This window comes from Macrotis lagotis, chromosome 1 (genome assembly GCF_037893015.1).
Source record: "Macrotis lagotis isolate mMagLag1 chromosome 1, bilby.v1.9.chrom.fasta, whole genome shotgun sequence".
Taxonomy (NCBI): Eukaryota; Metazoa; Chordata; class Mammalia; order Peramelemorphia; family Peramelidae; genus Macrotis; species Macrotis lagotis.
In genome coordinates this window covers 748,984,403-749,128,581 of record NC_133658.1, presented here as the reverse complement: position 1 = coordinate 749,128,581, position 144,179 = coordinate 748,984,403, and the positions used below count along the sequence as shown (strand labels likewise).

Here is a 144,179-nt window from a genome sequence, read left to right as displayed (position 1 = left end):
AGGATCATTGAAAAAGATAATATTTGATAAGTTGCCCTATGCCTATGTTGTCCTTGTGGTCAAGTGAGAAACATCTGGGTTAGACAATAATATAGACAGGGGTATTTAGAATTGGTTGAACGAATGACTACCCCCAAAGGATATCCAGCACTGGGTTAATAACAAATTTATAATAGAAATAGTTCTAAAGACAACAAGGATGGGAAGAGAATTGGTTTCAATAAATCTGTGCTAGCAGAAACAACTTTAAGGCCACTGAGAGACAATTTGCAATATACCTAGGAAAAAGACAATATAAACTTCTTGGTGAAATCATAGACCTTACTAACATTTGGGGAAAAGGTAATCAAGGCAAAAAACAAGTCCTGAATTATATGCTGACTTTCCCATTGTAGAAAAAATTTATGAAAATTTGCATATGTAGGAAAGGCATACTTGATGAAATTTTGTAGGCTTTTGTAGAAGATATTCAAAGTCAGATCTTTTTATATCTTTAGGTACATAATCAACTAAAAAGTGACAAAAACAAATTCCAATGGGTTTATTGTTTGGTAATTATAAATGTGTATTTAATAACTTAAAACATTGAAAGCTCTCATGAAAAGTTATCTTCATATACATGTCCAAATCACAAAGTTCTTTGAAGAATGAAATGAAGATCTTTTTTCTTTTTAAAGAAAACTCAGATTCAAAATTTGTTTGTTAATATGAGTATATATGATCACTTCCTTCCACTGCTGTCCTCAATTGGATGATGAAACAAAGGAAAAGAAAACTCTAATGACAAATACAACTAATCCAGCAAAACAAATTCCCATATTAATCACTTGCAAATATAAATGTTTCATTCTTTCTTTTAAAGTATCACATCTACATCAGGAGTTAATGGCAAGATTCATTTTTGATCATCTGGAATCATTTATAAGTACATCGATAAGAGTTCTAAAATCTTTCAAAATTGATTTTCTGTACCTTAAAGTTTTTCCATATATCATTCTTCTACTTCTACTCATGCCACTCTGCATTAGTTATTTGAGGTCTTCTATTTCCTCTTAAACTATCCAAGCTGTTTTGCACAATGGCCAGAACAATTTTCAGCTTCATCTGCCATGTTATAATGTGTCTGTTTTCATGCAACATCTCCAACATTTGTCATTTTAAAATTTGTCATCTTCTTCAGTCAGATAAGTGTGAGGTGGAATGTAAAACTTTGCTTTATTTTGCATTTCTCTAGCTATTTTTTCAAAGATAACTTTTTTCAATAATCTTCTAATTATTAATATCAAATGAATCATAAATCAAGTAAATTTATATTTTCTAAATAGTTGTGCCATTGGCATAAAGGATAATCATTGTAGAATTCACATTGTTCCAATTACTGGAGTATATGGCAGTTTCTTTTTATGTGAAAAATATTTTTCATAGGCACAGCAAATGAGCAATGAATTGTTCTCAAAACTGTCTAGAAAGAAAAGAGCAGTATTTGATAATTGATGAAAGTGGATATTTGTTATGTTTTCCTATGCCTTTAGGAATTTCAAGCTTCTTCCTTGCTTTAGGAAGGAAGGTCCATCTTTTTGAGATCAATGTTCTTATGATGAAAGGGGGTGATTTCAGAAAAATGTGGATGATTTGTTTGAACTGATACAGAGTAAAGTGAGTAAAAAGGAAAGTAATTTACACAAAAACAACACTGTAAAAACCAACTTTGAAAGACTTAAAAATTCAGATAAACACAGTCACTTACCATATTTCCAGAGGACCAATGATGAAATATGCTACCCAATTGCTGAAAGAGAGGTGCAGAATGAAATAAATATTTGTGTACAAATAGGGGTAGCTAGATGACCCTGAAGTCAGGAGGACCTCAGTTTTAACCCTGATTAGTTTGCATCTAGGGCCATCTGTCATCATCCTGATCCATATCTGACCACTGGATCTGGATGACTCTGGAGGAGAAAGTGAGACTGGTGATTTAGCACAGTACCCCTCACTCAAATTCAAGTCTCATGCTTGTCATGGCATCACTTCCCTGATATCATGGTCTTCTAGACATCATCATATTTGTAGACATAGCCAATGTAGGGATTTATTTTGCTTGATTATATATATATATATATATATATATATATATATATATATATATATATATATATATATATATTTGGGGAAAAGGCTTGTTTCCTTTTTTTCAGTGGTCAATGAGGTGAGAAAAAAAATCAATTTGTGCTAATTGAAAAAAATGTTTATTTAAAAAAGACTAAAATTATTCCAGTAATGCTAAGTGACTATAAACTTATACAACAGTTTCCAATGATGGTGTGGTGTGGACCACCCAAAAAGCAAATAAGTGGATGGTAGGAGTAAATAGGCCACAGCATATTAATAATAAAGCATTATAATAGCAATGGAATAAAAGATGATCAATCAGGAAAAAGAATTAGGTGGTGTGAGTGAAAAATAACAGATGGACAATTTGGCACTTCAACACTACTATCCCCTTTAGTAAAACCTCAGTTTACAAGTAACTTGGTTTACTGGATGAGGAAAAATTTTTTGCAAAATGTGTCTTGCAAGACAAACAAAAATTCACAGTAAGAACATCATGTTTAGACTTGGACAGCTCTTGAAGGGATGAAAGTCAACTAGGGCAATGGGTTTGTTGTTTTGGGTTTATTTTTGCTTTCAGATGTCAAAGGAACCTCACTCAACATACATTGTCCATTTTTATAGCAATAATATCTCCTTGCACAGCCCCTTCTGATTAATTCACAATTGTTCCCTTTGCTTATACCCTCATTACCTCTTACCTGGACGTTTGCATAGCCTCTTAACCAATTTCAAGTACCTCCCCTCTCTAGTTCACTCAGATGTGAACATAAAGAAAAAAAATAAGTGAATCAAAACATGAAAGTGATTCTAAAAAAATTAAAAATAATTGAAGGCAGTAGTTTTAGTCTTACTTTTAGTGAAAGTAGCATAAGAGAGAAAACTGAATGTTGAAATCCCCAATGTTCTCATGGAAGGAGACTCTCCTCCCAAACAACAACCTTTCCTCCTCTTGTCTTCCTCATGCCAGTCATAACTCTTCTCAAGGGTAAAGTATATTTTGATTTGTTTTGTTTTGGGTTTATATTGTGTACTAATCATTGCTATTATATTTCATCTGCATTTGGGACAAAAAACTTAAAATAGCAGATACTTATTTTTATATGAATATTTGGGGGGATGTGGTACTGATCATCCAATTTAACACTATTTCCTATGGGGAAAATTCTCTTTGCAATATGAATAAATTGTATGACGAACAGAATCTTTGAACAAATTAAATTCGTAAACTGAGGTTCTACTGTAATGTCATGAATTTCAAGAGGAAGATGATAATCTTCCTTTGTCTTGGTCATATTATATTTGGCATTGGAGTCAGGAGGACAGAAGTTTGAATCCAGCCTCAGATACTTGACACTTACTGGCTGGGTGACCTTGTGACCTTGGGCAAGTTACTTAATCCTGATTGCCTTGCATCCAGGACCATCTCCGGTCATCCTGATTCATATCACTCAACTGGACCTATTTGGATCTGGAGGAGAAAGAGAGGCTGGCAACTTAGCACAACTCCCCTCACTCAAATCCAGTTCATGTGTATGTCATGGCATCATCTCCCTGCTGTTATGGTCTTCTTTGAGAATGAAGGACAAACATTATTATTATCATTATATCTAGAGTATTGCCTTCAATTTCAAGAACTTACAACTTGGTTAGCTCAAATGGTCCTTCAAACTCTAAAATTTTGAGATTCTCTCTCTCTCTCTCTCTCTCTCTCTCTCTCTCTCTCTCTCTCTCTCTCTCTCTCCCTCTCACTGAAAATCTAATGTCTACCTCTTGCCTGCTGAACCTTGCCAAGACCTATCATTCTCATCATTAGCACCAGTCCTTCCCTTGCATGATACCATCAATTTACTCCTCCTTTTATACTAGTACCTTTGGTACTATACTAGTACCAATATTTCCCAATGTTTGTTTTGTTTTTGCCACCCAGCATTCCTAGATTAGCTATCCATTGATGCAACCCAGAGTAGGCATGTTACCCACACACTATTCAAACTTTTCTCTCCCCTAATGTGTCTTAGTTGCCATATTCACTGGTATTATCTCAATCTTCATCAAACTTGAATTAGCTATAGCATTGGATGCTGTTGATACTAGATCCTTCATATTCTCATTTTCTGTAACCTCCATTACATTTCTTACTTACATTTTTTTTACAAGTTTTGACTGATCTTCATTTTCTTCTCCTGACAATCTTCCCTTATTCTTTAAGGGTGGGTGTCCTTGGCCCTCTTCTTTTCTCTTTTTTGGCTTAGATATCACTTCCATATTGATGACTTTCTAATTTCTATTTCCAACTCTAATTTCCAGTTTCACATCTCCAATAGCCTTACAGGCATCTCTGATCATTTATTAAAGTGATTTCTTTTCTGGGACAGTATACCCTCAAGCAGGGGAAAAGATTTCTATGTTTCTTATTGTCATATCTTTGAAATAAATATAGCTTTATAAAAATCAATGTTAAATGGTTGAATTGAATTGGGGTGCTAGTCACTAGCCCTTAACATTGGGAAGAACAAAAAGATAGATAATGGTAGAGAAGAGTTATACCACCAGGTTCCCCAGAATCCTTAGCAAGTCTGGCCTTGGGAGAGTGAACCAATGTGTACCTGTCTACATAAATAAGATGGTACTACTCACCAGATGATTGGGGTGGTGAATTTATGCAGAAATGACTGAGATGTAAACATTAAAAGCATCAACAAAACAAAAAGTACTTGAAAGATTTATAACCACCCACACCAAAGCAGATGGGTGGTCTTCAACAGTTTCTATAGCCAAAAAAAAAAAAATTCAGCATTTTATGTTCAATCTGGTGACAAACTATTGCACTTAGCTAGGGCCTCAGACACAAAGTATATAGTCATAGCTCACATTCAAATCTTTTCCACTTTGTTAGTAGGACCTGCTACCATTGCAGACTCTTAGTCTTTAACTGATGCCTATTCTTGGGGAATAGGAGACAGATGCTGACCCAGCAAAGGAGATGAAGAATGAATGATCAGACAGGTAGGAGGAGGACTAGACAAGGGAGGAGTATCCAGGAAGTAAGAGCAAGTAATTTCAAAGATAGCAGAGAGGGCAAGGATGAATCCAAGAAGACCAACAGATTTAATAATTAAAGAGATCCTTGGTAACCTTTGAAAGAACAGTTTCAATTTAGTGGTGGGGTCAGAAGCTGACTGTCATGGGTCAATGACTGACTAAATTTGGAAGCAATTGGAGCTGTTGAGTTTAGATCTTTTTTTTCTTGAAGAATGAATAGGATTTTCATAAGTGGAAAGTAAGTAAAGGTCATTTGGAGAACAAAAAGGACCTGAATTCTTTGCTTTAAAAGGCAGATGCTTGTTTCCTTTATTATTTTATGTGCAAAAGTCATTTAATGACTCTTAAAATGATCAATATTCACCCTCTTTATTTTCACTGCTTTGCACCTTCACACCTTAAATACACGTGCTCACATACAAGTACACACACTTATATACATATATGCATTCACATTCCTTCCAGCTCAACTGCCTAACTGAGCAGTAGCAAGCTTTAGTTTGCAACTGCTGGCCTCCCACTTCCTAAAGCATGATATATTTTTCAATTTAAAGCATTTTTACACTACAGTTGAGTGATGCTGGATAACCTCTAGTCAGACAAGCTTATATAAGATAATTTGGATGAAACAGAGAGACCGAAACACACACACACACACACACACACAGAGAGAGAGAGAGAGAGAGAGGAGAGAGAGGAGAGAGATAGGGCATAGAGAGAGAGAGAGAGAGAGAGAGAGAGAGAGAGAGAGAGAGAGAGAGAGATAAAAAGACAGACACAAAGAGAGACAAGAGAGATACAGAGGAACACAGAGAATGAGACAGTCACACACAGGCAGAGACAGGAAGAGAGACAGAGTGAGACAGAGAAGGAGAGAGAGAGAGAGAGAGAGAGAGAGAGAGAGAGAGAACACATGTTCTTTCTAAAGAGAATAAATCTCTAAAGAGGATAAAAGGAAATTAGAGATGTTGAGAGGTGGAAGTAAGGAGGGAGTTTATTCCAGGCTTGGGGGGACAGCTTGTACAAAGGCATGGAGAAGAGACAAGGAACACAAAATTAGGGAACAGCTAGTAGGCCAGTTTTTCTGGCAAGTAGACAAACCAAAAGAGGATAATTGGAAATAATTCTGCATAGCCAAATTTTTAAGGGCTTTAAATGCTAACCTCCAGAGCTTATAATTAATTCTAGAGGCAATACAGAGTTCATTCAGATTCTTAAACAGGGGCATGACATGGTCAGTCCTACTTTAGGAGGGTTATTTTAATGGCCATGTGGAGGATGAACTAGTGAATTAGATTGAAGCAGGGTGATTCATTAGAACCTCACTGGAAGGGTCTTCTAGAAAGATGATTAGCATCTAAACTAGTGTGATAGTTATATTACTAGAGCAAATGGGATGAATACTGATAGTGTAGAGGTAAATTGAACAAGACACTACAAGAATGGCATCTTTTTGCCATGAAGAATAAGTGAGAATGAAGAGCCAAGAATGGTTCCAAAGCTGAGACCGTGGGTGACTAAAAGGATGGAACAGGAAAGGGCAATAATAATTACTGTCATTCAGTTGTATCTAACTCTTCATGGACCATTTTGTCCACGAGGTTTTCTTGGCAAAGATACAGGAGTAGTTTGCCATTTCCTTCTCCAGGGGATTAAGGCAAATACATTAATAGTGACTTGCCCAAGGTCACACAGTAAGTATCTGAGACCATATTTGACCCAAGTCTTCAGGTCCAGTGTTCTATCTACTGAATCATTGAGTTACCTCCAAATAGAATCTAAGTGACTTGTCCAGAGTCACACAGTTAGTAAACATCTGAGACTGAATTAAGAGGTAGGATTTGAACTCATGTCTTCCTGATTCTGAGTCCATCCATTCAGTCATATTCATATTTTCTTGACTCAATTTGTCCTTTCCTTTTCCAGTTCATTTTCCAGATGAGGTAACTGAAGCAAATAGAGTTAAATGACTCACCTAGGGTCTCTCATCTAGGAAATGTCTGAGTCCAGACTGAACTCATTTTTCCCAACTCTGGGATATTCTATCTGCTGTGCCACCAAACTACCTGAAAATAGCATCCTGGAGGAGATACTTAATACAATGCTTTTTTAATTTCATCTGATAGAGCCAGGATTTGAACTGCTGTCCCTGATTTGAGGTCTACTATTCATCCTACTACAACTTGCTGCCTGAAGGACAGCATTGTAAGTTGCAAAGTATCCCTTCCCTCTGCTGTTGGATTCTGTAACTTAGGGGTTTACCTAGGAAGGCGCACTATTAAAATAATAAATAATAATAATAATGATAATGATACCACCTGTTCATTTGACACAATATTTTCTTTACCCAGAGACTCTAACCTAAATCATCTCATTTTTATCCTTAAGGAATATGATGTTTGTCCTTCATTCTTGAAGAAGACAATGACATCAGAAGGTGATGCCATGACAAGCACATGAATTTGATTTGAGTGAGGGGGTGCTGTGCTAAGTCACCAGCCTCATTTTCTCCTCTGGAGCCTTCTGGGTACAGCATCCAGATATGGATCAGCACAACTGGAGATGACCCTGAATGCAAAGCAGTCAGGTTTGAGGGACTTGCCCGAGGTCACACAGCCAGTAAGTGACTGGGGTCAGATTCGAATTCAGGTCCCCCAGACTCCAAGGCTGGTGCTCTACCCACTGAGTCATCTGAGGGATAGGGTTTATTTGGCATCCTCTGGGGGTAATAGGTGGTTCAGAATTAGAACCCTGCCCCCCCCCATCCCTGGCTCAATACTCTTCCCACTCCATCAAGTTATTTCTCCTCTTTCCCACACCCAGCTTTTAGGCTTTGGCTTGGCTTTTTAGGGTGGGGTGGAGACTGTGGGTGCGGCAGAAGCAGCATCTTCTCCAGGGACCACCCTCTGCACGTAGGGATGCTGTCTGCTCAGAGTGCCGACAGTCACATCCCCACCCAGCGGTGTACTAGCTCGAAGGCTTCAGAGCTTAAGCAACACTACCACCTTCTGGCCACAAGGCTTCCCTCTGGAGGTGAAAATAAGAGGCCGTGGGCACCCTCTTGTGGCCTTTGGGATTATGGCTCCCCAAAGCTACCTGTGGGAATATAGTAAGGAAAAGGAGATTTTAGAATAGGGTATGATTTTCCTACTGGGTTGGGGGGTTTTAGGGGAATAGGCAGTCCTGAACTCAGAGTCTTGAGGACATGAGTTCAAATCCTGTCTTTTGTACTCAATTCCCTCATTTTCAAGATATTGAAAATAAAACCTATAGGACTCACAGGTCTGTTGTGAGGCTCAAATGAGATTGCAAACTTTAGAGTTATATATGGATATCATTACTATTGTTATTGAATTATCAACAGCAACAGTCAAGAGATAATTTACTCTTATAGAGTGCAACCATTGTCTTACAGTGTTCATTCCATAATAACATGCCCAACCTTTACCTTTTCTAAATTTTTAAAAGGCTTAGGTAGCATTTAACAAATGTCCATGAAGCCACTTATAGATGGCAGCAAGATGGGAAAGGCTTGAGAATATGGGAAGAAAGTGTTGTAGTGAGGAAGCAAGAGAAAAATGTCTGAGGTTGGGTAGGGTATGATATGGAAGAAAAGGGAAGAAAAGAAAATTAAGTAGGAATGTGATTCTGATCCATCCCCATTAGGATACAAATCACTTTAACAAGAGGCAAATAATTTAACTGGTAGAAGCTGGGTACTCAAAACAAATCACTTCCCAGGGGTGAATCTGAGTATTTCCATTTAATTCTATTTGCATTAGGCCAGAGCAAAAGTATAGGGCAAAACCATCACTGGCCTTCTAATCCCAGGACTGAGGTCTCAGAAAGTCCATTTCTTCAGCCTTAACTTGACTTTTTCCTGTTCTTGGCAAATCATTAAAGGTCTTTGACCTGGCCCCAGACCCCATTCTTATGTCAGCCCTGAAAGAAGCACAATGTCTTAGGAACACCAGCGGCAACTTGAAACACAGTTCCTCTGAAAGGCTTATTTTATTTTGGGACAAATCTCGTGCCATCCTGTCTTGCCAAGAGATTATTGTTTTTAAACTGTTGGTCCTCATTGCTGTCAAACACAATATTACCAAAGCAAAGCAAAGGAGAGAGGAGAATGGAAAAAGAAGGAAAGAGAGGGGAGAAGAGGGGGAGAGAGAGAGAGAGAGAGAGAGAGAGAGAGAGAGAGAGAGAGAGAGAGAGAGAGAGAGAGAAAGAGAGAGAGAGTAACTCTCATGGGCCAGCTGGGAGATGGTTCAGCAGTACTTTCCTGGAATCCTCTGGGGAGGCTAAAACAGAACATCTGGGATGAATATTGTCTGAAAAGCACGGAACACCCACAGTGTATCAAAACAATTCAGCAAGGGTGAACCTAATAGCTCTGTCCTTCTGCAGAACCCCCCTAAATAAGTGTCATGGGTTGTGTTTATTGGCTCTGGAGTCCTCATCAGCTTTACTTTGGGCTTGCAACAGCAAAAGGTTCTCTATCAAAGGTATCCTCTATCAAAAGTGAACTGTCATGCCAAATCCTACCTAACATATAGGTTTGTGGGGAGAATTAATGGATCAGTAGCCAAACTCCTTCTTCTAAAGATTTTGCTTGCTGCCCAAGACCAGTTCAACTGCAATTTTCTTCAGGGATGTTGTTCAAAACACTTTGAATACTTTGTCTTTGCAGAGATTACAAGCCAGACAACTAACTTTCTTCTTTAAAACAAAAAACTTATAAAAGGTTATAGGCTCATAATGCTTGGGCTAGACCTTCTAACCCAACTACTTCATTTTCCAGAGGAAGAAAACTCCTTCTGAGGAAGTAGTAGGCACTAATAATGCAGAATTTCTTCCTTGGGGAAGCTGTTCTTGAACCTGGGAGGAAGCTGCCAATCTGTGGCAGGTGCAGTTGTAGGTGCAGATTCATCTCTGGAGCATTCTTTACTCTAGGTGAGGTAGTTGTCCTTTGTCTTTGTGTAGAACTGCCAATTCTGAGCAGTGTGGGCTGAAACATCACATGCAAAAACCCCAGATGTCTACTCCTTGGATGTTGATGATGGAACATTTCATGACTGAATGAGAAGAATAATGTTATTATGTGGCTGCACAGCTGGGTGACCTGGAGCAACACATTCAACACCTCTCCACCTTGGCTTCCTTATCTGTTAAACAAGAGGATTATACAAGATGACTGTTGGAGACCCTGCTAGTTCTAATACTTTCACTTGTCACAATATCAAATTGGACTATTTACACATTGACCTCTGGGAAGTATTGACATTATTTGTTGAATAACTACCATGTGTAAACCTCTCTTCTAGGCCCTGAAAATAAAAAGAAATATAAGCCAAGATCCTTGCTCTCAAGGAGCTTAAGTTTAGTTAGGAAATGAGTATGAAGACTGAAGAACTGCCACAATGTCCCATAAACCAAGTGCCCAATAAGGGGGTAGAGTCAGTAAGAGTTAGCAGTATTTGATAAGGGAGCAGGTTGGGGATGGTCAGAGAAGACCAGGGTCTGCAAGAGCTTGAATTGGACCTTGAAAGTAGGACAAGACTGAGTCAAGCAGAAACAAGAGAAACAAATAGAACAAAAGTGCATGAAGCAAGTTTGGGGAATAGAGTAGAGCCCACTCTGGCTGGAACAGAGAATATTTCAAGGAAGTTTTAAGAGAAAAGATGTGGGAATAATCTAACAGTCTTGATTTATTCTCATAATGCCAGATAGGTCAAATAGCTATAGAAAGAAGATGAGGAGAGAATTATTCTATTTCCTGAAGAAGAAAGTTATATCATTGGCGCTTTGCCCCACTCTACTAGAAAGTACCAAAAGAGCAACTTGCCTCCACTGTTCAATAACAACAACAATCATGTATTTGTGGTTTTGTTCAGTAGTTTTCAGTCATGTCTATCTCTTTGTGATCCCATTTGAGTTTTCCCTGTCAGAGATATTGGAGTAGTTTGTCATTTCTTTCTCCAGCTCTTTTTCTACAGATGAAGAAACTGAAGCAAAGAGAGTTAGATGACTTGCATAGGGTCTCACAGCTAGGAAGTGTCTGAGGCAGGATTTGAACTCACAAACCTAAGTATGCAAGTAGTGAAAAGGAAGCTGGTTTTGGAGTTAAAGGTTCTATGTGGGAATCCCAGCTCTGATGCTTTCATTCTATGTGACCATCTCCCTGACCCTCAGTTTTCCTATCTGAGAAATCAATCCCTCAGAGGAAGGTTTAGAACTAGATGAACTCTAATAATGCTTCTACTCTAGATTCAATGAGCTTGTATTTATTTATCAGTGAGCACATTGCTTTCCCCAGTAGTTTGTAAGCTCCTTGAGAGCAAGGTCTACTCTGGTTTTATCTTTATCTTTCCTGTATCTACTCTGATGCTGGACATTCACTTATTCTTTTTCCTAACTCTAGGGTCTAGTTCTCTCATTTCTTAGTTTGATAAAATCACTGATTGTCCTCTGAAGGGGTGCAACCCTTCTCACTGGGACTGGACTATGGAAGATATCCTTTATGTGAATGACAGTTCTCTTTTCTGGCTCTAATCTTACTCTGCTTGTCTCTCCAGCCTCAAAAGAAAGATATGTCTTGTAGGTGTTCTGACACCTTTAACCCCAGAGACTGAGGCTCATTTTGTGAACCATGAATGAGTCCCTTTCATTAATAGATGAGCTTCTGTCCTCAGCCTGAGGATTCATCGAGTCTCCATATAGGACCCCAGAATGGAGCTGAGTAGTGTGAGAGATTTCTACCCATCCATCTAGCCATGGAAGAGTCATCTACCACAGGCTGGACTCTGGGATGCCTGCTTGCCAGAAGCAGATCATGCCAGCCTTGCTGCCACCACCTATGAGATAATGTCTCTCTACTTTGGGTTGGTGACACAGTAACATCAGACCTCATCCACCGGTGCTCACATTGCAATACAGGGACCAGAAGGACGGGGCAGGGAAACCTGAGACAGAAGGGACATTCTTAGGCTCAAAAATCACAGACCCAGCAGGGAAAGGAATCTGATTAGAAAGAGAAAACCTTCAGGTTATTTTCATGCCCCTCATTCTCTCTCTGCTTCAAATACAACTTCTTTGGCACCATATGATCCTTGCATTTGACACTCACTTTGCCCTAAAGCTTGTTTTTAATTGAAGAAGGTTGCACACCGTACTCATGCCTGGACTCCAGGGAGGAGAATAAACCAAGGCATCATATCTATATATTACTGTGCACACAGTGTTCGATCCAAGGGAGATGAGGCTCTTTGGGAGATGACAATGGTTCCAATGTAAGGAGATACTTACTCTCTCTATCCCTGAAGCCTCTGCACAGGCTTATAGACCATCAGGTTAAATGTCATCCAAGGGCTCAGGCAGACCCATCCATCAACTTGAACTTTCTACTAAGTGGCAAGGATGGAATTAGCTCCTCTGGTGGATAGCTATCAATCAATCAAGCAAGTGTTTATTGAGCACCTGGTATAGACCTAGTATCTTCCCTGGCTCTGTGGAATACAAAGGCACACATGGTGGAATGAGCCCTGCTCTGGAAGCTTAAAATCTAATTGAGGAAGAAGAGAGGTCAACAGATGAAGCAATAAAAGAATCACTAAGTGTGCACTTGTGAGGTGCATCAAGAGTTCACAAAAGGCGAGGTCAGGGTGTTCAGGGGTCAGTAGAGAAGATTTTATTGAGAGACAGGGACTTGCAAGATTTGACCCTTCATAAGAGGTAGGACAAACACAGACTATAAGGAAAGTGTTTTGAATGATATTTTTTATCACCTATTGCAGAAGAGCCAGTCACCCTAAACCCGGTGAAAGCCTGTCTCCTCTAGCTGGCTGGAAGGGAGCATCCTAGGGCATTTGCTACTAGGTCTGTTTCATCAGACTTAAAAGTTTCTTACATCTATTTTAAAACCAAGGACCTAATTCCCTTTTCTCTATTTTCTTTGTTAAAACCAAATTGACTAGACTCCAAAGTTGCATTATCTTCTTCTAATCAAGTGCTCCTAAATGATACTAGAGATGGGAAAAAACTACAGGGTTTGTATATAATCTCTCAGCTCACCCCTATTCCATTTTCTAGTGCATTTTCCATATACTATTTCATCCTTTTTATCATCATTGTTAAGTAGGTAATGTCTATATTATTTCCATTTTAGAAGGGAAGAATTGATCAAAGTTTTACAACTCCTTAGGACTAGAATTCAGGCCTCTTGGAACTTCATAGTTTGACTAGAGGTAAAAGCCACTGACCTCAATTCCAGGAAACCTGAGGTCTACTTCTGCTTACCCGTGAGACTTTGGGCACTGTTTTACCTATAAACTGTCCAAGGTCCTTAGTCATTTTGTTTGAAGACAGGAAGAAGGGATCAACCACAAAGCACCACAAGTAGAATCTCAGGTTTCAATACTTATAGATTTTTCATTCCAACTACTTGGAATAGCAGAAAATAAGGCAATTCTCCATTCAAGGAAAGTCCAGGTCAAGACTATGCAATACATCAATAAGGGGGAAAGAATCTTGCCTAACATGTAAAGAAAATTCAAGTTGAAGGGGAGGAACCTTAGAGATAAGGAAATTGGGGTGAAAAGCATTGCTATTACCCATCCAAGTTCATCTAGCAAATTCTGGATTAAAACCCCCATAATGGATTTAACAACAGAAGACAGGTTCAAAGTCCATCATTGCTGAATATTGACATGACTTGGGGTAAGTCTCTCTTGATTTCCTCATTGGTATTATGGAGAAGTTGGATTCTGAGGTCTTTCTCAAATCTAAAATCAAATCTTACAAGAAGATTGTCTTTGCCCAGGGACAATTAGAAAGCAGTTTGAACTTCCCTGGAGGTTGGAGGCATCTCCCTGAAGATCAGAAACAGGACCTGATGTGGATGGAGGATGTTTGTGTGTGTGTGTGTGTGTGTGTGTGTGTGTGTGTGTACATGTGTGTTTCTGAGCTAAAGTAATCAATTATAGCTATTAAATATCAACAATTTCCCATGAAGCTGACATTTCTAATCCCCTGCCTGACCCCCCTATTCACACATAGATGGCAGAGGCCTCTCCCCACTGAGAGGAGGCCTTTTTCAATTCCCTTTGCTTTGTTCCCTCCCACTTCAACTCAGAATTAGAAACAAAACAAAACATCATAATAAGAAAGGACCCCTTAACCATGGGTAGGGCTGTTTTTGTGGGAGTATGTCTGTTAAAGGAACAAAAAAGTCACACCCTCTTAGGAGTCTTGGTTTCATCAGCTTCTTCCCGTGGAGATAAAGAAGTCCTTTCACCCCAGCAACCAGGAGGTGGATGTTGGATATGTGCTTACTAGATGGGCTATAGTTAAGAGCTGCCAGTCTGGGGTCTGCTCTGGTGATATTTTTACCTCAGATTAGACAGTGAGTCTCAAAAGGCATTAGAGCCTGGGTCTCTCTGGTTGCTGAGGCAACCAGTCCTTCAGAAGTTTGCAAGTTTGAGAGGATGGCTGCAGTAGCTATGAAACAGGGTCTGGGGCACTCTCTGTTGATCGTCCCCCCCCCCCACCTTAAAGTTAATGATGTCCCTCCCCCCGTCATAGTCTCACAGCAGAGGGACAACCTGGTGGAGGATTAAAGCCGACCAAGACCCTGCCTCTTTTCATTGTTTGCTCTCCCATTTTGGGGAGATGTATGGTCTAGATGGTTACTGCAAATGTACCCGAAATTAACCAGGAAGGAAGGAAGATTGACTAGATGGTCTTTGGGAAACTAAAAAACTTCTTTAATGAATAAAAGGTCCCTCTTTTTTCATGCCAATATTGTATTGGTGGTGTTTTTTGGCATTGGATCATAGGATACTAATCAATGAAAACCTAAGTGGGGCCATAAAATTACTATCCTAATTCCCACTTGGAATAAGCCAGATCCCCAGAATGTGACTACTATGTGGCTATTCTTGGATACCTAATGTTTTATAGCTTCGAAGCCCCCACTAATGTTTTCCATTAGGATTAGTGGTTGATATAAATTAGTCATCTAAAACTCAATTAAGTTTAAAAAGGTATAATTACTAATGTGTGACATAGTAAGAAGAGTTACTAAAAAACATATGGTATACCCTCCCAGAAAGACATAGAGTACAAGAAAAAGGAGGTTCAAACTTGAAAAACTCATGTGGCAAAGGGGTAACTCATAGCTTATGGAAATCTATTTTTTAGAGTACTCTAGCTATTCTCCCCGGTACGGTGAAAATTGTTCCCCTAGTAGAGCCTTCAATCTATGTCCAGTCTATCCTGGACTCTCAATACAAGTTGCCATCTGTTCTGGTAACATTGCTATGATGTGATGGGAAAACAGGAAATTTTGAGTGGATTCAGTATCATGGAGAGAAAGAAATTCCTATCAGCTAAGTGCCATGGAGTCAATGGAAGTTTGCAATTCTAGGCCATGGACCCTGGAGCCTTTAGCTTTCAAGGAAATGACTGGACAATTTTTGTCTTTCTTTTTATGATATCTCTTGGGGATATCACTCTCTGTTTCTGTAGGAGAATCAATTATTGTTCATTATTCCATCTTACTGGGATCATGGTCCTGAATTATACAAAGGTGATTTGATATCACAGCCAGCACTGATTCCCAGCTCCTTTAACCTTTTTTCACTTACAGTACACATCAGACTATAAGTATGCATTTGAAGACAAAAGATCCAAAATAGAATTCTGGCTATGTCACTTATTACCTGTGATGTCATGGGCAAGTCATTTTACTTTTCCTTGGTTTTGGTTTCCTCATCTGGAAAATCAAAGTGTCAGACTAGATGACCTCCAATGTCTTTTGCAGAAAACTTATATAAATAATGAAAGTAAGACTCAGATGCCCCCAAAGGGTTCCATTAAAATAATTATATTCAATTTTAAAAGCTTCCTAAACTCTATTAACTGCTAACTAGTTAGCATTATTTCTTGGGACTGAAGTGACCAGACATGCTTCCTCCTATGCCCCAGAGTACTATGCATCCATCTTACCACCAAAAGAGAATCCCATTTTTCTTCGTACTCTATACTACCATAAAAACTCTCCAAACACACACACACACACACACACACACACACACACACCCCTCTGATTGGTTCTTCACTAGATAAGCTCTGGAAAAAATGAATTTGTTGAGATTTGATGCAACCTGTCCAGACTAGGCTCTTTGCTCCAAAGGAGCAAAATGTGGGTAGTCCAAAAAAGTTGAGATAACTGAAAAATCCATCCACAAGGTCCCATGGTATCATTGACCCCAAAAGAATTCTATCAAGCCCTGTTGAAATATATTCTACTGTGTGTGTGTGTGTGTGTGTGTGTGTGTGTGTGTGTATGTAACATTGCTACCCTGTATCTGCCAGATACAGGCTACTCAGACTTGATTTTTATCTCTGTATAAACCTAGTTCTCTTAGAACCTACATAGGTGGGGCAGCTAGGTGGCGCAGTGGATAGAGCACCAGCCTTGGAGTCAGGAGTACCTGAGTTCAAATCTGACCTTAGACACTTAATAATTACCTAGCTGTGTGGCCTTGGGCAAGCCACTTAACCCCATTGCCTTGCAAAAAAAAAACCCAACTTAAAAAAACAAAGAACCTACATAGGTACTACTGTTTCCTTTCTTAAGGACCGGAAGAGTTGAGAAATAGGATGACTCTCAAAGCTGATGGTGAGGTCTAATATCCTGTTTGTACATACATACATATATGTGTGTGTGTGTGTGTGTGTGTGTTTATTACAAATAGATCTCATCATTATATAGAGTGTTTTAAAAGTATTTTGTTGTTGTTCAGTCATGTCTGACTGTGATCCCATTTTTGGATTTTCTTGGTAGAGATAATAGAATATTTTATCATTTCTTTCTCCAGCATATTTTTCAGATGAGAAAATTAAGGAAAACAAGATTAAGAGACTTTGTCCAGGGACTAGTTAGTGTCTGACACCAGATTTGAACTCACAAAGACTAGTCTTTCTGATTCCATACCTGGTGCTCTAGCCTCTGTGCCACCTAACAGCCTGGACTCCAAAAGTCTTAGTAAGAATTTCAGCTTTAATAGCTAAAAATTTCAACTAAAACTTTTGAAACACCATGTAGGCCTGTGATTTGATTCTTTGAGAGGAGGACTGGACTAAGTCCAGATTGTAACTCTGGGTTCACTTTTAGCCAACATTGAAGGCTGCTTGTTGGGGAGCTTTGGGGCCCCAAACTCACAGGGGTGTGCTAAAAGATTTGCAACTAAAAAATACATTCCACATTGTTAAGTTTAATCTGCATTATTAAAATTTTCTCCATCACTTTCTTAAGTTTGGACCATTGACAAAACAATAAATCAAATTCTGATTTATAGCATTTGCTGATTTCCAAATTATAATTGCTGACCCTGAAAATTTAACAATGGGCTCCCAAAGCCAGTTTGAGCAGGCTCCAGGATACCTCTGCAAACATACCTTTTCCTATAGCTACCATCAAAAAACTATTTGCTGGGTCCTTGCCTCAGAGGAGACCATCATAACAGAGAATACCAATTAAGATTCAATAGTACAGGAACAAACAGTTTATAATCTGAAGGAGTTGTCCTTCCAATGGTTATAAACTTTCCCCAGGTTTCAACATGACAAGATATTATTTTGAAGCAAAGCAACACGTTTTTTATGAGATACAGTTCATAAAACAGCTGATTGGAGGTTTTATAAATGTCCCTCTGTAGATGCAAAGAATCTCAATTAACATTTCCTACTCAGAGCAAAGACGCTAAACCTGAGTTCTGGTTGTTAGCAAGACCCCAGTTCTCAAAACTGATCAGGATGAAGAAACTCCTCTCTAACTTTCACAAATTCAGATCCTTTCTCTGCTGGTGATACAGTGGAAAAATTAATGGGTAAGTAGTCAAAAGTTCTGCATTCAAATCCTGTCTCTGATACTTTATGTGTGACTCTGGAAAGTCACTACCTTATTGGACGTTGGTCTCCTATTCTATAAAAGTGAGGAAAACATGGCTTTTAAAAAATTCAAATTCCACCTTGGATAAATATTTTCCAGGTGATTTTGGGTAAGTCACAATCTCTTACTGCTCTAGGGAGCTTTCCTAGACTCCAAGATGCAGACATGGTTTGAAAAAGGATATTTACTCACCTCGCAGTTCCCTATACCAACTACATCTTAAGTTCAGTTTCTCTCTCTATCCATATTTACTCATAGTTCTAAATATCTAATTAAAAATTTTTCTTATCATTGGGTCTGATTGTAGCTTTTTCTATTGTATTAGAACCACTCCATGCTGGTCTGTTGGGGCAGTTTGGTGATACAGTGGATAGAAAACTGAACCTGAAAAAAAAACCCCTTATTTTCCTGAGTTTAAATCTAGCCTCAGACACTTACCAGCTGGGTTACCCTGGGCAAGTCATTTAGCCCTTTTTGCCTCAGTTCCCTCATCTATAAATTGAGCTGGAGAAGGAAATGGCAAACCACTCCAGGATCTTTGCCAAGAACACACCAAGTAGGGTCATGAAGAGTCAGTCACCACTGAAATGACACAATAACTACAATAACAACATGCTGGTCTATTAATCCCCTCACTGAAACCACTGAGGTAAAGTAGAAGAAGCTGGGTACTTTGAATAATGACCTGCTTAGGCTTGGAAAGGAAATAGAGATAGAAAGGACAGATAACATCTTTCAAGAGTTTAATTCCTTCATAATGAAGGAGAATTTTGAAGGTCATAGATCTGTAGGGAGGAGTAAAAAAATAAATATGGCAATGGAAGTGATAGCCAACAATTGGTGAAGTTGCTAAGCGGGTAAGGTGAGTCTCCCTCTTCCTCTTTAGGTCCCTTTTCTCCCATCCATCCCCTTTCAACCCACCTGCTATACTTTCTCCTATGCACTTGCAGAAAAGTCTAGTGTCCTTATTGGATTCTAAAATGCTCTGATCCAGCCCCTTGAAGAGTCTAGAGGAATTGGATATTGTCATACTTTGCCTGATTCTTCCCTTCCCAGGCATCTATCTGGAGATTGAGATTCCCTGGCTATCCTGTCTGATATTATAAAGTCAATGTTTTTTCAAATTTTTTGGATATTTTTTGCTTTTTATATCAACTAGTTTTCCCAATGTATATTTTTCTCTTCTTTCCAGAAAGTAATTTTTTATAATGAAGAATTTTTGAAAAGGATAGTGTGTGGGATAAATTTGTTCAAAATAATCAATATATTGAAAAAATTTTATATTATATGTATTGTTCCATAGTCACAGTACCCTACCTTTGTGAAGAGTCTGGTAGGATAGAAACACTTTTTCATTTCCCTTATTTGGGGACAACACTGTTTACTGTAACATTTTCAGATTCAATAATTTAGTTTTACTTTTATACTTTCCATTTACATTGTTGTAATCATTGTGTCTATTATTTGGCTAGTTCTGCTTATTTATGGAAGAATTAATGATGCTCACTGATTTATCTAAAGTCACTTTAAATCTTTCCAGAACCACAGAATCAAAGAGATAGAAGGGAGGCCATCGCATCACCCAACCTTTACCTCAACAGGAATCCTTTCTACTACATACATGACAAGTGTGTCTTCCAACTTTGGCATAAAGACTTTTAGTAAGGGAAACCTACTACCTGGAATAGTTATAATTAGAATAGTTCTAATTTATGTGAAACCTAAGTTTTCTCTTTTGCAGTTTCCTTCTGTTATTCCCTGTTCTGTCATGTGGCTAAACAAAAGTCTAATTCCCAGCTTCCCAAATATTTGAAGAAAATCATCATGTTCTTCTTAAATCTTTTCCAGACTAAACATTATGAGTTTCTTCACTGGATCCTCAAATGACATGAACTCAATGACCTTTAGCAACTTGGCTCAATTCATTACAATTCAATTATACTCAATTCAATTCAAAAAACAAAGACAAAACTGAAATAGTTGCTGTCTTGATGTAGGTTGCATTCTAATGGCAGGGGTGGGAGGGTGAGTGGGAAATATGCTCACAAAAGAGAAAATTCAAGATGAACACAAAGTAATAAAATATGATTTTACAAGGGAGAGAAAAATAGCTGGAGGAATCCAGGAAAACTTTGTGTAGTAAGAGCTACCAGAGCTGGACGTTAAAAGAACTGAGGTGTTCTATGAGATGGGATTGAGGAGTAAGTGCATTCCAGACATGGAAGAATATTTTTTCAAAGGCATATAATTAGGAGAAGGAATTCTGAGCCTGAGGAATAGTTTGACTGAAATGGAAAATGCATTTATAGTGTTAAATAAGATTGATTAAGGATGACTGGAGATGGCCCAGGATGTGGTGGGAGATGGCCTTTTTTAAGCTGAGGTCTTTAACAGGTCTCAGGTTGAGGAAGTTCTCATTCAGTAATTAAGGCTAGATAAAAAAGAAATGAAGCAAATTCACTTGTAGGTCAAGTCATCACTTCCATGATGTCATGGCCCTCTTCAAGAAAAAGAAAAAAAAACAACCTACAAAAATAGTCCATGCTGCCCCACTTCTGGTCAATTGGACAACATAACATAATCTCTCTCTCTCTCTCTCTCTCTCTCTCTCTCTCTCTCTCTCTCTCTCTCTCTCTCTCTCTCTCTCTCTCTCTCTCTCTCTCTCTCTCTCCCCCCTTTCCCTTGATCACTGAAACTTGGCAAGCTATCTTGGGGTTTACCAGACCCAAATCACTCTGATTCTCATTGATTGGTCAATAATAGGTGCCAGGCCAACCCAACATGGTCTTTCTTTGGGCTCTAACTCAGAGTGAATGTAAACAGCAATTGTTTCTATTTTGGTCAGAAACCCTGAGGATCTTCTCCTCACAGATTGATCTTTTTTTAACTAGATAAAAGATGCTATTCTTTGCTTTATCTTTTTCTTACTTAGCCCTAGTCACTGAATAGATATTGCCTCAGTCAAACTGAGACCTTTGCTTAAAAAGGTCCCAAGATCTCCCATTGCATTCAGGGCCATCTCCAGTCATCCCAATTTCTCTCTGGCCACTAGACCCAGTTGGCTCTGGAGGAGGAAGTGAGTCTAGTGACTTTGTACAGACCACCTTCACTTAAATCCAATTCACTTGTACTCCATAGCATCACTTCCCTGATGTCATGGTCCTCTTCAAGAATGAAAGACAAACAATAATACCTTTCTTGTAAACTGACATCTTGGATGCTATTTTATAAAATTGATTCATTCAATTTATACAATTGATCCTCCAAAATCTTCAGATGTTTTTTCAGATGAACTGATGTCCATTCATTCCTATTTTGTACTCACAAAGCATATTTGCTCATACTCACAAAGTACCTAAACGTAAGACTTTATATGCATCCCCATTAAATTGTTTCTTATTTTATTCAGTCCCATGTTCTAGCTTTTCAAGCTTTTTGAATCTCCACTTTTTTTTTTTAGTTTTTGCAAGGCAATGGGGTTAAGTGGCTTGCCCAAGGCCACACGGCTAGGTAATTATTAAGTGTCTGAGGCTGAATTTGAACTCAGGTACTCCTGACTCCAAGGCTGGTGCTCTATCCACTACACCACCTAGCCGCACTGAATCTCCACTTTCAACCATTGCTATGTATCTTTTGCAAATTGCCTAAGCATTTTATCCAAGACTTTGACTGGAACACTCAATTAGTAACCCCTCCCCCAAGATTGGAATTAAACCATTAAGGACTAATCTTTGGGGTCCATTCATTCAATCAGTTCTGAATTCACCTAATTTTGCTAGTGAACTTTACTTCCATTATTTCCCACAGGAATACTCTGAGATTTTTAAAATATGTATTTCAAGATTTAGACAAATTTTATAGAATTTCCGTTTTGTATCAGTCAAAAAGAGAACTAAAATTGTTCTGGCATAACCTGCTCTTCATGAGGTCATGCTGGTTCTTTGTGTTCACTTTTCAAGGTATTCCCACCTCTGCCTTTAATAATGTCTTCCAGAACTTTAACAGCAATCAAGTTAAGCCTGCAGTTTTCAGATTATTTTTCTTGTCTTTTTGGAAATTGTAAAACTTGGCCTTTTCCAGTCTTTAGTACTCTACAGTCTTTTATTTGTTTGTTTGTTTATGGCAATAGGGTTAAGTGACTTTCCCAAAGTCATACTGATGGGTAATTTTTTTTCTTTTTTTAAGTGTCCGAGGCTGGATTTGAATTCAGTTCCTCCTGACTCCAGGGTAATTGTTCTATCCACTGTGCCACCTAGCTGCTCCCCACCCCAGTCTTTAAAAGATCACTGACAATGACTCAATGACTACATCTATTAGTTCTTTCAGGATCTGGGAATGTAGCTTATATAGACCAAATGATTTGAACTCATATAGGTTAGCAATGTTATCTGTCTACTTTTCTATCTCAGGTATCAGTTCACTAATAGTCATTTTTTTTCTTGTCCTTTCTAAGTTAGAGATCATTTTCCTTGTCTGAAAGGAGCAAGAAAAATTGAGCAGTCCTGGGTTTTTCTTAGTGTTAGTTATCATCACCTCATCTTTCCTGAACTGATCTTTTCTTTGGTGTTTATACATATATATATATATATATATATATATATATATATATATATATATGAAGAGATCTTTTTGTTTTTCTTAGCTTTCTTCATTAGCCTCAGCTTCATTGCTTTCACATTCTTCACATTAAATAAGCAAGATTAAATATAGAGGGAATTATTTGGACAGTGAAAAGCTGAGAAGAAATGGGAGCCCAGAAATCTCCTTTACCTCTTCCTTGACTCACTGTGATCTAGCTTCTATTTTAGAGACCTCCAATGATAGAGAAACTAATTGCTTCCAAATAAAATTCCAAACTTTTGAATAGCTTTAATTATTAGGAAGATTTAAATTTGCTTCTTTTAAATTACTACTGTTGATCATAAGTTCTGTCCTTTTGGACCAAATAGAGCAAATGATTCTTCCATATGGTAATTGTTGGATATTTAAAGATGTCTACCATGTTTTTTCTTTGTCTTCTTCTCTTTCGGCTAAACATTCCCAGTTTCTTTAATAAGAACTTCTTAAAACTAGTGTCTTCTCTCTGAGATTATCTCCCAATTGGGGTGCATGGAATGTTCAAGGAGCTCTAGAATCTCTGATGTGAGGGTTTTCTGAGTTCTTTTCAGTACTGAACTTTCTCAGTTTGTGTCTATCTGGCATTCAACTTCCACCTGAGAATCAAGATGTATAGCATGTACAGTGGTCACACCCTGTAAACTGTTCTGGCAGATGGACTAAACCAGATTGAGGGTAACTAATAGACCTCAAATTCATCAGTGAGATAGGTGGAGTATCTACCTCAAATGTGAAGATTTTCTCCAGCAGAATGGGCAGATGAAAATGATTCCAGTTGTCATGAAGGCAGTTGAAGCAGGTGCTGTGGAGTGCTTAGAGCTTGATTAGGCATTGAAGACACCAAGGTCATTCAATGCATCCCAAGTCATCACCAGAGGTGCTGACTTTTGTCTTGCCACTGGATTTCAATAACTATGGAAGTGAGAATGCCTCAATAAATCCAATTCCCAAGCAAGTGAAGACATTACCCCATGATGTCATTAGTCCTCTTCGGAGATGAAGGGCAAATAATAACAAAAGCAATCTCCCAACTACCTCAAGAGAAGGGAACATTTTGTGTTTATCTTTTATCCTCAGTACCTAGTACTGTGCCTTGTACATAGTACAAATACTTTGATACTGGATAAATACTTGTTCAATTGAACTCTAATAATTAGGAAATTCTTCATTATGGAAAGTCTAAGCCTATCATATTTATTCATTGGTCCGAGTGTGAGATGTTATCATGTTATTTGTGTTATCATAACTAACTTCAAAGATCACAATTCCCCTCCTTGCTAAAAAACATCAATGTTCCTCCAACTAATAATAATCTAAAATAGTATAATGGAGTTTACACCTCTGAAGTACTCCATCCCATGATGACTGAAATGAGGAGAAAGTTCTACTAAAGTCACATCTAATAGGATTCACTATTAAAACATGAGATTCAATTATCTCAATAGATCTTAAAAAGGGAATGATTTTAAGCTCTTTCTTTTTATTCTTTCAAATTCCCATGTAGCAAGCAGCTCACCTTTTCTTGACATCCCATGATGTTGGGAAGGAGTGACAGGTTTTCCCCTGACCCTAACCAGAAAGCAACATAGGGGACTAGATCATATTTCCTGACTAGGAAATCCCAAGCCTAGATTTGGGGCTGTCTCTTATGTAATTGTTCTTCCCTAGGTATAATTCACTGAACAATGATTGTAAAATGAATATGTCAGCCTTGAAAACAGTCTTGAGAGTTTGTAAGGTGGGGATAGCAGATGTCCTCAGTCATTGTCTGTTCTATCAAAGGAAGATCCCTCTCTATATTGAATGTAATGCTTATTGGAGGAAAAGACGTGGATTAACAGGAAGATATTCCAGCACAAGATAAGCCTTCATACCTATCTGTAGGGAATTATTTGGACAGTGCAAAACTGAGAAGAAATGAATTACTGCATTATGTTTAGATGTTTTACATAAAAACCTTCTAGAAAGTATGGTAATAGTTGCTTGTTTAAGTTTTTCTGTCACTGTATCTTATGTTAACCATTTCATTTTTTGTAGAGGAAACAAATAATTGTCCTATATTTGATGTATAGTATATTTTGAGTACCTTTTTTATTTCCTCATTTTGGGGGGGATTTTAGACATATTAATGTAAGTTACATGCTATTTTCTCTTGGACTCTGGGTGAGAGTATAAAAAGGCAGTGTTCAAAAAAAAATCCAGGTCTTTCTCTACAGGGGTCAAGTTCCCTAGAACTAGACCCATACCATACCTACATGGATCCTAAACTGAGAGGAAGCCCCTAGTAGAGAAGAAGAGGATAAAGTTCCTTGGTCCTCCTGAGTCGAGCAACAAAGGATTCTTTTAGTGCCCTACTCTCTCTAAGCTAAATGCAACTCAGCTTATTAAGAACTATCTTAAAATAAAGCTTCTAAACTTTAAGTTCTTTCAGGGTGCACTACCCCTGCATGAATCCAACTACACCAGTTGGTTTGCTTATTGGAAATGAGGATTAAATTGGAGTAACTGAATTGTCTAAGGGAGAATGACATGATAGAAAAAATACTGGACCTCAAGTTAAGAAACCTGGGACCAAAATCTATCTCTTCTATTTATTTGCAGCATGACAATTCTCTAAGTCTCACTTTGTTCATATCTTAACTAGAAATCGTTATACTTTTAACATCTACTAGATGGCATTTTTGAGAGGGAAGCATATCACAGTAGAAAAATTCAAGTTACCAGAAGGCCTGGGGAAAACTGTAGGTGAAGTTTGTCTATTGGTCTTTCTAACTCCCAAACCATTTTTGGGCAATTACCATATGACACAATGATGACTATTCACATCATTAAATACATGCTAGGTTAACTCTTTTATAAGTTTTTGACTCCAACACAAGACTCTTTATATTTGTGCTTATAGTTTACCAATTATGTCACATAGCTGGTTGCTTAAACTGCATGGTCATCTGCTTACGAATTTAAAGAAAATAGAAGGAATGTTACAAGAGAAAATTTTTTCATACCAAGAAATGAGTTATGGGATTTGGGGCATTAGGGGCAGCCTGGTGTGGGAAATATTTATGAGCCCCACAAAGGCAATTACTTACTTGTAAGGTTGGCCCTGATGTAGGATTGGAACAGGAAGGAGAACATTGTATATTTTCAGGAATTGCAAAAACCTCTAAGAGTTCTTGTCCAATGTAACAGATGTTAATTTAGAGTTGGGCCTGAGATGGATCTTGGACAGTGAATAAACATACCCATGTCTCCAAGATTTTTGTAGAACTAGAGAAGTTGCTCCTTTTCTCTTGGGCTTGCGGTACTTGTTTCTATGGTTCTAGAACTTGGAAGAAAGGGGTGAGATAGGCCAGGTGAGGGCAAATTTTGAGGATAGAATTCATAAAAGGAAGCCTGAGGCCATCATGAAAAAAATTGGTGATGGAAAGGAGAAATAGTTATTAACAAGGAAGTTGCACAGGTTTATGCATTATTTAGTAAAGGAGGTTATAATTATTGTTATTTCCTGAGAGGAACTTTTATGGCATAGTGAAAGCAACAAACTGGGAGTTGGGAGATTTGAGTCCTTGTTTTGGGACTTCTTTTATAGTTCATATTCATTAGTTACTTTAAGATACCATGCTTCTTATCGTATCTACCATCAACTTGGGCCATATTGTTGTTTACCTACTACTGTGCATTCTCTCTGGACACCATACTTCCCATTCCACATTTTGCTCTGGGACCAGTAATCAAATCAATTCTACTCTTGTTTCTGAAAAGAGCATGTCATTTAACTCTTCTATGGCTTGATCTAACATACTTGTAACCCTCAAGATCTTGGTTTGTCCCTTTGTTTTATTACTATGCTGTGATGTATTTAATCCCCTACAAGAATGCAAGCTCCTTGGGGACAGTGACTGATTTATCTTAGTATTTATATTTCTAATGTATAGCACTGTTATTGGTCTAATAAGTCCCTTTAAATTAATTGATCAGTTAATTAAAATTTTCCATTTCTGTCAAAGGAGCTGTCTTTCTCCCAGTTTTCCAATTTCACAAAGATAGTATTAACTTCTTCCCACTCTCTCAAATCAAAACTTTCCATTTATATTAAAGGCACCATCTTTTTTTCCCAGTTTTCCATTTTCATAAGGGTAGTATTATCCTCATCCTCCCACTCTCTCTGACCTCATATATCCAATTAGTCATCAGATCTTGAAATTTTTACATCTCTCTCTACTCACATATCTACCACTTTTGTTTAGGTCCTCTCATCTCTTGTTTTGATTATTTCAACAACCGAATTCTTTTCCTTGCCTCAAGTCTTTCCCCACTTTAGTCCCTTCCCCACCCTTTTCTAAGGTACACATTTGACCATACCACACAGTTACTCAATAAACTCTAGTAGTTCCTTATTAGGACAGTTAGGTGGCACAGGAATAGACCTGGAATCAGGAAACCTCATCTTCTAGAATTCAAATCCATCCCTTCCCTGAAACTAACTTTGTGACTCTGGGGCAAGTCACCCTGTTTGCCTCAATTTGTCATTAGTAAAATGAACAGGAAAAGGAAATGGCAAATCACTCCAGTATCTTTGCTAAGAAAGCCCCTAAAGGTGGTCACAAAGAATTGGACACAACTAAATTTGACTAACAACAAACTCCTTATTGTCTCTAGGATCAAATCTAGTCCTTTGGCAAGCTGAATGTCTGGCATTGAATAATTAATTTAGGTAATATTGTCATTTTTATTTATCTGGCTCCTTTATTTTTATAAAGCCCTTCACAAATATTCCACAATTTGTCATTTGAGCCTCATTGTACATCACTCCTCTTGTACTCTGTGATCTAGCCTTCTCTCTTTTCCTCAAGTAAAACCTTCTTCCTGTCTCCACACTTTTGCATTGGCTATTCTCCAAGCCTAGAATGTACTCCTTCCTCATCTCTTCCTCAAATAACCCCTCTTCTTTTATAACACAACTTAAATGCTACCTTCTACATGAAGCCCCTCAACTACTAGTACCTTCCCCCTCAAATTACCTTGTATTACACTTCTCTGTATTTATTCTTTTTATATTTTCTATATATAGACATTTTATTTCTTCTGTTAGAATCTAATTTTGAAAAGAGGGAATTGTTTTATCCATTGTACTTATATTCCCAATAAATACTTGTTCATTGATTGTTTCAAAAACAACTAAATAATTAATAATTTTAAGATAATAGCTAGAGAATGATTAATAAAAGGATGGTTATTTGGTTATCTTTCATAAACCAAAGACAAATCTTTATGTTTATGTACCTTTGGAGGAGTAATAGGTGGTAATCAACTCTGATGGCAAATAATGAGAGAATATATATTATAATGAGGGCTGGGCTTATTCTAATGAGAAGCTAGGGGACAGTGACTCTTGATTATTCAGACTTTGACAAAAAGATATCTCTTCCCAAACCAACACAACCTAGGGCAATCCAAACAAAGGGGGTCTATCTCCACTCAGACCTGTATGACCAGAACACAATGGGTCAGAATTCATCTAAGTTAAAAATCTCTTTACCTTTTGATCAGATCTAAACTTTCCCAGTTGGCAAACTCTTCCAAGATTTTATCTCATTGTCAACCCTACCCTTCAAAAGGTGGCTTAATAACCTACAGGGATTGATTTCTGAATGAGGAAATAAAAAAGTGGAAAAGCTTAGTTTAATTCAATAATTGGTTAGTAATATTAGAGAGAAATAACCATTTCTCTCAATAGAAATAAAGACATCTAAACAATTGGGAAAAATTCATTGCTCCTGGGTAGGATGAATAAAAGAAAATAACAATTCTATCTAAATTAATTTGCTTATTCAATGCCAAATCAAAGGATAACTTTATAGAAACAGAAAAATGATAACAGAAGAGCTATGTGAGTGTGTGGGAGGGGGAAAGGTCAAGAACTCAAGAGAAATGTTAAAGGAAATGGGAATGAAGAAGCTTAGTAGTACCAGATCTCAAACTTTTTTTTAATGTTTTTGAAAGGCAAATGGGGTTAAGTGACTTGCCCAAGGCCACACAGCTAGCTAATTATTAAGTGTCTGAGGTCGGATTTGAACTCAGGTACTCCTGACTCCAGGGCCGGTGCTCTATCCACTGAGGCACCTAGCTACCTCAACCCCAGACCTCAAACTATTCTACAAAGCCATAATTATTAAAATAATTTGGTCCTGGTTAAAAACAACATACAGAAGCAAATGTATCTATCTCCCCAGAAATAGATAAACATAAAGAGAACAATTACTGGCATTAGGATTCAATCTTTGACAAACATGCTATAGAGATGGGACAGCAATATGGAAGAAATCAGATTTTGACCAATATCTCAGTCTTATATGAAAATAAGCTTCAAAAGCATTTTCTTGAAATAGCTCCATCAGCTCAAGTATTCAAGTTTCACTATTTTCATTTTACAGGTGAGAAAGCAAAACAAAACAAAAGTAAGGCTCAGAGAATTCAGCTTCTACACTGAGAAAATACCAGAATTTTGAACCTAAAGCTCCTGCTTCTGAGTCTAATATTCTTTTTTATTATGCTAACATAATAAAAGGGAAACTAAGTAGTATAGTGGTTATAACTCCTGGACCTGGAGTCAGGAAGACTCAACTTTTTTACTGCAGATCTGATCTTAGAAACTTATTAACTGTATGACCCTGGGCAAGTAATTTAAACATAATTGCCTCAATTTCCCAATCTATAAGATGAACTGGAGACAAAAATGGCAAACTACTTCAGTACCTTGTCCAAGAAAGCTCCAAGTGGAATCATGAAGAGTTGGGCACAATTAAAACAACTGAACAACATTCGTCATAAAACCCTAAGAGAAGGAAAAACTACTTAGAAAGAAAGGAAGGATGGCTTAGGAAGGAAAATTGTTAACAATTTAACATTAGAACAGTAGGAATGATGGAACTTGATTTCAGTTTTCATAAACACCAAATAGGCAATGAAAGTACCTTTTTTTTTCCTTTAGGAAGGGACTTTTCATACTAAACACACACTTGAATTGTGCTTAGTCAGAAAGCAGGGTTGGAAGAGGGAAAGGAGAAAAGAAGACAGATGCCATTTAGTCAGCCTGTTCAGCTGAGGCTCACTCAGCATTGAATGAAGCCTTTGATCACAGCCCAGTTCTCCTCCCCAAGATGATGGGAGTTAGTTACAGTGAGTTCTGAGCTTTGAGGACAGTGGTAGTTAGCTATAGTCCTGAGGGCAGGAAAAGCACACAGAATTCTCAGGAAAGTCAATCAAGTGGCCCTTGACTAATCTTTTTACTAGTTTTAAGAGGGAAAAAGAATATATAAGAGAAAACCAAATTAAATAAGGCAGAATTGGGAACTTATAAAAGGTCATTCAAAACATGAAAGGGATTTGCAATTCTATCAGCTTCATAGATATCATGCTCAGTTCTTTCATTCTGCAGATAAAGAAACTGAGGGTCAGAGATGCTAAGTGACCTGTCCAAGGTCACTGCTAAGTTTCTGTGCTGGACTCTGAATATGAATCCTTTGATTCCAGGTAAAGCACCCTGGGATCCTTCTCACTGGATAACTTTAAACAACAGTTGGATAAAAACTTATCAGGTTACTTTACAGAGGGAGGTTCTTATTAAGATATATGCTGCACTAAGTAGCCTCTGAGGAACCTTCCAGCTTAGTTGGGTTTTTTTTTTATGTAATCAGGATTGAATGGCTTACCCAGAATCACACCTTTGATAGCCTCAGTTTCCCTCATCTATAAAAAATTAGCTGGAGAAGAAAATGGCAAACCTCTCTAGTACCCTTGCCAAGAAAACTCCAAGTGGAATCGTGAAGAATTGGACACGATTGAAACAACTCAATAACAACTATCATAAACTCCTAGGAGAAGGAAAAGTTACATAAAGATCAAAGAAGCTGGGGCAGCTAGGTGGTGCAGTGTATAGAGCACTGGCCCTGAAGTCAGGAGTACCTGAGTTCAAATCCGGCCTCAGACACTTAATAATTACCTAGCTGTGTGGCCTTGGGCAAGCCACTTGACCCCATTGCCTTGCAAAAAAAAAAGATCAATGAAGCTAGTGTCTGAAGTAGGAGTTGAACTCATATCCCACTGACTCTAGAGCCAGAGCTCTGTCCACTGTGCCACCTAGTTGCCCCTAGATTTTTCAGTGAAAGAAATTTATAAGTCATTTTTACTCTGACCATCTTCTTCATCCTCTTTCTTGTTTCTCTGGAATGCTAGGCTCCTATAGATACATTTTCACCTGATTTCATCTCTAATTTACATCCTGGACATTTTCAAATCATGCTACTAAGCTTCCTTTTGTGAGTTGTCTTCTTCCATTAGAATGAAAGGTCTTTGAGGTCAGGCTTCTTGCTAGCTTATATTTGTTTGCTCAGAATGTAAAACAGTGCTTGATACAAAGTAAGAGCTTAATAAGTGCTTTATCATACATTATCATCATTAATAGTCACATACACATGTATACATGCATACAGATCTATAGTCATAGGTATTATATTTGTTTTATCATGCATTATCATAATTGCCATATACATTTGTATACATGTCTATAAATATAGTCAAATATATTATGTTTGCTTCATCAGGCATTATCATAATTAATAATCATATAAATGAGTATATATGCATGCATGTCTATAAATATAGTCATATGTATTTTTTTGACCATATAAATATAGTTGGACATTGTAGATAAGAGTGCTGAATTTGAGATCAAGAAGACTTGAGTTCAGATCCAGTTCCCAGACACTTGATGTATAACAATGGGCAAATCATTTAACATCTTGACCTCAATTTCATTATCTATAAAATAGGGATAATATTCATATCTATCTTAGTGGGTTATTGAGGATCTAAGAAGAAAACACATAAAATGCTTTTTCAAACCTTAAATGCTCTATAAATACTATTGTTGTTGTTATTATTATTATTATTATTAGTAGTAGTAGTAGTAGTAGTAGCAGCAGCAGTAATGATAGAAGTAATAGTATCAGTGGGTCTTAAATCCATTATCAGACACTTACTAGCTTTGTGACCTTGGGCAAGTCACTTTAACCCTGATTGCCTCATATGCAGGGTCACCTCAATGGCACTGATTCATATCTGGTCACTGAACCCAAATGGCTGTGGATGAGGAAGTGAGGTTGGTGACTTAGCATAGCACCCCTTACTCAAAAATCCAATTCACATTCTTGTCATGGTATCACCTCCCTGTTATCACGGTCTGTTCTCATGGTCTTCTTTGAGAATGAAGGTCAAACAAGAAACAAAACACAGCATTTACATATATATATATATATACACACTCCAAGAAGTTCTGATTGTGGTATGTAAGCTCAGTGAGACAACTCATTGAAGGTAGAAAATGTAAAAAAATTCATTCATTGTTTTCTTCTTTGGCCCTTGGAGAGACTTCTGGTCTCAAAACTAGAATGCAAAGGAAAAAAGGAGAGTATAAGGAGAATTGTGTACTAGTTAGCCATGTTGGTCCTTGACAGCATGCCCAGGTTGACATTTTGGGTGTCAAGGATGCTCTGCCAGATCATTGGCCTTCAGTGACCATCCTGCATGAGAGCTGAGACTTAAACCCAGAGAAGAGATGAATGCCACCCAGGACCACAGGAATCAGCAGTGTTGGACTGAGTCAGATTTAGAAAAAGAGATACTGAACAGCAGCATTGGAGAACTTAGATATAAAGAGACTCCTTTCCCACAGTGATTCCTTAAACCCAGTTGACACATACTCCTGCTCCCTGAAATGACATCCCAGACATAGAAGTTCTTCCTTCAGTCCTTTCACTACCAGAAAGCAATTCTGATCCAGGAAATTTGGAAACAGTTCTCTTATTACATTTTTTAATCCTAAAATAAGATAAATACAACCAGAGGATGGATTCCCTATCTGTTAAAAAATAAATATTGAGGGTTATTACACCAAAAGTGGAGATGTGATGGCTGGAGAACAGTAATGAGTGATTTTCCTACTTAAGTAATGTTATAACAGATTTTATATCATGTCTGAGATTTCAGAACCTTGGCCAGTGAGGGCTTCCTCCTGCCCACCCCATTTAAGTTTGGGGCTTGGTGGGGTTTGAACTTCAAATAGGTTTATTATTACTTTATTCACTACTTCAAGAGTCATCTGGAAAAACCCACCAAGTGCATAACCTGCCTGCACTAGCCTCACTTGTACATATGAATCATTATTATTACTCAACTGCTAAGTGTGTTTGGACTTTGACATCTAAAAAAGTTTGACATCATGGTAGGCTATCGGCAACAATAAATAGAGTGCTTTATGATTTCTATTTCCTCTCTCATTTGGTGTTTCAATAATGAATTGTGTCTACCACAAAGGACCATGTTCCCAGGCTTATCCTCTTTATCCTTTCCATATCCCCTCCCTTACCTTATCCATACAAGTTACTCTGATTGTTGAAAAAGAGAAGCAGCATAGTGTCCAGCCTTAGACTCAAAAAGACTTGAAGTCCTACTTCTGATGCATATCGAATGTTTGACCCTGGACAAGTTACTTAACCTCTGGATCCTTGGAGTAAAAGTTGCAGAGTGGTTGCTAAACTATTTTGGTTGAGTTAGATTGTAAACTCCTTGAGGGTTGGGACTTTCATTTGCCTCTTTTCGTATCCTTAATGCTTAATACAGTGTAGACACATAGTAGATACTTAATAAATTGATTGATTGGGTGATTGAGCTTTTACATTGGAAGAGAACCTGTGTTCAAATTCTTCTTCTCTTAATACCTGCATAACTATAGACAAGTCACTTCACCTCTCTTGCCTCAGTTTCCCCATCAGTAAAATGAGAGGGTTGGGCTAAATATGTTCTGTGGGTCCTATGGTCACTTTCTCCACAGATAGGTAGTTATCTGTTCCCCCCAAAGTCTGAGATCTTCCCCCTGGCCCAAGTGAAAGTCTGAAGTCACTTTTTGTATTATTTTTATTTCAGTAATTATCAAGTTAACAGAGGCCAGGAAAGGCTTTGCTGAGAAGATTATGAAGAATCACTAGTGGGTGGGTTCAAAAAGAAACAGCCCACATGTGATGGGTAGAAAAGTAACTTTTTTAGAGAAAGAAGTATCAAATCATAGGAAAACCAGGGAAAAGAGAAGACTGGGTCAGGAAGAGCCAAAATATCTCCCTTAAATGTTTATTTGTCCTGGGCTGTATGTGAGAAAATAGTTTCAGTAGTTCAAGGAAATATTTCTGTTGGGTGGGAGTAGACTCTAAGGAAGTTCAGGCTATCACTTAACATGCAACAATGGTGGAAAACAGTTTATGAAAATTAACATTGGCCCAAAGAAGGTTTAAGTGGTGTTTAATATTTGGGTATAATTTGATCTGGACCAGTTCTAAGATCACTTCCAACTCTATTAGGCCTAAGTCTAGAGAAAACCAGGTGGCATATTTAAATTAAAAAAATAACATTCTCTTGGGGCACAGTGCTTAGACTAGTGGGGTTAGAGTTAGGAAGAACAGAGTTTACATCTTGCCTTGGATACATGCTGTTTGTGTGACTATAGCAAGTCACTTAACATTTCTTATCCTGTTTTTTCATCTGTAAATTGAGAGTAATCTCTAAGGGCCCTTCTGACTAGAAATCTATCACTTTTTCCTTTTTCTTTCCCTTGACTAAATTGCTTTGTAGCTGGGTGGGCAGACCCTGAGTGTATCTGTACACTCTCAGTATATTTTGCCTTGGAGGAGTTCCTGAACATCATTTGTTGTTCATTTCAATTAAATTATATCCTGATAATGGGCATTCTCCCATGTCCACCAACTTACTGGTCATAACTCTAAACCTGTTGAAATGTATGTTCCTGCCTTGTTCTTCTCCAGAGAGGGCTGAGGAGGCAGGTAAGCCTGGGTCTGCCAAAAAAGGTTACATATAGCTCTTCACAAGCCTCACAATCACCCCCCACCCTGGAATCTTTCCAGACCAACTCTTATCTTGTAAATACCATGTATTCCAGAAATGTATACATTTGCACGGAGCACGCACCTGCAAATCAGAATTAAGACCTGTTTATAAAACTTGAATTGACTCATTCAAAAATGCTCACTCTCTGCCATCTATAAAAGGAAGATGTTGGATTAGAGTGCCTTCCTATTCTAATATCCTATGAGTCTGCTCACCCAATGTTCACCAGTGGCTAAGTAGTGCCCTGGAGCTCTGGACTGCTGCCAGGTTGTCCTCCGTCTTCCATGGTTGTTTTGAGATGCACCCAGCTAGGGTTTACCTACAAGCAAGGTGCACGTGACTCTTTGGAAGACAGTCTGTTTGGATCTGGGATTCATTACCCAGCATTCTGCACTGGAGTAAGTGGTTAATCCTAGTGAGGTTGACGCTGGAGAGGGACCAATCTGCCCTGCGGTGTCTATGGAACAGATCTTGGCTCCAATGGCTATTCCATCTCATGTGTTGTGCAAATGTTCACTGGCTCAAGAGTAATGGATTTCATACTGGAAACCCCACAACAGATGGGAACCTTCTTGTGCAGACATTCTGGGAAAAAAATGACCAAACCACTTAATTGTGTAGTCTTCCTTCTTTTTTTTTCTTTTCTTTCTCCCTTCTTCCTTTCTTTTTTTCTTATTTCCTTCCTTTCTTCTTTCCTTCCTCTCTTCTTTCTTTTCCTTCCTTTCTCTTTCTCTCTTTTGCTTTCTTTTTTTCTTATGCTTCTTTTTCTTTTATCTTCCTTTTCTTTCTCTTTCTCTTCACTTTCTCCCTTCATTCTCTCCTCTTTCTCTTCTTTCTCCCTCCCTTCTTTCTCCTTCATTCTTCCTTTTATTTTTTCTTTCACTCTTTCTTTCCTGGCTTGAATTCTATTCTGAATGTCTTTTTATCCTCAGGCTCCTCTGCTTCTCACCCCATCTCTGTCTGCCTTCCTCTTGGTCTCACTGCAGAATTACTGTGGAACCAGAAACAGGTGTGTTCCACTCTGAACGGCAGTCACCCCCACCTGCCACTTGTCAGGAGAGCTGAGCTTCCCTCAATTCCATTCTTATGGCAGGTGTTCTTACTTACTCTGCTCCATTGCAAGAGCCGTGGAATAAGGGAAATCAGGGAAGAATTACACTTATCTTTTAAAGGAAGAAATATTCACACACACACACCCCTTCCTCATCCAAAAAATGTTTACTGGAAGTGTCTCAAAGGATTTCTTTTGTGGCATCTAAGCAACTGGCTGCTGGAAGAGTTAGGAAAATAATATTTGGCTTTCCTAAAGAAATAAGTGTAGAGTAAAATCAGGCAACAGGCTTAAGAGAGAAGTGACATCATTTCACTTCCCTTTTTCTTTGTATTCCCTGGGAGTTGACTCAGGATCTGGGGTAGGAGAGTTCTGTGAACATGTAAAGTGTCTGAGGAAGGTTTTGCTCAGGTTAATAAGGTTAAAAATGTGGCCTTTGTTCTGACCCTAGCACTTTTCTGAGAAGAGGTATGAATTCCAACTTTTCTTTCTGTTCCCACAGTCCCCAGAAAACCTAACATATGAGAAATAAATGTGTACTGGATGAAATTGAAATGGCCATAAAAAGAGATTTTCTAACTTCCCACAAACGCAAAATCTGAGTACACTGAATGAGACTATAACACTGTGTAGACAAATTTCCCACTTTAGGGGAGTACTATGTTTTAATTAAACAATAACAAGAAATGAAAAACAAATTTTCATTTTAGTTCTCCTGTGTACCTGCCTTCAAACCACACAATTATATTACAAGATTATTTTAAGCACAAAGGACTCCACAACTTCTGGATAGATTTTTAACAAACATATAACCTGGTCTAACCAGTTATGAGAGGAAGTTACAATAATTTATCCAGAAAAGAACTTTTTTTTTTTAGGTTTTTGCAAGGCAATGGGGTTAAGTGGCTTGTCCAAGGTCACACAGCTAGGTAATTATTAAGTGTCTGAGAAGGGATTTAAACCCAGGTACTCCTGACTCCAGAACCTGTGCTTTATCCACTATGACACCTAGCCGCCCCTAGAACAGAACTTTCTAAAATTCCTTGCTGTCTTACTTGTCTATTCATCATCATATGAGTCTCATTTGAAACATAAATCTGCCTTCATCAAACAGATGGAGAGACTATGCCTAGGATGAACTTGATCAAGGTGGTTAATGTTCAAGGATAATCCTTTATTCTATCCCTGATGATACCTTTGTTTTTTCCTTGATTTTTACAAGGCAATGGGATTAAGTGACTTTCCCAAGGTTACATAGATAAGTAAGTATTAAGTGTCTGAGGCCAGATTTGAATTCAGATTCAAATGACTCCAGGATCAGTGCTTCACCTAGCTGCTTCCTATTGATGATACCTATTTAATGGGATGTATATTCTCCATTCCTTGGGTAATTTTTGACCCACTGACACCACAAAAAAAAGTGATTGATTGACTTATGACCAATTTCAGAATAATGGGATTAGGACTTCAAAAGGGATAGGAAGAGCTAACAGATATTCAAAAGGCTGTTTTTCCCTTGCCTAGAAGTGAAATTTAAACTGGGTTTACTCACACTAGGAGATCTGTAAGCCACATGACAGCCACATGTTTGTGTCTACTATGGAGCATTGACTTTGTTGCTTGCTGCTCCTTAAGTTCTGATATTGCTTGGTCCTTGAACTTTGAAGGGTCCAAGCCCTGGGTATACTCAGAATTCCTTGTTGTGTCTTATAGGCATGGTCACGGTCATGGTCATGGTCATGCTTGCCCAGAAACTCCTCCTCCCTTTCCTTGCAGCACCATCCCTGCTGACTCAAGTTCTATCAGCTAGTGGGTTTCCCTGGGGATTTCTTCTTTACCAATGCGCTGCTGTCATCTCTATAGCCACCTTGGTTTCTACCACTTTAAGATTAGATAATTAGATAAATTAGATAATTAGATAAAAGTGTAGGTTTATTCCTCTAGTTCAGTGATATCAAACCCAAATAGAAATGAGGCCACTAAAATGTACATAAGTTATTGGTAATTATTTAGCAAATGAATAAAAATATAATAAAACAGATAACATATTTTAATAACAAGGTGATTTTCTTTTTTTGCAAGTGAACTTTAATTTATTACTATTATTATAATAATTTTGTTATAAGAGTATAAACATAAACCCCCCCTACCCCCCAAGAATATGGCAAACCTCAAGAAAAGTGAGAGAAAAAATATACTTCAGGGGCAGCTAGGTGGCACAGTGGAGCACCAGTCCTGGAGTCAGGAGGACCTGAGTTCAAATGTGACCTCAGACACTTAATAATCACCTAGCTGTGTGGCCTTGGGCAAGCCACTTAACCCCATTGCTTTGACAAAAAATGAAACCCCCGCCCCCCAATTTTTTTTAACGTACTTCAGTCTGTGTTCAGATTCCAATGGCTCTGTCTCTGGAGTGAGTTGCTTTCTTTATCATAAGTCCACCAGAGAAGTTGCTTCAATATTTTTCCCACAGTTGCTATTACTAGCTGTACCTCCACTCTATTTCTCCCCACTCTCATTTGTTTTATTCTCTCTCTCCTTTCACCCTGGCCCTGTGCAAAAATGTGTTGTATCTCAGTACTCTCTCCCTCAATCTTCCCTCTCTTCTATCAACTATTCCCCCTTCCCTCCCCCCCCCCATTCCCCCTTATCCCATCCCTTTCTTCTCATTTTTCTCAAGGGTAAGATAGATTTCTATACCCTATTAAGTATGTATAGAAAATAGAAATTGAGGGAATTCACCAGTCATCATTTATTTCTTCTCTGAGCCATTTCTGAAGAGAATGAAGGCTCACTCATTCCCCCTTGCCTTCCCCCTTTCCACTCCATTGAAAAAACTTTTTCTTGAGTCTTATGTGAAATTTCTTAGCTTCTTCTTCTTCTTCATCTCCTATCCCTTCCTGCCAGTAATTTCCTTTATCACCCATTGACTCCATCTTTTTACAATATTATACCATTATATTCCACTCCTTCCTGTGCCCTGTCCATATATGTTCCTTCTAACAGCTCTTATAAATGAGAAAGTCCATATGAGTTATCAATATCTTCTTCCCATGCAGGAATACAAACAGTTCAATATCATTAAGTTCCTCATAGTTAGTACTTCTCTTCCACCCCCTCTATGGTTCACCAGAGTCCTGTACTTGGAGATCAAACTTTCTCTTCAGTTCTGGTTGTTTCAATAGGAAAGCTTGAAAGTCCTCTGTTTTATTGAAAGTCCATCTTTTTTGCTGAAAGAGGATGTTCAGTTTTTCCTGGGTAGTTGATTCTCGGTTGTAAACCAAGATCTTTTGCCTTCTGGAATATTATATTCCAATCCCTACAAGCCCTTAATGTAGATGCTGCCACATCCTGTGTAATCCTCACTATGGAGTCTCGGTAGTTGAGTTGTTTGTTTCTGGTAGCTTTTAGAATTTTCTCTTTGATTTGGGAGTTTTGGAATTTGGCTATAATATTCCTGGAAGTTTTTCTTTTGGGATCTCTTTCAGGAGATGACTGGTGAATTCACTCAATTTCTATTTTACCCTCTTCTTCTAGGATCTCAGGGCAATTTTGCTGTATTATTTCTTGCAAAATGAAGTCTAGCCTCTTTTCCTGGTCGTGACTTTCAGGGAACCCAATAATTTTTTAATTATTTCTTCTGGATCTGTTTTCAAGGTCGGTTGTTTTTACAAAGAGATATTTTACATTTTCTTCTAATATTTGTTTTCAGTAGTTTTGTTTCTTCCTGAGTTCTTGCAAAATCAGCATCTTACTTTAGTTCCATTTTGCATTTGAAGGAGTTATTTTCTTCAGAGAGCTTTTTTTAATCTCCTTTTCCAGCTGGCCAATTCTGTTTTTTTAAGGCATTCTTCTCACTTGCCTTTTGTTTTGCTTTTTCCATTTGGTCTAAACTGGTTTTTAACATATTATTTTCTTCAGTATTTTTTTGTATTTCTTTCACCAAGCTGCTGATTTGGTTTTCATGATTTTTCTGCATCACTTTTTTTTCTCCCAATTTTTCTTCCACCTCCCTTAATTGCTTTTCAAAGTCTTTTTTGAGCTCATCCATAGTCTGAGCCCATTTTCTATTTCTCTTGGCAGTTTTAGATACAGAAGCTTCAATGTTGTCATCATCTGAGTATGTATTTTGATCTTCCAAGGGACTAAAGTAATTCTCTAAGGTCAAGTTCTTCTTTTTCTGTTGCTTACTCATTTCCTCAGCCCAAGACTAATTTACAGCACTTCCAAGGCTTTGGGTTTTTTTTTGGGGGGGGTACCCCACTGGGACCTTTATTCCTCCAAGGTCTTATGCTTTCTTGCCTGTGCTTTGATATGTAGATGACCACAGTACTTCCCTCTGCCCTGGAGCTATAAGGAGCAGTCCTGCTTGGCTAGCTTAGTATGGAAGCCCAAACTGCAACTTGGATCTGAGTATGGGTAAACAGCAGAGTCCTGACCTCCAGGGAGAGCAGAGAAATTTCTGCAGTCTCCCCTGACCCCCACCCCCTTACCATCTGTGGTCTGGAGATGTAGGCTGGTTTCTCCAGATTTTTGCTGCATGTTCTGTGGCCAGTGTTCCCTCACTGCACACTCTTTCTGGTGCAGCAGAATTCTCTCCCTGCCCCTTCAAACTGTTCTTGGTCTGTGCTGTGACCAGGGCTTTTTCCAACTCCCGGTCCTGGTGAAACACACCTTTCCCATGGAACTTCTAAGTTACCTTAGACTGGGAAAATGCATCACTCAGTCTTTCTGTGGGTTCTGCCCCTCTAAATTTTGTCTAGAGTCATAATTTGATGGCTTTGGGAGTTTTGGGGGGAAGGAGTTCCCGAGAAATGCTGCCTTCACTTGCCATCTTGGCTCCACCTCCCACAAGACAATTTTCTAAATGAAAATGCAACCCATAGGGATCGTTATGTAAATTTTAGTGGCCCCATTTCTATTTGAGTTTGACATCACTGAACTAGAGGATTGAACCTAGACTTTTGCCTTTCTCAGGTATCTAGTCTTAAATTCCCAAATTGCTGTTTTCTTTTCTAATATTCCAGATGTGAAATTCCTTAGGGAATGCTTTGCATTAAGGGGTCCAGTGAGTCCTCCAGTTGTTTTAGGAACACAGATTTCTTTGCCCACAGATTTTTCTTCATCTCTCCAATAGACTTGATCAAGGAACTCTTCCTCAGTATCCAAGAGTTTTATTTGAATCCAGAATTCCTTCTTCTTTCACTGGTCCTAGAACTCCCTCATCTCTTTATTGCTCCTACTCTACTATTTTTGGCTCCTGCAGCTACAGCTAAATAATTCCTCATTATTCCACTGCTGCCATCTCTAGGGTTATGTTATTCTCTAGCGGGGGATTCAGAGAGATATGGGGTTCCTCTCTTTGGAACCAAATTCTTGAGTCTTTGTGTAGCCTAGCTACATTTCTTCTTCTGTCAGTTCTCCTTCTTTGCAGGACTAACAGGTGCTTTGAAACTGGACAAGAACCAATCAATCAACATTAATGGATCAAAGGGAAAAAAAAGTTAACCTCATCTCTTCTCTGAAGGTGATTACAATTTTGATGAGATAAGATCCTGAATGTGAGATAAGAGGTCCATGGAAGGAGAGATCAGTGTGGACTGGAATAGTCAGGTTAGTATTCCCAGAAGCTAGGTCTTGAAAAATGGGTAGAATTTAGCTAGAATTGGAAGCAGGAGTACATTCACTTTTACACTATGATTAAAATTTCATTATATTTTATATTCCTTCTTATTGTGTCTGGAACTTGAAACTTCCTGATTCCAAGCCTGGTGCTTTATCTACTCTGCCACATTGTTGTTCCTCTGACTTTCCTTGTTAATGGGAAAGACTTGAACTCTAGCAATGTCACCTACTTTCTGGACTTTAGTTAAATTTCATAGCTCAACCAATTAACCAAAAAGTATTTATTAGATGGCTGTTATGTTGTATCCTTTGCTTAGAGTTGAAAATACAACCATCCCTACTCACCATAAGTTTATTTTTTAATGGTTTTCCTATCTGAAAAATGAAGGATTGTACTATATTATAGCTAAGGTCTCTTTTAGCTCTAAATCTGTAATCCTATCATTATCCTTCAGCTATAGCCACCACAATACCCTCAACCTGGGTGACCCAAAATTTGTGATTAAAATGAATTCCTTTCACACAAAAACAAGTCATCTTTTCATTTGTTCCTCAATGTTCTCAAGCAATCATATCTTGACAACAATAGTATTGTTTTAAAGGATCCACAGTTTCTCTGATGTGAGATAAAACCAGTGGCATACTGGAATCAACTGGTTCCTAATTATTAAATTTTCACCATGTAAATTGGCAAACACTACCTAACAGGAAGGGCAGATAGATTGTATGATGGACAGGGTCCTGGACCTGGAACTTCAACTTTGTGAGTTCAAATCTGACCTCAGATACTTTTATTAGCAATATGATTCTGGGCAAATCACTTATTCTTGTTTGCCTCAGTTTCCTCATTTGCAAAATGAGCTGGAGAAGCAAATGGCAAAGCACTTCAGTGTCTTTCCCAAGTGGGGTCACAAAGAATCAGTCACAACTGAAAAATGACTGACCATATCAAGACTTCATTTATTGTTGTGATGACTGTCTAGACATAAGAAAATAATGGTCATAGTCAGTATATTTCAGAGGGAGAGCTGGAACTCAGATTTTCCTATGAGGGCAGCACTCTATCCACTACCCCATCCTGCTTTGTTAGGTAACTAGATGACTCTGTGGATTAAATATTAGGCCTGGAGTCAGGAAAAAAAATGAGTTCAAATCCCATCTCAGATAACAGCCATGTAATCTAAGGCAAGTCATTAACTCCTGCTTCAATTTCCCCCCCTTCTCTATAAAATAAAGACATTTACCTCCCAAAATTGTTGTTAAAAGAAATATTTGAAAAGAACTTTGTGAATCTCAAAATGTGATATAAAAACTAATAATATATGGTTTTAATAGTTATATATACTCTTGCTTAGAAACATAACTAGCAGATACTATTAGTAGATTCGCTGCTAAAGCACTATTATCAGTGAATAATAACAATCCATGAGTTTGGTACTTTGACTTTTATTAGATTTGTTATCTGTATTGTGGGTTTGATATTTTCCAAAATAGTTCCATGTTCTTGGCAGTTATAATTAAACATTTTTTAAAGAAAAATATATTTTATTCTTAAAGTTGCATCTTTTATGGAATTCAGTAAGACTTTCTTTGTCCAAGGTCTAAAGATGCCAACAACCCCTAATAGTGTTGTCTTTGGAATAGACTCAACAATAGCTGATGAAAGTGGAGGATTTCCCCTTTTCTAGAAGCCTGGGCAAACTCTATGGAGCCCAAGGTCTAACTTGGTTCTATGCTAAAGATATGCACCTCCCCAGTCAAATATGGTCTTTTAGTTTGAAAGAGAATCTTTATCCTAAAAAAAATATCAGTGTTATATTCACAAGTCTCTTGAAGGAAGGTAAAGCCCAAATAAAAGCAGTCCTATTATTGAGTCATTTTGAATTATAGACAATAAAAGATAAACTTTCATCACAAACTACATGAAGCTGGATAGGAACTGGCAAATTTTCAGCTTTAATTGGGACTCCAGATGGGCAGGATTTGTAGAGGATATAAACTCCAAGAGAATATTTATTTTCTTAAAAGGGTCTCTCTTCACTAATGGTAAGATACAGAATGGATCCATCTTGCTAAGTCACTAATAATCTTCAAGGCCACAGGGATGAGACGATACTTCAAGAGCAAAGCTAAATGGGTGATGTGACTGACAGCTAATCAGGAAGGGATGTGAGTGATTGACTCCAGATAGCCAAATATAATTCAATCCAAGGTAAGCAGACTTGACCTCATGTAAAGGACAATAGTTCTTATATGATAGAATAACAAAAAGGGACTTTTGAGTTTGCTTTGCATCAATATATTTGTATGTACAACAAAGACCTATACATACACACACATGCACATCCAGTATCGCCCAAATCTTAATAGTTTTAAGCTTTAATAATTTCAGAAGTATAAGTGTTATAAACTTTGTAAAAATCATTTAAAATCTTACTAATTTAAATTTATTTTACACTTATTTTTAGTGACTTTCAAATAATACATATATATATATATATATATATATATTGTGAGGCAATGGGGTTAAGTGGCTTGCCCAAGGCCACAAAGCTAGGTAATTATTAAGTGTCTGAGGCCAGATTTGAACTCAGGTACTCCTGACTCCATGGCTGGTGCTCTATCCTCTGTGCCACCTAGGCGCCTCAAATAATATTTTAAGAAGATGTGCTATGGGTGTGACAATTTCAAAATGGCATTTTCAGACTTGTGGATCAGTATGGGATATACTCCTCCCTGGACTTGTCAGTTATTTCATCTATCTACATTAGACTTTTCTTATGGGTAAATGGTCATAGAAACATCAAAAGCTAATTCTTTAATTAAGTCCTTCAATCACTGAGCAGTTGAAAGTTTTGACAAAGTTCAAAAACCAACCAGAATGATATATGGTATAAGAAAGTAATGACATTGAATTTAAATCAGAAACATACAAGTAATTTATTTACATAATTAACTTTTCAAATCTGTTTTTTGTAAACTTATAGCAAGTAAATTTCTGAACTTATTAGTTTGAATCTGCATTAAGACTTTTGGGACACCCTGTGAAGGAGAGACAGGAAAAAAATATACTTTTAAATATTCAACTATAGATTTGCCTTAATAGTTTGGCTAATATTATAGTATGGTTAATAACAAGTTAATTTTGTATTCCATCATCAAATACTATCTGATGGAGAACAGTAGAACTGGGGGGGGTGCAACTAAGTGATACAGTGGATAGAGCACCAGCCTAAAATCAAGAAGACCCAAGTTCAAAGGCAGCCTTAGACACTTGCTAGCTTGGGCAAGTCACTGAACCCTGATTGCCTCACATCTAGGGCAATCTCTAGTCATCCTGATTCATATCTGGCCACTGATGACTCTGGAGGATCAAGTGAGGTTGGTGACTTGGCATAGCATCCCCTCACTCAAATCCAATTCATGTGGATTCAATTATCATGGCATCACCTTCCTGATGTCATGGTCTTCTTTAAGAAGGAAAGGCAAATGGTCCTGGAGACAGGAGGACCTGAGCTCAAATTTGAGCTCAGACACTAGTTGTATGACCTTTGGCAAGTCACTTAACCCTCAGTTGTCTCAAAAAAAAACTATATGGAAAAGTGAGAGCCTTCACCAAATATGTTTCTACATTGGGGGATTACTTGGGTTTAATCACCCCCCCCCAAAACAGCACCAAATGAAGCATTAATATGATTTATTAAGCAGATTCTCGAGTGGTTTTGGAGTCAAGAAATGCAAGAAACCCAATTTGGATGTGCCAGTAAGAGCATATTGTTCCCTCCTTCAGTTTTCCATAACCCATCTCATATCTATCATCATCCCATCTAGAAAAGAGGAATTAGAATACTACTGGTTAGAGATGGGGTGACTTGTCATAATGAACTGAGGACTGAAAAACGAGTGTATTTCAAGGTGAAGCTACCACCCCAGATGTCAGAATCTGCTGGGCAGCTGCAGTAACTACACTTTGACTTTTGCTACCTATCACTGAGAACCATTCTTCTGGACATATGGTCACTTTCTTAACTGAACAATGTAAAATTCACGTGTTAAGGAGGGAGAGCTTGGGCTATAGGATAATCTTCTCGTTTTGCTTTTTACCAAATCAAAACCCAACTATTGATGCTCATGGTGGGGGCAAACATGGTACCATATCTTTTGGTATCTCAGATATAAGGAAAGCACAGGGGTCAGGATGGTCAGATCTTGAGCTACAAACTCAATCAGTCTTAATTCTTTCCCAAATAGCCCCCTCCATTAGTTCCTTCTGCATCCAACAGGGTTAGCCACCATATCTTGCCTATGCATGCATGATAAAAACATTCCATACTCTTGCATAGTAGCCCTGGGGAAACAATCCAGTTTCTGAGGGGGCTGCTGAATTTCAGAATGCTTAGATGACAGATTAGATGCAATTCATTTCCCCAGGGCAACACATCTTCTGCTCCCACCTGACAAGGTTGGAGGAAGAATGTGTGAGGTGGAGGTTAGGTACAGAGCCAAGGACATGGAGACATGGCTAAGGACCATGATGAAAAAAAGGACTCAAGATGAAGAAACAATGAGACCTTGATGTCGGATGGGGCAGCTAGGTGAGATAATGGAATAGCTCACTGAGTTTGGAATAAGGAACATTAATCTTCCTTATATCAAATCTGGCCTCAGATACTTACTAGCTGTGTGACCATGGCCAAGTCACTTAACCCTGCTTGCCTCAGTTTCCTCATCTGTAAGATGAGCTGAAGAAAGAAATGGCAAACACCACTACAGTATCTGCCAAGAAAACTCCAAATGGGGTCATGAAGAGTCAGATACAACTGAAAAAACTGAATGACAAAGTTGTTGGATCATAGATCTGGACTAGAAGGAAACTTATGCATTATCAAGTCCAACGTCTTCTTTTGTAGATGAGGCAACTGAGGTTCAATGAGGTGAATTATCTTATGTAGTAAGCAGTTGAACTAGGGTTTGAACTCAGGTACCAAGACTCTTGAGTTCATCACTCTTTCTACTCCCCCACGCTTATCACCAGCTGTGATATATTCCACTGCAAAGAAGAACCAAGGGTGGGAATAGGAACAGGAAATGTGGTGGTGGCAATTATCTTCTGCAGCTCCTTCATCTTTGCCCCTCTCTTTGCATATTTCTAGGTCTAGGGAGGGCTTCTTCATAACCATAGATACTCATTTTTTTAATTAGTTAATGGGACATCACTGTGGGTCTTAGTTTATTCCTCTGTAAAATTGGAGAATTGAACCAGATCACTATTGAGGTCCTTATAGGAGTTTTAAATCCTATGGTCTAGGATGAGGGTAATTTCCCTAATTCCTGCTCTTCTGCAATATAATTCCCAGCAATGAACAATTAAAAAAATACAAGGCAAGACAATCCAAGTTGGACTGGTCTGTTCTACATATTTGTGGCATCCCTCCTAGGTACAAGACTTCCCATGCTGCCTGAACTTGCTCCCTGAAACCTGGCTGGTTTGAGAAACCCCATGGACTTTTTCCTTTGTCACTCTCACTCATCTGCGTCCTGGGCAGAGAGTAGGCCCAGGGACAGTTGATCTCTTTAAGGGCAGGTGGGGAGGAGGCAGACCTTTCTTATATAAGGTGGAACCCAAGGAAGCCCTCCCTAGCCCTGGAAGCAACTTAAGATTCTTAGGAATTTACAACCACAGACAATTTATGGTCTGTCCAGTTATTTATTGATTTTGTGCCACGTGTAAGCTGGAACTAGTCATTTGACATGCACCCAACCTGTGGCTGGCTGCCCAGAGAAGCATGGTGGGACAGGTGGCCAAGAGCATGTGTCAAAGGGAAAAGCAGAAGATGGGGATACCTCCAACTTTCCAAAGCTTCAATGTTGGCCTCTGGGTAAAAAGAGCTGTAGGAGGAGAGGCTCCAGGGAGGCAGGATGAGTGTCCTGAACTATCCCAAAGCCCTCTAGACATCTATCAAGGAACCAGCCATAGCTGCCTTTCAATGAGGTATCTGTGGGTGAGAGAGGCACTGGAGAGATTGAGAAAGCTTAGCAGTTATAATACCTGGAAAGGACCTGAATTCAATTACATTCCAGTGCCCATCTTGTGAAGGGCAAATTGAAGTGATCTCATATAGCCTCCTTGACTTCAGGCAGAATTTCATCTAAAAACAATTCCAACAAGTTCAAAAATCCAAAGGGTGGTTTGAAACTTCTACCAAAAAGGATTCCATAGCCTCCCACCTCCCTGTGCAATACATCCTCTATCTAATCATTTTGATATGTGCTCATGTCCTTTCATGTCCTTCTCAGGCTAAGTTCCCCAGACTTAGTCAAGTTGGATGATCTTACAGATAATAAAGAGGAATGTTGTTTTCCACTGATTTGATGCATGAAGGGATGCCAATGGGCACGAGCAAAGCTAAGGGGGCAGAGCAATGTTTTCCCACTGCCTTAGTTTTATCACTCACTCTTCCCTCCATTGTTTTGCTTAGTGCTTGTCTTACTACTGTCTCTTCCCCCTACCTGGGTGACCTTGGATAGGTCACTTCCATTTCCTCATCTATAAAACCCAGGGGTTGGAACAGATGACCTCTTTGTACCTTCTCCATTCTAAATCTATAATACTTTCCTTTGTGATCTTTGTGATTTTTCCCATCTCCCCCCCCCCCATCTCTCTCTCTCTCTTTTTAGTTTTTGCCAGGCAATGGGGGTTAAGTGGCTTGCCCAAAGCCACCCAGCTAGGTAATTATTAAGCATCTTAGGCTGGATTTGAACTCAGGTACTCCTGACTCCAGGGCCAGTGCTCTATCCACTGCACCTAGCCACCCCTCTCCTCTTTCTTCTACATTTCTCTCTTTTTTCTATTCATTTCTTCTTTTTTGACATACTGCAGCCTGGCACAGCACCTTTTATTTAATCAAAGAAATAGATCTGACTCTGTAGGTCAGATCGATTTTCTCATTTGTGAACAAGAAGTGAAAAAGTTTTTGTGGTGTAATAGCTTCCTAATGTCTTGTACTCTGAAGTGTAGTCTCTAGGAGTGGGTAAAGAAAGAGCCCCATGGATTCTTGGATCCAGTTTCTCAAATGTCTTAGGGTAAGGAGGCCTTATATTTTCTTGACTTGGAGTAAGATTTTTCTTTTTCCTCCCAGGAAGTTTTCCTGCAGATTCTGTTCCTCCCATGCTTCTGATTCAGGGAGAAAGAACTTGAGCGTCCTCTCAAATTTTGAGGAGACAGAAATGAACAACAAAAAACCCAAGGGTAGGTCGGACCCAGAAGGATGAGGAAGGAGCCCTCAGGGGATTCACCAGAAGTTCAGGAAGAATTATGCTGTCCAAATCTTATAAGGTTTACCCATGAGGACACAGTCAAGGAGCAAATAGGAGTGCAACAAAAGACCTTCCTTCTCTCCTCTCCTAAAGTGAGAGAAGAAACCAAGTGGGACAACTGAATATATTTTCTCTGCTATATGATGCAACTGACCTGAATTTTATTTCCTTTTGGGAGGCAATCTCTTCCCTAAGATTTTTCTTAACTTTAATATGAACTCAGGTGACAGAGGAGTATTATAGGGCCAAGTGATAGGTGTCAGTCTAACATGGTAGGGATTGGCAAAGAAAGGGATGGGAAAGGGTGAATGACTCTATCCCTTCTTCAATTCTCAGTATTTTTCCTAAAGAAATCAGAACCTATCTACTACTAGAAGCCAAGATTGAGGAGCCATGGAAATAGGTGGGCACAAAGACAACACTTTCATCCCTAATTGCAAACTTTATGATCATTTGCCAATAATAAAGCTGTTTACTTGAACAGCAGATATGCCACAAGACTTTCTGAGTCACAACTGCTTTCACCATATAACTTCTGAGAGCAAAGTGCTCTTATCCTGGTTCCCAGGGAGCTGGGATATCTTGAACACCACCACTTGGAAACCCATTCTCCCTTCTCTAGTCCTAATCAGAATGTTTGTGTGGAGTGGTCATCGGTCAAGGGGAGACTCCCATCCTCCTGGAATTACTTGGTGTGTCTGGAGCAGAGGTGGTTGTGGTGGATTCTTCAGCAGAGACACTGAGATCCAGGACCTCCAAGATGATATCCCAGAGGCAATAAATCAAGTGCCTGAAATGAATAGACAAACAGGAGGGTTTTAGTAGACTACAAGGTTAGTGACCCAACAATTCAATAAGGAGGTCGCCACCACCAGCACCACCAGCAAACACCACAACCACCACCATCACCACCACCACTACCACCACAACCAACATCAGCACTACCACCAAACACCATCACCACTACCACCAGCATCAGCACCTCCACCAAACACCATCACCACTATCAAACACCATCATCACCACCACTACCATCACCATCATCATTACTATCACCACCCCTACCACCATTACCTCCACCAAACACCATCACCACCACCAGCATCAACACCACCACTGAACATCATCATCACTACCACCAACATCAGTACCACCACCATCACTACCAAGAACAATAATAGCAAACAATGATGATGATGACAAAACTTGTGGTCTTTATTTGCATTAATTAAAACAGTGTTCAGAATGAGAGTGGACAGTTCTGTTTTCTACTGCTCTGCTCAGTATCCACAAACAGTATTCTAAGTGGTTTTGGGTACCAGATTTGGGAAGGATACTGACAAATAAGAGTGAATAGAGAGAACTGTGAGGGGATTTAAAATCATACTGTATGAAAATGACCGGTTGAAGGTACTATGGATATTTTATCTGAAGAAGAAACTTGCAAAGTGTTGTTACTGTTTAATATAGCATAATGTAGGACTTTAGAATTAGGAGCTCTAGGTGTGAATACTGGTTTTTTTTGATACTTAATAGCTATATGATCATTAGCAGGTAATTAACATCTCAGTTTCTTCATCTGTAAAATGGGGGTTATAATAATTGCACTACTCATTTAATAGGGTTCTTGAGTTCTTAAGCTCTACAAACCTTATAGTGCTAAAAATGCTGGTATTATTAATAAAATTATTAAATCACCTAGAAATTATGTCTCCCATACCTTTTTAAGCATATCAGGCATGAATTGTATTGTATACTCACTGAGGTTCCTTTTAACACTGAGATTCAATGATCTAAATGATCTTCATCTAAGAAAAGATTCCTAATTGAACTAGAGAAAACATTGCTTGTGAGGTTGTAAAGTTTAGCTAAAACCCTGAGGGGATGGGAGCATTATACTCTATGTTTTTGAGAGGCAATGAAAACTTTATTTCTCAGAATGTCAGAGTATTAAAATAGCAAAGGATGCTAGAATTCCTACAGTTCAATCCTGTCACCTTATTTAAGAAAATAAAATATGAAATTCCCAGCATTAGATGCTCTAAAAGGAAGACAGAATGCTCGAATTAGAAGGAATCTTAGAGATCACTAACTCCCTCATTTTTATAGATGAAGAAACTGAGGTCCAGAAAAGAAAACTGATTTTATAGGATCAGATAGAGACCTCAGAGGGATTTAGAAGTCATTGATTACAGTTCCTTCATTTACAGATGAAGAATCCAAGACCCTGAGTTGTTAAAATTATTTTTGCTCAATCAATTCTGCTAGTGGGTAAATTTCAATTAAAATTTAGTGAAAATAAAGATGCAATTGTTTTTTCTCAGCCAAGTGCACAAACTATCCATTCATTCCTAAGAAATCTGTTATTCCCAGGTTAAGAAGCTTGCCCAAGTTTGCCTAACTAGTAAGAGGTAACTATAGTACTAAACTCAAAAATTTTTGCTTTTCAGTCTAGACATTTTCCCATTATTCTTCTCCAATACAAGTTTCTCTCCAGAGGGCCCTTGTCTCACAACTCATGTAGAAAAATATTAATACAAAGTGATTACCATCTCTTTCCATAGCAGCATTTTTCCCTGAATTCCCCTTCTTCTCCATCAAGAACAAGTAGAAGATAAGACAAGCCTACTACTCGAGGGCAAGATCAGACTGTTCCAGGCAAGCAAGCATCTGTTTGCTCAAAGGTCTACAGGCCAATGTATCTGAGGCTGGTCTATGGTACAGATGAACCACAGTAAGACATGGATGGCAACATTGCCTTGACATCTAAGATCTTGGGATTTTTGCCCAGTTGGTTTCTTATAGACTGTCTGATTTTGCCCCAGGGAGACAGTATCAGGAGGAAAGATCACCAAACTCTCTGACCTAGACCCCTTGACCTCCCAGGCCTTGGGCAGTTTACAGCCACTGGCCGAGTAGACATCTAGGATATACTTTTCATCTCTACCTGTTGATGATGGGCTGCTGCAGAGACTCCAGGACCAAACCCCAGCTCAGACGGCACTTGCTTGCTCCAAGGATTCCCACTACCAAGTCTGATAAGGAAGGAAACAATAGAGAAATATTTGTGAACTTATCTAAAAATATTCAGCTGGATCCTAAATACATTTGTGTTCTATTCTGAATTTAGGCCATACTCCTACCATAGCATTAGTGAAAAAGACATAGGAACCCAGCCCTGATAATCCTCCTTATTGGTTAAAAGGAATGCAGGGGGGCAGCTAGGTGGCACAGTGGATAGAGCACTGGCCCTGGAGTCAGGAGTATCTGAATTCAAATTCGGCCTCAGACACTTAATAATTACCTAGCTGTGTGACCTTGGGCAAGTCACTTAATCCTATTACCTTAAAATAAAAAAAAAATAAAAGGAATGCAGGGTCAATAGGTCAACAAAATAGGTTTTAGTTATATCAAGAATCTTAAAATTTACTTAATCTGGACTTCTCATTTACGTATTAGGAAACTGAGGCTCAGAGAATGTGAAAGTTACTTGTCCAAGGTCACCCAGGTAGCAGAGCTAGGTCTCTAGGCCAGGTCACAGATTAAGAGCTGAAAAGGACCATAAAATAATCTAGTCCAATTTTCCTCTTCCTACCCTGCCCCAATTTACAGAGGAAGAAACTGAGACTCAGAGAAGCAGACTAAGTTACCCAAGGTCACACAAGAAGTAAAGTCACAGAGTTGGAATTTCAACAAGGGTCTTTTGACTAGGGATCTTAATGATTCCACATAGTTTTATTTGTCTGCGACAGAGTCACTTCTAGGACTTGCAGAACTAATTCACGAGGAAAGAGTGCAGACTGTGGGAGAGAGGGCTGGCTCACCTGGCAGGACTCCCATCAAGCTTTGCAGAGCTTGCTCCTCAGTAGCCTCCTTCTGTTTCTGTGTTCTCAATGGTTTCGGCAGCAGAGGAAGAGTGCCTCCAGGCCAGATGGACTCCTGCAGGAGCCGGAGATACTGGACCCAGCGCTGGGGGCATGTCAGATTTGCTACTTGTACCTCTAGCCACCTGCCAGGGAAAGGGAGTAAAGGGACAGAGAAAAGAGTTGAGATGTAGGACCCTGATGGACCAAAAGTATTTCCTGTAAAAATATGCATTTGAATATGCACACATTTCACATGACTACCCTGATTATGCAAACTGTCATTTTGCTTTTCTTCTCTTATTTTTATTTATTTATTTATTTTTCCAGCTACATTCAATGGTAGTTTGACAATAATTATTTTTGCTATGTTTAGAGTTTTACATTTTCTCCCTCTCCTCTCCCCTTGGCAGAAAATAATCTAATATAGGCCAAACATGTACAACCATGCTAAACATAAAATCCATGTTAATCATGCTGTGAAAGAAGAATCAAATCAAAACAGAAAAAAGAACCTTGGAGAGAAAAAAAATAACCTAAGACAATTTAAAAAAAATGAAGATAGTAAACTTTGGTCTGCATTTAAACTCCACAGTTGCTTTCTCTGGATATGGATGGTACTTTCCATCACAAGTCTTTTAGAATTGTCTTTGATTATTGCACTGCTAAGATGAACAAATCCATCAAGGTTGATCATCACCCCATATTGCTGTATGGTTGGTTCTGTTCTCTTCACTCAGAATCAGTCTTTCCAGACTATTCTGAAGTCCTGTCCCTCATGATATCTTATAAAACAATAGTGTTCTATCATATTCATATACTATCTATATTTTGTAAATGTAAAAGTTAATCACTGCTGTATTTCCTCCCTAATTCACTCCATAATGATTTCTCCTGTAGATTAGTGTCTGCCCTGGTTCTATGATGTTTTATGTCTACTTGCTTCCCATGGGTGGGTCTCAAGTCTTCCTCCAGGTGGTAAGCTCCTTGAGCACAGGGACCATGAATGTTCAGACAGTCCTCAGCTTGGCTAAAGGGCTCCAAAGCTGGGGCACTCAGGTGCCTAGGGCTATAAGAAGCTTGTTAAGGGGAGATGGGAAATATTTGGTAAATAATGATAATGATTCTATTGTTAACTTTCCATTAATTACAACTCATTTCTGTGAACAGGATTTTCAGTCTTGTTGATAATGAAATCTAAAACAACAACAAAATAGCTAACATTTATTTCATGTCCCTTCTGCATCAGGTACTATGCCAAGTGCTATACAATTATTATTCCATTTGATCCTCACAACAACCCTGGGAGGGAGGTGCTATTGTTATCTACTGATGAGGAAATTAAGACAAACAGGCTAAGCGACTTGTGGCTGGATTTGAACTCAGATCTTTCTTATTCCTGACTCTACCCACTGGGGTTACCTTTAAAGAAAATGGAGGCTGAACATGATAGATGGTTATCTCTTTTCAAAAATTATTCCAAGAACAAAATTATTTATGAACTAGAAATGAAACCAAGGTTTCTCTAATTTGATTGTATTTTGATAAACACTGAATAATTTTATGATACTAAAGTGGCCATCATGAAAAAATAGTCTGTTATTTCTTATATACAGAAGCATGGCAAACTCTTTCCTTCCATATTTAGTAAGGGGTATGGGCAGGTTGAATGAAGTCAAGGGTTACAGGGACTAAAAAAGGTCAAGAATCCCTGGCTTAGAGTGGCTCCAGTACTCAACCCACAAATGGTTTATGCAGACTTAGTGAAAATGGATTCTCCAACTTGAACTCAGCAGAAAGATCAATTTATTCTCTAACCCTTAAGCTGTCCAGAGAGGCATTTATGAGAAGGAAAAGGGCAGCCAAGTAAACATTTCCTTGACTCAAAAAGTCACTAAGTGACCCTAAGTTTCCTCAAAAGCCTTCCTAAGAATGCTTGTAAAAATCTCCTTAGAGAAGCCCTCCTGACTTGTAATGAAGGCTTTGCTGGAGGAGATGAAGAAAGCATGTTAGATTGGGATGAAATATCTCTGGTTTGTGGCCCTTTCTGAGCTGAAGACCCTGATCTTTACTATGATGGTAAGTAGGGAGGAGGGCTGTGCAGTGGGGGGTTCATGGGATGGGGGTTGGAGGGGCAACATATAAATCAACTTAGTTATTTCAAGAATGAGGTATGGTAGGAATGGGAGTGGGGTTATTCTTAAAAGAGATATATCCCTGGTGAGGTACATCAAGGTGGGAATTATCATATTTCATTAAATATGCTACCTCCATCTAGCACAACATCATACATATATTGATACTAAATAATCACTGATTTCACTGATAGGGAAAACATATTGTATAGATAGATGAGATGAATGATAGCTGAGGACCAGAGAAACTATACTTAAAGCATGGAGAGGGAGAATAAGATAAAAGCTAGGGTATAAATCATTTTTCCTTTCCTGAAGTCAGCTTTTCTTCCTAGTTTAGAAATGAGCCAGTTCTTTAAAATGAGGTTACAGGGGCACCTAGGCGGCAAAGTGGAGAGAGCACCTCCCCACCCCTGGATTCAGGAAGACCTGAATTCAAATTCAACCTCAGAAACTTATTAGCTGTGTGACCTGGGGAAGTCATGTAACCCCTGATTACCCCCAATATACAAAAAAAATTAAATGAAGTTACAGAATTTTAGACAGTTAATATTATGTACCTGCCTTGGGGCATGGCTCTATGTAAACCAGTAGAATAACTTATTCTTATATGAACCATCTCTAGAAGGAGATTCTTATTCTCTTATGGTACTTTTTCCATAAATTTACAACTCTTAGAGTCACAAAGTTATTTGAATTATTTATTGAAATCCCTCTTCTCTTCTTGCATCCTTCTTCCTTTCCTCCTATCAGTCACTAAGTATTGTTGATTCTTTCTTCACTGCCCCTCTCAAGTCCTTCCCTTTCTTTTGTCCCAGGTGAATACTATAACAAAAATCAGATTCAGGAATTAGAAAGGACCTCAGAGGTCAACAAGTCCCACTACTACCTAAAACACGACTCTTTCCTGTAACTTACTCAAATGATTATTCATCCTTCTGGTCCCTAGAACTTAAGAAATTTGTGGTAGGCTGATCTACCGATCAAAGGTTTCCAATGACTTTTGGACAACTTGATTATTACTAGAAACTCTGTGATGACATGCTTCTGCAATCCCTGCTATAGGGAAGGCAGATGCTGGTATATCACTGGGGTTTTTGAATTCTAAGTTGAAGTAGGGTTAAAGTCAGTTGGCTGTCTGCCTCAATTGTGGCAAAGGAATGGGAGCCCTTGGGAGTGGAGGTCACCAAAATACTTAAGGCAGTCCAGATCAGAAAAATGGAGCAAGTTAAAGCTTCAGTGCTGATTAGTATTGGAATCAGGTCTGTGAATGGTCACTATACTCCCAGCTCGGACACAATACTGATCAATGTGATATTGACAGTAGTCCCATGTGATACTGGTCAAGTCATTTAACACTGCTTGCCTCACTTTTCTCATTTATAAAATGAGCTGGAAAGGGAAATGGCAAATGTCTTTTAGTATTTTTGCAAAAAAAAAACCCCAAACAGGATCACATAGAATGAGACACACCTGAAAATGACTGATCAACAACAAAGATCCCAAAGCTTAGATTTGTAATAGGATATGTGTGTATATAGCTTCTAGGTAAGGAGAAATAATAGAATTTGAAAATTAGGAGGAAACGAGTGTTTTGTCTATCTAGTCCACTTTGGCTTCCTATCAGTTGAGTTTTCCCAGTATAGACTGAGAGAAAACTTGGCTCAGGTGTAGATCAAAGCAGAACTATCCTGTTCCTTCTACCCAAATCTAGGAGTAGGGAGGGGTTGTGAAGAAACATTTAAATGTGGCAGATTAGAGGAGCCTTATTGGTGGCGACTTGTAGGTCCATACCCCTGGTAGTTTATGCCATCACCCTTGTACCAGAGCGACTTGTCACCTGTCCAATAACAGAGCAGATGCCAAGGCAAACTTTATTTAACCTCCACCATGCCAGACAGTCTACATTCCTCTCAAGCAAGGCATTCCAGTCCCGAGGGCTCCGTTCTCTCAAGCCCACAGCCCAAGAATAGTACTCAGAATAGGAAGCCTGAAAGGTAATGGCAGGGCAAGAATGGCAAACATCAATGGAAATCAAGAGCAGCATCAAAGGCGCAAAGCCATCCATTCCCTGAAATAACCACCACGATCCCATTTGTTATTATTAGGGCTGAACAGTCTTTTTATAGGGCTTTTCATTCAGCGAGTCTAAGATTCCTTACTAAAGGGATCTGGTAGCACATATTGCTATCCCTGTTTACAAAGAAGGGTGGGTGAAGGGAGATGGGTTAATATGACCTGCAAATTACTCCAAAGATCTGAAAGGCCCATATGCAAGAACCACCTAGGCCATAGGATCTCTCTTCATTTCCCTCTAAAACTGGTTTTTAGAAAAAAACTTGATCATTTTATCTTAACATAATTGGTTTCCTGTTTAATACTATGGGTTTTATTTTACATATTTACAAAGGTATTCTGAGAAAGGATCTGTAGACTTCACTAGATGGTCAAAGGAGTCCATAGTATTTAAAATAAAAAAAGCAAAAGAACCTTGACCTTAACTCAATATTTATTGTTGGACAAATGAGTTATTGGGAACTGATTTTAGCAATTATTAGAAAAATAGGCTTATTAGATCAAAGTATGGGCCCTCAACAGAAATAGAATATATAGAAGAAAATCTATTGTTCTCTTTTTCACATACATTCAAAGGGCATGTCAGTTTTTCTCCATGTCCTTCTATTGCTTTTCTTTTCTTTTTCTTTTGTTTTTGCAAGGCAATGGGGTTAAGTGATTTGCCCAAGTTCACATAGCTAGGTAATTATTAAGTGTCTGAAGCTGCATTTGAACTTGGGTCCTCTTGACTCCAGGGCCAGTGCTCTATCCACTGTACTACCTAGCTGACCCCTCCCTCCATTGCCTTTCAATGGGACTAATCATATTAATAATTTGCCCTCTTCAAAGGTAACCCAAAATTTGCCTTCTCTAGAAACCCTTCCCAGATAATGTCCAAAGTAAGTATATAACCTAATTCAAACCCAGAATGAATAATGAACCTTCAACATATGTTGTTCATGCACTATACATAGTTCTATATATTTATAAAAACCTCAGTTGTTCATTAACCCATCTTTTCAATCCAACAAAAAAAGGCTGAACAGGGTAAAAGGAAAAGTCCATGAAGAAGAACTAGTTTTGTAACATGTGAACCCATGTGTCTGATTTTAGGTAAGACTTAATCTCTTTATGTATAAAAGGTCTTTATTGGTAAAGGGTGAAATATTAGTAAATAATCTTAATAAATTAATCAATCAGGCCTATAAAGCAACATTAAAACAGTCTTTGCCTTCAAGGACTTTACTAAGGTTTTACATGAGACCCTCTGAATTTCTGAGGGATGGTGTTCTCTAAAATTAATTATTATAACAGCCAAAATTTGCTTAGCTAAGCTAACCCTCTGGAGGACACTCTACATATGATAGTCTCATTTTCCTCTGACTGGCAAATGAAAGTGCCTAATAAATCCATGTTGATGAATAGTTTGATTTTATAGAGAAGGAAACTCAGAGAAGAGACAAGTTTAGATTCAACAGACATTTGTACACCTGGCATATGCAAATCACTGTGTTTGACTGGGAATTTTTAAAAACATGAATTTGTGATTTCATTGGAACAGGGAAGTCTTAGTAAGAAAAACTTCCTCTACCAATGCAGACTGATATCTGTTCTGCTGTTTAATAGTATTAAAAAGTGGATTGGAGGTATTAAGAGTTAAGTGACTTATCCAGGACCATAGAATCAGTGAGTCAGAGGCAGAACTTAAACTTGAATCTTCCTATCTCTGAAACCAGTTATCTGGGGATCACCCCCCCCAAAATCCATAAAATATTCCCCAAGGAGTTTGTATTTTAGTCAAGAGCTAGTAAGTGGGGGGCGGCTAGGTGGCACAGTGGATAGAGCACCGGCCCTGGAGTCAGGAGGACCTTCAAATACGGCCTCAGACACTTAATAATTACCTAGCTGTGTGGCCTTGGGCAAACCACTTAACCCCATTGCTTTGCAAAAACCTAAAAAAAAAAAAAAAAGAGCTAGTAAGTGTTAAAAGTGGAATTTAAACTCATCTTTCACTAACAGAATGCCTTCTGTGGGGAGTGGGGGTAGGAAAGCAAGAATGGAGGAAAAATTATAAAACTCAAAATAAACAAAATCTTTCTAAAAAATATAAATAAAATAAACTCATCTTTCCTGACTCCAAAATCATTGTTTTTTTGACTATATTGCCATAAAATTGAAATAGTCCATAGACGAAAAATATAGCTAAAAATACCAATACTTATATTGTTACTTAACAATAATACTTAGCATTTTTTAAGTTTTGCAAAACACTACAAATATTATTTCACTTGATCCTCCAAGCAACTCTGAGAAGTAGGTACTATTATTATTATTATTATTCTCATTTGAAAGATGAGAAAACTGAGGCTAAGGAGAGAGGAAAAGTGACTTGCCCAGGGTCAAATAGTAAGAATCTGAAGGTAAATTTGAACTCAGGTCTTCCTGTATGCTCTATCCACTACATCAGATGGATAAAGCAAAAATGTTGAGAAACCAGCTTCCACTCAAACACTTGCTGATGACAAAGACAAAGCCTCAGTCATCTGCTATAGACCCTTCAGCACAGAATGGGTGAACCAAGCCTTCTATAAGAATCAGCTCCAGGAACATCAATGTTGGCAAACACATGTAAATGAGAAGAGAATAATACACATTTAAAAGCTGAAAAGATAGAGGCCTGAAGGAAATCTGCTCTCCAGGTGCAGGCAGCATTTTCTACAATCCCATTTTTCAAACCCTGTTTCAAAGATAATTAGTACCTGAGAAAGAAAAAAATAAAATCACTTTTAAAAGGATATCCCCCCCCCCCCCCCCGCCTCCTTTTTCCTACTGACCAGACTCCCACCCCTTTTTCCTTCCAGAATAGAGACTTTAAAAGGACTTCCTGGGACATTTGGGATCAGTCAGTTTTCACTTCTTAGGCCCAGGAAACCTGTTGGGGATCATGACAAGCTGCAAAGCTTTCCTGTTTACAGAGATCTGGGGTAGTGTATGTGGTCTTAAATGATGAATGTTTGCCCTAACCTGAGAAGGAATGATCTAGAAGAGAAAAACAGCTCTCTAGAATTTGGGAAAGGGGATTTAGTTTTGAAAGAGGTTGCTCTCCTTGTGTCTGTTTATTTTTCTCTGTCTCTGTCTCTCTCTAACTCTGGGTCTGTCCCCTGTGCCTCTGCTTCAGTATCTCTTTGTTCTATTTCACAAACACATATCCACTCTCAAAAGGTTTTGAGGGAATGCTCCCTCTTCCTCAATCAATCCATCTGTAAAATGGGCACCTCAGAGGTAGTTGTAAGAAATACACTTAATAATCCTTATTCATGTGAGCTACCATTATTTTTCCCCAGAGTGTGTCTAATTTGCTTGGTATAGCATCTAGTACAATATTATGTGCAGATATTTTTCCATAATAATGCCACAGTTCTCCTGGAGTTATTGTCTCATTTTATTCACTCATTCAATAAGCACCTACAGAGCACTGTGGGAGGTGGTACCAGGGACACAAAGACAAAAATGAAAATTGTCCCCACCCTTAAGGAGCTTCCTGTTGTTGTTCAGTTGTGTAGGAGTCTTTGTGACCCACTTGGGGTTTTTTTAAGCAGAGATACTGGAGTGTTTTACCAATTCCCTCTACATCTTATTTTACACATGAGGAAACTGAGGCAAATGGAGTTAAGTGACTTGCCCAGGGTCACACAGTTAGCAAGTATCTGAGACCAGATTTGAACTCAGGAATTTGGGTCTTCCTGATTTCAGGTCCAGCATTCTACTGCACCACCTAACTGCCCCTAGTAGAAAAAAGCTTATTTTTTTGCATAGTAAGATGAATCAGAAAAGCCTCACAATTCTTTTTTTTTTTTTTGCTGGTTCTTTATCTCTAGTCAAGACCCTGAAATGAAAATAAGATAAGAAAGGTTTAAGGGTAAAAAGAGAGGAAGAAACTGTTTTGGTGTTTATTGCATCTTTTTAGTCTCAGAACTTAGGTATACATTAGCCCCTAAAAAAACCACATTGATTGACTCCTAGTTTGATGGTCTTGTACTTGGAAGGGTTCTCAGACACCCCTACCAACCTCTTCCCTCATATTAAAAATGAAAAAACTGAGCCCAAAGGAGGTTGAGTGACTTGCCCAAAATCTCTTTAATAAGACTTAGAGTTTGCTCCTAAGTCCTTCGACTACAGAGAACTACTCTTCCTACTATCCTTCCTTAATCTAAAAGGAGATGATGTATATAAAAAAGTTTATAAACCCTACAGTGCTACAGAAATATCTATTATTATTATTAGTCTTATCTAAGCTAAGAAGGCATATATATACATATACACAGAGAGAGAGAGAGAGAGAGAGAGAGAGAGAGAGAGAGAGAGAGAGAGAGAGAGAGATGTGTTTTATTGGGGTTGAAAAATAATAAAATTTACTTGTCCCCAAGTCTTTCTCTTCCCAACTCCTGAAAGTTCATGGCTGGTAGAATTAGGAGACCACTCATGATGGACAAGAAAATGGAAAACACTAAGGAAGTTAGTTATACCTGCATCTTGCAATAATACGTATTTTAAAATTCACTTACTAAAAGCAGCCATTATTATTTAGGTCACTCAAAACAGATGCAAGGTAAATGTGCTAAAAAAAAAAGCTGGAAAAGAATTCTAAATGGAATTGGTTTTATTTTCTGATGACTGACATGTTACTATTCTAATCCAGGCATCTGATACAAGGATAACAAACCCTCTCCCCAACCCCTCCCCCAAAGAAAAGGGGGGAAAAACAACAACCTTTCTCTGAAGGACCATCTCCAATGATTTAGTACACATGACAGTCTTATTAGGGGGGCCACAAATAGCCAATAAAATGAGGAAAAGCAACAATGGATTAACACTCAGATACTTGAGAGCTCTGTGGCTTCCCAACATGGATTGAGAAGTGATTGGGGCTTGCCATTACACTGGGGGTACATACCTAGCCCATGCTGTAAGGGGCCCCTATTTGAAATAGCTGCAGATAGAGGAATGAAGTGGTGGCTAAAAAGAAGCTAATTTAATACCAGGGCTTAGGATGGCACTTCAAGGTCAGCTGAAGGTCTGCTTCCATCAAAATAGCTAAAACAAGAAAACTTAAGACTAAGGAGAGGGCTTTAGGGACCATGTCTAATCCAATTAACAGAATTCAGCCTGGTGTCCCTTTTTATCCCTGAGAGAGGGAAGGTTCAGAATCTACCAGGCTTGAGAAGTGGAGATGAGAACAAGGCATTTTTATCTGCTCTTCAGGTTTATTAACCTGTGGCCCAAGGACATCTATATTTATGGTCCTGAGCAAAGATTCTGCAGATTTTTGTTGCATTACTATTATTGGAAATAAGGTTCAATGATGGAGAGACGAAGACAAGGGGATTGCAACATCAGCTGCAACCTTCAGGAAGCAAGAAAAACAACACAATCCAAATCAAGTAGGTCTATCAAGTTGGTCAACCAACCAATTAGTATTTATGAAACACCTCTTGAAGGACTTTACGTTGGAATTGGAAAGAGGAATGAGATGTGGGGTTAGAAGGTTGGGGGAAAGCCCTGCACTCAAGAAGCTTACATTCCATGAGAGGTTCATTTTATGCAAATGTACTTGTAATGTAATTTTCCTGTTTATATGTGAGAGGCCCCAGATCAATTAAGACTTTAAGGATGGACAGTTCAAAAAAATGGAAACAGAGTAAGAAAGATGACCCTGTTACATTTCTTGCTGACCCTGAGCAGCCTTACTGGGGACAAGAGATGGGAAACAGGCTTAACTGGAATAATATGGTCTTAGTTGAAAGAACAAAGATTCAATAGACCTGACTTTGAGTCCTGGAAATGTGTTCTTGGGCAAATTGTTTCACATCTCTGGGCCTCAATTTCCCTTATTTATAAAATGACTGTAATAGCCTTGGTCATCTTTGAAGTTCCCTCTAGTGCCAACACACAATTCTCTCAATTTAGACAGCAGTGATGGAAGGGATCTACTTTACAATATCATAATTATCTGCTTCCCCAGAACTGGGGATTATGAAACAAACAAGTCATGAACTTGAACCAGCACAAGCACTTATGAATACCTCTCATCCTCCACACTCATTCCATTGACCTGAGCAGGTCCTACAGCAGCCTCAGTCTCTGAGAGGGACCCCAGTGGAGTGTAGAAAGTGGTTTTTCCCTATTTCATTGGTAGTTAGGACCTGTGGAATCCAATAAATAAACATAGTCCCTGAATATGCAAATAAATCACTTAGAGATTTACTAAAACAAAAGCTGGTAGTCATCTAAGCATGAAGAATTCTTATCCAAGACTGGGGGAAAAATATTGAAGCTCCATCTTTAACTTCCTGGAAACAATCCCCTTTCCAGCACCCTGTAAAACCTTTACAATGGCATTAAACCATGAACACTGTGTTCTCTCCCCCCCAGACCTAGCACATTATTATGAAGTGTTTGTTCATCTAATCAGTAGCCCCCACCTTCAGGACAGGAGGGAAAGGGGGACTGGGGAATTGCTGGTAGGGATACAGGGCATTTCCCGGTGAACAAACTGTTTTTGCCAGTTCCACACCTGATAAAAGTAACACATCTCTGCTTCCCGGGCCCTTTCCCAGGGCTCTGCCTTCTTGCCTGTTGGCCCCATCCCATCTTTCTCTCCCCTCCATGTTTATACATATTTCCTCCCTATGAGTTTCCAGTTCCTAACTTCTGAGAGCTCTACCAGCCAGGCCCAAGTCACACAGCTGAAGTTCATCCCTGTTGCCCTCTCACTGTTTAAATCTAAGGCAGGAGTCATCCTCTCTTGCCCTGAGTAGGAGAAAGCTTTCAAGGACTGAGGATAAGAATCTCCAGTCTTTCTACCCAACAAAGGGCTGGTGATAGCAATGGGAGCTTGGAGACACTGTGAAATTTTTTTTTCTTTCTTTCTTTATACTTGTTCTTATTATTCACTCAAGAAATATTTGTTGAATGAATGTTGAATGCAGTGCCCACATTTTCTGATGTACAGTATGTGCTTGAGGGGAAAACAAAACACACACACGCACACAAACATAGACTCCAAGACATAGTGATTTGAGTTATAGGCTGCTATTTTTAGCCACGAAAGGATTCTGGGGGAGGTGTTGGTTATAGAGATGAAACTAGGTAGCAGGGATTTCATAGAGTCTGAATTGGGGGAAGTAATCTGGGTATAACCCCCCCTCCCCAGTCTCTAAGAGTTCAATCTGGTCTTGTTTTGTAACTCTGGTTCTATCATCTCACGTACTTGGCTCAATACTCCAAAAAGATTTATGATTTTTTCATCAAAGACACTCCTTCCCTTGATGCAAAAGGCATCAGGCATTTTGCTTTAAGTAGAGGGTCCTCATGAGTTTTTGTTGTTGCCTTTTTTTTAAACTCAGAGTTGGAAGCCAACTTTCTAGTGACACACCTTTCTGAATGTAATTAGACTGAATTTTGGAAGACAAGAAGAGTAGGGCACTAAGCCCACACTTAGCTTTTCTGAACCTGCCAGAGCTTGAGCTCAGTTGGCAAAGCCTTTGAGAACTCTCATATCGAAGCTCTGATGAGCTTTGGTGGAGGACCCTAAAGCTGAGTTATGGAAAAAGCCCATGACCAAGGCAATGTGGCATAGTGAGTAGGGTTTTGATCTTGGATTCATAGGTTAAGTTCCCTCTTATTCCTCGACTGAATGTAAGCTCATTGAGGGCTGGAATTGTTTGTTTAGTCTTTATATCTGGTCTTATATACAAAGTCCAGGTAGACAGAACTAGATGCTGGTCAGATAGGGGGCGCTACTGACCTGTCCTATATCACTCCTGGACAACAGAAAAGGATCTTTAAGGACTAGACTAGGGGTTCTGGTAGGAGAAACAGTGGGATACTCACTTTGTCCTGAAAATTGGAGAATGGGTTGTTCTCTTTCACTATGAAAGAAATGAGTGGTGATGCACTGGCATACTTGACAAAAGCATTTTAGTCAAATTAGTATAGGTCAAATAAAAAAAAGGAACCTGTAGTGGCAGCAAGTAGAATTTTAATCTTAAGGAAAGACATTTGTCTTTTGGATGGTCATTGATTTCCCCTCCTTGAGTAAGGCCTTCACCTTGGAATGGTGGCCAATCTCTCTTTATCAAAGAGGATCCTTGAAACTGGTGTGAGCCAGAATTCAAGAAGCCCTCTGAGAGTTAATTCTTTGCCTTTCATAAAATACCATGGACACAGAGTAATTGGGAAGTCAAAAGCTCTCCAAATCTCTTTTCTTTCCTAAAATATCAAGTGACTTAAAAAAATCACAAAGGGAGGAGTGGGAGGGGGTAAGAGGTGGGGTTGAGGAATGAAGATTGGAAACTTTTTATGTTTAAACCTGAACAATATTTAAAAGGATAAGCTGTTAAACTCAAAGAAGGTATTAAGACAGAGAAAATGGAATATGGAGTTGATATTATACAGGTAAAGATAAGCTCTTTACAAAATGAATAATCAGTTATAGGTATTCTTTATTCTGTAAACTCCATATTCATAATCTCAAACTTGAAATTATTGAATGAAGAAAACATATCTATTTTATATAACTTGGAGGTTTAAATGTCTGGCATTTTCAAGAAGGAAGATATCACTTTGACTTAAAAAAAATAGAATATTGCAGCCCAACTTTATCATGGAATTTAAAGACTTCAGAAACTGGAAGGGCCCTCAGGGGTCAATCAGTACCCCCCCCCCAATAAGCAGGAGTTCAAGCTATAACATCCCCAACAAGGGGGGCTTCCAGACTTCACAGACCTCCAGACACTGCAAATTACCAACCCAGAAAAGGAAGTCAAAATTCTAGGAGCTTCGAGTATAGTCTATGGTTTCTGAGCATGAAGGATATTCCTGTAGCCTGAGTATTAAAGAATCCCTTTGTGGATCCTCAAAGCAAGAAAGTAACAAAGTGGGACTGCTATGGAGGTGGGTTTAAGGCTCAACAAGCTTCAAGTTCAATTCAATTCAGACATTTATTAAGTGATTCCAACCTTCAAAACAACAACTTATGGTGTTAACATATCATCTTGCTGTTTATTGTTAATACACCTGTCTAGTAGGTCCATCAAACTGACCACCATATTAATCCCTCCTTCACCAAAACTTTTCAATTCAGCCTAATGGCAAATTTATTCTTTGCAAAAACAACCACCATTCTATAATGAAAATAAAACTTATTTCTTGAAAATGTGTCAGTATTGCTATAATATATTTCTTACATAAAAGCATGCCCCAAAGACAATGGTGGGAAAGCATTAATCTAATTTGGTTATTTCATAATATAAATAAAAATAGCTAACAGTTATATAGTTCCAAAAGGTTTAGAAACAACAACCCCAAGAAATAAGTGCTATTTTTCTCTCCATCTTACATATGGAAAAAAAATTGAGGCAGAAAGAGGTAAATGCCATTGAACCCAGAAGCTCAGTACTAAGAGATGGAATTACAATTTATTCCTACTATTGTTAAAACACAAGATTAAACAATTTAGCATTAACATCCTAAAAGGCTCACAAAATGAGGTTTTTAACCCAAAAATAATTTTTGCCATGCTTCATCCTTCCCTTCCATTTGGCTTACTATGTAGGTATTTTTCTTTTCTTTCACTTTCTCTTGTTATCTACCTTCATTTATGTCCCTTTGCTCATCTCCTTTTGTCCCTGCATCCAGTATCTCTTTAAAATAGCCACAAAGGGTTTGTATAAACAGCCTTTTATGATAGGATTACTAGGCAGAAATTACATCATCTTGGCATATTTTAAAGCTGTTTGAAAAACTTAAAGTGCTAAATCTATACTATTATTCTTATGATATCTTGATTTAATAAGTTATTTGACCAAGGTCTTTCACAATATTTGTGTATCTAAGATGATAAAGCATGTGTTGGATGTTAGTATATAGTGAGTGTGATTTTTAGCTAGTAGGATAATTCAAGATATTAAACTATCAGTTTCAACTTTGAAGGACCATCTCATCGGGCATGTCATATAAGAGGCAGTATGGTGAAGTGCAGCAAGTCACATTCAAATAGAAATGGATCCCTGGAGGCTCCATATTGACTTAGAAAAACACAAGTTAACATTATCTATTTTGTACTGTAGTTTTTAAATCAAGTTTAGCCTGGCTGAAAACCTGGAGGTCACAAGTCTGAAACAAATTACACATCTGTGATGTGGTGAATAAAATTCTGGGATTGGGGCCAGGAAAAACCTGGGGTTGATTCCTCTCTTTGACACTTAACCAGCTGGGCAACATTGGGGTGAATCCCTTCATCTTTCTGAGTCTCAGTTTGCTCGTTGGGCAGCAGCAGCAGCTAGAGTGTGGTCCTGGTGTTGGGAAGACTCCTTTTCCTGGGTTCAAATCTGGCCTCAGACACTTACTAAGGATGTGACTCTGGGCAAGTCATTTAACCCTGTCTGCCTCAGTTTCCCCATCTGTAAAATGAGCTGGAGAAGGAAATGGCAAACCACTCCAGTATCTTTGTCAAGAAGAGTCATATATGATTGAAATGACTGAACAACAACAATAATAGAAAACAATAGGGTTGTGGTGAAGTTCAAATGAGATAATGCATGCAGCATTAAAGCATTATAAAAACATCAGTAATTATTGTTGTTTTATTATAAATATTTTTTTTGTTTTATTATTAAGTTCTTTCTTTAGATCTTTTGCCACATTTTTACACTGACTTGTCTAAAGAATACATTGGTGAGCAAATTGCTTGAGACAAGTAATGCATTTTATATTTCATTTTGTGACAGCAAAGGTCCTGTGTTTTTCTATTAATCTAATTTAGAAAATTTAACTTTGAGCTTATTTTTATATCTTTTGTTAGTTTTCTAGCTGAGTATTAGATGTTATGTTATACATGTTCCATTGCTTTTTGTTGTTTCTAATTTTATGGTTTTAAAGAAATGAATATTAACTTCAAGGAAAAGTTTAAAAGTTGAGGCCCTAAGCAACATATATCAATGACTGTTAGTGATATTGTAATGACTTTTGGTGTGGGGTTATAAAATGTTTCAGGGATCATTCAAGACTACATTGATAAAGAATAATTTATGCTGAAATCTGAAGCCAAAATGCAGTGTAAATAGAAAAAAACAAAAACATCCTCAAGAAGTGATGTACTATTGTTGTTCAATACCCTAATTTATCTCCAGAAAACAATCCAGGGTCTTCAGACAAATTGTTATTGGCTTTTATATGGTATATTATGGGCTTATTGAAGTTAAAAACATGGGATGACTAAAAAATAAAAAAAAACAACCAAATTTGCTAATCGGGGCAGCTAGGTGGCGCAGCCCTGGCCTCAGACACTTAATAATTACCTAGCTGTGTGGCCTTGGGCAAGTCACTTAAACCCCATTGCCTTGCAAAAACTAAAAAAAAAGTTGCTAACCACTGCTATGAAGAAGAAAAAAATTATTTGTGAAAGGTAAGGTAATGATGAAAGACTGAAGTACTGAACATTGGACAGATGAATTTTTTATGTATAAAACTCACTTTTTTCATTCAAGGCTGTACCAAACCATTGTCAGAAGTTCAGGTGATCCTGTAAGATATTGATTTCTCCATCAGACTGTAAAACATCTACGTATTCAAATTTTTTTCAGAATTTTTTTTACTTTTACTAGGTCTAGTAAGCTTGTCTCCATTACAGGAATGATGAATCAGTATAGATAGATAGATAGATAGATAGATAGATAGACAGACAGATATAGATATACTGATGGAAGAGATAGGATCCCCCCCTTACACACCTTAATCAACAGATATGATTAGATTTTCAAAATGTATAGACAAGATTGTCTATATATGCCAGGTGATATTTTTTAAATCAGATGTGAACTTCTCTTAAATTAATCAAAGATTTACTAAACAGACAAATTATGCCTCTGGGGACTATAGATAGTGGCGGGTATTTCAGCAATTGTTTAGAAAAGTGGTAGTAGAGCTCCAGGTTGGATGATTCCAGTTCAGGACATAGTAGGGGGAGGATGCTAGCTCTGTCTTTGCCTCTTCCATGCCTGTCTTTCTGTGTATCTTTTTATCTGTCTTGCTTTCTCTTTCTTGAATCACTTCATTTCTCTTCCTTTCCCCCCCATTCTTTTTCTTTTTTCTCCCATGAATTATGTCAGCTATTGAGAGTGAGGGCCACAATATCAATATTTGAGTTCTCTAGTCAACTCTATGAAATATTACAGGATTTAGAGGTAAATTTCTCATGTATGGGTGGATTGTTTATATAGGATTGACAGAAGGATGTGGGTAAGAATTTTATAGGATGAGAAAGCAGAAATGAATCTTAAAATGAGATTGCAGGTATTTTAAAGCATTAAAGTAAGTAGAATATGCTATTTCAAGTTTGTTTTCTTAATTATATTTTGTTTAGCCTAATAAATATTAAATTAAACCATGTGAATATATACCAGTGAAAGTGTGGTATATTGGGCTTGGAGTCAGGAAGATCTGGGTTCAAATTCCCACTCTGATAGTTGCTTTACCTCTGAGTATCTTAAGAACTCCCTAGGAAACATTTACTAAACCTTAAGTATGTTTCAATCTTTTGGGAAGGAGGATCCCCACCCCCCTGGAAAATTCCAACTCTGACCAGGGCACACTTCTTGAGGATATTCCAGTAGCAGGAGGAATAGGATGGAGTGTTTTGATGGGGGGTTAACATGAATTTAAAAAAACCAGAGGATAATTCACAAAACATACAATCCACACATATCTGTGGGCTTGGATCATAATTTGGAAGAGAATAGATGTGGCTGGGCTATGCTTCATATCTGGGGCACATTATAAATCCTAGGTAAGAGGGTAGCTGCCAGAAGTCAATGTTTTTTGCCAGCTCCAAAGAAAGACCATGGCACAGAAAAGACCCAAAAATCAAACAAATTACAGAGGAATCGTGAGTCATACTTGTATTTCAGGAGGTGCTTCTGACAGATGGAGTACTATCATATCAACTCCAGTCTTTTCCCCAAAACTGGAGGCACAAAGGGAGGTGGGATGGTGGGTCATAGGAGTAACGAAAAACAGTGCTAAAAGTTAGGACCACCTTTCTGCCAAACCTGCAAGTATGTGTGTGTATGTGCAGGAAGAATTGGGGGTTCGGAGTGATGGAGCATCAATCCTGAGTCAGGAAGAGCCAAACAGACAATATACTAGTTATGTGACCCAGGGCAGGACATTTAGCCTCTGCTTGCCCTGGTTTCCTCATCTATAAAATGAGCATTGTTGTGAAGTTAAGATGAAATAATAGTTATCAAGGGCTTCGTGAATCTTACAGCACTACGTAAATGCAAGTTATTAATTCAGAAGCCTGAGAGTGAACAAAAAGAATATTAACTCTTCAGACTCTTCAGAGAAGGGCAGACTGGAGTGGTACCCTCAGGATTCCACTCTGGGTGCCTTAATGCTCAACTGTGCACTTTGAAAACATTCTGACATTTCCCTTTACTCATTACCATATAGCTTCCAATGTGCTATTAATCATCTAGCATCATCCATAATGACTGACCAATAGTAGATGCACTCAATCAATAATAATGGGTCACATTGTTATAATACACTTGAGGATTTCCAAGATGCTTTCATTGGAATCCTGAGGATAATAGGAGTATTAGAAGTTTGATTTAACAAATGAAGAAACTGAGATTCTCAGAGGTTAAGTGACATATTCAAGGTCACTCAGATAAGAAATGTCAGAGCTGGGGTGGGTGTTAAAAGGCCACAGACCAAGAAGTAATCAAAAATCTAAAGAGGAAACTAGAGTAAATTCATTTTGCTAACCCTAGTTACCCTTAAACTCAGCTAGGAAGTCTATGGGCTTTAAGGAGGGAGTGAACCATAAAAGACCGGCCTGGAAGTAGAACTGATGGAAGTCTTCCAACAAAGGAACATGAAGCAAGCCAGGGAAGGCTGTAGTCTGAAGTTCTGTGCTGGGGACCAGGAAATGGGAGCCTGACCAAGGGTTAGGTCAAGGATGTGCATGGCCCTCTAAATCCAAACTGATGTCAGAAATCTGAACCCGAGGTATTAAATAGGGAACAGCCCCACTACACATTTCTTCTGTTTGTTCTCCTTCACCCCTCCACATAGTTGTAGTGTGTTGGTTGGAACCACTCAAAAAAAAAAAAACCAAAAAAAAAACACAACACAGTGCTCCATACTCAGAACTTATATAATGTATCAAAGAAGACTTTACCATTTCTTCCCCCCAAAATGTAAAGAGCCTGGCCCCAACACAACTTAAAAAAATATATAAGAAAACTTTTGTTTTAGATTATCAATTTAAAATGCACCCCCACACACACAAACACTATGGAGTCATGGATTCCCAAGACACACACCCAGAAGAAAATAACTTCACAATATATATACAGGCAAAGATGAAAATAAAATAATGCATTTGCAACAAGTTCTCCTGGCATTCCTGGAAGAAATGAAGCAAGAGTTTAAAAACAATTATATAAACAAAATTAGAGCTCTAGAGGAAAGATTTAGAAAAATGAATAGTATAACAAAGGAGGTAGAAAACCCTGCTCAAATAATAAATTCCTTAAAATTAGATTGGACCAGAGAGAGATCAATGGCTACATGAGACAAAAAGAAATATTTGGGCAAAAAAAAATTAAAAGGCTGAAAAAAAATCAGAAAATATAAAGTATCTCCTATTAAAACAACTGACCTGGAAAATAAATCAAGGAAAGATAAAATAAAAATCACCAACTATGAAAATTCAGATATTTACATTTAAAGAAATCATGAATTTAAATTGCCTCAACCTGTTAGAAATATAAGGCAAGGTGAAAATAATAATCAATTTATTCCTAAAAGAAACCTCAAACTGAAAACTCAAGAATATCATAGCTAAAATACAGAGATTTCATATCAAATGAAAAATACCATGTATAGCCAGAAACAGAGTTCAAACACAAAGGAGTCACAAATAGGATCACACAAGACATGGCAATTACATTATAAAAGAGAGGAAAGCTTGGGATGATATTCCAGGAGGTGAAAGAGAAAGGCTTATAACCTAGAATAATCTTCCTGACAAAGCTAAGTATAATCTTATGGTGATGAGAGGGGAAGGAGCTAAATGAAATAGAAGATCTTCATATATTCCTAATGAAGAGATCAGAGCTGAATGTAAACTTTGGATTGCAAAGACAGAAGAAAACAGCTAAATAGAAAAAAAATACATTTGAGCAGTTGGAAGGGATTTTATAACAATGAGATATTTATATTCTAACAGAGGGAGAAAAAAACCAGAATCCTCATGTCTTCAAAAGTCATAAAAGGAGCAAATAAGAAAAAGAAACAATATATTTTACTGATTTTAAGAAAAAAAGGAAAAGTATACTAGAGAAAAAAAAAGGAGTAGAGTTTGTTATTTTACATAAATGAGGCTTCTGATAACAATATACAAATATGGAGAAAGTGGTAGAGCTAGTAAACCACAATCATGATATAAGTCAAGATAACAATAAAAATAGACTTGATTAAGAGATATAAAAGAGAACTACATTGATTTTAAAGGCACCATAGACCATGAATTAATATCAATACTTAATATATAAGCATAAAATAACATCATATTAAATACTTGGAAAAAAAGGTAATTGAACTTCAGGGAGAATAGATAGTGAGATTCTAATAATGGAAGACTGGGTATACCTTCCAGACTGACAAATCTAACCAAAAGATGAATAAAAATGATGTCAAGGATCTGAATAGAGCTTTAGAAAGTTAGATATGATGGATCTCCAGTTATTACTAAGTAGGAACAAAAAAGCATTATATATTTTTCTTAGCTGTGAATGGCACATTTATAAAAATCAGAAATAAAAACCTCATAAAAAGTACAAAAAAGCAGAAATATTAAACATGTTCTTTACTCAACACAAAACAATAAAAAGGGGCTTTTGAACAAAGGATTAAAAATTAATTGAATAACTTAATCCTAAAGAATTCCAGGATCAAAATACAAATCATGCAAATAACAGAAATTTCATCAAGGAAAATAATAAAAATGAGACAATATACCAAAACTTTTGGGAGGCAGTCAAAGTGATCCTATGGGAAAAATTTATATCTCTAAACACTATTATCAGCAGTTGACTAACTGAATGAACAAATTAATCAGTCAATTAATATATAGTTAAATAACATGCTCTGTTTTTTAGAGAAAAAAGTAGATCAAAATCTTGAATCTATTTGCATGATCTTGCTCATGTCACTTAGTTGTTTTGTGCCTCAGTTTATCTGTGAAATAGTGAACCGGAAAAGAATACTTATTTCATTCTAGATCTAAATCTATGACTATGGATTTAAAAAAAAAAGTCCTGTTCAGATAACTCATGATATAAAGAAAAAAAAGACTATTTTTCCTCCCATAAACTATTTGAGTGAACCTGGGAAAGTTTCTTGATTTTTCTAGGTCTCTATTTCCTTATCAGTTCTTCCAGATCAAAATCTCATGATCTCATGATCTTTGTATCCCTGGAGAAAGAAGACAATATTTCCACTGGAAACAATTAATTCCTTCTCTCTCTCTCTCCCTCTCTCTCTCTCTCTCTCTCTCTCTCTCTCTCTATATATATATATATATATATATATATATGTAATATTTTTATCTCTAAGTGATAATTTCAGCAGGTCACTCTAGGAATAGCTGTGAAGATCCCCAAATCATCCCAGTATTAAATGTGAGGATTGATAGGTACATTTACTGATAGAGGGAGTTGGGGGCAGAGAGAAGAGATGAAAAGTGGCAGCCAAATGATGTACTATTTTATCACAGTTCTAGATAAAGAATAACTTTATTAGCTCCCCAACACTATATATTAAGTCCAGTCTTCAAAGAGAAACCAAATAAAACACTAATGCAGAGCTGGTACATGTGGAATGGGATTTACATTCAGTTTCTCTCTTCTTCCCCCACATACTTAAATGAATTAATATAGGAAGAGTTGTGATTAAATTATCTATGTAGACTGAATGGGAAGCCCCTTGATCAAGGTAGCACCTTTGGCATGTATTTCAGAAGCCTTCTCTGCCTTCCCTGCACAGAGCCACCTGACTTCCATCCCTCCGGAGACCCCAGGCTGTCTAAAGTCCAACTCCATCACTTGCCTTCCCCCAGGCTAGCTCTCAGCTTCGTGTGAACAGTCAGTTTTGCTCTTTCTCAATCGCCAGGTAGCCATGGCCCTCTCCTTTCCCAGCACCTTGGGGGTGGAGGAGGTGGAGTGGGGAGAGCTAATTAAAGTGACCACCCAGTCAGGAGAAAATTGAGTCCAGTTGAGGGGAAAGGGCAAAGAGAGGGGGGAGCAGCCTTCAGAGTTGGAACACTGGGAGGAGGTCGAAGAGACAAGGGAAGGGCTATGGCAGCAATTTAGTGGTTGTCTTGGCAACCAGGGGCCTCATTGTTCATGGTGACTTTACCTCACGGGGAGACCTCCATGCTCTTCCCTGGGCACAGTTACCATCTCAGGGTGGAAGGAAGGGAATAAATAGTCTGGGGGGAGGGACTGGGGAAGAAGAAAGAGAAGGCATGATGAGTATACATAGGCCCTATCCCATGGTCTCATCCCACTTTGACAAATGAGCATAATTGGGGGGAAAACTTTCTACAGATGCTCCAAGAAGGGAGAAATAGGGTTAAATGTTAATAAGCAGGAGGGACAAGGAAGTTTCTAAAGTACTCATCTTGAAAAAGTGTGATAAAGTGTGGAAACATTGCCACCAAGGAGACAACAAGATCACATATGAATAGATCTAGACCTGGAAGGTACTTCAAAGCCCATTTAGTCCAGGCCCTCTCCCAATTTTAAAGTTATGAGGAGTGTTAATTGTTTTTTTTGTTTGAGTTGGTTCGGTCATATCCAACTTCATGACCCCATTTTCTTGGCAAAGATACTAGAATGGTTTACCATATCCTTCTCCAGCTCATTTTACAGAAGAGGAAACTGATATACAGGGTTAAGTGATTTGCCCAGGTGGAGAGATTCAAAGGGTCTTTAAGTCCAACCCCCTGCCCTCAAGCAGAATTCCATATAAACAGTCCCACTCAATTTTTAGCATGTGAAATATTTTAAATAAAGTCACATTTCCCTTACCATTTCCACACCGAAGACATATGTATATAGCCCCCCATATAGCATTTGATTCAGCCCCATGCTCACTACTGAGGCAATGTGATATAAAATAGAAATAGGAAGAGGTGGAGATCAGGAGATTTGTTATTAGACTTACTTGCCCCATAGGATAAGAAAAAGGCTCTGCAAACCTTAAGGTGTTATATGAAAATGATTAGTTATTATTTTTACCATCATTAACCCTGCTTTGCCACTATCTCCCTATCTGACTTTAGGTAAGACACATCACTTCTTTGGGATTATGTTTTACTCATTTATAAAATAAAGACTTGGTAATATCTATGGCCCTTATGATTTAATATTCTCTGTTTCTTTGAAATATCTGCCTCATTTTGATAAGCATTAAAATAGTGGAACCAAATTGAAGATATTTCTGGAAGATCACTTTTCTCAGAGCCAGAGAATTTGTAAGTTCTGAGCCCCAGAACTAAATAATACTAAATAGCAAATGGCATCTCTGTTTTTTATCACCATTAGGACAAGTCATCTCTTTAGAATCATGAGGACTGAGTAGGAGTCACAGGCCTAAATGTTCTTGGGGAAAAGACTCAATTAATTCACCGGCATTCCAGCATCTTCAAAGTCTGTCCAGCTGGGATGACATCCTCACACCTCACTTCTGGATGCTAACCAAATTATCCCAGCTCTGAGTTCTTAGGTCAAAAACAGTTCAGAATGAATCAGCTTGCAGAGCTGAGTACTAGGAGGGAGGTCACAGGGGCAACCAATTGCTGGCTGTACACTCTGCTCATTGAGGGGAATGCCGGCTGAAGCATGACCCAGAGGGTGGTGTGAAGGTTGACCCTACTTAGCCTGTGAGTTGCTGAGGCTACAAGGAGGAGGGCTCCCGAGTCATGGGGGATAGCATCACTCAACAGTACTGACCAGAGGTTCTTGCCAACAGCAAATTGAAATTCGGGCTCATCCAACCGTCATTTGGGCCGTGTCCTCTTTGTTAATTATAAAACAAGTGAGTCTCCACCGGCAGTCACCAGCTCCTTATCTCTTTTTACCAGCAACTGTCTAGAAGGTTGAAAAGAAGGTAACTGAAGCTTATCCTGTACTGACACCTGGTGGCCACAGGCAAGAAATAAAACACCAATTCTCCAAGTCTGCTTTTAGTGGACAGCCTTGCTGGGGCCTGGAGTCAGGAAGACTCATCTTCCTGAGTTCCTATCTGGCTTCAGACACTTATGGACAACACACTAATCCTGTTTGCTGAAGTTCCCTCATCTATAAACCCCCAAAAGGGCAACAAAGTGCTGTACAAGACTGAAAAACAACTGAACAACAACATCTGATTAGGAAGGAATGACATTTCATTACAACAGCAATAATTAGGATTGCACATCTAGAAACCTCAGAGCCCAGTTAGCCCAGTGGCTGCATTTTATGGAAAAGGAAACTGAGTCCAAGAAAGGTCACACAAGTAATAATCATCAGAGGCAGATTTGAACAAGACCCTGTTTCCAGAATCAGTGCACTTCCCATAGTGACACTGCTACCCATACAGGCTGACTACAAAATTTTCAAAAGCTTTAACCAAGGTCTTTTCATCATAATAACACAATAAGTATTTTTTTTGTTTGTTTTTCTTTTTTTGCAAGGAAATGTGGTTAAGTGATTTAGACAGGGTCACACAGCTAGATAATTATTAAGTATCTGAGGCCAGATTGAATTCAGGTCCTTCTGACTCCTAGGTTAGTGCTCTATCCACTGCGCCACCTAGCTGCCCCATAAGTATTTTCTTTTGTATACCTTTAGTACCTGAAATCTTCCTTCTACCTATCTAAATTCTACCTCCCTTACATACTCTGTTTATTATTTCCAATCTTCCCCTTCTTCATGACTCTAACCCTTAGGGAATCTGTCCTAATCTAAACTCCTGATGTGCTTAGAGTCTGTAAGATAGCACTTAGTGCATCACTTAAATGATCTTTAATGGCTTACTGTGTTAGGTATTTGTGAGGCAAAAAGCACAAGACTACCATTCAGTGTTTGGGAGACCCTAGGCAAGTCATTTTCTCTCATACCTAGTTTCCTCATTTATAAAGTGGGCATAGTAATCTTTGTATTACTTAATTTGCAAGGTTGTTGTAAATAACAATAATCACATGGCTACTGGGAATTATAATAATTAAAATAATAACAACAATACCTACCATTTATATAGAGCTTTAAGATTTGTAAGGTACTTTACAAACATCTCATTTTATCCTTACATCAATTTATAATTTCAGTAATTTTTATTGTTTTCTCTCCTTTTTGATTTTCAGAACTTGTTTTGTGTTGAGTTTGAGATTTAATTTTTTTTTAATTTTACAATTTCCACCCCCGCCAATTTCGCTTCCCTCACCTACTCCCCACAGAATGGCATCTGATGGTCTTTACGTTCCTTATATCAGTTCTGAGAGGTAAGTGCTCTCCATTACCTACATTTGAAAGATATAATGAAACTGCGAAAGACAGAAGTTAAGTAACTTTCTTGGTTAGTAAGTATCTCAGGCAGTATTTTAATTCAGTTCTTCCTAACTCTGTGTCTATTTTATCCACCGTGATACCTAGCTACCTCGTGTCAATGATCATGCAAGCATGACTCATCATCTCCCCCCCAAAATCATACAAGCACCCCACTCCCACGTCACAACCCATTGTAATCCTAACTAAGCAGTACTCAATAATGCTGACTTGTTTATTAGCTGATTGATTCTTCAGAGCCTAGTGATCAAGTACTACTAAAAAAACCATCTGAAGATTTATTGCACAGAAGTCATTGGAACCACTCTCCTGCATAGAGGATAAGCAAGTTCTATCTAGAAAGTCAAGAAAAGAGGATTCAGAGACCACTTTTTAGTCTCCTTGAATGCTGAAAACTATCCAAGTCCAAACATTTTCTGAACTGCTCAAGTGGGCTATGGAAAAACTCATCAGGAACAACTAAGTTTGAATGTTACACCAAACACTTTTCTTTTTTCGCGGCTGGGAAAAGCACTGAACCCCTCTAAATCTTTGTTTCATAATCTGTATAATGGGGATAATAATAGAATCTACCTCAGAGTTGTGATAAGGATAAAGTATGCTATGAGATAAATGTCTATAAAACTTACAAATGGGAGTTACTATAATTAAGTCTGACAAGTCCTATACATAAGCAAGCTACACAGCCTCCAACTTGTTGAGATATAAAGGGTACTGAAAGGTCATCTGTCTCCCTAAATGTCTCCCCTAATAATTTGCTGCAATCACTAAATTTCCCATCATTAAGGATATTCTCTCTGGAAATTGCCTGTTAACACTTGCAATCTATCACCTGGGAAGGAACCACCTATTAACGTCCACATAACAGTTCATCAGTTTCCTAGCAAAGAAAAGGGATGTGGGACATGAGTTGAACATGAATGTTGAAAAGCAGGGTTGAGGGAAGTTGGGAAAGGTCAGAAGCATGAGCTTGATGGAGAGGACAGGTTTAATTAGCTGAGAGGACTCTGGTGCCTTTGGGAGGGGCAGAGGTATCAAAGAGGCAGGTGGGAGAATAGGGCACAAAAGAAAATTTTGTCCTATCTCACCTACTTCATTTGAACCTCATGACTGAGAGGAAGATAGTGCAAGGCTTACTGTCTCCAATTACAGGTGAATAAGCTGAGGCTCTAAGAGATTAAGTGATTTGCTTTAGAGCAATTGCCAAGTTAGTAGTAGAGAAAGCACTTGAACACAGAACTTGAGAGAAAATCCAAATTTGTTTTTCTATTTCAATTCTCTCCCAACTCTTCTTATCTTGAACACTGACCAGGACCATTAAGAAGCTTATCAAGTAGCCAGTATTAAGACAGAAGGAGGATTAATGGAGAGAGCACTGATATGGTTTCTAATACCATTCTTGATTGTAAGCAGTTAGGTGGTTCAGGGGATAAAGGCACCAGAAGTAGAATTAGGAAGACCTGAGTTTAAAGTCAGCTTTAGATACTACCTATGACTCTTGATGAGTCACTTACCTGCTGTCTGCATCAGTTTCTCCATCTGTAAAATGGGGAAAATAACATCTACATCCCTGGATTGCTGTGCAAGTACTATGTAATGGATTGCTAATATTATTAGTTCTAAGGCCCTGGACAAGTTCCTTCCCTCTGAGCCTCTGTTTCCTTATCTACAAAATGGGTATAATATTTGTACCACTTATCTCACCAGGTTATGAGTAAAAGAATTATATGTATTAGTAGTTATAATCATATTTATAATTATTATCACAATTATAATCTATATGTGTTACTAATTAGTATCATGATATAGTGGCTTGATGCCAGAAAAGACCTGGATTTAATTCCTTTTACTCCCACAAACTAATTATATGATCCTGGGCAAGCCCCAGAAAACTCTTTAAGACTATAAGTTACGATTTTTATCTGTATACTTGCCTATACTGATGAAATCCTAGGTCTAATCTTCCCTGAAGATTTTTAAAAATACAAAAAATATTTAGATCCTGCAAGGAATAGTTCTCATGCATTAGCTTATAACTCTGGAGAATCACCAATTCTGGTCTTTTGGAAACACTAGAAAAGCCCATGTGGATATGTGTGTATATACACACACACATACCACAAGCACACATACCATATATATATATATATATTGTTGTGCAAGTACTATGTAATGGATTACTAATACATACACACACACACACACACACACACACACCCCATCCACCCCACCTATTTCAAACCTCCTGATGGAATCCTGATCGGGTATCCAAGTGTAGACAGCCAGAATGTGACATGACAGACAGATAGGATCTCTTTATCCTGGAGTCAATGCAGAATATGTGACACCCAGGAAGGAGGGAGAGGTCAGATGGGGTTGCTGCTCAGGCCCTCGGGGAAGCAGTTAGGACCCAATCTGTATATGACTATAGAAGGCAAGATCCTTCCTGGGCTAAGACCAGCTGGGTGGGCAAGGTGTCAAGTGGGATTCTTTTCCCCCCAAAGAAGCAACACAACCTGAGTGAAGCCTCAAGGATGGCAAGCAGCGCCATCCCAGTCCCTCCCAAAGGCAGCCAAAGCCAGTGTAACTTTGACAGACAAAATAAAATATTACTTCAAGAAACTTCTAGGCCTGAAGATCCCTTAGGAAAATAACCACGGGGTTACAGGATACTATGGACTGAAACTAGCACGGATCTGGGGCAAGAGACAGGCAGGCCACTGATGCTATACCGCATCTACCAGGAAGAAGATCCTCTGAAAGGAAAGGGGAGCTATGTCAGTTTTTTCAGTGGGAACAGGTGAGAGATGCTTTAAATCAAGGATGAGATCCACAGACCCAAGGACTTTATGGGTAGATTTCAGGAAGCCTTGAAGTATGGATAGGAAACATCATTACATCTATTTTCATTAACCTCTGACTGAAATTTAGCATTTCCTTCAGTTATGAATGTAGGCAAAAAACAGTACTTTGAGAAAGGGTCCATGGGCTGGCAAAGGGGTCTCCCATTCACAAAAAACCTCTTATTCTAGACCATGCCCAAGACTAAAAGCAGTTAAAAAGTTAGAATACTGTGATACTGAAGAAAGTTATAAATGAATACAAGATGATAAATTTAGAGTTAGAAGAGACCTCATAGGCTATCCAGTCCAGCATCTTTAGCTTATGGTTAAAGAAACAGACTCAGAGCAGTTAAGAGTTTTGCCTTGGTCCTAGAAATAGTAATAGTTAGCCTTTGTATTGTACTTTAAGGCAAATACTATCTTGCAATATTTTTTTTTGCAAATATCTTATTTCATTTTCAAGACCACTCTGAGAAGTTGATGCTGTTATGCTCTTTTTTAGTGAAGGACACAGACCAAGCCTTTGCCCAGGGTCATGCATCTAGTTAGTATCTGAATCTGAATCTGAACTTAGGGTTTCAAGACATTCAAGGCCAGGATTTTGCTCGCTGCACCACCCACCTGCTGCAACTAGTAAATTATTGGGCTGGGGTTTGAACCTAACTCCTACAATCAAGTAGACTTTCTGCTGAACCAAACTATCTCCATAAATAACCAAGCCAGGGGGGCTTTAAGAAGAAAATCAGCACTTTTGCCTGGTTTGGAGGCAGAGTCCTCAATGGTCCTTGACAGTCCTGATGTCTGAAGGATAGAGATTCACAAGGGCTTTGAAACTTGGACCAAAAAAAAAAAGTGGGAAGGGGGGATCCAGAGTTTCCTGTTGCCTTTTTTCAGAGGAAATTTGATAGATATGTGTAAGAGAGAGATTTTGAGGGTCTGTTGAAGGTAAACGTTCAGGGAGATAGGAAGCAAGAGGTGACATACAGGAACAGACCGCTTGGAAAGCTCAGGGAAGGTCAATATAAAGGGTATGTGCTAAATGACATCTAGGAAAGGTATTTTGCAAATATTTTTTCATTTGACTTCTATAATAATCCTGGGATTTAGGTGCTGTTAATAAACCCACTTTACACTTGAGTAAACTAAGGCAAACTGATGTTAAATGCTATGCCCAGGGTCAACAGTTACTAAGTGTGAGAATGGATTTGAACTCAGGTCTTCTTGATTCTGTATCATGTGCATCACCCAAGATGCTTCTTGATGGCTAGATGACTTTTGGGAGCCCTGACTTGTGTGACATCTCTTGCAACCTCCCCTTCTGGGAAGCTGGTAATACCCATGACCAAGATCAAGGCCAGAAAAAAGGGTTTTGTTTGACCATTTACAACTGCCCAACCACTCTCTTTGTCTCTTCTACAAATCCTTATAGAAAGGAGCAATAGGCATAGAATTACCTCTAAGGTCATCCATGATTCTACAAAGGATGAAGGAAGTAGTAGAAGCAGCATTATCACTACTATCAAGAGATCTTAACGTTTTTGTGTCATTTCCTTCTTGGGCAGGCTGGTGAAGACTATGGACCCATGCTCAGAATAATGAAAGCAAATACTAAGAATGAATTAGAGATTAATGAAAGTAAAGATGTATTTTTTTCCCTATCCTAGTTCTTAGACCCCACCTGAACTCTATCCATGAATCGCAGATCGTGAGACACAGCCCCTGCTATATATTATGCTAGAGCTAGTCTTAAGGCCAATGGAAGCAGAAACTGCCACTAACCCCCATCAATCTACCTAAGTACCTCTTTTCCTTCCCTCCCACCCCATACTTGCTCCCTGGATTTCATGGGAGATGGCACAAAGGGAGGGGTCATTTCTAAGAAGACTATTCCGAGACCTCTCTGGTCTGGTTTAAGCCCCTGGGCTTGCTATTTAATCCCTTCCTCTGGCTTTGAGGTCTAGCTGGCTCCTCTAAGCCTGCCTCATTCTTCCCTATCTGCTCTCCTCCTGGGCATGTCCCTGTTTTTCTTCTACTACTCCCCTCTGCCCATAAACCCTATGGCCTCCTTGCATCTATCATCCCCCCCCCCCCCCCACACACACACCTCTTTTCTTTTTCTAAGAAACCCTGATGCAGACTTGTGGAATGTGTCCACTGCCCTTTTGACACAGGGACTGATGCCACCCTTGGGGCTGTGGGGAGGGCAGAGCCAAGAGACGTGGCTCACATGTATGCTCTTGGCCTGGCCCATATTTGTATGGTTGCATAGCCCTGGAAGGCTAGAAAAGGACGTGATCCAACTACTTCTCATTCCTTCATTCTCTGTATCAGGACCCATAATAACCTCCCACTGGCTTTCTGGTTCCTGAACATACCCTTATCCTATCAACAAAGAGCCACAGTTAAAAAAAAACCCAACAACACCCCAAGCAAAACAAATCAGACAAACAAAAAGGGATTTGCAGTTCCTCCTCCAACCCACACACCTATTCTGTGGCTGAGGGGCTTGTCCAGGCCCCCAAGTGGGGACCGAGGAAAATTTCTCAACAACCTTGGCCTGGTCTGTTCTCAGACAGCGCTAGAGTCTGCCCACGCTGGCCTCACGCCCTGGCTTAGATCTGCCGCCCCTTCTCCCCTTTCCTTCTCCTCATCTCTGGCTCCAAGGAAGGAATGCCGCTTGTTACATAATTGGATGTTCCCAGCACAGAAGCTGACATAGGAGGTCATGCGCGCACGTGTGTGAAGCCACCCTTTTCCTCAACAATACCTTTTTCGGGCATGGAGCTTTCCTTCTTCAGCCTCAGCCCCCACTCCCCCCCTACACCACCAACAATCAAGGGAGATTTATAGAGCTTGGCTCAGCCCAGAGCCGCTCCAACCCCAGTCTGGAAGGAAGGGTCATGGGGTTGAGTTTACTCTGCCTTTTATTTGTCCCCTTGGAGAGCCGGGAAAGAAGTTACTACTTGGCAGTGGTCTCCGGTGCCCAAGGGCAGCTGTGTGCCTGGATCTTTCAAGGAGGGATGGCTCTGGGAAAGTGAAAGGAGCTGGGCACGATGGAAAGAAATCCATGGGGCCAGAGTTAGGAAGGACTGATGCTTGAAAAGCAGTCAAGTATCATTTTGAGAAGGAGAAAGGGCCCTCAAAGCAGGCAAGGGCAGGGTCACCCCAGAGACCAACATCACCTGGCTTCCAAAGAGGGGTAGGAGGGGGCCATGGCAGCAAGCACTGGTGCTGGGGAGTTCTGTATAATGCCAGCTGATCCAGACCCTTAAAATTTAGAGTCCCAAAGCAACGAAAATGAATTTGGTTACTCTGCAAAAAAAAAACAGGAGAGGCCCAAGTACAGGGGTGAGAGTGCTCCTGGTGCACTATGCAGCTGTCTTGGGGAATAGAGTCCCAGAGAGTCTGACACTGAACAGGGCTGGGAGGACCTGATGCCAGTTTGAGGGAGGGGCTGGGGGTTAGGAGAAAGAGCTGCAGTTTGTTTTCTCACCTCTTAAAGCTTGGATGGGAAAAAGCTAGTTTTGAATCATTTTTTTAATATGAAATATACAAATCTCCCAGCAGTTTATGATCTAGGCTGAACTTGCATGGGAAGAAGGGAGTGTGAGAGAGAGAGAGAGAGAGAGAGAGAGAGTGTGTGTGTGTGTGTGTGAGAGAGAGAGAGAGAGAGAGAGAGAGAGAGAGAGAGAGAGAGAGAGAGAGAGAGAATGTGTATGTGTGTGTACACCACCTAGATTATAAATGCTGTAAGCAAAGGGATATGGGATGAAGGAAGTCTGAATATACAGAACTGAGTGTCTTAAGAGAAGGATGGGGATGGGATGGTGGTCTAAAACTCCAAGAAATCCCAGTGCTTTTAGGCCACTACAGGCTTTTTTCTGTTCCCTTCCAATAAATCTGTCCCTTCTAAGATGATGCAGCCCTACTTGGAAGCTTCACAGACTGTGGCTCCCTTGTCTTTATCTTCTATTTCTGCATTGGGTCTCTCAAGTTCAAGATCCATCTGAAACATTACCCAGACCCTAACTGTTTTTCTTCTATTTCCCTACACAAAGTGCTCTTCTCTTTATCTGGAATTGGCTCAAACCCTTTAGAGTATATGGTTTACGGAGACCTCAGAAGAAACTTCAGAATTACACATTTTCAAGGAATCTCAGGTCGCTGAGTAGTCCAACTCTTAATTTGCCTCAAAATTTCCTCCACACTATCTCTGACCGAGGGAGTCAGTTTGAAGGCTCCACGTAAGGAGGGGACGATCTCACCATCTCATGAGGCAACCCATTCCATTTTTGGATAGGTGTAATTGGTTGGAGGTTTTTCCTTTCATCAAGCCTAAATCGGTCTCTCTGAAACCTCCACCCATTCAGTCTTATCCCTTTTCCATGTGACAGCCCTTAAAATATATGAAGAAAGCTATCATGATCCATCTCTCCACCCTAGTTTTCTTCTTCAGAATAAACATCCCATTTTTGTTTAATAATTCTCATGTGAGAAGCAGTGTGAGGAGAGGGCTAGACTTGAATGCCTATAGTCACAACTAAATTCTGACAGTGATTGTGGGACCAACCTCAGTTTCCCCCTCTGTAAACTGCTATGTATAGAATGATCTCATGGGGTTGGCATGGTGTGAGGTTCCAATGAGATAAGGTCTATAAATCATTCTAAAGTGCTAATACATGTTAGCTATTATTGCATACAGCATGACCTTGAGTCCCTTTAGAACCTGGCTCCTTTCCTTGAACTTCTTAGTTCTAACTTATCAATATCTTATCCAAAATATAGCTACCAGAACTGAACAGTGCTCCAAATGGAGTCTGATGATTAAGGAAGAATTTGGAAGGACTATAACATCTCACTGTACCCTAAGATCTTAGCCCTTCTTACAATGCTTTAATGGAATTTTAGGTAAATCAGGGAAATTCTCCTCATTCTTCTACATGTTTCTAAGGATGATAGGCTCAGAGATGGAAGGACCTTAGAGGTCATCTAAGTCAACTGCTTCATTTTTCAGATGTGGAAATTGAGGCCTGCAGAGGGTTCATGATTTGCCTAAAATCAGCTACACTGGCAGGGCTGGGACTCTGACCAATATCCTCTGATCCTAAACCCAGTGTCACTTCCAATGCATCATTCATTCTTTTCCTCTTGCTGTGCTTCAAAATACTTTCTTCTTGAAAGTTTCTCATTCAATTATCATGGTTATATACAATGCCCCCTTGAAGCTTTTGAATCTCCCACCTGTTCCTAACATTATGGAATAACCCAAAGAGAGAAATCCACGAGGGACAAGGCATTGAAAAATTAGGTCAAAGGTTTGGTGAAACTCTCAAGTGAATGGAAGGAGTATGTTATATCTCCACTCATGAGCAAAACTCACAGGTGAACCTAGAGTTTAGAGAAACACTCAGCATGTGTGTTTTGAATTCATATCTCATTCAACAGCCATTCTGCAAAGGCATAGATTTTTTTTTGGCTCTCCATATAACTTAAGATATTGAAGATAAAAGTGAATTCAACATTTTCCTACTGTCTGCTAATGACTAATGCAAGATACATGCTTAGTGTTCTATCCTGATGTCTTATCATGCATGGAATGGAAGTTATCCTTGAATTCCAAAGGTTACATTAGGAAAATGTAGGATTCTCCCATGCCCTACCAAGCTAGGAAGTCCTTGAATGAATGGACTATGAGTCAATGTTCAGTTTAGGTAGGATCATCCTTACAAGGTGGGCCATTGGGTTAGCTATTATTTTTCTGTCAAAGCAATTCATGAAGACTGTCTACTAATTCATGGAGAAAGTTGCAGTTTATATGAGTTATGGGAAAACCCACAATGATGAAATTATTCCTTTGAAGTCATGGATAAGTATAAAGAGGCATGTGGCTAACATTTGACCAAGGGAATAGGAAGGACTGGCAGATGGGATTGCTGAGTCAGTATCAACAATCTCTGAAAGAACATGGAAAATGGAAGAAGCATCAAAGCACCACGAAAGGGCAAATATCCCAAATTTCAAAGAAAGGAAGAATAAAGTATACTCTAGTGAGCTGGGCTTTGAGTTCTGGAAAATTGTAGATTACCAAAGGAATGGTTAGTAAACACATTGAAAGGGAAAAGATGATCACACAAGGTCAGAATGGTGTCATTAAGAATAGGTCATGCTGGACTAACCTCATTGGTTTATTTTTGTGGTTGGGGCAACTGGATTGGTAGATAAGGGGAATGCTATAGATATAGTCTATTTAGATTTTAGCAAAGTATTTTGTAGTCTATCATCTCTTGGATGAGAGAAGTGAACTACACAATAGTACAATAATTAGATACTCCTGGACCTGATTGAAATACTGGGTCTAAAGAGTAATTATGAATAGCTCAATATCAACCATCAGTGAAGGGCTCCAGGGATCTTGGTCCTTTTTAGCATTTTATGACTAATTTAGTTAAAGGTATATGGATTTGCTTGAGACCATACATATTAGGAGCAGCTAACAAAAATGGAGATGTTTAGCATGGAAAAATGAGAAAAGATAAAAGAAATAAAATAATTATTTTTCAAGTATTTGACAACCTAACATGTAGAAGAGAGATTATATTTCCTTTCCTTGGTCCTGGAGAGAAGAATTATGAATTAAGTTCAGAAAAGAGCTTGTTTTATTCCATAAATTAAAAATAAAAGAAATTTAAAAAAAAATCACAAAAAACAGTGAGATGGCACCGAGCACAGCAGGTGGGGATTAGTATGAGTCTGGTATGAGTCTGATTTCATATCCTGCCTCGGACACCTTGAACAAGTCACTTAACTACTGTCTGACTCAGTTTCTTCTTCTTCTTAAGGGGACAATAATAGTATTTAACTCCCAGGGTTTTTTGAGGATCAAATGAGATAATATATGCAGAACAGTTTGTCAGCATCAAAACTGGGACCAGTTGTCTTCTGCCTGCCAGACAAGGGCTTTCCATCAACCACCTGACGCCATCTGATTTCAATGTCAAACACATGTTCTTAAATGAAGTCAGGATTTGGCCCCTTCTTACAGCGGGATCAGAACAGACTGCTGCTTCTGCTCAGGCTATGCCAAACCATCTCTTAAGAAGACAGATCAGAACAAGAGAAGATGAGGCCAAACCACAGAATCACAGAATGAGAAAACCACATGTGTATCTCAGGTTGACTGAATGTCTTTCCCCAGACCACACTCTCCAGCTTCCTGTAGTTCAGCCTAGCATGGGTTGATTCCCTGGATCTTCAGAAGGCAGCCTGCTAGAAACATTCTTATTCTAGAGATGCATTTTCTATCTTTATGAGGAGCTCTTGGCACAGTTGTGGGAGGTTGGAAGGGTGCTGGGTATGGGAAGTTGTGGTTACAAAGCTCTGAGTTGCAAAGCCAAGTGCCCTTTCGTTCATTATCGATCTCAGCAGGTCCTTCCTCATTGCTAAGTGTAAACACACACACACACACACACACACACACACACACACACACACACACACACACACAAAGAGGCAGGAAAGAGATTCAGGCTTTTGAGATGGAGCAAGAATTACAAACTTTCACATAGGAGAAAGGCCAATATTACAGTAGGGGAAATGACCAAGGAGGGTTAGTGGCAAGCCTATCTCAGAGAAGGAGAATAGTCCTGCTACTGGCTGCAAAATACAAGGCAGGCAATCATATATGAATTTTAAAGTTCCAGAGAGCTGACCAAATTCCACATCAAAAGTTTTTGATTTAAACTATTAGAAAAAAATTTCCTTCAGTGGGAACGTATTTCCTTTTTAAATATTGATATTACCAGGAAAAGATTTGCTTTACATACATAAATTAAAATTTTTTTTCTATGAAAAAATTACCATTTTTCTGGAGAATGTCTCTTTTTTAAAGTGAGACAGTAAAGGATTTGTAGCTCAGTATAATATTTTATTCTATTATTTGTATGCAATATTTGAATGTTTAGGTTTATTGGGAATAAATTATTAGGTTTATTACTAGGAATATGATTATATATATATGTCTGTTTTAAATTATAAAAACTTATGAGGAAACACATCTTTTTCTTTTTTGTTCAGCACTCAAAACAGCACTATGGAGAATGGGATGATCAATCTCATTATTATTGTCATCATTATCTATATGAAGGATTATGATAAAGATGATGATATTCACATTTTTTGTAGTGTTTTATACATCCTTTTATTTAAGCCTCATAAAAAGCTTATGTTCTAGTTAGAGCCTGTACTATTACTGCCATTGTTATTATTCCCAGTTGTTGGAAAAGGACTGCCTCAGAGAGGTTAAGACCTTGCTCAAGATTACCCTGCTAATGAGTACCAGGGCTAGGAATAGAACACAGTCATTCTGATGCCAGGTCTACACACTCTTTCCATGACATGATGGAATTTTTCATGGCAGGGATGATCCTCAGGAGATGTCAAGGGCTACTGATCTCTCCTGGCCACAGCAGTTCCTAGACTGCACTTCACTTTCTATAGGATAGAGTTCAGCCAAGGGTCTCCAGAGTTGGACTTGCTTAAACAAAGGTTTACTCTGGGGTTAGAGGGACTCTTAGAGGTCCCACCAGAGCCTCCAAAGGTCAGGAAGAAGTCAACAGTCTTACCTCTGTATTAGGGTCCCAAAGAGAAGATGAATGGCTTTCTGCATGTTCTCAGTACATAGCCATCTCCACTGTTCCATCATCAGCAGGAGGAGGAGGTCCAGGGCTGTATCAGCTAATGCCGTCTCTGACTCTGGGAAACAGGACAGGGCTAGAAGTTAACTTATAGAAAGGACTTACACTCAGGACTTTATAAGAAAAGTAGAACCATGAATCTCCTCTACTTTTTCTTTCTTTTTTTTTAGTTTTTTGCAAGGCAATGGGGTTAAGTGACTTGCCCAAGGCCACACAGCTAGGTAATTATTAAGTGTCTGAGGCCGGATTTGAACTCAGGTAATCCTGACTCCAGGGCTGGTGCTTTGTCCACTACGCCACCTAGGTGACCCTCTCCTCCACTTTCAAATCAAGCCCTCCATATACGTAGAATTCCTTTAATCCAAAGTAAGCCGGCAATTTCTTAGGGGCGTCTAGTTATACTTTATTTACTCCGTGTCACTTGGCCAATAGAGGTGGCTAGACAGTGCAATGGATAGAGCATTGGACTTGGAATCAGGAAGACCAGAGTTCAAATTCTACCCCAGACACTTACTATGTAATCCTAGACAAGTCACTTAACCTTTGTTTCAGTTTCCTCCTCAATCAAAATGAAACAATAATATTAACATCTACTTCCTAGGGCTGTTATGAGGATAAAAATGAGGTATTGTTTATAAAGTACTCTGCTAGCTTGAAAGTGTTTTCTCTCTCTCTCTCACACAGACACATAGACACACACACACACACACACAAAGTCACAAAGAGTTGACCTAAACAACTTCATACATAATGATATTTGTGGGCTGAATATTAACTCAGTTTTTTTGTGGCTATTGGGGTTAAATGACTTGCCCAGAATCACATAAGTATCTGAGGTTAAATTTGAACTCAGGTCTTCCTGACTCCAGGGCCAGTGTTGTATTCATTGACTCAGTTTTAAAATGTAATATTATCTGTTTTACTGTGTTTTAACTATTTTGTTATATAATTCAATTATATTTTAATGTGCAGTGCTTTAAGCTAAAGTTTATATCTAATATATTTAATAACATAATAGTATTTGTTATATGTAATGTAATATATGTCTATATATTGTCTATTATTGTATTTTTAGGGTCTATATTCTATATGCTTAGGGGGTATATATATATATATACATATATATATATATATATGTATATATATATATATTCTACATGCTTAGATAGCACTGTGAGGAAAGGAATCATGTGTCTCAGAGTCAAAGAATCTCAGACTTGAATCTGAAAGGAAAAAAATTCCTACTGTAGCATTCCCATGAAGTCATCTTGTTTCTCCTTGAAGACCATCAGTGATAGGAAGTTCATCACTTGCTTGGAAAGTGCTTTCCATTTTTGGATAGCTCCAGCTGTGGAGAAGTCATTTCTCTGATACAGAAAGGCCACAACTTGAATGGTGTCAGTGAAATTCTTCCTCTACTATTCTCCTTGTCCCTTCCCAGGGCTGGTGGAATGTCATAGGATCATAGTTCTAAAGTCAGGAGTCTCAGAGGCCATCTAGTCTAAGCCCCTCACTTTACAAAAGGAAATAGAACTATGGGGTTAAGTCACTTACATCAAATTGCAGCTGGTAAAGGGGCAGAGATGGGATTTGAAACCAGGTCTTCTGATTCCAGTGCTCTTTCCACTGTACCACGGTACCTTTGGAGGAAGACCCAACTAGAGAAAATTGCTTTGATAATATAATGGTAGGGAACCACTACTTTATAAACTCACAGGCTTGGGATTCAGTATTTTAGTCTAGAATTAGGAAGGGCACAGTTCATTTTGATCCTTTCTATTCTCCCTTTCAGTAAAATAGAAATTTATGATTCCTGATCCCTCTTAGAGACACGCGTGGACTGGTTGATGGTCAAAAGTAAGCAAGCTCCCCGAGCTAATGTGCTAGGAGCCTAGACATGGTTATTCTGTGCTGTTCAGAATGGTCTCAAGTCATCTCCAATTAGCCTAGCAAGAGTCTCAGAGTATCTAGGATTTCAGATATACCCTAGGAAGAGTGTATATGTATTATCCCCTTTGGTATAGACTTCCATGGGCATTCTAGACTGTTCAGTGAGGTCTTGCTCCTATAGGTTGGTCCCAGAATTGACCTGATTTCCCCAGTTTTCTAGCCTATAGATGATTCTACAATTGGCTAGACATAACTAGAAGGACCATAGAATTTTAGATCTGTTAAGGATTACAGGATCATAGCTTTATAGCTGGAAGGGACCCCCAGAGGTCATCTAGGTCAGCGATATCAAAATCACGTAGAAATGGGGGATACTATCCCCTGCACAGGCATCTGGGGGGGGGGGTAGGTGGAGAGAGTGCCAGATCTGGAGTCAAGAAGACCTGAGTTTAAATGTAGCCTCAGATACTTACAGCTGATTGACCACGGGCAAATCACTCACATCTGTTGGCCTCAGTTTCCTCATCTGTAAATGTGAGTCAGATAAGGAAATGGCAAACCACTCCAATGTCTTTGCCAAGAAGACCCCAAATGGGATCACAAAGAGTCAAACACTACCAAAATGACTTATCAACAATAACAGTGTTGACATCATCATCAGCAACAACTCCATACATAAAGATATTGGTGGGCTGCACATTGACTCAGCTTTAAAATGTGATATTATCTATGTTTCAATGGTATTTTTATTTATTTTGTTAAATAATATAATTTATTCTTTGAAGGACTGGTAGTATCAGCAGTAGTCATCTGGTCTGCTTGTGTGGGTGCACATGTATATAAAATGTCTGGGCTCTCAGGAGTTTGTGGGAGGGCTATGTGTCTGACAGCTCTGATGGCATTTCACGAACAGGGGAACTGGAGCCCTGAAAGAAGCTCTGGTTCCCAGCTTGAAGGCAGGGGCTGGAATTTCCTTGGACCACTCCCGTGGATTGTTTCTTTGCTGTTCAGACTGGGCTATGGCTTCCCCTGCCTCCCCAGGCTCTAGACTTCATGCTCTGGAGCTGGACTCCAAGGAAGGGTGGGGACTGACAAGGGCACGGCCTTCCTCTATGGGGAGGCTGTTAGATTCTGGGCTGGACAGTGGTTCCTGAGGAGGCCCCCCATTCAGACTCTGATGGCCTAATGCAATCTGGGCAGCATTCTAAGCCGGGGTCTGGAGCTGCCCCCTTGTGGCCCAGAGTGCTTACTGCGTGGTGGAACCAAAAAGGGAAAGGGAAAGGGAAAAGGAGCAGGTGAAGACAAATGGCTCTATCAAGGCCAGCAATAAGCATTTACCTAGCACCGGCTTGTGTCAGGCTTTCTGCACCCATAACTCATTTGATGGGCCGGCGATGGGCTCCCACCCGAATTCGAACATATGGAGCTGAGGGTCCGCTCCCACCCGGGGCTCATGGGAGGGACCTGTGACCACTTCCCTGGTTGGGTTGGGCCTCCTCTCCTTCCGTGGCCCAACCCAACCTGAGCATCTCATCTCCTAGCTGTCATGCTGCCCAGTGAGGAGGGAGGTGCCCAGGGGCAGCAGCAGGAACAGCACCAGGAGCAGGCAGCCCTCATTCCCTCTAGTCAGTAGGTGTCTTGGGTAGGATTTTTACTCAGATTTAATCCAAAATTCTGTCCACTATATCAAAACTTGTGGGTCCTCAACAATCATATTTAGCTCACAGACCTCAAGACAGCAAAACTTCAATATTTTTCTGTTGGTTCCACCACAGCTAGTCATTGCATATCAAGACTCTGAGCTGTGTTCTTCCCCATGCCTTTGAATTTGACAGTGGAATTTGACACTGGACAGGTGACACAGGGTAAAGATATGAAAACATATCCTCATTTGTTGGGCACTGTTTCTGAAATTGTATTACCCTCTTTGGCTCAGAATCAGAGTACAATGTAATTGAGAAATTTTAACATAATATTTAAAATACCATAAATATAGATATTGTTAATTCATGGTTTTTCCAAGTCTATACATGGCCTTCAAGGATCTATTTCTATTTGAGTTTGATATCACCCCCCCCAACCCCCACCCCGCTGTGACTTCAGTGGCTAATTCTTTCATAAGACACAACACATGATTTTCACATATACCCCTGCCTATGCCTGGGTCTTGGAAATCTGTCTTCACATCTGTCTATTCCATGGGTCATAATATCACAAAGATTTAAACTGTTTTTGCATCAGGTAGGATTCCTGGTTGGTTCATTTACTACAAGGGAAACTTGAGTTCTGGTGAACCCATTCTAAGCCTCAGAAACTTGAGGAATTTTGCAAGCATATAAGTACTGATTACCTCATTTTTAAATTAGGTGGGGGAGAGTGACACAGATGACTCTAAGGTCCCTTCTAACTCTGAGTCTACAATGGTAGTCAGATAAGTATCTCCTCTGAGCTCCAGACACTCTGGAGAAACATGAAAACCACAAAGTCCAAGGCCAGTGATCCATAGATGAGACAGAATTTTGGCTCCTGCTTCTCTCAGAGGCTAGGGCATGGTCACTTACCTTGGTCACTGTTGCTCTCCTCTGGAGGTGAAGCAGCACTATCTGAGGGGCTCTCACTGCCATTATCTGTACATTCATTGGGGGTCTGCTCAGAATCTTTTCCCAAGGCTTCTTCTGCCTGTATTTCCAGGAACTTGCTCTGTTTTTCAAGGAATGACTCCATCCCAGAGATTGACAAGATGTCTGACTCCTGGAGAAATCAATTGGTGTGGGTGAGTAGTGAGAATCATAGTAGCAAAGAAGGACAAGAAATCAAATGCAGATGTATCAATTCCCCACCTTGGTGTCAACTTAAGTCATAGTGTACCCCAATATCAATTTACCTTCATCCTGGAGAGGAAAACTTCTCTATCTCATTTGATCCATTTAATATTCATTATAAACTTAGGCTTTAAGTAGTTTATCTTAGGATGGTCAGTCCCCTCCCAGGATTGGTTTCCCTCCTTATATCTTCTCTCCTATTATAAGCCTATGATGCTTATAAGAGTCAACCAGTCAAATTGAAATAACAGATGAAAAATAAGCATTGAAAAATAAGCATTTTATCAAGACATTAGATTCTGATGTTAGATATGCTCAGCTTCAGAGACTCGGCTCCAATCTGATCTTTAGGAATTTTCCAATCACTTCTGATATCATGGTTAAATATAATGGCTATGGACCCTTGCAGGTCCTTAGGAGTCCCATTCTTACCACATTACTTTCTGGGAGGCAATATAAGACCTTCTCATGTGATTCAGCCACATTTAATACTGGAGCAATTTTGCTAGATGGGAACCTTAGTCTAGACCTGTAAGAAGAAGGAACATAGGACAAGACATGGTAGAGATCTTGGTCCCCAACAATCATATTAGCTCACAGACCTCAAGACAGCAAAACTTCAATATTTCTCTGCTGGTTCCACCACAGCTAGTCATTGCATATCAAGAATCTGGAAGGGTGTTGCATTTGAACTGAGCTGTGTTCTTCCCCATGCCTTTGAATTTGACAGTGGAATTTGACACTGGACAGGTGACACAGGGTAAAGATATGAAAACATATCCTCATTTGTTGGGCACTATTTCTGAAATTGTATTACCCTCCTTGGCTCAGAAGTTCTTCCCAAAGTCACCAGAGAGGGAGCCAGCATCCTGATGAAAGTCATTGGTTCAGGTGTCACTAGGAACTTATAAAATACAGGTGTGGGCAATGAAAAGGTAAGGACATTGATCTCTTTATGATGACAAAGGTGTATGTTGATTGTATTCCTGACTACATTAAGGATATTAAAGGTATCATGCTTATAGAGAGAGCCCATGCATGGTCTGTAAAGCAAACAAGGGTCCTGAGCAAGTTTCTCTGTGTGCTGATATGAACTTCAAATACTTTTAGGGCAATGCCCAATGAACCACAGATTGGCAAAATGAATTATCCTTAATTTGGGATATGATTAAATAGACTCTGCAGACTTTTCATATCTGACCATTGGACTCAGATGGCGCTGGAGGAGAAAAGTGAGTCTGGTGACTTAGAACAGCACCCCTCACTCAAATCCAATTCACATGCTTGTCATGGTATCACCTCCCTGATGTCATGGTCTTTGAAAATGACAGACAAACATTAAACATTATTTTTGAGAGCACGGAAATCTTCTCATTCTCCTAGGAAATTACAACAGGAGAAAAATCTCCAGATTCTAGAGTGTCATTCCTACCAAGAATCCCAGATTACCATGGATGTCATACTGGCAGAAATACACACACACACACTAAGCAATCACTGCTGTCCACCCACCACCCTTTGAGGGAGGGTCACTGATCATTTAGCAGTTTCAGAATTAACTTTATAGAGACTGATGTAACTCTTCTTCCCTTCTTGAGGATCAGGGATGCTCTCTTAGTCAGGATCAAGGGGGTAGCCCAACTGCAAGGCCAATGTCCCAAGGAACCAAGAGATGTCTTACTTATTCTTCTTGCCCTCTGTCTGAGGCTTGCCATCTGTCTCTGCTTCACTCAGATCTTCTGTAGGGCTCTGGGGTTCTGAGCGAGGAAATGCAGTCTTTATGGTATCCACTATGGCACTCACTACCATCTGTAAAGGACAAAGGGCTGAGGTTAGCATCATCATCCACAAACATTCTTAAAATCCCTAGCTTTCTTGAAAATTCAGTATCTTCTACCTGAAATTTCTCCTGATCCTCCCAAGAGTTAGTGCTTCTCTTCTTCAAAACAAAACCTTGCATCTTTTTATAAATATCCATATTTATAGATATTGATATAGATATGGATCTCAGACAATACTAGCTGTATGACTCTAGGCAAGTCAATTAAACCTCTCTACTTCAGTTTTCTCAACTGCAAAATGGATTAATAACCTCCCAAGGTTATTGTCAGGACCAAAAGCATAAAGTACCCTAGCATAGGTGCCTGGCCCTTAGTAGTTACTTAACAACCCCTTATTATTTTCCTCTCCTATATACAATTGCTTTCCCTTTTTAACAGAGGATTTTTCCTGAGTCATGGACCTCTTCAGTGAAGTCTATAGAACTCTTCTCAGAATATTATTTTGGGTTTTTTAAAATTACCTTTGAAGGAAATACTAAATTTCATTTAGATCATGGGGTTCTTAACCTAGTTCTATGATCTTTTTTTGATAACTGCAATTCAATCTAATTGATTTACTTAATGATACTATGTATTTTATCTTATACATTTATACATATATACATTTATACATATATACATTTATACATTTAAAAATATTATTTTGAGAAGGCATCCCATAGGAGTGACTAAGGAGTCTAAGACAAAGAAAATGTGATATTTTCCCCCCTCTAAGTTCAGAGACTATAGACTCCTTAGGGAACAATTGACCTCAACCTAAGAATCTCTGCTCTATAAACTCTTTAAAGACAGAGACTGCTCCATCTTTGTCTTTGTATGCCCTGATCTACCAAAATGCTTCTCATCCAAAAAGTTGTGAATTAATTTCTGGTTGTGGATTGGTTATAGACTGAATTTACTTCAAAGTTTACAAAGTACCTGACTTATATTATCTTGTATGGTCTTTGAAACTGCTGTGTGATATGAGCATAACAAGTGCGATAGCCCTTATTTTATAGATGATGAGATTGAGGTTCAGAGAGATGAATAGATTTGTCTCAAAGTTCAGAGACTATAGACTCCTTAGGGTACAACTGACCTCAACCTAAGAATCTCTGCTCTATAAACTCTTTAAAGACAGAGACTGCTCCATCTTTGTCTTTGTATGCCCTGATCTACCAAAATGCTTCTCATCCAAAAAGTTATTAATTAATTTCTGGTTGTGGATTGGTTATAGACTGAATTTACTTCAAAGTTTACAAAGTACCTGACTTATATTATCTTGTATGGTCTTTGAAACTGCTGTGTGATATGAGCATAACAAGTGCGATAGCCCTTATTTTATAGATGATGAGATTGAGGTTCAGAGAGATGAATAGATTTGTCTCATCATGGAGAGAATTGTGTGAAGAGAAAGCCATTCCATGACAAATAAAACTAAACACATATGGGAACAGAGAATCTATGTTACAGCCTTGCGCTTCTGAAAAAGTCATGAAAACTGGAGAGGATGGCCTCCCAGGAAAACTTCCTCATATATACATACATATAGCTATAGAGATAGATGAAGCTATAGATAGGCCTATATCTCTCTCTATATATACACACACACACGTATATACAATTTACATATATGACATATACATGTATGTATATGATTTATACACATTTGCATGTATATAAATGATGCATATATAAACTGAGATATAAAAAGAATTCATACACATAAATTGATACATGTATGATTTATATATAAACTGATGATTTATATATCTAAAATGTTACATATTAGTTTATATAATACATAATATATGTGACTTATTGATTGCTCTTACTATTAATGGTATAGATCATCTATAATTCTTATTGTCTATGATATTTTGCTGTTGTCCAGTTGTTTCACTTGTGATGAGGGGTTCTTGGGATTTTCTTGGCAAAGATACTGGAGTTATTTGTTATTTGCTTATTTTATAGATAAGAAATGGAGGCAAAAAGGGTTAAGTGGCTTGCCCAGAGTCACACAGCTAGTAAATATCTGAGGTCCAAATTTGAGTTTGGAAGATGAGTCTTCCTTACTTCAGGTCTAGCATGAGAGAAAGAGAGAGAGAGAGAGAGAGAGAGAGAGAGAATGAATTACTCTTATTATTGATGAGAAAGCTTTCTATACACACACAGACACACACATATGTGTGTGTGTACCTATATATTACTTCAGAGTTTACAAAGTGCCTAACTTAGATTATCTTGTTTGATCTATGAAACTGCTGTGAGATCTGAGCATTACAAGTACGATAGTCCTCATTTTATAGATGAAGAAACTAAGGTTCAGAGAGAGGAAGGATTTATCTCTTCATAATCACATGGCAGGTGTTTGGGGAAGGATTTGATTATAGGTTTTCCTGACTAGAAGTCCAGCCTCCTGGACTAGATATTTCCCTTTTTTTTCATTTTTTTTTTTTTTGCAGGGCAATGGGGGTTAAGTGGCTTGCCCAAGGCCACACAGCTAGGTAATTATTAAGTGTCTGAGGCCAGATTTGAACTCAGGTACTCCTGACTCCAGGGCAGGTGCTCTATCCACTGTGCCACCTAGCTGCCCCCCTTCATAATGTTTTTTAGGTTTTTTTTTTTGTTTTTGTTTTTTGCAAGGCAATGGGGTTAAGTCTCTTGCCCAAGGCCACACAACTAGGTAATTATTAAGTGTCTGAGACCGGATTTGAACCCAGGTACTCCTGACTCCAAGGCCGGTGCTTTATCTACTACACCACCTAGCCTCCCTCATAATTTTTTTTAATGAAAAAAGTTTTATTTTGAAAATACCTCGCTGGGTTTTGAATGGGAAGACCACTTTAGGAACTATGTAAAAGTGTGTGGCAAGAGGAAATGATTCACAAATTTGGGAAATGGTCCAGAAGAGAAAGCCAAAATGAACAATATGTCTCCAAACACTTCTAAATACTCTCATAGTGAAACACCACCACAATATGCACAATTGGGTCTTCCTAATCATCTCTATGAAATGGTTTGTTTTTCCCTAGATCTAAATAATGATTAACATTCCTGTGGCCACAAAGAAGGCCTCTGGAATGGGATAGCATGGCTCTTTGTGTGAGGTAAAAACTGACTATAGGATTGTGAGATCATAGATCCAGAATCTTTTTGCTTAATTCCTTCCTTGTACAGATGAGAACTAAGGCAAAAGAAGATTAAGCCCCAAGGTCAGATAGGTAAGTGTTAATGTCCAGATCCTATGCTTCAAAAATCAGCAGGCTTTCCCCTGTACCATCATGAAGGTCATCTCATTCTAATTAATATTCTCCATGTAAACAGACAAAAATTATAGTCCCTATACTTGGTTCAATGAATGACATTCTAGGCTTGAAATCAGAAGCTCTTGTTTGAATTCATGGCTCTGCCATTTACCCCACCTTGGGTGAATTGCTGATCCTTCAGTTTTCTTCCTCTAGATTGAAGGAATTGAACATTAGTGGTGTCAAACTTAAATAGCAAAGGGGTTCACTAAACTACACATAAAATTCCTTGTGAGTCACATATTGACTTAGAAAATCATATATTAATATTGTCACGATTCAGGTGTGTCCAACCATCTGGAACCCCACTATCTCACTATTTGGAGGGGCAGGCTATTGGGATGGTTTGCTATTTCCTTCTCCAGCTCATTTTACAGGTGAGAAAACTGAGAAAAAAGGTTTAAATGACCTGCTCATAGTCACACAACTCATAAGTGTCTGAGATCAAAATTGCTCTCAGGAGCCAGCCTTCCTGACTACAGGCCTGGTGCTCTAACCACTGTACCACCTAGTTGTCCTTTTTTAAATAGTATCTCATATTTGATTGAAATTTCATTCATTGTGTTAGATATTTCCTAAGTTCATTTTCATCTAGTTTGGGCAGCTTTCAGGAAAGTTGTGGGCCACATGTTGGCTATTTCTAGAGTCACTGATCCTGAGATCTCTTAGATTCAGACTTAAATCTAATCTAGAATACTAGGATCCTTAGAACAATGGTGACTCATTCAAAAACAGTACAGCTAAGTGATAATAACTGAGATTACAGAATCACAGTTCTAGATCTGAATGAAGAGTAGCTATCACATCAACCCCCTCATTTTACAGATGAAGACACTGAGGCACAGAGATCTAAGTGACTTGCCCAGAGCCATATATCAGTATGTGTAGGAGATAGGATTTGAACTCATTCTTCCTCACTCCAAGCCCAGTAACTCTATTTACTTCTCCACAGTATTGAGGATCCACCTCTCTCCACTGTTTTGACCACTGGCTCTCCAGACTCAACACTGACAGACTCAGACTGAGTCTGGGAACATTTGCCCCATTGGTACCTTGTCTATTCTTGAGACCATGAAAGGTTTCTTGACAAAGGCTATTCGAGCATCTGTATTGAGAGCCAGAAACTCTTGTACTTCTTCACTGTTGGCAATCTCAGGGATGGCACACAGTTGCTGCAAAAACAAGAGATCAGTGTTAGGCTGTTCTCAGTACTGCCCATCTTGGGAGAGCAGCTGTGACTTGTATGCTTTGGGGGAAAAATGGGAGAAAAATCACCAACCTTCAGGAATGACTCTAGAAGACTCTTTCGGGCTTCTACCCTGTCACTGTCCATGTTTCCAAATGGAAGATCAGGAAAGAGCTTTTTGGGACCCTTCACATCTAAGAAAACAATAATCATTTCCGATATACATTTATTAAAACAAATATTTATTCAGTGCTCCCTTTGTTCATAAACATTATATATATATACATATACATATATATATATATATATATATATACTATATATATATATATATATATATATATGTATGTATATATTGCAACAATCTCAGAAGAAAACAGATTATTTCTCCCCTGGGACTTTTATTCACATAATAGAGAGGAATAAGGAAATCTGGCTATAGAACTGAGTATTACACAGAGCCTACCTCTGGTATTTATGGGTAACAACAATCGTATATAACTGAAATTTAGAGATGAATCTAAAACTCATTTAAGTGCTGTTTTGTTTTAGCCTTGTTCCTCAGAGATCAGGGACTCATTTCATCAGCAAAAGAACTTCTAGGGGTTGGGACTTCCTCTAACCACATGGATCTGCTACTGACTGTCTTAGGTCAGGGACTCTGTACCTTATTTATGCCATGGCTCCCCTTTGAAGACCTGTCAAGCCTATGAACCCCTTCTGAGAATAACGTTTTTAAATTCATAAAAACACATAGAATTAAAAAAGAAACCAATTATATTAACAGAGTTGATAAAGACTAATTTTAAAAAATTCACAAGACCCAACTTAAAAACCCTTGCCTTAGGAAGTTGCATAGAGCACTCAAAAGTTAAGTGTTTTGACCTCAAGGCAGTATGCATTAGAGGCTGGCCTTGAATCTGCCTCTCAGGTGGACTCTTCCTAATTTATCCCTCTTTAGCTGCCCTTGTGCTTTGGGCTTTGGGTCACAGAAATAGCCAATTTATTTTCACTACTCCCTCTTATCTTCAGTGAAGTAGAAATATAAAAGCTGAAATGGAGGTTGAGGAAGAAAAGACTAATAGCTAATCTAGAATAATGGATTTAGAGGTAGAAAGGATCTTGGAGATCATCCAGGCTGACCATTTCTTTTTAATTTTTTCTAAAGATTTTATTTATTTTGAGCTTTGCAATTTTCCCCCTAATCTTGCTTCCCTCCCCCCATCCCCCCACAGAAGGCAATTTGCCAGTCTATACATTATTTCCATGGTATACATTGATCCAAATTGAATGTGACAAGAGGGAAATCATATCTGACCCTTTCTTTTTACAGATAAGGAAACTCACCTCAGGGAAGGGTGACTTGGACAAGGTCACATAAGTGGACATAGAGTCAGGATTCCAACTTCTACTCACAAATCTAGCGTTCTTTCTATGGCACTAGTGGAGTTCTTTTCTGCTTACTGAATGCTTTGGAGATTTTATCTAACTTGATATTATCCCCTTGAGATGGGTGCTTCATTTAAAGACAAGGAAGTTGGAGAGGTTAAGTGATTTTCCCATGGCCAGAGAGAGTTAACAAAGTGCCCAAAGAAATCAATGCTATCATGTAGGGGCAGGTAGGTGGTATAGTGGATAGAGCACTGGCCCTGGAGTCCAGAGGACCTGAGTTCAAATCCAACCACAGACACTTAATAATTACCTAGCTGTATGACCTTGGGCAAGCCACTTAAGCCCATTGCCTTGCAAAAACTAAAAGAAAAAAAGAAACCAATGGCATCTGGATAATATACTGACTAGATAATGAGTTCCTTAATTGGTAAGTAAAAGCTGGGATAGTCTTCTCCTCATTCTCCCAACCCCAAACTCTATTTAACTTTCCAAGCTTGGGTACAAATTTGAAAATTCTTAAGTTTCTAAACTCTCTGGATGAGGAAGTTAAGGAAGACTTGGTCAAGAGTAAAAGTCATTCCTTCTTTTCGGGGGAAAATTGCCTATCTCCTGAAACCCACTCAGGGACTCTGCGAAACAGAACATGAACAGCACTGGCATGCAACCAACCCACATGTTGACTGACAATCAGTTGTGGGGTATTTTCTATTTCTGGGACATCATGGTAGATGTGGAGAGATTATAGGAAATATGAGAGTGGAAATATGGAAAAAGGTTGGGGTTCCTGACTTTTAATGAACTTCCGTAGGTCTGGCTTCTCCTCCAGTCTGGTCTGCAGATTCAGGAACTCCCGATAGCGACGATTCACAGTATGGTAGGCCACCTGCTGAAGGCCACTGCTGTTCTCACTGTCAAGAGCTGTCTCATACTGTTGAAAGAATGAATGACTTGCTTTAGCGAAATAAGCATTCCTAAAAAACGATAAATTGTGGTTTTTGGCCTTATTAATTACTTTATTCTTGGATACCCAATCCTGGAATTTTGATTGGAGTGATAAAAGGTTGCTTTGCTGTATCTACAGCCTTTAATTATATTAAATTTAACAAGTATTTAGGGGCAGGGGAAAGGGAAAAGGACTAAATCTGTGATCTTCTTAGTAGAGAGAATTCCCAGATATAGGACATTTCTTCTACTGATGCAGGTCAGCATCTTCTTTGCAATTTAGGGTCTAAGGAATGTTGCCCAGGATACCTAGAGATCAAGTGATTTGCCAAAACTTGAACTCATACCATGCCTCACAGGTGAGCTCTTGATTCACTGGGTCCTGGAGATACATAGACAAGAACAAAACACTGATCTCCATAGAGCTTATATTCTACTGGGGGAAATAACACATATACCTACAATAAGTGAATACAAAGTAATTTTAGGTTAAAAAAAAAAAGAGCACTAATAGTTGGGAAATTCAGGGAAGACCTGTTATGGGGAGGTAAGTCAGATGTTGAGTTTTGAAGGATGCTAGAGTTTCTAGAAGTTGAGGTGGAACATTCCAGACATGGCCATTTCATATAGACACTGAAGTGGGGGTGGGGGAGAGAACATTTTATGGAAAGAATAGCTGGCCACTTTGGCTGTAACCAAGAGTACACAGGCTAGAGCCAGGTTATAAAGTTCTTTAAGTGGCAACAAATTTTGTATTTTAATCCTAAAAACAATGAGGAGCCATAGAAGCTTTTTGAGCAGGGGAGTGACATGGCTCCAACTGTATTATAAGATTATTTTGACAGCTTTGTGAAGGTTGGATGGAAGAGAGGAGACCCTGGAAATGAGGAGTTAGGCAGCAATCTCAGTAGTCTAGGCAGGGTTGAAAAAAATGAACTAGAGTGAACATAACTGAGAGATGTAGAGATAGAATCAATGAAACTTGGCACGTGATTTAACATAGTCTTGTGTGAGAGAAGTGGTTCTAAGGTTTTGAACCTTAGTGACTGGAAAAATGGTGATGTCCTCAACTGAAATAGAAAATTATGTGGATGGTCAGTATAGGAAAAAATAATAATGAATTTTATTTTAGATATACTGACTTTGGACTGCCTATGGCACACTGAGATGGATACAACCAGCATGTAAGGTGGTGATGCCTTTCTAGCCTTCCTAGCTTTCGTTTTCTTATACCTCCCTCTCCACAGGCACACTGACCTCAAACAAGGAGGCATTTTCACTGGTTGTCCTTTATTCCATCTTTCCATTAAATGAAATGCTCTCTCTACTCATCTTAACCTCTTAGCTTCCTTCAAGACTTAGCTCAAATCTTATTTTCTAGAGATAGGCATTCCTACTCCCTTTCTTCTAGCTTTCTTCCTTCCTAGTACCTTCTGTTTAAACTGTTTGCTTGTTATCTCCCCAATTAAAAAGTAAGCTTCTTGAGGACAGTCACTGTGGTTTTGCCTTTCTTTATATTCTTGGTGCTTAGCACAAAATTTAGCATAAAGTAATTATTTATTAATTATCAATATACTTATTAACTGAGTGGTGTGGGGCTGCTCAGGAGAGAGGTGAGAGTTGGTTGTATAAATCTGGGAGTCACTACCCCAGGGAGTTAAAGGGACTGCCATATAATTAATGCATTGGTGCAGATGATACTTGAAGCAGGCACCCATGTTTACTAAGTCAAGACAATTTGTATTTAGACATAGCACAAATGTTTTAAGTTTATAATATAAAGTGTGAACAAAACCAGAAGCATTTCACCTGCGCAAAATTACAATTATGTCTTCCTTTTCAAAGTATGGGGTGGTTTTAATGCTGCTTTGTACAGTCAATTCTTGATTATCTATGCTAATAGAATAGTGGAAGATATAATTTAAAAGAATAGCTTTTTTTGTTTGTTTGTTTTTGCGAGGCAATGGGCTTAAGTGGCTTGCCCAAGGCCACATAGCTAGGTAATTATTAAGTGTCTGAAGCTATATTTAAACTCAGGTCCTCCTGACTCCAAGGCCGCTGTGCCATCTAGCAGCCCCAGAATAGCTAATTTTTAAAATTTTTCTTTGCAATCTGGTGATGTTGGTCGGGTCAGCTGCAGATTTACCTTTCTAATTCTATTTTTTAGATTAATATGACAATCTGCCAGAGCAACTGGATGAGCAGCGTGTCAGCCTTGCTCTGGACTAAAAGTTGACGTGAAACCCTTCCCATGTGATCTTATTGAACTAAAAACCAATAACTGAGTGTTTCCAGACTTTCCCATGCAAGAATGTTAACTTTCCCCTCAAAGCTCCCGGTGAATGAGCTACACCCATGACTCCGACCCCTTTACCTTCACCGTGTAGAGAGTATAGGGATGGAAGCTGGTCCCGCTATGCTCCCGTGCTGTGATGGTCCCAGTGATGCGCAGGTTTTGAATGACAACCGGGCCGTCGGGGCTGCTGAGGGGCTCAAAGCTGAAGGTGGCTGAGCTCAGGGGACCCGTTGGGGAGGAGGAGAGCAAACCCTGGGGCAGGCTGGGGTCCAGGGGGCTGACCCCATTGCTGAAATCCCTCTCCAGGCACGAAGGCCGAGGGAGACAGGCTCTCTCTGGTCCGTCCAGCAGAGGTGCCGGCGAGGCCGGGTCTCCTTCCTCTTCCTTCTCTGCCGGGTTGATCTGGATTTCTGGGCAGGGCTTGAGCATGGAGGCCAACAGGCCCGCGGCGGCCTCCGGCCGGGGCTCAGCCTCGGGCGCCTCGGGCTCCGGCGCGGTCAGCGCGGCGCCCACCGGCGCGGTCAGCGCGGCCAGCGCGTCCTGCAGCCGCTCGGCGAGGTCGCCGGGAGTCACCGGCCCGGGCGCCTCTGCGTCTCTGCCCGCGTCCGAGAGCGGCGAGTCCAGCTCCGCGTCCTCGCACACGAAGAGGGGCCCCCGCGCGTCCGGGGGCCGGGGCAGGCCCGGGCCGCCCTCCTCCGGCCTCGGGGGCGCCGGGGCGGGGCTCCGCTCCTCCGCGGGCTCCTCCGGGGGCCCGGCCAGCGGCAAGGCCCTGGGCACGGGGGGCGGGGCGGGTTCCGCCGGGCGCGCCGGGCCCGCCTTGGAGAAGACGCCCACCAGCGCCAGGTGGATCCAGTCCGGGTCCGACATCTTGGCCACCAGCGGCAGCAGCACGTTGCAGGCCAGCAGCTCCACCACCAGGTAGCGGCCCGTCCGCGTCCTCAGGTGGGGCGCGGGCGTCAGCCCCTGCAGCGCGCGGTCCACGGCGGCGCGGGCGTAGCGCAGCTCGGCGCCCGGGCCGCGCAGGGCCGGGTGCGCGGCGGCGGCGGCGCCGTAGGCCTCCCAGAGGCGCGCGGGCTCGGGCCGGGCGCCGCGGGGCCCCGCCGCCTCCCGGGCCCGCAGGTAGCCCTGCAGGTGGCGGCCGCAGAGCGCCAGGACGCGGCGGCTCAGCGCCCGGCGGTCCACGCGCGCCATCCTCCGCCGCAGCTCCCGCGCCATGCCCAGCATGGCCGCGCGCACCTCCTCCTCGAAGGCCGGCTCGCGGCTCAGGCCGCGGTGCCACGAGGACACGAAGTCCCGGACGACCTTCTGCACGGTGCGCTCGATCTCGCGCTCCAGCCGGCCGCGGGCCTCGGCGCCGCCGCCGCCGCCGGGGCAGCCGGCCAGCCGGACGAAGCGCTCCAGGTGCAGGCGGCCCCCGGCCCCCGCCACGGCGCGCGAGCCCGCCCAGCCCCCCAGCGCCAGCAGCAGCAGCGACACGAGGCCCAGCAGCCAGACGTCGACCAGGAGGTGGAGCAGCAGCAGCCAGGCCAGCCCGGCCGCCAGGGCCAGCAGCTTCCGGCCGCCGGGCAGCGGGGCCGCGGCCCCGGGCCGGGCCTGCATCCCCCGCCGCGCCCGGCGCGCGGGCGCTCAGGGCCTGGGCGGGCCCGGCATCTCAGCGCGCGGGGGCGGGGCCCGGCAGCTCCTCACCCTGCGGGCAGGCCTCGGCCGGCTCGTTCGCGGGAGGGCTGGCCCGGCCGGGGCGCCGGGGCGGCCCCGCTCCAACGCCCAGCCCTGCTCCCCGGGCTCGCGGCGGGCCGCCGGGCAGCGCGCCAGCCTCGGGCCTCCGGGAGGGCGCCGCTGCGGCGAGGTGCAGGCTGGGAGCGGGACCGGGCCGCCGGAGCCGCCGCAGCCGCCGCTCTCGTTCCACCGCCCTCTAGCGTCCCGGCCGCCGCCTCGCAGCCGCCGCGCCGCCCCGCCCCGCCCCGCCGCCTCAGCGCCCCGCCCCACCCCCGCCCCGCCGCCTCAGCGCCCCGCCCCGCCCCGCCGCCTCAGAGCCCCGCCCCGCCGCCCGCCCACTGCCCAAGCGGGCCCAGTGGAGGAGCTGCGGGGCCCGCCCAGGACTGGCGTTTTTCCCTCTTTAAATTTCCAGACCCCTGCAGCACCTCCGTGGCCAGGGTGGAGAGAGCTCCGGCCCTGGAAGCTCAAACCCGGCCTCGGACCCTTAATAATGACCTAGCTGTGTGGCCTTGGGCAAGCCGCTGAACCCCATTGCCTTGCAAAAATGAAAAGAAAATGGAAAATGAATTTCCAGAACCCAACACTACATTGCAAAACAACACTTTATTGCGATTGCTTAATTCATTCAGCCAATCAACTAACATTTTAAGAGCTTGCTGTTTGCAGTATTAATATCAATATTTGACGGTGTTTTAGATTTCTCTCAGTCCTAGGAAGTAGACTGTGCAAATATTAGTCCTGTTTTTTTTTTTACCCAGGACTGGGCCATTTTAAAGTGATTTTAGTGAGATAAAGAATTCCCAGGAAAGCCTACCAAGATAGACTAATGATTTGCTCTTATTTAGTCTGAGGGAGATGGGAAAACAGACACAGAGCCAGTTTCCAATTGATAAATGGTCAAAAAGTATATGAATAGGAAGGAAAAATGTTCTAAATAACTAATAATTAGAGAAATACAAAATAAAAAAAATTGTTTCACATGTCACTGTTATTCAGTGATTTCTGATTCTTCAGGAGCTCAAGGATCATATTTCAAATCATGACAATACTATCCATGGGGTTTTCTTGGTAAAGATATTGGAGTGGGGGCAGCTAGGTGGCACAGTGGATAGAGCACCGGCCCTGGAGTCAGGAGCACCTGAGTTCAAATTCAGTCTTAGACACTTAATCATTACCTAGCTGTGTGGCCTTGGGCAAGTCACTTAACCCCATTGCCTTGCAAAAAAAATCCTAAAAAAAAGATATTGGAGTGGTTTACCATTTCCTTCTCCCTTAGATTAAAGCAAACAGAGGTTAAATGACTTGCCCAGGGTCACAGAGCTACTAAAAGGTCAAATTTGAACACAGGTCTTCCTAACTCCAGGCTCAGTGTTCCATCCACTGAGCCCACTAACTGACTTCAAAATTCTTCCTACTAATAGCAAAACAACCACAAAAATATAATGACAAATGTTGGGCAATCTATGGGAAAACATTCATATTAACTTGCACAAAATAATGATGAGCAAAATGAGCAGTATAAAAAGAATGTATACAGGAACAGCAATATTGTTTTAAGAATGTATACAATAGCAATAATATTGTTTTAAAAACAACTTTCAGTGACCAAGTCATTTTGGCTATTATAAAAACTCAAATTAACTACAAAGAACATACTCTCTGCATTTAGAGAAAAGTCTGATGATAAAAAAGTATGGATAGAATGATTTTAAATATATATATACACATATATGTGTTTATTGATAATCATCTCTGGTAGGAAAGGAGGAAAGAAAAGGGGAAAAGAAGAAAGTTACATAATTTTATATATTTAAAAGGAATAGCAAGTTGTACATAATAGATTTGCAGTTTATGTACAATAATTTTTTCTATTCATTCTATTATGTTATAGAAATGTTTATTTTATTTCTCAAGTTCAGAATAAATTTTTTAAAAAAGGAAGAGTTATGAACTAGTCCAGCCATTCTAGAAAGCAATTTGGAACTATGCTTCAGAAGCTTTTAATTTGTTCAAACTCTTTGACCCAGCAATTCCATTACTTGGTTTGTGCCAGAAAGAGATCAAAAAAGAGATGAAAGACCCCATATGTATAAAAGATATGTGTAGCAACTTTGTGGGGGCAAAGAACTGGAAACCAGGAAACTCATCAATTGGGGGATGAACAAGTTACAGTAGGTGAATATGATGTAAAATACTCTTATGCTATAAGAAATGATGAAGGAAAATATTTCATAGAAACCTGATAAGACTTGTATGAACTGGTATAGAGCGAAGTGAGCACAACCAGGGAAACAATTTATACAGTATCAACAATATTGTAAAGTCAAATCAACTTTGAAAGACTTAGAAATGCTATAAAACACAAAGACCAATTACAATTCTAGAGGATTCATGATGAAACAGACTGCCCAAAATCCTGAGAGAGGTTATGGACCTAAGAGTTCAGACTGAGACATAATCTATCTCTGTATTTATCAATCTACAAATAGCTATCTACCTAAAATGATTTCAATAGAATTATCTATATATATATATATAGTTATATATCTATATCTATATGCTTATATCTGGATATCTATATTCATATGAAATGGACACTGCAAAATTTTTTTTTGATTAACTATACAAGTTTACATGTTTGATTTTTTTTTTTTTAGTTTTTAGTTTTTGCAAGGGGTTAAGTGACTTGCCCAAGGCCACACAGTTAGGTAATAAGTGTCTAAGGTCGAATTTGGACTCAGGTCCTCCTGACTCCAGAGCTGGTGCTCTATCCACTATGTCACCTAGCTGCCCCTTACATGGTTGATTTTTATTATTTTTATTTTTCCTAATGGAAAGTGGGAGGGAGAGAAAGTAGATATCTTTATTTGGAAAAAAAAAATTAAAAAAAGAAAAGAGACTCATAAAAGAGACTCAAAGACTGAGGATTTTAAAAATGTCTGAATTTGATTTAATTTGATTTTGATTTCATTTGTGAGGGAAAACTCCCAATATGTACATTTTTTCCCCTGTGCTAATGAGCCACTTGTTTTTAACTTGTAGACTTCAAGAGATGCTGAAGCACTATGTGCTTTAATAATTTGCCATGGTTACAATGAGGGGGGAAGCACATCATGTGAGGAAGCACATGTCAGAAGGCACATCAGACACCCAGTGTTCTATCTAGGACATCTCATTGATTGTCACAGGCCACTTGGCATGTACCTTCTTTAGGAGAAAGAAAAATGTAAGTAATTGTAGCACAAAATAGAATTCATTAAGTACAGAGTAGAGATGTAAATCATTCTTATTGTTACTCAGTCATGTTCATATCATCTTGACCTCATTTGAGGTTTTCTTAGCAAAGATACTGGAGTGCTTTGCCATTTCCTTCTCCAGCTCATTTTACAGATGAGGAAATTGAAGGAAACAGGATTCAGTGATTTGCCCAGGGTCATGCAACTAGGAAGTATCTGAGGTCAGATTTTAACTCATTTGTATCTAGTACACTATCCACTGAAGCACCTAGCTGCTTAAAGATCCTAGAGAATAATTCTGACAGGGATACCAGGGAAAGGATTCAATGGAGGAGAGATGGTATCTGAGGAAAGGGAGGATTTCATTGGAGTTTCAAAACATCTACTTTATATGAACAGCTAACTTAAATGATGTGTGAATTAATTCTGTGTGCCCTGCTAATTTTAATCCCATGATCAAACTCCCAAACTACCTCTTCTTCTTCCATTTACCTAGTTAACTAGGAAATGAAAAATAATTTGAATACTAGCCTAAACAAAATATAATTAGGAAGGTAAATCTTCCATTTAAATGATATAATATATCATAAACCAATTACAAAAGATTGTTTGGAACTATCCATTCCCTTGTGAAATCAAGAAAATTTTTGCTCACTTTTCATTTGTTAGGCACTGTAGGGGAATGAACTATATAACCTCTATGTAGAGAAAAAGTATATATTTGAGGAAAGATAATAACAAACAATTCAAGCAAATAGAATGTAAATAGCCAATGAATAGTATGGGCTGGGATGATTGGACCAGAGCAAGGAGGAAAAAAAGGAATCAAAGTTCTATTTATTCTTTCTTTGATATCCAACCCTTCCTAACCATTCTCCCTGCCATCTACCTACCACCCTAGTCAGTCTCTTTTAATCTCCTTGCCTAATCTCTTAAGAAGTTGCTTACTGTTCTTCCCTCCTTCATTTTCTCCTCCTATCTATCATATTTTTCATGGAGAAGTAAAGCTTCCTAATGCACAGCTCAAAGCACATCATTCCAATGACCAGAAATTTCCAATATCTTCCCAGTGATTATTATTAAGGTTCAAACTTCCTCATTTGCCAATAAATTTTACTGTATTTAATGGAACTGAAGTTAGGACTTTCCACAATCTAACTCTGATCTATCTTTTTCCAGTATTTCCCTATATACCTCCACCTCCAGGACGCTATGCCCTGATCACATTGCTCTACTTACCAATCTTGAACATAGTTCAAATTCCTTCCTCCATGCAAAGAGACAAGCTTATGTTTGATTTAGGGGGAAAATGTCTTAAGACATCCACAATTGGAATGTGGTTTGGGGTTGTTAGGGGAGCTCTCTCTCATTGGAGGTCTTCCACAAAGAATGAGAGACCACATGCATTTTGAAGATGGAAGGTTTTATTCAAGTCTGAACTATACTAGATGTCATTTGAAGTCTCATCCAAGTAAGTTCTATAATTTTGTCATGTAACTCACACTATTGACTACAAAACTACAATGCCTTTTCCCTGTCTCTGCATACCCATCATTCAACAATCAGTTCAAATGTTTTTCCTTTTTAAAATTTTTTTCTTGTGAACTTAACATTAACAAGTAATTCAAAATATATACAAAAAGAACTGTTTTCCTTGCTTTAAAACATATTATATTTAATAAAGTAGTAATACAACTATTCAATTAGTATTTACTTCTTATAATTTTATTTTCTCCTATGCATTAAAAAAGTTCTTTTTCTTTTGGTTTGTATCTATCACTACTCTGGAACTTATCACTTTTCTCCCTCCCCCTCTATCCAAAAAAAAATAAGCCCTCCTATTTAGGAAATAAATGCATACCTTGATGTAGAAGTACCTACAGGGCAATATGGTAGAGTCTCTTCTGAACTTTCCTTGATTCCTCTACCTTTAAACTCAATTGAAAATAATTCCTGTTTTAAAAATCTTGGAGTAATTTGTGTTCCTCTGCTCTACATAACTATTTCTATCTTATAAGCACCTCAGAGAGAGAGAGAAGTCCTGTTTTAAAACCCTCTTAGCACATAATGAAGTATTCAATATTTGTCAGTTTTCTTGCCTCTTATTTTTCCTCCTTGTCTCTAGACATAGCTCTATTTCTATCTCTGTCTCTATCTATCTGTGTGTATCTATCTGTCTATCATCTCTCTCTCTCTCTCTCTCTCTCTCTCTCTCTCTCTCTCTCACACACACACACACACACACACACACACACTCATTCTCCTCCCCTCCCCCCATTTACCTCTGGGGAGGAGGGCAACTGGATCCATAATACATAAATGGTGCAAACAAGAGAATTAGCATAAATGTTTTTGAAAGCTGTGACCAGATTCATCCAAGAGCTTCCTGTTTGAACTATTCTTCAAGAAAGGTCCTACTCAGCATCAGACATCAGGCACATACTAGAATGGAGAGGGTCATCTCTACATTCCCTGTCTTGTTGACAGTTAATAGCATGGAGTAGTGGGTATAGCATATACATGAAGAATTAAAGTCCAAGGTAGATTCTACTGATAGTTATATTCACAAATTCTGTTACTGTGTATCTACAGGAACCCTTGGTTGTTTCTCTACACATTTTTAAGGATGGAGGGAAGATCTATTAGCTTTTCTCAAATGATGTCAGCTGATTTGCAGGATCCAATCCCACACCTTTGCAGTTGATCAGACAACCTTGCTTTTGAAGCATTGGAAAGAACTACACAGTTTTAGCCAATGTCCTTTATATAGGAGCAAAAACTGGTAAATGTTTAACAACTGACTCTCTGGGGGAAAATATACTCATCAAATACTTTTTAAGTCTAATATTCACTATCAACATTTTCTCCACCACTTATATCTAAAAAATCAGCAAAAGAAGTCAAACCCTGATTTGTAGTGTTTACTCTTTTCCAAGCTATAAATGCTCACAATGAAAATTTAATAATTCAGTTGCTCAATTTGGCAGGAATTCTATTTTGCTTTGAGATTGCTCTAATTTGTTGGGAAGATTTTCCTTATGTAAACTCTAAACTTGCCTTTCAGGAATTTCTACCCATTCTACCTTTATGTGTCAGTTCTTAAAATACTTAAAACGGTTCTTCTCCCTCCCCTAAGTCTCCTCTAGGCTACACATAATCAGTTCCTTCAACCAGGCCTGAAACAAAATAGTTTTGAGGCCCTTTCATTCATTTGTTCTCCTCTGGGAGTGCTCCAACTCTCTCTCTCTCTCTCTCTCTCTCTCTCTCACACACACACACACACACACACACACACACACACACACACACACACACACACACACACACACACAAACACAAAATGTCCTTCCTAACAGGTTGTGCCTAGAAAATAACATAATTCTCTGACCAGGGCAGAAGTCAGTAGGACTAGCATTATTCTACTTCTAGATATTAGGTCTCTCAATGCAGCTCAAGATTACACTAACTATTTTTGGTTGTCATATTCACATTATTGACACAGAATGAGTATGCTAAAACCTCCTAGAAGAACTCATCTTATGCTTATAAATTTGATTTTTTTAAAGTTCAAGTTTGAGTTTACATTTATCCCTATTAAATTTCATTTTATTAAATCACATTTAACATTCCAGCATGACAAAATCTTTTTGGATTGTGACTGTCATTTAGATTGGGACTGTAATCCCTCCTAGCAATATGTCATATGCACTTTCATAACCATTTCACCTGTCTATATCTATATATCTATATATATATGTAATTGATAAAAATATTAAATAGCATGGGTTAAACACAGATCCCTGAGATACTCCCCTAGAGAGTAACTAAAAGTTGAAATCTACCTATTAGTTGAATGATCATTCAGCCTATTGCGAATCTTCCTAAATAGTTGATACTTGCTTCCAGTTTCTTTCTTTGTACACAAAGATAGAATAAGAGACTTTGCTAAAGTCAAATATATCCTGTCTATAAAATTGCCACAGTCTATTAGTTTAACTATTAACATTGTGACAAAGAGAGGGGGGAAAAAAGCTAGTTGTGTATGATTTATTTATTTTTTCAATTTTAGAAGAGTTCATTAAACTACTAGGTGCTGGGTGTTGGGAATGAAGACAAATATCTTGCTCTCTGCCCTTATAGAGCTTACAATTTAAGAAAAATAAAATGTTCCAATAAAAGTAGGCAAAATGAACCAAGAATTTAAAGTTAGAAGAGGAATTGGAGATTATCTAATGCAATTCTCAATTTGGCAGATTGGAAGCAACCCCAGAGATTATGATAGGCTAAAGGTGAACTATCATTTGAACCCAGTTTTTTTGACAGAAAATACTGTGCTCTTGCCAAGAACAAAGGAGTGGTCAAGTGTTAAGAACTATGAGGAGGAAAAGGTCAACTTCTGTTGGGAGAAGAGAGACCAGGGACCAACTCTAACACCTTATTCAGATCTGATACTACTAAGCTGGACCGGCTTCCTAAACTGTACTCAGTCATTCCATCCTGCAGAGATAGCTCTCCATTCTCGGACCGCATTGAGTACTTGTCTATGCCCTACGAAGAGACTGTGTGTACTTTACAGGACTTCTTTCTTTGGTTCAGGATCCTGTTATAGAGTTATCTGACAACACATGTATTTTTGTTCTTTAAATTCTCCCATAATCACCAAGTTCCTATCCCTTTTTAGTCAATTCTTCTCATCCTCCATACATCCATTCTCAGTGGGGTCTTATTTTAAACAGCAAATTAACATGATACAGCATAAATGATTTAATAAAGAAATACCTTTATGATATTTCATTCTCTTCTTATTTATTTATTTATGTTCCATTTAAATCATAGAATATTGGTCCAAGTATAATTTCTACATCTGGATTGAAGAAATCCTGAATGACCCACTGTTATCAGTTCTTTCTCCCTGTTACATATACATGCAAACATACATATACATATACATCCCCCTCCCCCAGGAGATACCAACTCCATTTCTTGCATGTGTGAACATAGCCATGTCAATTGTTCTATATGGCCCTGAGCTTCCACATCTGCCAAATAAAGGTATGGTGCACAATTTGTTATCAAGAAAACTATAGTAGTTTATTGGGGATTTTTGGTGTTATTATCACTCCTTCCTTTTCTAGACATTTATCAACTAATCTCTTAATAATATATTCTTGAATTTTGCTGGAACTGAAGACAAGTTCACTTGGTTTTAGTTTGCAGATGCTAGTTTCGTTCTTCCTCTTTTATGAAAATTGAAATATTTTTTTTGTCTTCTCCAGTACTAATTTTTCAAAGGTCAATGACAATGACTCAATAATAAAGAGCTTCCAGATTTGCTTATTTTTTGTTTTTTAGTATCCTGGGATATGGGGGCAGCTAGGTGATGTAGTGAATTGAGTGTCAGGCCTGGAGTCAGGAAAACTCCTCATCCTGAGTTCAAATCTGACCGCAGACACTTACCAGTTTGTTATCAGTAACAAGCTACTTAACAGAGTTTGCATTATTTTCCTCATCTATAAATCGAACTGGAGAAGAAAATGGCAAGCTATTCCAGTATCTTTATCAAGAAAACTCCAAATGGGGTCATGGAGAATCAGACACTATTAAAAAATGATTTAACAGCAAAAAATTTATTCTAGTGAATTGAATCTATTTACTATTTATTTGGTTTCATTTCTCCATTAACCATCGTCTTAATCCAGTCAGGGAGATTCAGAATCTCAGTCCTCTAGTACATGAACCATTATGCTTAAAATACAGCAAAATAAGTCAGTTTTATTGAAAGAATATGCTCACAACAATGAAAGACAGTCAAGGAGAATTAGGAAAAGAGATCTTCTGGGACCCTGGATGAAACTGAACACTCTTTGGGACCCTCAAGAGAATGGGCCACACTCTCTCCAAGCAAGTAAAGTCTGGTGCATTTTTATAAAGTTGTTATTTAGATTTAATAGGACCAGCTATTGGGAGAAGGGAACATAGACCTGGGGATCAGAGAAGATTCAGGCTAGTTTGGGAAAGAGAGGGCTGCTGGGAAACTGGCAGCTAATTAATATCCAAACTTCACAACATTGGAACAAGGGACTTTGGGTCATTAAAGCTGATCTAACTCTGACAGGGTATATCAACTCAGTGAAATTCAACTCAAGAGATTATTTGGAACTTCCCTGGGGCTTTTATTTTTGCAAAAATAAAGGTCAGGAGGCTATTTTATCCTTTTCTTATAACCATTTTTGTTTTGTTTTTCTCAGTACAATGATCATTTTTCTTGGTTAAAAAAAAGAATTGAAGTAAGAGTTGAGTAGTTCTGCCTTCTCTCCATCATCCATTATGATCTTATAATTCCAAGTGGTATTTGATCCTATTTCATTTTTGACCTTTCTTATTGCCACACAGAACTAAAATATCTTTTCTATTTTCCTATTTTGCAGATTCTAACATGTTCTGTGTCCTTTTCTGACAGTTCCTGCATTTTGAGGAACATAAAAAAGTATTCTGAATTGCTTATGAAATCAGATGTTACCGCCTAGATGTGAAATATGTCAGAGAAAGAGAACATTGTTTACATACACAAGTGAATTCTGTCTTCTGAGAGCTAGTATGGACTCGGAAAAAATCAGTGGTAATATATGCCTTCAAAAAGCATTTAAATGGGAAACTTCAAAACTGTTTAGCAAGATACCTCTTTCTAAACAATCTGGTAAGTCTGATGGACATTCTTGTACATGGAGCATATAAATATGCTTTTTTGAAAAAAGCTCATGCATCTAAAGACTGCCTAAAATATGTAGATTTCTCCAGTCTTGATCCTAGGCATGCCATGATGTTTCTCAGATACAGATGTCCTGCTCATTGTACCAGAGTACAACTTCTCCCAAGGTCAGGAAAGGAAATAGAATACTTGGAAACACATGAAAGAATGGGGCTAGGTCAGGAAGGATGAGATAATGGCATCTTTGTTTTTATTTTGATAGCCTTGGTCACTCATTATATTAGAACTTAAGTCCTTTGAGGAAAGGGACTTTTTTGTTTGCTTGTTTGTTTTGTTTTGATTTTGTGATCTCTTCACCCCAGCACTTAGCCTTCTTATATGCAGTTGCCATTTAACAAATACTGGTTGAATTAAATTAAATTTGATTTGGACCATGACACAAGAAGCACTACATTTTTTTTCCAGGGAGACTAGGGCAATGTACCTTCCTCATGTCTTCTTAAGAGTTACAACCATGATCTCTCTCATATTTTCATTGTTGAAGGAGGAGGACAACTCTAAGGTCAACTGAGGAAGGAATCATGAAATGCCAAGACCATGTGTAGGTTCTGATTTGAGATGGAGCTGATAATGTTCTTTTGACTCTAAGCATGGTGGGCCTTGAGGCTAGTACTTCCTCCTTTGCTCCCTTCTTCCTTCCCTTCCTCCCTTCCTCCTTTTCTCCCTTCCTCCCTTCTTCCCTTTCTCCTTTATTCTCTTCCCCCTTTATTCCTTCTGCAAGATAGTTTTAATTAAACAGGCTAAGCTAATCCTGATGCTTTCAGGAATCACAGCATATTTCCTATGATTTACACCATTCATTGTCACTCCCCTCTCTGTCTTAGAAAAGTTAAAGGACTTTTTAGGGTTCTTCCCCAAGCTACAAATACTATTCTCTCTATCTTGCATTTCCCTGCTCCATAATAAGAGAACATCTCTAATTCTTAGAGGCCACACACAGTCTTCCATTTCCCTTCCAGTTAGAGGAATAAGAATATTGGTATGATTGAGTTTTAAGGGATCCCAGAATCTGTGCAAAGAAAAAGTCTTCTCTGTACCAGATTATGTGGCATGCCCAGGTCTATAAGAAATTGACCTTGTACGTGGGCATGGTGCCGCCTTACCAGATGGGTTAGAGCTTGGAGGTAGCCAAGAACTCCTGCATGAGCATTAAGTGGGTTTGGTGAGGGCAGGATTCCCAGCTGGACATGCCAATGCACCTGTCCTTTTGGCTACTGTTGGTTTCTGGCTAAGGGACTGGGATTGGCATCGACCCCTGCAAAGGGAGAATTTCAAACAGATGGAATGGATAAGATGTCTGGAGACAATTCCAGATGGGAGCAGAGTCCTTGAGGTTACAATGGGTACTAGGGGCAGCAGGTATGGGAGAAAAAGTATTTCAAAACATTCCTTATCCTCTTTTTGGAACAGGCTAAGTGATCATCTTCCTGCCTGCAATTCAAGTCAGGCAATTCTTCATTACTTATGCTGCTGGAGGAAAAAAAGATGCCAGTAATACATAACATCAAATAATCCCGAATGTAATTTTATAGCTTGATATAGGGGGGAAAACTATTAGCTTAATAATTAAATAATAATTAATAAAAGTAATCAAAATATTAGATCATAATTAACCTTTCATATGGTACTTCATGGTTGGCAGTTGATCCTCATAACAACTCTGTGTGGCAGATAGATACCATAGAGAAGTTAAAGTGACTTGCATGGGACAGCAAGTAAATGACTTTGACAAGAGTTAAAATTCAGGACTATCAGACTACAGATAAGTCTAGGGCTCTTTCTACAATAGCACTACTCTGAGATCTTTACACTCTCACTTCTTTTGCACTTGATCCCTATCTCTCCTCTCTTGTCTCTACTGACTGTTTAGAAATAATAGAGGAAACCCAATCTAATCGTGGTTAATCTGTTAACTGGGTATAATAACCCTTTTGCAGTCAGTCAACTAATGTTTATTAAGGACTCAAGTCCATACTAAATTCTGGGATTGTAAATGCAAGTATAAAGACAGTTCCTGCAATACACAAAAGAAAACTAAAGAGCTAGAGGAAGGACACAGTAGTAGAAGGAGGTGATAATGGCAGAAGGTACCAGAGTGACAGGAGATATGGAAGAGAAGAGGGAGTTGTCAATAAATGGTTTATTTTTTCCCCTCTGGTAAAATATGAGACAAGGATCTCAGTGAAGAGGGTAGGAAAAGGGAGATCCATGGGAAGTTTGAGGATGGGTACAAATGTTTAGAAGAATGGGACTGTGGAGAATGGCATCATTAATTAATAAGGAAGGTCTAGAAGGATTGTCTACTAGCAATGAGGACTGAGTTGAGGACATGTAATATAAATTAGTTTTTTTAAAAAAAATTTATTTACTTAAGGCTAAGGGTTAAGTGACTTATCCAAGGTCACACAGCTAGATAATTAAGTGTCTGATGTTGAATTTGAACTCAGGTCCTCCTGACTCCAGGGCTAGTGCTCTATCCACTATACTACCTACCTGCCCCCTATAACATAAATTTGTAAGACCCAGTCAGAATGGTTGCATAATTTATGTCTGCCTTTGTTTAATAGCATGTGTGTAGAAGTGAAGGCAGTGGATGGTGAGAGTGATCCCAGATTGAGTCTTGGTAGTGTGTAATTGGTAGGTCAGGGATTTAAGAGAAGAGAACAATGTAGTTCATCAAGTTCAAAATGAGGAAAAGAAGAGACACTGACTAGTGCAGGGGTGGTGTCTTGGGAGAGAATTGAGGTGTAGAGACATTAAAAGTCATGTAATGGACAAAGAATAGGGTTTGACATTGGAAGGCAGTGGGAGAAGTAGAATATCAGTAGATATTGGTCAGACTAAGGGATTTCAGAGGGCTTCTACATGGTGATGGTTATATTTGTGAGTGATGGCAAGATCAAGAATGTGACTATCATTATAAATGACTGAGGTCTGGCACACAAGGCATTAGTGGTTAGGGTATTTGAGAAAATATCATTATATATATTAAAGTCCCTTAGTGGTTTTTGTCCTTTGTTATTGAAAAAGACCAAAATTACATTTCTGTGTTTGAGACAAATTACAGTATGTGTCTGACTGGCTGATCAGACCAATATGAGCACAAATCGGGCACAAATAGTCCATGTGAACACCTAGGATGCTTACTTTCATCTTCCTTATCTCAGATTTCCTTTGTGTTGCTTCAGTTCTGTCTTGCTTATAGAGCTCAGCTCCCTCTCTGATGAGGTTACTCCATGCTGGGAGGTCTCATGCCAACGTATCCCAGGCTGAACAATTAATTCTAAAGTTCTTAAGCGAGACTTTTGGGGTGTTTTGGTATCACTTCTTCTGACCCCTTGTGAGTGCTTGCCCTATGGGAGTTTTCCATAAATTATTCTTTTTGGCAAACATACATTTAATATTTCAATAATATGTACAGCCCATCATAGTTACACTCCCTGTAATAATGTTTGAATGCTTGGCAGTTTAGCTCAAGAAAGAACCTCAGTGTCTGATATCTTCTCCTGACAGGTGATCTTCAAAATCTTCCTAAAACAATTTAAATGGAAGCAATTCAGTTTCCTGTCATGATGCTGGTAGACTGTCCAGATTTCACAGGCATATAGCACTGAACTAACTCTGGCAATGCGTGTGCCAACCTCATTATCAATATGAACCTCCCTGGAGAGTACATTGCCAAGGTAAGTGAACTTACAGTATTCAAAACTTCATTTGCTGTAGCTGATGGTTCAACATATGGATAGTGTGATGCTGGCTAATGGAGCACCTGTGTTTTTTTGGTGTTAATTATTAGATAAAAATTAACTCAAATAGCAGAGAATTGATCCATACTTTGTTACATCTCAGCTTCACAGGCTGCACTGAGTACACAATAATCTGCCATCAGAATATCATGTGCCAACATTCCCTCCACTCTGTTCTTGGCTTGTAGCCTTTTCAAGTTCAAGAATTTACCATCAGTGTGGTAGTTGATCTTGATGTCATGTTCATCCTCAACGAGGGCATCTGATAACATGACTGAGAACATTATGTCAAAAAAGCATGGAAGCAAGGACACATCCTTGTTTCACTTTATTGATGACCGGGAAATCATGTGAACATCATCCAGAAACCAGACAAGCACACCGTCTGAAATTGATGAACTTTTCTGGGCAACCAAAATTTGACATAATTTTCTATAAACTCTTATGACTGAAGTACCAAAGGCCTTGGTCAGATCCACAAATGTTGTAAACAGACCTCTGCTCTGCTTCCTGACATTTTTCCTGGATTTGTTGAGCAGCAAACACCGTATTGACTGTTCCTTGACTCATTTTGAAGCCACAGTGACTCTCCTTCCAGATGAAGGATCAGTCTATTGAGAAGGTCTCTGGTAAGAATCTTACCATCACTGGCTCAAAGAGGAACACCCCTGTGATTGTCACAGGTCATACAACTCCCTTTACCTTTATAGAGATAGACAATGGAGGCATCTTTGAATTCCTGGGGAAAAACCTTCATGTCATATAAACTAAAAAGTTTCAGTCAGCTTTTGGATGAGTAATGGAACTCTCCTCCATGTTGTAAATCTCACCTGGAATAGAATCAGCACCAGGTTCTTTGCCACATTAAAGGAGCCTAATGATATTCAAAATTTTTTCTTCAGAAGGAACTTTATCTAGGGACTGATTAACTTCAACTTGAGGTAAATGGACAATGACTTCTGCCTTAATTGATAACAGTCTGTTAAGAACACTATGGAAGTGTTCAACCCATCCCTCTAGGATCATGTTCCTATCCCTAATCTATGTGATTCCATCAGCACTGAGTAGTTGAGATGCACCATATGTCTTTGGTCCATTAAAAAGCCTTCAGGGCATCATAAAAGCACTTTGGATTGTTACTATCTGCATAAAACTGAATTTCATATGACTTCTTACTGAGGCAAGTCCACACTCTACACTCCAAAGTCCCTTTGTGTGACATAGAAGTTAGGGATGAGAGAAAGATTGTAAGCCAATATAATATGACAGAAAAGGAAGTCACTAATGTATTCTTGGTGGAGTTGTAAATTGATCTAATTTTGGAGAGCAATTTGAATCTATGCCCAAATGGTTATAAAACTGTACATATTCTTTGATCCAGAAATACTACTACTTGGTATTTATCTCAAACAGATCAAAGAAAAAGGAAAAGGATCTATACATACAAAAAGATTTACAGCAGTTCATTTTTTGCTGGCACAGAATTGGAAATTGAGAGGATACTAATTAATTGGGTAATGACTAAGTTGTGGTATATGATTGTGATGGAATATTGTTGTGCCATAAGGAATGATGAGTTGTATGCTTTCAGAAAAGCCTGAGAAGACATAAATTGATGCAATGTGAAATGAACAGACCCAAGAGAATATTGTTCACAGAAAAAATAGTAGTACACAATTTTTGACTATTAATGACTTAATTATTCTCAGCAATGTAGTGATCCAAGACAATTCCTAAGGACTTGTAATGAATAATATTATCTATCTCTTGAGAAAGAACTGAGGAAGTCTAAAGCCAATTTGAACTAAACCTTTCTTTATTTCTTTATTTTTCTTTTTGTCATAGCTGGTGGGTTTTGGTCTGTGTTTTCTTTTATGGAAATGTGTTTTGAATAGCAGCACATGTATAATCTATATCAATTGCTTGCCTTCTCAAGGTGGAAGGAGGGAAAGAGGGAAGGAGGGAATTTGGAATTCAAAATTTTTTTTACAGTTGTTTTTGCATGTAATTGAGGAGGGAAAGCATGTGAACTCATTGAGAAAGAAAGGGGAATGTTGTGGAGATTATAGACAACAACTATCATAATTTTGATTGGGTAGAAAATATGGCTTGTATGAACTTCAAAGGAGAAATACTGAGGGATGGATATGGGGAGAAAATTGAAAGTGGCAATGGGGAACAATGAGTTTATTGACTCATTGAGTGAAAGTGCAGCCAGTACGGGAAAGAGTGGCCAGGGTGGAGTTCCAGTGACTATCAAAAGATGGAAGGAGTAAGAGTGAAAAATATTTAATTTAAAGGCAAGTTTGTTGAATATTGAACAGGCACTCTAAAAATCATGTTCATGGAAGAGATGGATAGTGGAAGAGATGGATGGTGTTCAGTTGTGACTTTGGTGTGAAAGGGTGGAGGGGAATAAGAAAAATAAATTGGGCAGAGGGGGTTGGGGAATGGGATTTGGATGATGATCTCAGGAGTTCAGTATCACTGGGATATATAGGGACTGATCAGGTATAAGTATGTTAGTCATTATGCTGAAGATCAGGATAGAGACATGGACAGTATGAGACAGAAGAGACACAGTCAGATGGAAAGCCCCCTTCTTTTCTTCTCTTAGATTTGAAGGCTGAAGATTAGTCAGGAGATGGTATAGCAGAATATGAAAGTCTTATTCCTTAATAATTTTCCTCTTCCTCTTCTTCTCCCTCTTCCTCTTCCCTTGAGAAAAAATGATCAGATGGAAGTTAATGCCCCATCTCCTCTCTTCACACTGGAGGATGGAGATCAAGTGAGCACAGCAGCAGGTAGAAGTTGAGTTAAGGGGAGATGAAAGTCATATTGCTCAGTCAATAAACAAAGAATCAATCTTTATGTTAATAAAACTCCTGAAGTTGAAATTAGATTATGGGTAGAGATCTGGCATCTTCATGTCCCTTTTCACTTGGGTAGTACTCATGTACAGAATTCCTGCCAGGATTTCTCATTTGAACTTCCTCTCTTTAGTTATTGTTCCTATTTGGCAACCACACAAATATCTATTGGGAGAGTGCTTTCAGGATGATACTTCTTTTTCCTATTTTTTCCATAGGAGGTCATTCCTAGTCATCTTGATTTATGTCTGATCATTGGTCCCAGATGACTCCAGAGGAGAAAGTGAGACTGGTGTCCTTGCATAGCCCTCTCTCACTTAAATCCAATTCACTTGCATGTCATATCACCTTCCTAATCTCATGGTTCTCAACAACAATAACCTTTCCATGTCAGATTCCCACCATTTTATATAGAAATTTAAAATAAAGAAATTTTTAAAAAGAAATTTAAAATAATGAAAATCAATTGTTAAAATGAGACCAAAAAAGGCCAGAAGCCAGAAAATAGTTGATCTCTTTGTAAACGGAAGATATGGTGGCTGAGAGCATCTATAGTCATTAATATAAAATCATTGGTAAAACCTTTCCATAAAACAGGAAAATTCTATGGAAGAAAAATAGTTCAGAGAAAGCTTGTCAAGAGACACAATTAAACTTTCATGTAATTATTTTGAGAGCAATTCATAGTCTGTTTATTAATCAGGGAAATAATGAAAGGTGCTTTTTTTGTTTCAAGTAGAAATAATCTGTAGCTATGCCCTGAGATCATAATTTGATAGATGCTTGGAGACCTGGGGCACTTATGAGGTACAGATGGGATTACTTTAGATGCCCTGATGGTGATAGCCTTGACATTGGCTTAATATAGTTTCTGATGGTGAGGTGGATAGAGCACTGGGCTTGGAATCAAGAAGACTCATCTTCATGAGATCAAATCCAACCTCAAACACTTACTAGCTATGTGACTCTGGGTAAATCACTTAACCTTGTTTGCTTCAGTTTTCTCATCAGTAAAATGATCTGGAGAAAGAAATGGAAACCAGTATCTTTGCTAAGAAAACCCCAAATGCGATCACTAAGTACTGTACATGGCAAACAACTGAACAATAAAAATGGAAGAACTGAAGGGAACCTCCATGAGAAATTTGTTTTAATGAATAATTCTAGACTTTAGACTTGAGATCAATAAGGCATAGTAAGTAGCTTTCTCCTAGGATCCAGATTGTAAATGCCAAATGGAGGAATGTGCTTTTGGAATATCAGTTTTACATTTTTTTGTGGAGGTTGGATTGAAAAGAGGGAGAGGTGAGGTAGGGATACCAATTTGAAGGCTATTGTAATACTCAAATGAGTAGTGATGATAGCATAAGCTAGGATAGTAGCTATGTTAGTGAAGAGAGGGGAATAGAATCAAGAGCAGTTTTGAAGGTGACAAGACTAGGTTGATGTACCAAATAAGGAAATATATAGATAACACCAAAATGAGTTTTGGAAACCAGAAGGATAGTGATTCTAATACAAAAACAGGGAAGTAAGGAAGGGTATTTTTTCAGGAGGAAGATAGTGAATTCCATTTTGAATATGTTCAGTGCAATGATCCTTGTCTTTGGATCTTCAGGGATTGAATATGGTAGTTTATGATCAGCAATTATATAGTAACTGTCTACTAATCTGTTAAAAAGATGATTGTTTCAGGGAGAAGTTTAGAAGTTCTAAAAATCCATGTAAATTTTCCAAAATAAAATCTACTATTTAATTCTGTTTAATGTATCTCCACAGTCTGTGTTTAAGATATATGTACTGATAGAGTGATGATAGGTTGTCCATTCTACCACCTAACATAATCTGAACAATAGGTATTCTTCCTTTAGGCTTAAAACAGAGAGTTCTATGTATGTTAGAGTTGATGATTGTTGATGATGTCTTTTATGCTGGAAGAAGAGCTAAATTATATCACTATATTGGGATCAAGGTAGAGAGTATCCAACTGTAACTAATCAAACCAATATAAACTTGGAACAGGTCAGACACAAATAGTCCATATGAACATTTGGAATGGAGTTTTTTCTAAATTTGCACATCTCATATTTCTGTTGAGTTACTACAATTCTGCTTTATTCAAAGAGCACAATCCCTTCTTTAATGTGGACATACCATGGAGGGCATGGGGTCCTGTGCCAATGTATCCCATGTGTCACAATTGATTCCAAGGTTCAGAGAGACCTTCTTTAATGTGGGCATACCATGGAGGGCATGGGGTCCTGTGCCAATGTATCCCATGTCTCACAATTGATTCCAAGGTTCAGAGAGACCTTGAGAGTGTACTTGTATCAGTTCTTCTGACCTCTGTGTGAGCACTTGCCTTGTGTGGGTTCTTTGTAAAATAGCCTTTTAGATAAACATACCTTTGGCATTTGAACAATGTGGCCAACCCTTCTGCTGGGTGGTGCAGTGGATAGAGTTCATCTTCATGAACTCAAATCCATCCTTAGTAGCTATATGACCCTGAGCAAGTCACTTGATCCAATTTGCCTCAGTTAAACATCTATAAAATAAACTGAAATCACTCTAGTATCTTTGTCAAGAAATACTTAAAATGGGGGCATAGAGAGTCAAAAATGGCTTCAACAACAATAACAAAGGAAAAGCACTTAAACTATGTATTTCATTTGATCAGCTGAACCCACACAATCCTTAAAAGTCAAATACTTAAAAAAATTTTTTTAAAGTCAAATACTTTTAGACTGAAGCCTATTTCTTTCTCTGCCATTTCTTAGCCACCAAATGAAATCATGAGCCAAACCAGAAGGCTTATAATAGCAATCTCATCTTTCAGCAAAATAAGAACTGGATACTAAGAGATAGTTAGCTCTCAGTCCTTTGTTCATAATAAAATTAAAGAGTCCTGTGGAAGCTTTCAGATGATTCTCCTAGTTGCAATATCATTGGCAAGAAGTAGCATCACTTTAAATACTTTCTGACCTTCTGTAAACCCTTCCCCCTCTAAATTTGTTGCCTCCTAAGTTGACTGTTGGAAAAGTACTCCTTACTGTCATTTTTCTTTTGCTTGACCATTGCTTTAGACCACTCTCTTCCTTGTGGAGTTTGAATATGCATTCTATAAAACAAAAGCAGCTATTTAAAAGTCCTTTATTACTATCAGGGTGTATCCCCTATTGCCTTCTGTTACCCCAAGAAGAACCATTAACCAGATACAGGCTACTGCACAGATTTGTCATCTTCAAGTAACTCCAGCATGGATTTGAATTTTTCAGTGGTTGAAATGGAAATTTTTGACTATCAGTCCTATGTTTTTTTTTTTTTTTTTTGATATCTCAGTCAGCAAAGGATCTAAATTCTAGGCCATTTGGGTGTCGTGGAATTCTCAGGTTTAAAGAGGAAAGATGATGAATTGTCAATGTTTATGAGGAAATGGTAGTAATTATGATGATGATAATGAATAGAGAAATGGAGAGGATGGTTCCATTGGGATAACTCTTCTAGAAACTCAGAGAATAGAGAAAAGTACTCAAATGGACCTGGGTTTTGTGACAGCCCTAAAGATGGATGAAGCTTCTTAGCCAACATCCCCTCCAGATTCATTATTTTTTAGAAATATGCCTTGCGGAGCAGAGTTTCCAAGTTTTACATTGAGTGAACAGCCATTTCTTATGTTAAGTTATTTCAGCTGTAGAAGGGAGAATTGTTGAAATAAATGGCAGGAGAGTTAGGATTGCATTCAATCTTGACATCGAAACTGACAAATAGCTTCATTCCCCACTGAAATGGAAAGTTTATCACTCCAAGACACAGGCGGGTTCAGGGGGAGGGAGGTGGTTGCATATTATTTTACTGTAACTCTTCTAGATGATGTGGTAAAGTAAAATAAAATGCTTTTTTGAAATTCTATTGGGAGCCATCCCTTGCTCCATTCTCCACATTTGACTAGAAATAAGGCCAATTAAAACAGATTAATTTATAACCAGTACAAAACCCAAATCTGACAGCTGGTTATTAATGCACGAACATAGAGTCCGCCGGTGTAGCTGAGCTGGAGCACAAAGCATGCAAAGAGCCTAGTGCCCTATTGGGCTAAGCTGGAGGGTCTGTTGAGATGAACAATCTGCCCATTAGGTCCCTGGCATCTCCAAATGAGGAATGATTGATGTTGGTGACTGGCTTATTGAATCCAGATGACAGCTTCTCCTGAGCTCTGGGATTGTCCATATGAAAATTACAGATTTCTCCTTGACATTTCTTCAGTGTTGGATGCCCCTCATCCTCTAGTCCTCCCTTGCCAGTGGGAAAGATAGAAAATTGAGAAGCAATGCACTCGAAGATCAATGAAGCCATAAACTCTGTGAGACGTGTGGAAACTGGAATTTGGTTACTGCACTGGAGTCATCAAGTAGCTTCTCCTGCAAAATGAGCCTGGCCTTTCTGATGATTCCCCCTAAGGAAATGAGCAACATCTGTTTAGCAACCCAACATGATCCCTTCATCTTCTTGAAGTTCATTATTAAATCACCCAAATTCCTTATTTTCCTTTCTCAAAGATCTGGACACCAAATGTTCCCTACCACTTCCAATACATACACTACCATAATGGTGGACACCTGCCCAACCTAATTTGAACAACATCTCATTGATCTTGCAGGCATGATGTTAGTGACTGGTCTTGTTGAATTTAGTCAATTTAATTCAGCAAATGTTTATTAAGTGCTTATTAGGTAGAGACTGATCTGAAGGCACGGAGGAAGACATAAAAATGATTAAGACAATCTCTTCCTTCTTGAAGCATGATAGCTAAAAGGAGAAAATAATCAGAAAACATCTATAATGTGAAAATTGAGCATGATAAGACCATAACTGCCAGTGTGTTAGTTAAATCTGAAATTTTAAGGAATAGAGATAGCCACAATCACCTTGTTCAAACAACTCCAGAACTTGTTGCTATCATATAAAACCCCAATAGAATGTTCATGGAGCATGTGGAAGCTAAGGATTTGGTAGGGTACAATGGAGAGGACAGATCAGGCTGTGGAGGGCTAGCATCTAATAATTATGCTAGTACCCCTTTATATAGCATCATGAGGTTTGCAAATATATTTCTTCAGAACAATCAAGTGAGGTCCATAGGGAATGCAAGTTCAGAGAGGTTAATAAAATGACTTGCTTAAGATCAGACAAAAAGTAAGTTTCTGACTTGACCCAAACTTAAGTCTTTTGATACCAGAGAGTGATTTTTTTTTCATTACAAATATATTGGTTCTCAGTGGAAAGAGCAGAACTAGACCCTGGGGGATGGAATTAGGGCTAGAAACTGAGACTCAGAAACTGGCAATTATAGCAATCTATCAACTAGTAAACAAACACTTATTAAATGCCTACCTGTTAAAGGTACAGTTATCTCTTTCACATCATAGGGGTTAGAGGCACAATACCCCTGAGATCTAGAAAATCCACATAAACTTTTTGACCCTCCCTTCGTATCAGAGAAGTCTGAATTTTAATAGCATTAAAAATAAATGTTGATATCATACAATAAAAATATATTTTATGCAGTTTTGAGTGTCTAAACTTTTTCTGAGTCATCTGTTAGTCTTCACATGTCATCTGTGGCTTTTGCAAAATTCCCCCCAAATTCACATTTAATTTCTTATAACTATCTGCAACATATTGAAAATATAATGGAGAAAGTTGCAATGTGGAAGGAGTAACCGTAATCCAATAGGTACTAAAGATGCAAAGACAAAAAAGACATCCATATAAGTATATTTTATATATATATTAAATATATATATATATATATATATTAAATAAATACAAAGAATGTGTGCAAGCAGATCCAAAGAGTATTGATTAATGGGCAATTGAGAGAGGTCTATATTGGACTTTCTATTGGACTTTCTATTCAGCCTTCTCTGTTCAACATTTTTATCACTAAGTTGTCATGACTGCAAAGCAGGAAAATGGATCACATAAAGTTCAGGGCTTCAGGGACCTCCACAGTATCAGAACTCAAGGGACTATACTTATGTACAATTCATACAACAGAAAGCAACTCCTGATCTCAGCTTCAAACCAATTCCTTAGACAGGTACTAGGTCCCCATAGACAGATTGACTTGGGAGTTTAAAATGTGTTTCTTGCCTTGTGTCTTCCCCTTTCCCCCCAACTATATCTTTATTTCTCCCATAGACACAGAGATTCTACTCAGGCTGTCAGGTTCATCCCTAGGTAAAATTATAAAAAAGACAAGTTAGTCTCCAAGGCCTTTCCCATCTCTTATACTCTCCCATCTCTCTGTCCAAGTTTTCTCTGCTCCCTCCAGGGGCCCATCTTGAATCTATTCCTACAGTTATTTGTCAGCTAATCCTTGCTAAAGTGGAAGCTGAAAAGACTTAAAGTGGTATCCCTTCTCCCAGAGGTATTTATATTTCATAGGAAACTCTGGGAGGTCAAAAAGCCTTAAGGACCCAGAGGAATGAGTCTCTAATGGTAGAATTGTTTTAGGCATTCTGATAGGCAGTTGCAAAATTATTTTTGCATGGTGAGGTCAACCTAATACTATGCAAATCATAGCATCTTAGGCATCCACCAAGTAATAAGGTTGGCCATGCAGGCTTGATTAGCAATAGACTTGCAAAACTTTGAAATTTTTTTTTATAAAATTACAGTTATTGAATGGTCATACAGTATGGAAAAGCCTAAGTTCAAATCCTGCCTCTGATATATACTACCTGTGTAACCATGAGTAAGTCATTTAACTTCTTGAAACCTCAATCCTTATGTATAAAATGAAGATAGTAATAGAAATGGATGGCTGTGGATAGAGTGCCAAATCTGGAGTGGAAAGATTCATCTTTCTGAATTCAAATCTGACCTGAGACACTAACTGTTGTGACCCTGAACAAGTCCCTTAACTCTGATTGCCTCAGTTTCTTAATCTGTAAAATGAACTAGAAAAGCAAATGGCAAACCACTCCAGCATCTTTGCCAATAAAATTCAATATGAGTCATGAAGAGTTGGACACCACTGAAAATGACTGACCAATAACAATAATATCAAATGAAAATTGTAATATCCCTAGTTTCTATCTCACAAAGTTGTTTCAAGGATCAAATTTAAGTGATATATGGAAAAAACTTCCTATTAATTAGATCAATCTCAAATAGAATGAGCTGCTTGGGATAGTTTATTTCCCTTCCTTGGAAGATTTCGGAGGTTAGATGACCACTTATAGTGGGACACATCATAGCAGAGATGCTACATCAAATGTGTATTAGACTAGATAGATTTTTCCAACTCTATAATGTTATGATTCCTGAAATGTGATAATATAGCCAAGATGCTTTGCAAAACTTGAAGTGATATAGCATTAATATAGTCTAGAGTTGGAAGGAACACAGGTCCAACCTGTATCTGGTACCTCTTCTCTCTATAACACTCCTGATAAGAGGATATTCAATTTTTCCTTGAAAAATTCCTGAATTGAATTTTTGGCAGCTAGGTGGTGCATTGGGTAGAGCATAAGCCCTAAAGTCAAGAAGACCTGAGTTCAAATCCAGCCTCAGACACTTAATAGCTATGTGACCTTGGGCAACTCACTTAACCCCGATTGCCTCAAATCCAGGGTTATCGCCAGTCATCCTGATTCATATTTGGTCACTGGACCCAGATGACTCTGGAAGAAAAAATGAGGCTGGAGACTTAGCACAGCACCCCCTCCCTCAAATTCAATTTAAGTGTTTGTCCTAGCATCACTTCCCTGATGACATAGTCTTCTTCAAAAATGAATGACACATAAATCCTCAACATTTCTACATATGACTAGTAAGATATAATAGAAAGAGCTAAAAAAGAGAAATACATTCAGACAATATAAAATAACAGGGAGTCTACCTGCCAAGGCAGACTCAGAAACTTTATGAAAACAATTACGAAACACTTCTAATGCAAATAAAATCAGATTTAAATAACTGAGCAAATATCAACTGCTCATGGAATAGGCCAAGATAATATAATAAAAATAACAATTCTACCTAAATTAAACTACTTATTTAGTGCCCTACCAATCAAAATTCCAAAAAATTAATGAGTTAGAAAAAATTGTAAGTAAATTTACATGGAGAAATAAAAAGTCAAGAATTTCCAGGGATTTATTAGGAAAAAAGTGCAAAAGGGGCAACTAGGTGGCACAGTGGATAGAGCACCGGTCCCGGAGTCAGGAGTACCTGAGTTCAAATCTGGCCTCAGACACTTAATAATTACCTAGCCATGTGGCCTTGGGCAAGCCACTTAACCCTATTTGCCTTGCAAAAACCTAAAAACAAAAAAAAGTGCAAAAGAAGGTGGCTTAGCCCTACCAGATCTAAAATGATATTATAAAGTATCAGTCATCAAAACTGTCTGGTATTGGCTGAAAAATAGAGTGGTAGATCAGTGGAATAGACTAAGTGCAATAGCAGGAAATGATTATAGTAATCTGCTGTTTGATAAACCCAAAGAGTCCAGCTTTGGGGATTAAAAATTTTCTCTTTGATAAAAACCGTTGGGAAAATTGGAAGTTAGTATGGCAGAAACTTGGATGAGACCAAACCTCACACCCTATACCAAGATAAGATCAAAATGGATACAGGATTTAGATATAAAAGATAATATCATATTGTAAACAAACTAGGAGATCAAGGAATATTTTACCTGTCAGATCTATGGAAAGGGAAGCAGTTTATGACCAAGGAAGAGATGGAGAACATCATTAAAAACAAACTAGATAATTTTGATTACATTAAATTAAAAAGCTTTTGCACAGACAAAACCACTGTAACCAAGAGCAAAAGAAATGTAGTATATTGGGAAACAATTTTTACAACTAGTATTTTTGACAATAGAGAACCGAGTCAAATTTATTTTAAAAAAGCCATTCCCCAATTGACAAATGGTCAAGGATATACGGAGGCAATTTACAGATGAGGAAATCAAAGCGATCCATAGTCATATGAAAAATTGCTCCAAATCATTACTTATTAGAAAAATGCAAATTAAAGCATCTCTTAGGTACCACCTCATATCTCTCAGACTGGCCAATATGACCAGAAAGGATAATGATCAATGGTGGAAGGGATGTGGAAAATCTGGGACATTCCACCTTTGTTGGTGGAGCTGTGAACTCATCCAACCTTTCTGGAGAGCAATTTGGAATTGTGCCCAAAGAGCAATAAAAATGTGCATACCCTTTGATACAGAAATACCACTGCTGGGTCTATACCCTGAAGAGATGATGAAAAAGGGTAAAAACATCACTTGTACAAAAGTATTCATAGCAGCCTTGTTTGTGGTAGCAAAGAATTGGAAATTGAGTGAATGTCCATCATTTGGGGAATGGCTGAATAAACTGTGGTATATGTATGTCATGGAACACTATTGTTCTATTAGAAACCAGGAGGGATGGAAATTCAGAGAAGCCTGGAAGTATTTGCATGAACTGATGCTGAGTGAGATAAGCAGACGCAGAAGAACATTGTACACCCTAACAGCAACATGGGGTTGATGATCAATCTTAATGGACTTGCTCATCCCATCAGGGCAACAATCAGGAACAATTTTGGCATATCTCCAAGGGCAAATACCATCTGTATCCAGAGAAAGAATTGTGGAGTTTGAACAAAGACCAAAGATTATTACCTTTAATTTAAAAAAATAATCTTATTATGTAATTTTGCTATGTCTTACATTTTATTTTTTTCCTTAAGGATATGATTTCTCTCTCAACACATTCAATTTAGATCAATGTATACCAATGGAAACAATGTAAAGAATAACAGACTGCTTTCTGTGGGGGGGGGTAGGGGGCGGGAAGCAGGATTAGGGAGAAAATTGTAAAATTCAAAACTAAATAAAATTTAAAATAGTAATAAAAATGGACAAAAATTATTATTATTGCTATTATTAATAGAAAAATTCCTGACTGATGATTTACTAGCTCCTGCAGCAGCTTATTCCATTGTAAAATTCTAATTCTTAATAAAAAAATCAGTTTATAAGTATTAAGTATATATATATTTATTAAGTATTACAATATAACAGACACTGTGTATCTAGTGAAAGAATTCCTACTCTCATGGAGCTTACATTCTAACAGTGGAGATGACGTGTATATACAAGTACAAATAAAATATGTTAAAAATGAATTCAAGATAGTTTCTGGAGGTAGTTCACTGACAGCTGAGGGGAGATAGGAAAGGCTTGAAGGAGAAGGTGGCTGTAGTCATAATTCTAAGAAGCAGAGGCAGAGAGAGAGAGAGAGAGAGAGAGAGACAGAGACAGAGACAGAGACAGAGACAGAGAGACAGAAAGACAGAGACAGAAGGAGGAAGTCAGAGGGAGGAAGGGAGGGAGAGAGGGGGAGAGAGGGAAAGACAGACAGAAATTAGTTGATCATATACCCCTTGTAGGTTGAGTTCAATCCTAAGAGATAGCTTTATTCCTTCAGGGAGAAAACGAGCATTTTAAGTGCCTGTCATGAATCAGGAGTGGTATTTAGTTAGTCTCCATTTTATTGTTGAGGAAACTGAAGCATAAAGAGTTTAAGAGACTTGCCCAAGGTTACATAACTAATCACTGTCTGACACTGGATTTGAATTCAGGACTTCTGGCCTCCAGACCCAATATTCTATCCACTACTCCCACCTACTATTATCAACCTAGCTCTTTTCATTATTCAACTTTCTGACTTCCCCCCACTCTGCATCATCTTATACATGAAGCCTTTCCTCATCCTTCATAACTCCTAATCCTTTCCTCCCGAACTTCTTTATATTTAACTTCATTGTAAATATTTGCATTTGTTCACTTAATATTTATGTCATATGTGTCAGGTTCATAACTTGAGCTCCATAGATTTCCAAAGAATACATACTTGAATTTCAAGGGGTCTATACATTTGAATGGGAAAAATATTTATATCTTTATTTTCCTAATCTCCTTCTGAAATTTAGCATTTCCTTTGACATGACTTTAAAAGAAAATTATTCTGAAAAAGGGCCCATCGGCTCCACCAGACTGCCAAAGAAAATCATGACATAAACAAGGCTAAGAACCCCTGCTGTATATATTTTCATATGGACTTGTCTTCACAATTACAAAGAAAGGTTTCTCTGTGCATGTTGTCTCCTGAATTAGAATGAGTTCTTTGCAGAAGGAATTTTTTCATTCTTTGTCTTTGTAGTCCTTTATCTGGCTCAGCACCAAACTTGTAATAAGCACTTAATAAATACTTGTTGACTGATTGATTGAAGGAGTTTGTGCTATTATGTCTTCTGCCTAATTGTTAAGACAGCACTGCTAAGAGTTGACTGAGTTAGAATTTCTAATTCAATAAGGTTTTGAGGTCCTATAGTTTTCTCTTTTTCTTCTATGAAAAAATAGCTTTACATATTTGTTTTAAGACATTTAATGTAGACTTGGATTTGTAATAGGAAAAAGGAGTACAGTACCTCTCTAAAAAGTGAGTAGGTTGTGAAATTTGCCTGGGAACATTCAAATTTAGCGCAAAACTTAATTTGAAAGCTGGAAGGCTCTGTCCTTTGAAAGGGGGGAAAAAACAAATCTTCTTTACTGGAAAAAAGACAGTTTCACATGGCTATATGGCAAGTCTCTCTTGTTTTTGTTAAGCTACTATAGCAAGATGGTAAGATAATCCTTTTTTCCTTAACATACAGGTAATTGAGGAAAGTCTTAGGTCATTGAAAATTCCTATCTTTAGAAGAGCAGTGCAAAGATTTTGATAATTGGTGAAAGAGTATTTGCCACAAAATGACTTTTGACTCAAAGTAGTTAAAAGAAGGGTGAATTGAAGATAGCATTCTACTCAAGTAGTGCAGTATGTGTGACTGTGTCTCTGTGTGTGCGTGTGTGTGTGTGTGTGTTTGTGTATGTGTAAAATGGCAAATAAATTAAGCAATAATTGATAAATTAAGGACTGAGTAAGGTAACTAATTCAACCCAAGTTCTTATACTTCTAAAGATTATTTTAACTCATTAGCCTTTTAAAATACATTAGAACAGTAATACTAATTTCAGGCTTAGTTGAAGAAGGTTACCTTAGAGAGCCAAAGTGACTCTTTCAAAGAAATACCACAAAGAACTAACAGTCAGGCTTTGAATCATGGTCCTCAGCTAGGTGGCACAGAGGAGAGAGCACTAGGCTTGGAATGAGGAAAGACATCTTTATAAATTTAAATCCAGTCTCAGACATTTACTAGCTGTGTGACCTTGGGCAAGTTACTTACCCTGTTGGCCTCAGTTTTCGCATTTGTAAAAATGGCAAATCTCTCCAGTTGTTTTTGCCAAGAAAACCCCAAAATGGAGTCATGAAGAATTGAACACAACTAAAACCACAAAACAATCTCTGACCTTAAATCTGGAATCTGACCTGCTAGTGCACTTGAGTAGTCCTAAGCCTGGGATGGTCTTGCCATTCAACATAAAATTGAATTTTTAGGATAATCAGATCTTCCATAAGCCCTACATCTGAACCTTCTTTTATGTATTGTCTATTTTATTTAGAATGTGAGTTCATTGAGAGGAGGAACTTTCTGAATTTTCTATTTGTATCCACTGAGCAAAGTATTGCCATTTTCTTTTTTGTGATTTGTTTGCTGTTGTCTTAGATAAATGAGTTTATTTGCTGTTTGTCTTCATTTAGAATCTATCATCTTTCTATCTATCAATCTATCATCTATCTTTCTATTTTTCTATTTATCTATCTATCTATCTACCTATCTATCTATAATCTATATCTATATCCAGCCCAGATACTTACTAATTATGTGATCCTGGGCAAGTCACTTAACCCTGTTTGCCTCAATTCCTCATGTGTAAAATGAACTGAATCTCTTAGAAAAATAGGAATCAGCTACACAAAAAAAGAGTGGTGGAAGAAATACTCAGTCACAATTCAAGTGTAAAAGAGTTGGAAGTTTTAATGGACTTCAAAGTCAATGTGAATTACAAGTATGATATAGCAGACAGAAAGCTAAAGAAATCTTAGGTTTTCTTTGAAGAGAGACATAATATGCAGAATGAGGAAGATAATACTATTTTACTCAGCCCTGGTCAGGTTGCAACTGGGATATGATATCTAGTTCAGGGAACTACATTTCATGAAGGATATTGGCAAACTGCAGTTTGTTATGATGTCTCTACAATAACCAAGGTGACAAGAATGGTGAGAAGTTTAGAGGTAATTCCACAGAAAAATCAGTTGGAGAATTGAGAATTGTTAACCAGACTTGGTGGATAGGGTATAAAAGCTATCTTCAAGTATTTGAAAGGCTTTTATGTGAAAGAAGATTTAGATTTTTGCTCTTGGTCCCAGGGACTTCAGGAAAATACTCACACTAATGTCCAGGAATGGAATGGCTAATTGAGGAGGTAATAGTTTCCTATCTTTGAAGATCTATAAGTGGAATATTACAAAAGACAATGTTGAATAATGGGGAATTCTTCAATCCAGAGGTGTTAAGACCCTCTTGGAAAGTAATTTCTCTCACCTTGGTCCATTTGGTCAATAAATCAGGAGACTTAAAAAGATAAGAGTTTGGGCTTAGAAGATTTAAAAAAAGGAAGTTTAATTAGTGCCAGCTGATAGATAGCTGCCAAGTAGATAACACCAGTCCTGCAAAAAGGAAGATGCACACATATTTAGGGTTTTACATAACTTAGGAAGATGTTACATACATGGCAAAGAAGGAAAGGTCAATGATCCTATCAAGTAAGACTGCACAGCTACTTTCCTAATTTGGGAGGTTGAGTAATAGGGACAGGGTGCCAAGCAATTCTGGAGAGAATGTGTTAACCTTTGAGTTTTAGAAGTTGTCAAATACCTAGTCTGTTCCACTAAGATAAAGTTTTCTCTGTAGTTAGTCTTAGGAGAATGTCCTGTTTAGGTAATCTTCAAGCTAGGGAGGCCTCTCTCTTAAATTGGATCAGTCTGGCTCATCTTGACCTTGTCAACCTGAGTCTCTGCTTATATAACCATTTCACTCTGTCTCTCTGACATTTAAGATTATTTTTTTCCTGGGAAAATATTTTCCCCTAATTATATAGTTTTTTCCCCTCTTTCTTCCACTTCTTCCATACTAGCAACCTGTTAGTTTAGGTTTGACACAAGAAAAAATGAGTCCAGGTCATTCAATAGTTAAAAAAGGGAAGTTTTCTTATCCATATATATATTTAACAAGGATACTCTAAAGCACTCGTCTTGAATAGAAGTGACCCCCATTCTCTCTCTAAGGAAATGCAATCTGTTTAACTGGGTAGGGTGTGTTTGGGGACATCTGCCAAGTCTAAAGTACCCTGACTTCACATGGGTAGGCCTTTTTTATGCCCTTAGGAAGCAAAGTCAATTCTATAAGAGGCTATCTGGAGATAGGTACAAATTGAGCTTTGATCTCTAGGGTAATGTTCCCAGGACAACTCTAAAGAAAAATCTAGAGGGAAACCCAGATTGATTCTTTTGTGAAGTCAAACTAAGCCATCTTTTGCCTCAGTTCTTACCTTTCCATTAATGGTTGAATGGATATTGCCTCAGTCAAACTAAGACATGGGGGGCAGCTAGGTGGTGCAGTAGATAGAGCACTGGCCCTGGAGTCAGGAGGACTTGAGTTCAAATCCAACCTCAGACACTTAATAATTACCCAGCTGTGTTTCAAAAACCAAACCAAACCAAAAAAGCCCAAAACAAAAAACAAACTGAGTCATGGGAAAGCCTTGAGTCCCCCAGTACATCAGAGCTACCTCCAGTCATTCTACCTTTCTCTTGCCACTGGACTCCTGGAGCTCTGGAGGAGAGAGTGAGGGTGATGACTTTGGGTTCTCTTCAAGAATGGAGGGCAAACAATGACAACAATCTGCAGGGGATATTGTAGAAGGGATTTAAGGTATGAGTTCAAAAAGGTGCTATCTGAGATTCTTTCCAACTCTGAGATTCTGTGATTTTTCTATCCCAATGGGATACTGAATATAGAACGGAGTATGAGGAGTGCTTCAAGAGGAATAAGATTATCAAAAAGAAATTTTACCTTGTCCACAGTTTTTGCTCCAATGGCCCCAAGTGGCTTGCACTACTGCAAAACTTAGGGAACTCAGATACCAGAGGGAAATCTGCTTGAATTGTCATTAGCCTGGTACCTTTATGGACCAGAACACTGCCTCACCTTACAATCCACTCTTCATTTTGATGCAGGCAGAGAAGCTACCCTTATCCCTTGTGACCTAGAGGTGCCTGCTTCTCTAAGAGAGGCCAGCCTCTAAGGGCAAGCATGACAGCCTGCTAAGCCAAGGCACAAGTTATTAAGCTTGTAATTGCCTTGCCTTGAAGTAGGAACACTTCCCAGACAAGAGAATGAAGGCCCCAGAGGAACATCTCTGTTATTTGCTTTATAACATCTTTTTGTTGGTTTTCTTGTTCAAACAAAAAAAATGGGGGGAAGTTTATCTATGTCTGTATCACTGACTACTTGCACCCTGCTTATAAGCTATGCTGTTTATAAGTGACTCGGTCCCTTCTGGTATTAGAAAGTTTAGAATTATTAGAAGATTTATTAGAAGTAAGGTTTCTGCTTTTGTTGAATTGCAACAGAGCAGGAAATGTATTGCACTTTCCTCCAGTCACCTCATCCCTTACCTTTTTAACAGTGGACCAGTTTGATTCCCTGCTTTACTGTGACCAATGTAGATAATAGCTTCCTTTTATTTAGATAGAGCATTTTGTACAAGATCCTATTGGTAAGGCAGGCAATGTTAGACCCATTTTATAGATAAGGCAGCTGAGGTTCGTAGAAGTGAAGGTTTGTCCAAGGTCACATAATAAATGACAGAGCTGGGACTTGAATGAAGTATTTGGAATTCCAATCCAGTGCTCTTCTCACTTCACTACAGCTGCTTATAATAAAACAATGCCAACTGATCCAGTCTTACTGGTAGATAGACTGATGGCTTCTCAATCTGTCTCCACTCAAAAGTGCATGACTATACTTCTACTTGAGTATTATTCCTCTCACATAAAGTTTGGTTCTCACCTACCCCTACCCCCACCAAAAATACCCCACTGGGAGACCTATGTCTTTAAACTATCATTACTTATTTGTACCTCCATATAAATAATGGAAATATTTGAGGGGAGAAACTATGAGAACATTGGTTATATTAGAGGATATTGAAATGGGAGAGAAGTTGGGGGTCAGTTGACTACCTGTAGGATGAGTGAGAAAGATCTATCCAGTTGTTACTGACTGTACCCTTGGGGATCAGGGAAGGATAAGAATGGAGAGTGCCAGGATGGAGTCAGAACTTTTACCCCATGTGCTGGTATGATTGAAGTAAAGCAGCAAACAACAGTTTTCTTTCTCTGAAAATTCTCTCTATTAATCTTCCATTGTAAAGTTTATGCAATTTCCTGAGTGTAAATATTGATGAAGAGGTAGACTTTACACAATATTACAAAAGACAATGTTGAATAATGGGGAATTCTTCCTTCCTTCTGCCCTTCCTGTACACCACGAATGTGTGTACCTGCTCTGAAGATAAAGAAAGACTGTTGATTCCCCATAGCAGCCAAGTGACACCAACACAGAAAATAATTAGGAGAAACATATTTGAACATTTCCACAAATCTTTATATTTTAAACCTCGCATGCTGAGAGGGTAGCCAACCAGAACCAAGAAGACAACAAAATTGTGTTGTGATATTTATTTATAGTATAATAATTAACTCAAATGAACATAAATGTTGATGTTTTACTAACTGAGCTTCTGCTGAGATGCCTCCCTACACACAGTTGGTGGTTCATGGATCTGCCCCAATAGTATATGTAATTAAATAAAAATGCCACTGAATCCAAAGGCCATTTGGGAGCTCAGACCTCCTTTGCCTTGGTTTCCTGCAGCTCATGACTGGTTTGGCTTTCTTCTTTCCATCTCTCAGCCTTATGAGCTGACTGAAATGTTTTATCAAAGACTGATACAATCTGATTTTTGTCGGTAAGACTGCAAAGAAGACTGAAAATTTAGTCAGTCCTTGGATATTATGTACCTTATTTGACTCATGAAAAGTAGTCTGGAGGAGAAGGGATAGAAGGATGAATTAGGAGATAGGAAAAATGGGATTCAAATCCTCCTTCATACTGGGAATCTGTGTGACCAAAGGGGAATCACATACTCTCTCTCGTCCTTGGGGACTCTCTAAGATCTCTATGAAAAGTTTTCAAAAAGGTGCAGTCTACATTAGTGCATTAGATCTCTGACTCTCAGCAAGCTTTTATTAAGTCTTTATTATGGCCCAAGGTAAACATTGGGTATAGAAAGAATATGGTGACTTGTCCCTTCTCGTAAGAGTGATATGTCTAAGGATGGCAGTCTTCAGCATTTTGAAGCTTGCCTTTTGTCTTCTCTGTTTATTATACTCCCCACCCAACTTTTGCCTCCATGCCATACCAGCTAGTACTGGGTTATCAGGATGCCCCTTGGCATGATGACCATCAGGTTTTCTCAGCAAAGCAGGATGTTTTTTACATCTGACAAAATTTACCTGTCCATTATATTCATGTAATAAATTCATCTAAAAATAAGTTTGTAGGATTGTGCTTCCTACATATTTGCACTTTAAGGAAATTTTGGTGATATGATGACTAAAGCAAAAATCCTAATAATGTGAATTTTAAATCCTGGGGTGCAATTGCCATACCAAAAATCCATTAAAAACTTCAGGTTTCTCTGCCCCCTCATCTACACAAAGAGCTTTCTAATTATGTCTCCACTATCCTGTGCTTGCTTGCAGTTTGTTTTTTTCCCCAAACTGCAGCATGTATATATTCTGAAATTGTTCTTTTAACTGTACCTTGTAGTGACAAGTTGGGTTCCTAAAACTCAGCTCTTCAGGTTCTAGAGCTTGCCCTGAAGTGTTAGTGGATGCCTTTCTATTAAAATAATTTATAACTATCCACCAATGTGTTCCCTGTCATGATAATCACTAGATAATACTTAACTAGATTTCATAAGGTTTTGTAAATGAGGGTTTACTCCAGTAGTCCTATTTATTTTAGTTGGTATAAACATCCCCTCTAGAATCTATAATATATTATCTCACAATGTTTAGGGCAGAGTGGACTCTAGCTTAGAGGACTTTTGTCAAAGTAGGTGTAACTCAAACATTCTGGAAATGCTCTGGCTGGAGTTTTCCAGATAATTTTCCTTAGGGATGACATAGCTTTTCTTTTGGGTTTCTGGTAAAGTCTTTTTTTAAAAAGTTTTCTGGGTTTTTTTTGCAAGGCAATGGGGTTAAGTGACTTGCCCAAGGCCACACAGCTAGGTAACTATTAAGTGTCTGAGGTCGGATTTGAACTCAGGTACTCCTGACTCCAAGGCCAGTGCTCTATCCACTGTGACACCTAGTCGCCCCTCTGGTAAAGTCTTACTTATGTCTTTTCAATTATTTCTAGGCTGTCCTCAGTTCTTCAGGCAGACACTTCCACTGCATGCTGTTAGTCCAAATTATCTGATCTCATAGAGTTCATTAAAAACATTTCATATTTTATTTCATTTAATCCTCAAAACAACCCTGGGAAGTAGGTCCTATTAGTACCCCCATTTTACAGATAAGGAAACTGAGATTAAGTGACTTGCCCAGAGATCATACAGCAAGTAAGCCTCTGGGACCAGATTTAGGTTACATCTGGGGTTGAGGGAAGACTAAAGCTGAGCTAAATTACTCTCCATTTCCTACCTCTCTCAGTCCAGTCCCATAGCAATTTCTTCTTAAGCCTATGGAAAGTAGATTCCATTATTTAACTTGGAGATGTTCAAAAAACTATTTATTGTATATATACAATAAACAATCAACTTAAACACTCTTCTTGTACAATGTCCCTCCAGTGGTTTTCAAAGACATCTACATTATTCAAGTACTTTTTTTCCCCCGTTCTAAGTCTATAGTCTATAATTGATTGTTTCAATAGAAAATTGTTCTAACCTGGTTAAAATATCAGAGCATAGCATCTTATCTTTTACTTTAGATGAAGTAAAGGTAATTCATCCTCTGACCCCCCCACACACACACATACATACATTCTGAACATTGGTATGAGATTTTATCTTTATCTCCATTTGAATTCAGTCTTATTACCAGTTATATTCATTGTTCTGCCACTGAGATCTTTTTAGATCCCAATTGTGTCCTACAATGAATTAATGTGTCCCTTTCATCTTCTTGTCATCCATAAATTTGTTAAATATGCCATCTGTACCTTTAATAAAGTCATTTATTAAAAAAAGATTGAACAGAAAATTTTATAGTCTGAAGAATCTAACTTCTTTAGATTTTTGAAAATTAAGATAATGTTTGTCCTTTTTAAGTTCAAAGATTCTTCTTTAATTTGCTATGATTTCTCAAAAATCACTTAGTGAGCAAATCACATTTGCAGTTCCTCAAATTGCCCTAGGATGTAGTTTGACTGGACCAGGTAATGAGCTTACTTAAGACAGTGAGATGAATCAATTCTATCTGACTTGAAAGAATAATTTGAAAGCAGATCATAACATTTTTCATTTAAAAAATCTGAATGTCCAAATATAAACATTCCATAAAAATCAAGGACATAAAGGACTTTGGGGGGATATTCTAGGTATTCCATATGCATCTTTCCATAGTGATGTTGTTACTCAAGTTGTTTGTCTTTTGTTCTCAAAGAAGAACATTATCATATCAGGGAGGTGATGCCTATGACATGGACATTTGAGTGAAGGGCTGTGTGCTAAGTCACCAGCTTTACTTTCTCCTCTGGAGCCATCTGGTCCCAGTGACCAGATATGAATCATGATGACTGGAAAAGGCCCTGGATTAATATCCTTTCATATTAATACCATGAAGGAAGGATGGGTCAAAAATTAGCTAGGAGATCAATCTCAGCAACGTCTCAGAAAGAAAACTGTAATACAACTAGACTCTATTTTATTTTGCTTTATTTATTTATTTGTTTGTTTGTTTATTTATTTATTTTTTGGTTAGTTTTTGCAGAAGCAATGAGATTAAGTGACTTACTTGCCCAGAATCACACAGGTAGTAAATTTCAAGTGTCTGACTCTGTATTTGACCTCAGGTCCTCCTCATTTTTGGGATCAGTGCTCTATCCACTGTATCACCTTGCTACCCCTCTGGGGGTTCTTAAATAGAAATAGTTTTTTTGTTTTGGCCAGATACCCTGAGGGTCTTTCCCTACAGATTGTTTTTTATTGTTGTTGTTGTTGTTGTTGTTGTTCTTTGATTTTTGTATGGGTTTTGTGGGGTTTTTGGGGTGGATTAAAGAGGCCATTCTTTTCCTCAGTTCTTTCTTCCTAGTCTTAATCACTGAATAGGCATTGCCTCAAGCAAACTAAGACCTGATAGAGACCGTAGTTTAAAAAGGTCAAGATCTCCCTCTGGATCCAGAGCCACCTCCAGTCACTCTGATCCATTTCTAACCATTGGATTCAGTTGACTTTGGAGAAGAAAGTGAGGCCAGTGACTTTGCATAGCCCTTCCTCACTTAAATCCTATTCACTTGCTAGTTGTGACATCACTTTCCTGAAGAAATGGTCCTCTTTTTGAGCAGGAGACAAACAATAACAACCCATGGACACTGGCAGGTCAACTCTCTAGGTCAGGGTTCCTCAAAGGGAGTTTTTTTGGGAGAATCTTTCTTATGTTATAGTTCACAAACCCCCATCAGTGTGCCTCTTCTCATGATTATTAGTTGATATAAATTAGTCAGCCAGGCTTAATTAGCTTTTAGGAATGGGTCATTGTTGAGTTGGTAGAGGATACAACTTGCCCCAGAAGTCTGATATACCTCCTATCAGTGCCTGAGGACATATATGGCATAAAATTAACTCAAAGCTTTTATCAGTAATCCTTTCTTTCCCTTTGTTGTATATTTAAGAAGATTTTTTTTTTTAGGTTTTTGCAAGGCAAATGGGGGTTAAGTGGCTTGCCCAAGGCCACACAGCTAGGTAATTATGAAGTGTCTGAGACCGGATTTGAACCCAGGTACTCCTGACTCCAAGGCCGGTGCTTTATCCACTATGCCACCTAGCCGCCCCAAGAAGATTTTTTTTTGACATGGGTTTGGTTGTTTGGTTAGATTTTGTCCTTCATTATTGAAGAGGACCAAGATGAAATCCCTTTGTTATGGTGTGTCTAACTATGACC

The 144,179-nt window shown here is 38.8% G+C and overlaps 1 protein-coding gene across 1 annotated transcript; it reads right to left on the bottom strand.

Moving 5' to 3' along the window:
• Window positions 1–38,480: 38,480 nt before the first annotated feature.
• SNX19 (sorting nexin 19) lies at window positions 38,481–106,193 on the bottom strand. Its single transcript, XM_074213407.1, has 11 exons — window positions 104,673–106,193; window positions 102,146–102,284; window positions 100,058–100,158; window positions 99,831–99,950; window positions 95,332–95,459; window positions 94,083–94,179; window positions 93,390–93,579; window positions 88,867–88,996; window positions 52,496–52,680; window positions 51,619–51,706; window positions 38,481–49,461 (listed from the first exon to the last, which is right to left on the bottom strand). Exons 1-11 carry the CDS (start codon window positions 106,191–106,193, stop codon window positions 49,329–49,331), a joined length of 2,832 nt encoding a protein of 943 aa, XP_074069508.1. The 3' UTR covers window positions 38,481–49,328.
• Window positions 106,194–144,179: the final 37,986 nt, after the last annotated feature.

What these genes read in the sequence shown, in the direction of transcription:
- SNX19 (XM_074213407.1), bottom strand. Translation starts at nt 106,193, where the DNA reads ATGCAGGCCCGGCCCGGGGCCGCGGCCCCGCTGCCCGGCGGCCGGAAG. An exon ending in TTCTAGAGTCATTCCTGAAG is followed by an intron (nt 99,951 to 100,057) that starts GTTGGTGATTTT and finishes TTGTTTTTGCAG; the next exon opens with CAACTGTGTGCCATCCCTGA. An exon ending in TTTGGGACCCTAATACAGAG is followed by an intron (nt 52,681 to 88,866) that starts GTAAGACTGTTG and finishes TTTCCCTGGCAG; the next exon opens with GTGGCTAGAGGTACAAGTAG.